A 104,622-nucleotide genomic window follows, 5' to 3' on the forward strand; every position below is an offset into this window, starting at 1 on the left:
TGTGGCATCCTCTCTGTAGCAAGTTAATAAACTTAACTTTGTTGGGTTACAGGTTTGTCCTTTGTGGTTTTACCTGATGGGCTTTATGAACAGCTAAAATTATTTGAACACACATTAACTGATTTCATTTTTTTAGAATCGCTTATGCTTTTTGAACAAGGGTACCTTTTAGAATATCTTGCCCAATGAGTCATTTTTATCTTTCCTCTGATCCGTAGTCTATTTCCTAAATATATCTTTCCTCTAAACTTGCATGCCCTTCCTTCATTGCTACAAACTTCAAGATAATATGTCACTTTCTCTTATGGTTCCTAACACTTTTATGTTACTATGCAATTTATTGGTGAATTAGTAATATTCCCTCTTGTCCTCTTGCATGGCTCTTTCTCTGGTCCTTTAGGATTCAGCTACAAAATCATTTTCTGTCAAGCCCTAATTGAAAGTCCTTGTCAAAACTAAACATTTTCTTTTTTCATGCTGTCATAGTGCTTTGTCCATACCTTTAATGTGACAGTTACATATTTATAATTTTTTTTCAGGGGCACCTGGTGTCTCAGTCGGTTAAGCATCCAACATCAGTTCAGGTCATGATCTCACCGTTTGTGGGTTCGAACCCCACGTCAGGCTCTGTGCTGACAGCTGAGGGTCTAGAGCCTGCTTCCGATTCTGTCTCCAATGCTGTCTGCCCTCTCCTGTTCACACTCTGTCTCTCTCTCTCTCAAAAATAAATAAAACATTAAAAAAGATTTAAAAAATATTTTTTTTTCATATTTTTTCCTCCTCTACCAGCCTTTGGAGAACAGGGATTGTGATCTGTTTATCTTTGTATCCTCTGTGCGTACCAAATTGACTAATTGTTGAATGAGGTAATGAAAATGTCTACATGCCAAATGGAGAATTTAGTAGAAAGCTCCACCTTCGAAAAATGTAAACAGTTAGCCCCCCCACCCCCTTTGTGATTCTTGTAATCTGTATTAGGTTATCTCCCAGTTTATACCGGGAAAACACCTAGGAAAAGTTTTGTGGGCTGCTTTAACACGTAGGCTACTTCAATATGTTTTTATTATGCAAGGTTTTATGCATTTATTTTCTGACTCCAGCTTCTTTAACCGAAGACAAGGATTCACTAAGTTACTGTACATATGCCAGTCTAAATGCTAGGGATAATGATTTCTGCAGCATAGTGCCAGCCAGAAGAATGCTGTAATCTGTAATGCCCTGATTCTGGGAGTAAGGCCAACGCTCCCACAACGCACGATTGTTATTTCTGAATGTCCCTTTGCAAAGAACAGTGTTTCTCAAACTTTTTGTTTGATCAGACCCACATTAAAGAAATACACTTTATCACTGCTTGGGACACATGGATACAAGACTGGAATAAAAATTTCTCAAAACAACTCGTTTACATGTGATGCACTATGAGATTTTTCTGTCGTCTATCCTTACCGATCTCTCTCTCCAACACACATAGACACACAGATGGTCTCAATCTACCAAACTGATTCCACAGTCCCCTAGAGATTATAACCCTTGGCTTAGAAAAACTGGCTTGTAAAAAGGTTCTCGATTTGTAGTCATTCTTCCCACATTTTCCTATATCTCTTCGGAGTTTCCGACGGTTATTTTCGTCTGAATAATTACGGTGCCTTCGGTTTTGTGTAAATGTTCTGTGATGAGGCCATTCCCCTTCTTCCTGCGCTCCTTTAAGAGGGTGGTAACGGCCCTTCACCGTGCAGGGGGGGAAAAGGGGAGGTGGAGTGACAGGTCCCACCAGGTCCGGTGCAGGGCAGGCTCGCTTTTCCAGTTCTTGGGAAAGGTCGGTGTGCGCGGAGGTGGGAGTAGAGGTGAGGCAAGGGAAGCAACCAGGCCGGGGAGAAGTAACGAGCACCAGACCAAGGACCCACAGCGTCTCCGCGCCGGCAATCCCGGCGACCCTGCTGGGGTCCGCGCGTGCGCAGAAAGCATCCCAGGACTGTTCCGGCCGCCGTGGCGCCCGCGCGTGCTCCCGCCGAGCTGAAGTCAGTGGTGGGCTCCAGCGCGCGGACGACGCGGCGGCGCGCGCTAGGGGGCGGTCCTGCGCGGCCGGCCCCGCCCTCCCTCCGCGCGCCCCTCTCCTCCCAGTCTGCCCCGCGCTTCCTGCACTAGGGTATCCGCTGCCGCCGCCGTCGCTGCCGCCGCTTCCCCGTTCCCGGCTCGCTTGCACTGGCGGTGCTATGGCGGCCTTCAGCAAGTACTTGACTGCGCGAAACTCCACGCTGGCCGGGGCCGCGCTCCTGTTGCTCTGCCTGCTTCACAAGAGGCGCCGCGCCCTCGGCCTGCACGGGTAAGAAGGCCCCTGGCCGCGCCGCCTTCCCGGGCCCGAGCGGGCGCGCCCCGCGCGCTCTCCCTTCTCTCCTGGCGCCGGGTGGCGGGTCCCTTTGCCCGGCGGGGTCAAGCGTAGAGGCCGGCCACGGCTGCTGCCAGGTTCCAATGTCAGGGTGTCTGGGTTTCCCTGCGACGCCGTTGTCCCCAGTGTTCCCTGCGCCCCGCACTCTGCCCCCGGGATGTGACTCCCCACACCCTCTAGCAAACCTGTGCCTCTGCCCCGGGGCCTCGTTTCCAGTGCTCTCTGTGCCTTTTCACTGCCTCCAGGAGTGTGAATCTTTCTCCAGCGCCCACTGGCATTCTTGTGCCCCGGCCGCGAGGCTGTTGCCTCCAGCCCACCTGCTGTGCCAACTTTCTGGGTATGTTCTAGTTTTGTCATCTCATTTCCTGAGAGACCGTGGGTTTGCCTTGTGGACCTGTATGTATGATTTGAGACTGAGGATTGTACTCGCCAGGCTGGAGGCTGTTGTCTCAGTCGCTTGGCTGGGGTTTGACACCATTCCTTAGTAGTTGCTGTTGAAAGTCGTGATGATGGTTCCTGCCAACTATCCTGGGTCCATTTGGCAAGATTGCTTTTGTAAAGTGGTTTCCCCATGGAGGTGGGTCAGTGAACTCCCTGGCATTTCATCCGGAAAGGCTCAAGTGGTTCCGTAGTATTTGGAGAGCAAGTTTCCCTCCCCTGGCTCTTGAGGTGGAAGGTCAAAGTGTGATTTAGCTGGGGATCCAGATCCTTTTTGATTATGTTCCGCTGCTTTCTCCTCGAGAGAATCTTAAGGTTTAGCTTTAACTTTGGGCGATTGTAAGATAAGAGGAAGGAAACGAGTATTGAGTTACTGTTGTGGGGTTACAGACATAATTTTTTATTAGCTGGGAGACGCTTGGCTTCAGCAAATGAATGAGGAAAGGTTACTTCCCAAGCTTTCTTGCCATTCATTGGATATTCCATGTTAAATCTTGGCATACCGCTCTCATGTATTTTATTTCATTCATCTCCCTGGGCAGGTACTGTTGCCTCTTGTTTTTGTTTTGCTTAAAATGTCTGACTAGTAGTAGACTTAGGACTAAATCACTAAGAAGTGACCTTCCTTTCATGAAGTGTTTACTAACGTTCTCCTAGAAGTCTTCCCTATCTTACTAAGGTTTGAAGTGATGGTCTTTCTTTTCCTTTCTAAATTTGATTAACAAAGTTGAAAATGATCTGCATCTTTGTCCAGACAATACAGCCCCAATTTACTTTTCTTCTATTCAATTTGCTTTTAAAATGATTTATTCTGGAAAATATAAACAGTTTTTTTTTTTCTATTGGATTGTATGCTTTCTGAGCTCCCAGTTGAAATGGAAGTTGTTATCTGGAATATGTCAAAATGTTAAATGCTATAAAATAGCATTGAATTTTATTAGAGAAATGTTTCAGTGCATAGAACAGGTATTTTAGTGTCAGGTAGGGGATTTGAGGACAGCTCTAACAGATCTGGCTTACTTTGTTTTATCAGAGTATTACATGTGTAATGTGTTTGTCTGTAATATAGAAAAGTACACATAAGTGGAGAGCTTCAAGATTTTTACAGATAGAACTCACCCATGCATGTAATCAGCCTTCAGATCTGTACCCAGATAAGAATATTATCAGCATCTCAGCATCTCTTCATGTCCTTTACAGTTACAGTTTAGGTGGCTCCTGATTTATAAGACCATAGATTATTGAGTAAGGAAAGTTTTATTTTATTTTATGTTATGTTATTTTATTTTACATTTACTTATTTTTTGAGAGAGAGAGAGAGAGAGACAGAGGGAGACACAGAATCAGAAACAGGCTCCAGGCTCTGAGCTGTCAGCACAGAGCCTGAGGCGGGGCTTGAGCCCACGTGCAGTGAGATCATGACCTGAGCCGAAGTGGGACAATTAACCGACTGAGACACCCAGGGGCCCCGAGTAAGGAAAGTTTTAAATATAATCTCCTGGGAAATAGTAGCAAAACAATACAATAGAAATGGTTTTACTGAATTTTAGGTGTTTTTATCGTTTACATTTTATTGTAAAATGCGTTAAAACTATCTTTTTTGAGAAACTTAGTAAACTTTTTGGGGGATTAAATTATGCAACAGTTAATTTACTGAACAGAAGATTGTTAACCTTGTGTATTGGCATGAGTAAGGAAAATCTTTATTTTCCACATTAAATATTTTGTGGGAGGAGAATGCAAATTAAGAGCAGATAAGCATGATGTTTAAATTACTGAGATAAAGTAAGTGAATTACTTTAAAACCATTAAGAATGGCATTGAGTCTGTTTTTGTAGATGTTATATTTCCAGAAACTTTTGGAGATCTTTCACATGCTATCTTTGGCTGCACAGTTTGAAGATTAGAAGATTAGAAAATTCTGCCTTTATATTTTACTGGCTTTTCGGGCATCGTTTGTAACAGGGCTAATTAATTTTCCTATCTGGTGCTTAATTAAGGAACCTGTGGCTGCTTGACCTTTTTTCATCTGTGCTTTTATTTTTTTTTATTAAAAAAAAATTTTTTTTTTTTAACATTTATTTATTTTTGAGACAGAGAGAGACAGAGTATGAGCAGAGGAGGGTCAGAGAGAGAGGGAGACACAGAATCTGAAACAGGTTCCAGGCTCCGAGCTGTCAGCCCAGAGCCCGATGCGGGGCTCGAACTCAGGGACCGCGAGGTCATGACCTGAGCGGAAGTCGGACACCCAACCGACTGAGCCACCCAGGCGCCCCTCATCTGTGTGCTTTTAATAATAAGTTTGTCTTAGAAGATATCCCTTAGAATCAAATAGGTAATAGAGCTAGAAAAGCCACTTTAAAAGTTATAATGTCACATTATTCCAAACATTAGGAGAACAAGTAATTTAATTTCCTGAGTTATTTTTTAGTTTTGTTAATGCAGTTTTTTCAAAGTAGGCAGAATAACTACCTATATATACACTTCACTGAAGAAGTACCATCAACATTCTGCCATTCATGTTTCATCTATAGCCCCTTGCCTCCCACTCCTTATTTTTATAGATTTTTAGGTAAATATATATATTGAACAGTATAAATCTTGCTTATACATTTTTTACGTAAATGCAGTACAACAGTGTAACATACCCCTATCATAAATGAGAACATTTTCATCTTCCTAGAAAGTTGCCTTGTGTTCATTCCTCACTACAGTATACTAACTTTTTTCACCTTAATTTTGCTTAGTCATACATTTTATTTATTATTTATGGGGAATAGTGGAATCTTTATTTATGGATAAAGGAGAACGCATAATCAGTTGAAAGGAAGTTAATGGGTTTCAGAATGTTGTGGGATGGAGAGTGTGTGTGTGTGTATGTATTACACACACATTAAAAAAATGTATGACAGGGATGCCTGCATGGCTCAGTCAGTTAAGCATCTGACTCTTGATTTTGATGCAGGTCATGATCCCATGGTTTGTGAGTTCAAGTCCGGTGTCAGACTCTGTGCTGACAGTGTGGAGCCTGCTTGGGATTCTGTCTCTCCCTTTCTCTCCGCCCCTCCCCTGCTTGCACTCTCTCTTTCTCTCTCAAACTAAATAAATAAACTTCAAAAAATATATGACATCTTAGAAAGGATACATTTTTGTTAGGGAGAAGAAATTTAAATGCAAGTTAGTTAAAAATGTAAGGTGGTTACAGAATGCATTGTACAGACAGATATGCCTTAGAAGTTCTGAGAAAGGGGAGATTAATGTGTTTGAGAAAAGTTAGGGAAGGTTTTATGAAGAATATGAGCTAAGCCCAGAAAGGGGGTAGGAATGGATAACTGCAGATAAATTGAACGTTAATAGCAGCCTTTATCAGATTTTTGTTGCATTTTGTGATATGAAGATGCTTTGTGGTTCCTTTTTAATCCAGCTTCCACTGCCACCAGAACTCTTTTTAAGAAACACAAATATGATCATGTTATTCCTTCATTAAAGTCTTTTGGCTCTTCTAAAATACAAAATTCTTTTTTAAAATTAAAAAAAATTTTTTTTTGATGTTTATTTTGAGAGAGAGAGAGAGAAAGAGAAAGAGAGAAAGAAAACGAGTGGGTGAGAGGCAGAGGGAGAGAGAGAATCCCAAGCAGGCTCCATGTGGTCAGTGCAGAGCCAGACTTGGGGCTCGAACCCACGAATTGTGAGATCATGGCCTGAGCTGAAGTTGGACGCTTAAGAGGCACCTGGGTGGCTCAGTCGGTTAAGCGTCCGACTTCGGCTCAGGTCATGATCTCACGGTCCGTGAGTTCGAGCCCCGCGTCAGGCTCTGTGCTGACAGCTCTGAGCCTGGAGCCTGTTTCAGATTCTGTGTCTCCCTCTCTCTCTGACCCTCCCCCATTCATGCTCTGTCTCTTTCTGTCTCAAAAATAAATAAAACATTAAAAAAATTAAAAAAAAATGAAGTTGGACGCTTAACCAACTGAGCCACCTAGGTGCCCCTCTAAAATGCAAAGTTCTTATCATGAGAAAATCGTGTTCATGATCTGGTTCTTTCGTACTGCTTCTTATCCTCATCCAGCCAAATGGAATAGCAGTTCTGAGTAGGAGAGTTTGCTCAGCCTTTGCAGTTTGATTGCAATAACTGTCATCCCCACTACTTCTCCCCTACCCTTTGGTGTTTATTTTCTTTCAAAACTCAGTCCAGTTAACACTTTCTCTTAGGTGTTTTCTGTCTTTTCCTGATTTCCAAATTGATGTTGTCCTTTGCTCTAATGATACTCTAAGCATTTCTTGACTTTAGTAGTTAGCATTCTGCACTCTGTATTGTAGTAGTTTGTTTTCTTGGCTTCTGCCTGCATCATATTGAGTCTCTTGAGGGCATGTACTGTGTCATTCTTAAATTCCTAGTTTGCATATGTTACAGGATAGACAATTAAGTGTTTTATGGGGTACACAAATTACATAGGGTAGTTGAAGAATTTTTAAGTGTAATTGTCTGATAGACAGTTGGAGATGTAGGACCAGTAAAAACATGAGTAGAAATTACATGAGTGGGAAATTATAAGCCAATTTTAGAGGGCAGACAGAGACACCAGTCTGCACTGCTGTAGTATTTTATGATCTTAAAACAAACAAACAAACAAAAAAAACCCACGAAAAACAAAAACAGAACAAAGCAGTTTCTTTCCCTTCCCATGAATGCTTGTCAAGTTCAGATTTCTCATCCTGAATTTCAGAGCCCTCCCTCACCTGGTCTCACCTTACCTGGCTAATCTTATCTGCCATTGCCTGCCAATGAGTACTCTGTGTTCCAAATAGGCAATTTTGCACTGTTCTCTGAACAGGCCACACTCATTCTAGGTTTTGAAGCTTTATTCATATTAACCATCCTTGGAATATCTCTATATTTTCTGTTTTTCAGCTCTTATCCTTTAAGGTTTAGGTTAGAGTCACCCTTTTCGTGAAGTATCATTCAGCAACTCTGGATGATCTAAATAATGATTCTTTTAACTTTCTGAAGCATGAATTTAGCATACCTTTTCCTTTGGATCAAACCATTTTATTGAGGGGCTTCTGCAAAAGGTCATTAGGCTGGGAGCACAGTGAGATCTGACATCTGCAAGCCTGGCTGGGAATCTCTCCAGCTTCACATGTGCAAAAGGTGAGGCATTTTTAATTGCTTGACTGGGTGTGAACTAGTTGTCAGCTATCAGGGTATAGCTAAGTAAACCAGGTTATAGAGTGATCCTTTATCCTTTTCAGAGCCCAGTCTATATAGATGGTGGGAACACTGTTTCCTCCCCCAAATATTTTTCAGGAGTTTCAGGGAGATTGTGTTTTTCTTAATTACACCTTATTTCACTTTTTTGTCTCTGCTCTGTTTTATTTTATTATTTATTTTTTTAATTTTAAAATATATATTTTCATTTTTTTTTAATTTATTTTTTTTAAAGGCCTTATTTGTAATTAATCTCTATGCCCAATGAGGGGCTCAAACCCATGACTCTGAGATCAAAAGTTGCATGCTCTTCCAACTGAACCAGCCAGGCACCTCTAATATGTATATGTCATATACGTATACACATATACATATATATATTTTAACTCTAAGTATAGTTGACATACAGTGTTACATTAGTTACTGTTTTACAACATAGTGATTTTACAAGTTTATTAGTTATGCTTTGCATCACAAGTGTAGCTACTGTCACAGTACAATGCTGTTACAATACCATTGACTATATTCCCTGTGCTGTACCTTTTATCCCTGTGACTTATTCATCCCATAACTGGAAGCCTATACTTTCCACTCCCCTTCACCCATTTTACCCATCCCCCGCACTCCACCCGTATCCCTCTGGCTACCATCAGATCTCTCTGTGTATGAGTCTGTTTCTGCTTTTTGTTTATTTGTGTGGTTTTTTTGGGGATCCCACATATAAGTAAAATCATATGGTTTTTGTCTTTCCCTGATTTATTTCACTTAGCATACTGTTGTCTGAGTGCATCCATTTTGTCTCAAATGGTAAAATCTCCTTTTTTATGGCTGAGTAATACTCGTGTGTGTGTGTGTGTGTGTGTGTGTGTGTGTGTGTGTGTTTACCACAACTTTATCCATTCATCTATCAGTGGGTGCTTAGGTTGTGTTCATATCTGGCTGTTGTAAATAATGCTGCAATAAACATAGGGGTGCATGTATCCTTTTTTTTTTTTTTAATGTTTATTTTTGAGAGAGAGCGCAAGTAGGGGAGGGGCAGAGAGAGAGGGAGACAGAATCTGAAGCAGGCTCCAAGCTCTGAACTGGACGTGGGGCTTGAACCCGCAAACCACAAGATCATGACCTGAGCCGAGTTGGACGCTTACCCAACTGAGCCACCCCAGCGTCCTGCATGTATATTTTTGAGTTAGTGTTTTTGTTTTTGTTGGGTAAATACTCAGTAGTGGAATTAATGGATCATATGGTATTTCTATTTCTAATATTTTGAGGAACCTCCATACTGTTTTCCACAGTGGTTATACCAGTTTACATTCTACCAACAATGCTTGAGGGTTCCCTTTTCTCCACATCCTTGACAACACTTGTTATTTTTTGTTGTTTTGATTTTAGCCATAGTGACAGGTACAAGGTGGTATTTCATTGTGGTTTGTTGTTGTTTTTTGTTTGTTTTAAATGTTTATCCATCTATTTTGAGAGAGAAAGAAGGAACCCCAAGCAGGCTCCACACCCCCAGCACAGAGCCAGATGTGGACCGGAACACATAAATTGTGAGACCACGACCTGAGCCAAAATCAAGAGTTGGACACTCAACTGACTGAGCCACCCAGGCGCCCCTCTTTGTGGTTTTGATTTGCATTTGCCTGATTAGTGATATTGATCATCTTTTCATGTGTCTGTTGGCCATTTGTATGTCTTCTTTGGAAAAATGTCTATTCAGATCCTCTGCCCATTTTTAATTGGATTATTTGTTTTTTGTCTTTTTTTTTTAATTTTTTTTTTTTTTTTGGTTGTTGAGTTGTTTTTTTTTTTTATATATATATTTTGGATATTATCAGATATATCATTTGCAAGTATCTTCTCCCATTCAGCAGGCTGCCTTTTTGTTTTGTTGATAGTTTCCTTCACTTTGCAAAAGCTGTTTTAGATCCCATTTACATGGTCTCTCTTTTTTATTTTTTCATCTTGTCTCTTGAACCTGTCTTTTTAGTATCTGCCTTGATTCCTATAAAGCATAAGCCACAAAGCAGGTAATTGTGGTAGAGTTTTATTGAAAATTTGGGAGTGGTGGCAGGAATTATATCTTAGCATAGTGAACAGCTTAAAATGGAGACATTCTTTTATTTATAAATTCCTTTGATATTTCCACTGTTTTAAGTTTGTTGACTATTTTTCCCTGAGCCTCAGCCATGTGGCCTGTTGCTAGATCTTCTCTGTACCTTTTGGATATTCTCATATCTCTAGCTTCTACTCCCTGTACTCCCTCCCTACTAACTTTACAGCTTTCCTGCATACTTCAAATTCAGCTTTCTTTCCTTCCTGAGATCTGTTCCTTTCAAATCAAGCTCTAGAAGGGGCTGGCTTCCCTTTGCTCAGTTTGACAGGCCCACTAAATGTTTTGCAAAGTTCAAGTATGAGTCAGGTGAGGGGCTGGAGCTGCATAAGACTCTTGGGATGAACTATGAATGGAGTTTTTAGGCCCCATTTAGAACCTCAGAATAAAAAGATGGTGGTTAAGCGAAAGACCTGAAGGAATTTGCCAAGAAAAGCATCTGTGTACTGAAACCAACTAATGCAGGTCAAGTCCAGAAGCAGTGTTCTCAGAACAGTAGAGCTGTCTGGGGTCTATTGGGCAGGGACTGAGTACAAACTCTTTAATTAATTACACTTCTCAGTTTCTGGCACATTAGCATCACTGGCCAGGCATTCGTTTTCAAGGCTTTTTGTACTTGCTGTTGCCTTGCCTGATATGCTCTTCCCCAGGTACCACACTGCTAACTCCCTCCCCTTTTTCAGTCTTTCTTCAGATAACTTCTCAGGGAGACCTTCCAATGCCATTCAGTTTACAAAAGCATTGTTGATACACACACTGTCCACTTTCCCAGCTTTTCCTTATCAGTCAAAATGTGATATTTATTTTACATATTTATCTTGTTTATTATATGTCTCTGCCTTTAGGATGTAAGCTCCATGAGGGCAGCAATTTTTGTCTGTTTTGTTTATTGATACAACCTCAGTGGCTAGAACTATGTCTGGCATATAGTAGGCTCTCAGATAAAAATTGTTGAATGACTCTGTTTCTGAGATGCTCATTTCTTAGGGCTGTGGTTACTTTTATCTTAAATAACAAATTTTTCTTGCTATGAATGTTGTCTTTTTAAGTATATTATGAGCCATTTAGGAGCTGACCCCTTTTATATGCATTGGTAAAACAAGTCTTAGAAATTTATAAAAATGGTATTATTGTTTTATAATCTGTTTTTCACAATTACAATACAGTGGAACAATACAGTGGAAACATTAAAGACAATTAAAAAAATTAAATTGTCCATAATGTCATCACTATAACATACATATTGTTTTTATTACCTCTTATTTCTCATTTATATGTATATAGTTTTACATAATTATAATGTATGTGTTTTGCTGTTTTCATTTAACATGTAGACATCTTCCCTATGTTTCATCATTAACTTCATAACTATAATTTTAAAGAAGTACATAAATACTCTTTCCTGTGACTGTATCATAATTTATTTTGGGCATCTAGTTTGCTTCTGTAATTTTTCTAGATAATACTAGATATATTTGCAGGTAAACATTTCTGTTTCTGCAGAATTATTTCCTTGGAATAAATTGCCAGAAATGCGATTATACAATTAAAGCTTATGAACTTTTCTTAGTTCATGCCACTATTGGGTTCTCAAAAACTGTCGAGCCTTCCTAAAAATTTCCTCAAAGGTGCCCCTGAAAATCTCAAGAAGCCTTTTTGAATTGATAGAATCATTTACTCTCAGAGTTTGGAAGGTATTTAAGTTACTAGGCCTCTGTATTTTTTCCGTTGCTGCTTTCTGAATATGATACTCATTTCTCCACCTCTTAAAGAAGAAGTCTAAAACTCAGTTTATTATTTTAAGTGTGGTCTGACTGACACAGAGTGGAATGGCTTGTTATCTCCTTAGTGATCCTAAGCTTTGTTAAAATCAGGGGAATTACATTTATTTTTGTGACAGTCATCAATGCTCTTCACTCATATTTAGCTTTACACAGTTGTTTTCCCTCCATTTGCCTTCCTTAACCTGTTGTTGTATTTGATTTTTTTTTTTTTAATTAAAACTGGGTGCAGGTATTTATGCTTATCTTTGGACATACCACTTACTCTAAATTTTTTCTTTTTGATCCTGCTCATTTAATTAATATTCCTTCTGTATATTTTCTCAATAAATTTAAGTTATTGGATAGGACCAAGTATAGAACAGTGGATTTATACCTCTGTAACCTTTCTTTAATTGATACTCTTTGGGTGTTGGATTGGTTCTCATCTTCAACTTACCGAGCACTTTTCACACCTTTCCTTCCAGTAATGACCTGGCACTCTTGACAGTAGGGCAAGGAATCTAATCCATACTGGGCCAGTTAAAGTCCTTTAAGTTGTTACTGCTGGAGGGTCTTTCTTTTCTGGTCATGGAGCTGTGAAAATGAGACCTTAGAGCTGTATGTGGCATTGGTTTCTTTTGCGTGGAAAAGGTGGAGAACTCCTGATTTGGGCCATCGTCAAATGCTTTGTAGCATAGTAAACAAAGGTTACAGAATTTTCATGATCCCTTCAGAGAAGGGAATGAATTTGGTTCCACATGACTTTTTGGTGAACTTGTGCTTGTTCTTAGAATTTACCATTTCTGATAACTGATACCATGTTGTCCATTTGGATAAATTGTAATTCCACCCCCCCCCCCGCCCCCGATCATTGTCACTCTCATCCATGACCTGAAGAATATCATTACCTTCTAATCTATTACAATAAAATACAAGCTGGAATTATGAAGAAGAAAGATAGGCTCTTTACAGTTTTCTTTGCAATTATATATGCCAAATTGAATTTTATAAAAATGGGTACTGTATTTCTCTATTGTTATTTCTTTTGCAGTGATTTGCATGGAATGTTAGAGTTGTTTAAAAATGGCATTTCTAGTCATTTCTACAAAAAATTTCACATCAGGCCCTTGCTTAAGAACATTGCTCTCATTATGACAGTCTTTTTATGAAGAAATCACTTTTGTTTTAGGCATTTATGTCAATGATCCAGCCTTGCATAAATGCAAGGATAAAATTCTTTTACTAAGTGATGGTTGTGCTCTTCAGTGGGAACTAATGTACATAGTAAGAGCATTTGAAGTCTTCTTAAGTACAACCATAGTGAGTGTGTTTAAAAATGGTTTATTTTTATTTATTATATAAAATGTTTATTTTTGAGAGAGAGAGAGCATGCAAGTGGGGTATAGGCAGAGAGAGGGAGACACGGAATCTGAAGCAGGCTCTAGGCTCTGGCTGAGCTGTCAGGACAGAGCCCGACACGGGGCTTGAACTCATGAATCATGAGATCATGACCTGAGCCAAAAGTCTGAGGCTTAACCGACTGAGCCACCCAGGGGCCCTTAAGTGTTTTTTTTGTTTGTTTAGAAACATGCATTAGTAATCCTTTTGCTAGATTAACAGCTTTGAATGAATGCAATTAAATTAGTATAAAATTGAAAATAAAGCTCATCAAAGCATATTCAGCTAATTTGGTGTCTGTTGTTACCCTGGGAGACTTCACATTTGAGTCTGACTTTAAGAGATTTTAGTGTTTTGCTAATGGGTGGGGGGGGGGGGGAGGGGTAGAATGTCTTCTGTGTGGGGAAAACAGCATGAGCAAGGGCATGGAGTTAATGGAGTTATGATTTGAGAACAGACTGTGAAGACATGAAGCTGGAGGTATGACTATTAACTATTTATTGAGCACTTACCATATTTTCAGCATTGTTCTAAGTATTTTACATTTATTCCTTACAAATGGTCTTTTGGGATAGTTGTTTTACTATCTTCGTTTTACCAGTGATGAGTCAGGTAAAAATGGTACCTGATTATGAGAGTGTTTCAGTTTGAATTAGCCATGTGGAAGGTAAAAGACAGAATAAAGCATTTTTATCAAATCCTTCAGGTGGGCTTAGATTCAAAAGAATAGTCAGTCAGTAGTCACTCAGGAGTTAAAAAAAAAGTCTGAGGTTCAATGCAAAATTAATTGTTAAAATTTTATGGGAAATGTTGATACTAAAATACTGCAATCACGAAATAGTCTAAGATTTCTAATGTCTTTTTATTGTATATTACCCTACAGATAAAGAAAACTGCATAAAAACACATACATTACTTAATGACTTTTTGCTTTTAAGATAAACACCCTTGTAACTACACACAGGTCTAGAAATAAATCTTTGCCAGCCACTCCAGAAGGCTTCCATGTGCCCCTTCCAATCACAGCCCATTCCTCTCCCTTGCTATATAATTGCTATCCTGACTTCTATAGTAATTGCATCTGTACGTCTCTTTTTTAATTTTATTGTCCAAAGGTGCATTCCTAAGCATTGTTGTGTGTTTTCTTGTCTCTCTTAATCTACATGTCCTGCTTGCTTTTTGTCTTGCCCCTTTCTTACAGTTTGTAGATTGCACTGATTGCAAACATTTTTCTTCATTCTCTGTATTTCCTGTAAATTAGTAGTTGGATCTAAAAGCTTCATCAAAGTTTAGATTTTGTTTATTTTTTATTTTTTTGGACAAGAATACTTCTAGGTGTTGAGGGATACTCTCCATCAAGATGTATGTAGTGTCTGGTTGTTTATTTTTGTGATTTTTAGCAGCCATCGTTGCCTGATGCCTTGATCAGTGCATTTATTATGGCTTGTAATATGGTGATATTTGAATTGTCATTCTTTATTTGTAAGGTGGAATGCTTCCATAATAAGAAACTTTTCTTTACTATTTGGTTACCCAGTGGTACAATTCAACTAGGAAAGGTAGGATAGATACATGCTTCTTAATTTACCAGTTTTCAAAATAATCCGTCAGTTCCCTTGTTCTCTGAAGGTGACCAATGAGTTGTTCTTAAGTGTCATTATGAACCTATTGATTTACCACAAGTAAATATTTAATGCTATTTTACAGATGCTTTGGTAGAACTCTATTTTATGAATGTAGTGGATCTTATAAATGAAATATAAAATGTGCCTCAGTTATCAACTCTTTCCACTATGTATTACTTCTATATAAATTTTAAGAGCAGCATGTTGGGATTTTGATGAAGATTGCTTCTAATCTGGATCAGTGTATGATTGCCTTTTTTTTTTTTTTTTGATTAGTCTTGCCATAAGTTTGTAAAATGTGTGAAGTTTAAAAAAAAAATCCAGCTTTCAGTTTTGCTTTACCTCTATTTAGTGTCTGTTTCTTACTTCATTATTGTTTTCCTTTCTGTATTCTTTTATTCTTTACACTTTCTTCAGTTAATTTTATTTTTCTAATGTTCTGAGAGATACGAATTTCCAGACTTTGTTTTCCCTAGAGTGTGCAGTTAAGGTTATAAAGTCTTCTCTAAGCACTGCTTGCGTTGCAGCACACAGGTTTTTTGATGTATAAACTTTACCATTTTGTAAATGTATTTGATATGTCTATTAAACATTTCAAAAATATTTTTATTTTGTTGACCCATGACTTTTCCCAAGTGTATCTCTTTATTTATGTCAGTTATCTATTGTTGCATAAAAAACCACCCCACAACTGAATGGCTTTTTGCCACAATTCTGTGGGTGGCTCGTTTTGTCTGGGTTTGCTTGTGAGGCTGCATTCAACTAGAGGATTGGCTGCACAGGAAGATTCAAGATGGCTTTACTTCTTTCTGGCTGATGTTGCTGGCTGGTGGCTTGGGTAGTAGGTGCCTTGGTTCTCATCTAAGTAACTTTTTATTATCCAGTAGGCTTGACCAGTTTCCTCATGTGGTAGTCTCAGGTCAATATTCCAAGAGGCAAAAGTAAAAGAAAGGTTTTTGCCACATTCTTTTGGTTAGAGCAAGTCATAAGCTCGGCCCAGAATCAAGGATGAGAAAACAGATTCCTCCTTTTTAGGAGGAACACAAAGAATATGTCTCATATTTAATTTACCAGAATTTCAGGACATTTGGAAATTTTTCTTCTATTTGTTCTTTGTGTTATTGATTAACAGCACAATTGCTTTGTAGTTAGTATTTCTTTTTTCATTATTTTATTTTTATTCCTTCTAGTAGTTTGGAAATTATTCTTTATTTTAATTTTTTCTTTTACTGGTGACCCTAGAAATTTTAACATATATTAAAATTTTCAAGGTTAAACATTAATAATACTTTATCATCCTTGTAAGCAGTAAAATGACTTTAGAGCAGTGGCTCCTCTTAGTTTCCTCCTGATTTATATGCGTTTGGTGTGGTGTTGTTTTTCTTTTTTTTAAAGTACTAAAAGACATTATTATTGTTTTATGTAATTTTCATTTAGAGTTATATTTACTACTGTTTAGTCTTCATTCATTTTTGCAATCTGCACCTTCCAACTAGAATCATTCTCCCCGCCACCAGCAATATGATCTTTAGTACAAATCTACTGATAATGAACTTTATGCATTTTGTCAGATAATATCTTTATTTGCTTTCATTCGTGGAAGTGTTTTTCCCCTGAATATTTAATTCTTTATTTATTTTGGGAGAGAGAAAGACAGCACAAGTAGGGGAGGGGCAGAGAGGGAGAATCCCAAGCAGGCTCTGCATTGTCAGCGAAGAGCCTGATGTAGGGCTTGATCCCACAAACTGTGAGATCATGACCTGAGCCTACACCAAGAGTCAAATGCTTAACCAACTGAGCCACCCAGGTGCCCCTAGAATATTTAATTCTTGATTGGCAGTGATTGTCTTTCCACTGAAGATTTGATTCCACCATCTTCTGATTTCCATTATTAATATTGAGAAGTCAGCTATCAGTTTATAACTGTTGCCCCTTTGATGGTAATGGGTCTTTTTCTCCTCTAGCTCTAACTTTTAGGGATTTATCTTTATCTTTGACTTTTCCGGAGCTCAATATGATTTGGTTAGGTGTGGATGTTTTTATCTACCCTGCTTAGGATTCCCAGGGCCTTTTTGACTTTGTGGATTGGTTCATCTTCCATTTTGGAATATTCTCAGCCATATACCTTGTTCTCTTTCTTTATTCTTCCCGGACACCAACTAAGATAGTCTTGTTATAACCACAGTCTCTTACTTTTTTTTTTTTCTTTTAAAACACTTCATAAATTTGTGTTTCATCCTAGCGTGGGGACCATGCTGATCTTCCTTCTCAGTATTATTCCAATTTTAGTACATGTGCTGCTCACGTGAGCACTCTCTTGTTTTCCATTTTTTTTTGTTTACTTTTTATTACACTCTGGATAGTAAATTCTGATTTAGCCTCGAGATTATTAACTAGTCTCTTCAGCTGTGTGAAATCTGCTAAAACTATTAAATATTTAATTTCATTTGTTTCTGTGTTATTTTTTTAAATGTCATTTGGTTCTCTTAGGTTTGTGTTGCTTTTTATAATTTACTTGGTTTGGTAGATATCTTTGTTTTATTTTGTGTATTTCTTTTTTTTTTTTTTAATGTTTTTATTTATTTTTGAGACAGAGAGACAGAGCATGAGCAGGGGAGGGGCAGAGAGAGAGGGAGACACAGAACCTGAAGTAGGCTCCAGGCTCTGAGCTGTCAGCACAGAGCCCAACGCGGGGCTTGAACCACAAACTGTGAGATCATGACCTGAGCCGAAGTCGGACACTTAACCAACTGAGCCACCCAGGCGCCCCTTTGTGTATTTCTTTATGTACAGTCTGGGGGAGGCTGGGTGGCTCAGTCGGTTAAGCAGCCAACTTCAGCTCAGGTCATGATCTCACAGTTCGTGGATTTGAGCCCCATGTCAGGCTCTGTGCTGACAGCTCAGAGTCTGGAGCCTGTTTCAGATTCTCTGTCTCCCTCTCTCTTTGCCCCTCTCCAGCTCTCACTCTGTCTCTGTCTCTCTCAAAAATAAAATAAAAAACGTTAAAAAAAATTTTTTAAAGACAGTCTGCATTGTCTTTTAGGATGTGTTTGGCAGTTCCAACGTCGGAAATCTTTTTGGGTCTCCTGTTTTCTTTAATTTCTTCTGGCTCCTGTTTATGGAGTCCGTTTGCTGTGTTCTTGGTTACTTTGATTATGGTCTGGACATTTTATTTCAAATTACTTACAGGGTTGTGCCTAGGTGGCTCAGTTGGTTAAACAGTCCAGCTCTTGACTTTGGCTTAGGTCATGATCTCACAGTTTGTGGGTTCAAGCCCTGTGTTGGGCTCTGTGCTGACAGTTTGGAACCTGCTTGGGATTCTCTCTCTCTGCCTCTCCCCCTACTCATGTGCTCTGTCTCTCTCACTCTCTCAAAATAAATAAATAAATAAATAAACTTAAAAAAACTAAAATTACTTGTAGGAATAGTTTTGAGGCTTATAGTAAACATACTTCTCTTTTAAGAGGAAAGTTTGCTTTTTATAGTACCTGGAAGCATTATCATTCAGGTATCGTTCAGGTTCAACTTAAACCAAATTCCTTAAGAGCACAGTCTAAAATTTTTTTTTTTAATGTTTATTTATTATTGAGACACAGGGAGAGACAGAGCATGAGCAGGGGAGGGGCTGAGAGAGAGGGAGGCACAGAATCTGAAGCAGGTTCCAGGCTCTGAGCTGTCAGCACAAAGCCCCATGCGGGGCCTGAACTTAAACCGTGAGATCATGACCTGAGCCGAAGTCGGATGCTCAACCAACTGAGCCACCCAGGCGCCCCAGTCTAAAATTTTTAGTACAGCATTTTAATAAACGCAAAACTGACATTTCAGAGTCCATATTTTTGTTTCCCAGAGGAGTCATATCATTATGTGTCCACATTATTGTCATGTTAACAATGCCTTTCAAATCAATAACTCTACTCTTGAACTTCAAATGTAAAATTTTTAAAAATTGTCTTCTGGACAATTCCATATAGTTATCTTATGGGGACTTGAAATCGAACATGTTTACAGTGAGTCCACTTATTTCCCTAACTGCTTTTTCTTTTTTTTTTTTTTAATGTTTATTTATTTTTGACAGAGAGAGAAGGGGGGGTGGAGACAGACTCTGGGGCATGAGCGTAGGAGGAGCAGAGAGAGAGAGGGAGATACAGAATCCGAACCAGGTTCCAGGCTCTAAGCTGTCAACACACAGCCTGACGCAAGGCATGAACTCAGGAACTGAGAGATCATGACCTCAGCTGAAGTTGGATGCTTGACCGACTGAGCCACCCAGGCGCCCCTCTGAATGCTTTTTCTACCGTTATTTTTTTTTATGGCTAACAGAATCACTGTCCTCCAGTCACTCACGGTGTAATTGTTTGTGAAACCTGAGGAAAATGATCTTTGCCTTTCATGGCATCAGTTTGGAACTGATGGTTTCTACTATTTCCTCTATCTTTACACAGTTTTTAAAGTCTATGTTCTTCTCCACTTTTTTCCATATTCATTCGAACCTTGAACAATGTAGGGATTAGGAGTACTGAACTCCCACGCATTTGACAATCTGTGTATAATTTTGGACTTCCCCCAAATTTAACTACTAATAGCCTATTATTAACTGACCAGAAGAAGCCTTACTGATAACATAAATATTGATGAACACATATTTAGTATATTATATGCATTATGTACTGTATTCTTATAGTGAAGTAAGCTAGAGAAAAGAAACTATTACTCAGAAAATCATAAGAGAAAAATGCATTTACAGTCTCATACTGTAAAAAATCTGTGTGTAAGTGGTCCCGCACAGTTCAAACCTGTATTGTTAAGGGTTGGCTGTAGTCCCAGCTCTGATCTATTCCCTCACTCTGTCATTTCTAGCAGTTTCCCTATCTTTCTTTCCATTCTGATAGCCACCGCCTATGTTCAGGTCTTCACCTTCGGGCCCTAATTAACCTCATTTGGGTGTATGCCATGTATGCGCACGCACACACACACGCGCGCGCGCGCACACGCACACACACACACACACACACAATTTGATGTGGCTATGGAAATGAATTGAAAGAGCTTAGAGATGATAAGGAAACATTTAGAAAGTAGGTAGGAAGAGTATAGTACTTCATGTGAGAAATTTTGATGGCCTGAATTGAAGTCCTGGAAGTACAGATGAAATGAAGAGCATAAGAGAGCGATTGGATATGAAGAGTATGAGAAAGGGAGAATACTTAAGAATAATTCCCAAGTTTGTGGTTTGGGTGGTAGCTTAGATGAAGGTACATTCACTGAGTTAGGGCCCAGGTTCAGTATGAGAAGATGAAAGACTAGATTTGGGGTAGAAAAGTAAGTTTAGAAGTATTCATTAAATATTATTTAATTTTTAGAATTTTATTTTGGAATATACTAATAAATTGATTATTCCATCAACACTAATGAAGCAGTGATTTAAAACCAATTCATTGTTTACAAAAGAAAAATAATATAAAATAATCTTGGACATTAACTGGAATAAATAATTCTTTATACTCTTTTACCCCCAGCACTGGTAATGAATTGTAGCAATATTATTTCACCTATCACTTTAAATGAATGTTGATTCCATTTTTATTGACCTTAAAATTTTTGCCTGTATTTAAATGGTAAATTTGTAGAAGAACTGTAAGAAAAAAAGTAGTATATGCTTAATTTCATGCTTATACATATTTAAGGAAGCACCAGTTTCATTTAAGGCCAATGGTGGGATCTGTAAGAATTTGTTTTTTTTCCTTCAAAAGAGGTTCATACATTATCCCAAGTCTGAGAAATACTGGCCTGGAAGAATGAACTAGGTGAGAAAAGCTTTAGGGACAAAATTACTGTTCTGGTTAAATAAATTCTGATTAAGGTTTTCAGAATTGTTTTCTTCCTTTTTTAGTTTGAAAGCTCTTATCTAAAAACTTCTTTGTTTTAATTCTTGACAATTTCTTTTTCCTAGTCTTTAGTTGTCTCTTCCCATCTTTAGGGAACTTCCTGCCTGTTAATTTTATATGTTTTGCCAGCAGTATTAAGGAACAATTAACTCCATTTCCCCCTCCCTCACCTCTCCAAAAATAAAGAACAAACAAAATGCACTATTCTCTTATGTTCTTAGGAAAGAATCTTTCCTAGGTATCTGTTAGTATTTTTTTTTATGGCTTTATTGAAACATTATTGATAGACAGTAAACTGCTGATATTTAAAATATACAACTTGATGAGTTTTGGCATGTAACACCTCTGAAATAATTATTGTAATCAAGGTAACGAACATTTCCATCATCCCAAAGTTCCTTGTGACCCTTTGTAGTCAGTCTCCTCCTTGCCCTTAGCTTGAAGCAACCACTAATCTGCCTTCTGTAACTACAGATTGGTTTTAGTTGCTCTAGAATTTCCTAAGTGGAATCATACGTTATATACTTTTTTGTCTAACTACTTTCTGTCAGCATATTGCTGTTGAGATTCATCCATGTTGTGTGTATCAATAGTTTGTTTTTTAAATTGTTGAGTACCTTTTATGGATATACCACTTGCTTGTTGATGGACATTTGGATTGTTTCCAGTTTTTGACCATTAAAAATAAAGCTGCTGTGAACATTTATGTAGAGTATATGTATGGATGTATGCTTTCATTTCTCTTGAGCAAATAGGAATGGCTAGGTTGTATGGTAGGTGTATGTTTAACATTTTTTTTTGAGACAGAGCATGAGCGGGGGGGGGGGGGGGAGAGAGAGAGGGAGACACAGAATCTGAAGCAGGCTCCAGGCTCTGAGCTGTCAGCACAGAGCCCAACGCGGGCCTTGAACTCACAGAACGTGAGATCATGACCTGAGCCAAAGTCGGACCCTCAACCAGCTGAGCCACCCAGGCGCCCCTGTTTAACTTTTTAAGAAACTGTTTTCCAAAGTGATTGTATCATTTTATATTCCCATCAACAGTATATAGGAAGATTCCAGTTGTTCCACATCCTTGATAATTCTTGGTATGATCAGTCTTTTTAATCTGAGCCATTCTAGTGGATGAGTGTAGTGGTGTCTCACTGTGATTTAATTTGCATTTCTCTAAGAACTAAGGGAACGTTTGAGCATTATTCATGTGTTTATTTTCCATCCATACATTTTCCTTGGCACAGTGTCTGTTTAAATCTTAAAGGAATTGTCTTCTTATTTGACTTAAGATTATTATGTATTCTGAATATGCCTTTTTCTGGGATATATGTTTTGTTTTGTTTTTCAGTTTATTTATTCTGAGAGAGAGCACATGAGGTGGGGAGGAGCAGAGAGAGAATCCCAAGCAGGCTCTGCACTAGTAGCCTGAGATCAACACATGAGCCGAAATCAAGAGTTGCATGGTTAACTGAGCCATCCAGGTGCTTCTGGAAATATGCTTTATAAATATTTTCTTTATCTTTTGAAGAACAGACATTTAAAATTTTGATGAAATCCAAGTTATTGATTTTTTTTTTTTTTTTTTTTTTTTCTGGTACAGCTTGTATTTTGTGTGTCCTATCTAAGAAGTCTTTGTTTTAACTCAGGGTTACTAAGGTTTTTTTCCTGTTTTCTTCTAGAAGTTTCATAGTTTTAGCTCTTACATTTAGGTCTGTGTTCCACTTCCAATTCTTTTTTGTATATGGTGTGCAATAAGTGGTAGGATTAATTTATTTTACATATGGCTGTCCAGTTGATCTGGTACATTTGTTAAAAAGATTGTTCTTGGGGCACCTGGGTGGCTCAGTTGGTTAAGCATCTGACTTTGGCTTAGGTCATGATCTGGTGGTTTGTGAGTTTGAGTCCTGTGTTGGGCTCTGTGCTGACAGTTCAGAACCTGGAGCCTTTGTCTCCCTCTTTGTCCCTCCCCTACTTGTGTTCTATCTCTCTTTCTTTTTCTCTCAAAAATAAATAAACATTAAAAAATTTACATAAAAAAAGATTATTCTTTCCCCATTCAATTATCTTAGCACCTTTGTCTTAAATCAATTGGCCATAGGTGGAGCTGGATGCTGCACTTGATCCCACAACCCTGGGATCATGACCTGAGCCAAAATGAAGAGTCAGATGCCAAGGGTGCCTGGGTGGCTCAGTCATTTGAGCATCTGACTCTTGATTTTGGCTTAGGTTATGATCCCAGGGTCAAGGGATTGAGCCCCTGTGTCTGGCTCCACGCTGAGCATGGAGCCTGGTTAAGATTCTCTCTCTCTCTCTCTCTCTCTCTCTCTCTCTCTCTCTCTGCCTCTGCCCCTCTGCCACTTGCACTTACCCTCTGTCTCTAAAATTAAAAAAAAAAAACTTTTCTGATGAGATTGGTGGCAGTATTAACAAATATAATTTTTAAAATATTGCATAATAAAATATATTACATTTGGAAGGTCTGCTACACAACTCAGTGAATCAGTATTTTCCAAAACTCAAATGCATATTACAAAATTTTGCATGGATAAAATATCCACTAAAAGTAATGTACTATAGACCAATGGATTTTATTGTATAGGGTACAAAGAGGTTCATTGATTTCATACTGCACTGTAACATTATAGTTATGAAAATTATGAAGTACTCCCATTTGACAACTATCTGTATCACAATAGAAAGAATGACTCTGATATGAGAACCCAGTTTTCTTCTATTAAGTCAGACATGAATAAGATTTTCCGAAATATAAGACAGTGCCACTTTCCTAACTAACTTTTTTGTTTGGGAAAATATAGCTATTTTTATAAAAAATTTATGTAACATTATCTTTAAATGAATTTGGTTGTACTCTGAAATGTAACAAGACAACTATTGACTAATGACTGTTGTAGTTATTACAGATACCTTGTCATTAGTGTAAAAATCAGCAATATATTTTGAACACGTTGACCTTTATTTTAATGAATTTAGCTGGTTAGTTGATCTTTTTGGTAGCCAAAGAATACACAAGAGTAGAAGACATGACTGTCGTAGAGCTTTTTTTAGTTTCATAAGATAAAAATCAAGAAAAGGTAAATACTGAATATTTGTTAGAATTGAATCTGCCTACTGGTAAGTAGATCATGTTTTGGAAGTAAATTAACTTCTCTCCAGGCTGTAGCATGACATTTCAAGTGAAAATATGTAACTCAATAATTAGGATTCTGGCATACTAATTCTAATAAATTCTAATTTATCATAAAATTTATCATAAAATTCTAACTTATCCTAAATGATCTACATATATTTATGTAGCTAGTGTCTTCAATATTGAGAACTTTCATGGAAAACATTAAATAATTCTTTTTTTAAAAGTTTATTTATTTGGAGACAGTGCGAGTGGGGGAGGGGCAGAGAAAGGGGGAGAATCTCAAGCAGGCTCCATGCTGTCAGTGCCTGACGCCAGGCTAGAACTCACAAAACTGAGATCGTGACCTGAGTCAAAATCAAGAATGGGATGCTCAACCGACTGAGCCACCCAGACACCCCTTAAAGAATTGTTTTAAAAAGTGGAATTTAGAAAGCCTGTAAAAGAGAGCTCATAATTAATTGCACCTGCCTGAACATACATATAAAGGCATTTTCTAAAACAGTTTTACAATCTCATAAAAAATTTAAAACAGAAAAGCAATCCTGTAATACAATTGAAAATAGAAAAAATAATTAACCCAAGCACTCTTAGAATAAGAGCATTTACTAAACTGTAGTTAAGTTTGGCTTGCTAGCCTTGTTCAGTGATCTGGTATCTTATAACTGAAAGTGTTCATTTTAGATTGTTGGAGCCCCACTAAGTGTTGAACATAGAGGATTGAACAATATATGCCCCCTGTAGACACGGAGGTATGCTACCCACATTCCCCTCAAATAAGGGCTTACTGTCCAGCTATAAGGAGTTGGATAACCAAGTGACCCCTTCTACCTGCATCTTAGAGTCTGCCTTTGTTACAGAGTCACCTTCCCCAAGTGATTGACCTTTCTGGACCAGCATGCATTTGTAGACTGAACAAGGAAAAGGTAAAAAGACCTGGTCTTTTCAACCTTTCACAGAGCACTCTTATGGACAGTACTTGCTACAGGGTTTCCTGCCTGGTTGGTTGAAATTTTATTGGGCCTGCATCACAGTTTGAGTTTTGTCCAGACTTGCTTTCCTTGCTTTCCTTTCATAGGTATTGATCCCCAGTAAACATTTTGTACCCCAAACAGCACCTCATGTCTACTTTGGAGCGACCAACCTGCAGTAGCTCCTGATCTCATGGAACTGATTTATAGGGAGGAATTATCCATTAAATGAGATTTAAAATGTGATCAGTGTTGTACAGAATTATAGGGTTCTATGATAGTGTGTTACAAAAAGAACCTAAGCCTGATTATTATGTTGTTTAGGGAGGTAACCTAAATTAGTGGTCAGACCTAGATGTAATTACCAGATTAATTGCTTTTGAGTAGCATGAACCATGCCACTTATGTACCAAGTCAGTTTTCTATTTGTAATATGGAATGGCACATGGTCCTTCCTCCTTTAGGCCACTAACCTGGGATTGCTCACATGGCTGGGAGAAGATTCCTAGCAGCAAGAGAGCCCAGTGCACAAATAGTTTGCAAGCCCTCGCTTGTGTTAATTTGCTAATATCCCATTGGTGGAAGCAGTTTGCATGGCCAAACCTTGATTCAAAGATGGAGAAATAGACTCTGCCTCTCCATGGGAAAATGAGTGTGTGTGTATTAAAAATTAATAATCCAATGCTTGATATAGTAGTAGTTAACATATTGAGCATTTTCTCTAAATAATACTTAGTAAGGGGCAGCTGGAGTATTATATTTAATATGTTCTATCTTTGTGTGATATGAAAGAGAAGGAACTCACTTGGAGAATTTGGTATATTCTTCTGATGTCTTAAAATAATTTTTATGATGGCAACAGTTTGCAAATAAAGCTCTTTCTCTTTTCTTTTTTCCTCTGCAGTAAGAAAAATGGAAAACCACCATTACAGAACAATGAGGTAAAATTTTAAATAACCTACTCTTTCGGATTTCATGTATTTCATTTATTTTGTTACATAAATTTGAATTAGGATAAAATAATATGATATTTGAATTAGAAGGGAACTTATTATTCAATCCACTGTTTATTATAGGAATTCTTTTTGAAATAAGATTCCTTGATAGGTGACTTCCAGTATTTACTTGAATCTGTTCATATGATGAGGAGTAGTAAAACCTAGGAGGCAGCCATTACTGTATTAGTTCCAGCCCATAATGAGATTAATTTTCCCCTCTACCCTGTTAGTGATTGATTCTATTTTGTCTTCTGTAGCCATACAGGACAAGCCTGCTCTGTTTTCTCTAATAGACTTTCATATTGTTTGAAGATAGTTTATCTATCTTCTATCTATCTGTCATGGTTTCCAATCTTTTTCAATTCCATATACATTCTTCTGGACCTACACTGATTAGTTTCTGTAGACATTATTCTTAGTCTAGAACACTTGACTAGCATGGAATATATCAGCACTATTACCTCTCTTAATATGAAAGCCATATTGCTGAAATTCAGCCTAGAATTACATTTATGTCTTTGCTCCTAACTGCTGTTTACATTGAATTGAGTTTTTGGTAGATTGTAACCTTCATTTATCCTTTAAAAAAATTATTTTAATGTTTGTTTATTTTTGAGAGAGAGACAGAGTGTGAGCGGGGGAGGAGCAGAGAGAGAGAAGGAAAGACAGTCTGAAACAGGTTTCAGGCTTTGAGCTGTCAGCACAGAGCCCAATGCAGGGCTCAAACTCATGAACTGCAAGATCATGACCTGAGCCCAAGTTGGACACTTAACTGATTGAGCCACCCAGGCGTCCTTCCTTCAGTTACTTTCTGTTGAACAACTCTGTTGGCAGATTCCCTACATCTGTATTCATCAGTTGAATTTCTTCTTTAATAACAGCTTTATTGAGATGTAATTTATAGACTACAAGATTTATCCATTCAAGGATACAGTTCAGTATATTCGCAGAGTTGTGTGGACTAATTTTAGGAAATTGTCATCTCCCCAAAAAGAAATTCCATACCCATTAACAATCACTCCTCATTAACCTCTTCTTTTAGACCCCAGTAATCACTAATCTATTTTCTATTTCTGTGATTTGCCTATTTCAGAAATTTTATGTAAAAAGAATCATATAATATGTGGTATGTTATGACTGCTTCTTTTATTTAGCATGACATTTTCAAGGTTCATTTGTGTTGTTGCATGTATCAGTATTTCATTCCTTTTTATTGCCAAATAATATTCTGTTGCATAGATTTACCACATTTTATTTATCCATTTATCAGTTGAGGGAAATTTAGGTTGTTTTCATTTTTAGGTTATAAGGAATAATGCTGCTATGAACATTCATGTGCAAATTTTTGTGTGAACCTGTGTTTTCATTTCTTTTGAGTAAATACCTAGGAGTGGAATTGCTGGATCATATGGTAACTTAGTTGATTTATTTTAAATAAATATTTCTATACATGGCAGCTTATTGGATATGTGCTATTAGTCTATACTATAGTATGTCTGTACTGTTAGTGTAATTTTGAATGTAATTCTTACGTCCGATAAGTCCGGTAGAAGGCATTCTCCATAATTAAAATTTTAGTTATTTATTTATTTTAATATTTATTTATTTTTGAGAGAGAGAGACAGAGCATGAGCGGGGGAGGGGCAGAGAGAGAGGGAGACACAGAATCTGAAGCAGGCTCTAGGCGCTGAGCTGTCAGCAAAGAGCCTGACGTGGGACTCAAACTCACAAACTGTGAGATCATGACCTGAGCCGAAGTCAGATACTTCACTGACTGAGCCACCCAGGCGCCCTAAAATTTTTTTTTCATGCTTGTTTATTTTTGAGAGAGATACAGAGAGCTCAAGTGGGGGAGGGGCAGAGAGACAGGGAGACACAGAATCCAAAGCAGGCCCCAGGCTCTGAGCTGTCAGCACAGAGCCTGATGTGGGGCTCAAACCCATGACCCATGAGATCATGACCTGGACCACCCAGGTGCCCCATTTTCAGTAATTTAAATTGGCCTTCTCATTGTTCTTCAGAATTGCTGATATTATTGACTATGTAATTAGGACCAAGGAGGTTACTCCAGCATCTCTTAATCTTTATTTGTTTGCTTGTTTTTGGTTATGGTTTATTTGGCTATGACCATATCCAACTATAGCAAAATCAGGTTCATATTTCTTTATTAAGGGCCACAGTAATTTTCTAAGAACATCAATTCTTGATAAGTTTATTGATTCATTTATAAAGTCGATCTCTCAACAAATATTGATTGATCCCTTCATATATGCCTAGTTATTGGTCTTGTCTCTGGGTGTACAGCAGATATGAATATAAGTCCTTACCCTTGTGGAGCTTACATATACATGTCAGTTAATATACTAGTAAAATGTTCTTAACAAAGAAGAAAATGGGAAGAGTTAGACATGACTTATTCCTAGTAAACTCATGCTGGCTTCTAGTAATTAGTGTCTCTTAATGTACCCAGATCTTCCATATAATGTCTATTCTCTGAATATTCCAGAGATTGATGTCAAAATTGCTGTTCTTTGGTTTCTGTGATCTTTTTCTCTGACTGTGAAGAATGGGACAAAGTTTGTTTATCTCAATGTCTGGCATATTTCTATCTTCTTAATCTCATATCTAAATTATATCTGAGTAATCAAACCTTAATTATCTTAGTTATATCTACCATCTGCATCGTATCATATCAAGTTCTAGGACATCATTAAAACTTGTCAGTACAGCTAAATTCATTCACTGATTCTTTAATTTCTATTTTTGTATAACTTTTTTTTTAGCATATACTTATTTGCTCATTGTATAGTGTGAGCAAGATAACTTTATGTTAGATTAAATAGTTGACAAAGGGATATAATACAGTATGCACACTTATACCACATTTGTAAAATTTATAGGAAGTGAGCACATATACACATACATACATATATGCTGAAATGAAATCTGGTGGGATATTTGCCTGGTAGTTGATGTCTCTAAATGATAGGTATAGGCTCCTTATTTTTGCTCTTCAGACTTTTTAATTTTTCTGTAGTTAATGTGTTACTTAGGAGGGAAAGCAGTTAAAAAGGGAATGTTTTTTTCATTGAAATTTTTTTATAATGTTTGGTGGGATGGTACAATTTTCACAAGACATGAGATTTAAGAAGAAGATTTAATAGAGTTACACAGTAGTATAAAGACATAGTTGAGTTGATTTAAAAATACTTCTTTAATTTTGATGGCAGTATACGTGACATAAAACTCAAAATATATAAAGGTAAACACAGTACTGTGTTTATGGGGAACCATAAATTCAAATGGGGAATTTAGCATTCCCATGCATGTTTTATACTGATGGGGTGTTTGTATGTATGTGTATCTTCATAAATGTTAGTGTAAGTAGAACTATTTTGCATATTAAAAATTCTATAAATTGAATCATGGATGTATCATTCTACTTTTTTTCAGCTTAATGTTTTTTAGTTTCAATGTTAATGTCTGTGTTGATAGCTGAAGATCTAGTTAATGTAACTGCTCTGTAGTATTTTGTTGTATAAATAGGAGCTGCTTCCTTTTTTACAGGTGTGTAGAATTTTCATTGCATAAATTTTCTATAATTTATATACTATATCATTATTGATGCATATTTAGGTTTTGATTTTATGATAATATACGGTGTGCAGATGTTTTTCATTTATGTGTTTAAGCATATGTGCAGGAACACCAATAGGATAAGTTCCTAAAAGTAAATATGCTGAGTTATTTTACATTTTACAGCCCGTGTACATTTTACATTTTGTTAGTTGCTATTATAGGTATTACATGATAGTCGTATCAATTTGCACTTTCCCAACAATATACCGGAATGCTTACACTCTTGTCAGCGCCATATGACCTTTATTTTATTTGCTGTTTCAAACATCTGTTTTAGTTCATTCTAGTTCATCTCACCTTTCTAAGTTGATTGGCACATCAGTTGGAACTTCTTTTTGCCCTTTGACCTAGTTGCCTCCTGAGTGTTAGGTACATTATTTTCTGGTTGCATTTTTCTTTCATTATTTAAATGGTCTTTATCTAATGGTTTGCTTTTTCTATAATTTTAAGTTTTAAATTTGTAACATCAAAGTGTTTTTTTGTATTTTTAACGAAATAGTGGGAAGTTCCAGGTGGGGAAAGTCAATTGTGAAATTGAAGTGAATTCATAGGATGGGCTAGTAGTGTTTATGAAATGTAGTGTCTCTGTAGATGCTCTCCTTTAGATTGGTTTCAGGTATGAGTTTTATTACGTGTCAAGACTGGTAGAGCATTTTGGTACGTCTTCAGCCTTTCTGAGCCAGCCTTCTAGTCCAGGGGTTTCTTTGCAAAACATGCAGTGATGACTTTAGGAAGTATATATGCAGTTCCTTCATGGCTTGAAATGAAATGCAAATCAAGTCAGGCTTTCAGAAAGCTTATGGGTTAGGAGTGGTGACAATAGGAGCAGTAATAAAAGAGGAGGAAGAATTATATACCAAGTAGCTGTTAAGATTTTAAAGTGCTTCAATGTGACTTTCTTATAACTTTTCTAAAACTGTCCTCATTATTTTCCCTAGATCGTTTTTTGAAAGCAACTAGAAATAGGTAATCCTCTGTTTAAGTCAGAAGATGGCCATTTAATTTATTACTACTCTGTTTATTCAAGGTATTGACTACATGTGCAGTGAGGTGTGGTAGGGAGGCAGTGACAGTATAAGTTTTAACTTTTTTTTTAAAAGGCAGTTGATATCTATTGCCTTGTCTTTATTTTTTTCTTCCTATATTTTGTCAGTTGGGGGAAGTAAAAGGGGAGATTTCAGTTGAAGTTGTAGGGTTTAGCTTGAGAAGAATAAGCTAGCTAAAGTAAATAGACTGGGGGCGCCTGAGTGGCTCAGTTGGTTAAGCATCCCACTTTGGCTCAGGTCATGATCTCACGGTTCATGAATTTGAGTCCCACGTTGGGCTTGCTGCTGTCCGTGCAGAGCCTGCTTCAGATTCTTTCTCAGTCTCCCGCCCCTAACCCATTCCCGCTCGCTCTCTCTCAAAAATAAATAAAAACATTAAAAAATATATTAAAAAAAACAAATAGACTGTAAGTAGCACGTTTGGTCTATTTTACTTACTGGTGTATCCACATCATTCAGAACAGTGCCTGGGACTGAGTGAGTATTTATTGAATGAATGCATGCATGTGTGAATGAAGTAGACTGGGCCTCTAATTCAGTAGAATGAGTTTTGCAACCTTCATAAGGTTTGAAAGACCTAAGCTCTGTTCTAGCAGTAACATGGTAGGCTGATTGTTACCCATCTTAGTCTTCCTGATGTAACTGTACAAATACAGTGCCTTCAGACTTCCTTTCTTGGTTTACAGTTCTGTAATGCAGTCAGTGCCTGTTAAGATTATATAAATATAAGGCACTTAGCACAGTGTCATACAGATGGAAGATTATTATTATTCTAATTCAGTATACAAACTATTCATTTCAGGTTCATCAGCTTAGATGAAACATATTTACACTAAAGTTTAACTATAGAATTTACTATACCATGGGTATTGTTTATCAAGAGCCTAGTAGTTAACAAATAAGTAACTTTGATTATGGGAAGTGGGGAAGGGTCTAGGGAGGGGATGGGATCCTTCTGGTGTGTGTTGCCTACTGCAGGAAGTTTCTCCTGTATATTCTTCCAAACAGTCCAGGGGTAATAAAGTAAATAGCCTCTACCATACCCAGTTCATCTTACATTTTCTTTATCCTTGCGAACACTTAAAAGAAGAAATGTCTGAGGATGGTAAGATTAATCACTGCTCTTAAGTTTCTTCAGTGGTTTCCCACTACACTGGCAATAAACTCTAAGTCCTTACTGTGGCCTCAGGGGTCTGTCTTTTGCAGGCCATGTCAACCTCTTCAGCTTTTCTCATTTTTATTCTCTTTGCTTTAGCATTTCTACACTCTTGCTCTTTGGTGTACGCACTAATTTTAATTCTCAGTGTTGGGTTTTTGTGTTTGGTGTTCCCTGTGCTTGACTACCCTCCTGTCCCAAAGTTATCACATGGCTTCACTTTATGTCGCAGCTTAAATGTCACCTCCCCAAAGAGCTCTTGCTTTCATCCTACCTGAATCTGTCTTTTTCTTCTGGTCCTGCCTAGTGTACCTGTAACAATTTATTGGTTTATTTTTATCTGTATTTCTTCTGTTAGAATGTGAGCTGTAGGAGTAAAGGTACCTTGTCTTAGAGTTTACGAGGAAGAGAGAGTGAGTTGGTAGATTGCATGTTGGAAATGCTAAATGATAAATATAGGAAACTAAAAGTTCCCGGTAATTAATACCAGGAAAATTCCTGTTCAGGATTTTAAAAACATTCTGCTGTTAATCAGGAAGTGGATAATAGTAAGTACTTGACCATTTCTTAGCTGTGTCTCTGATCTCATCTTCTGCTTCTATCCTTTGCTTCTAGTTCCAGCCAGATTGCCATTTCGTTGTTCCTCAAACAACTAAATTGAGCTTTCACCTTGGCATTTTACACTTGCTGTTTCTTCTGCTTGCAGTGTTCTCCCGGATATTCCCGTGGCCCAGAACTTCTCACTTCTTTATTCAGTTTCTGATAACGTTTTATTTTCTTGAAAGCATGTTTGAAGAGCAGTGCAAGTTTGCACTCTCTGAATGCAATATCCATTTTGATAATTGTTATTACTGACTTCGATGAAATGGGGTTCTTTAATCTTATTTGTTATAAATATCTTAACTTTTTTTGTTTTAATGTAGAAAGAGGGGAAAAAAGAGCGAGCTGTGGTGGACAAGGTGTTTCTTTTAAGACTCACACAGATTCTGAAAATCATGGTCCCTAGAACATTTTGTAAAGAGGTAAGTCTTATGAAATTATATTGTTTAACTTTTTTTTTTTTAATTTTTTTTTTCAACGTTTATTTATTTTTGGGACAGAGAGAGACAGAGCATGAACGGGGGAGGGGCAGAGAGAGAGGGAGACACAGAATCGGAAACAGGCTCCAGGCTCTGAGCCATCAGCCCAGAGCCTGACGCGGGGCTCGAACTCACGGACCGCGAGATCGTGACCTGGCTGAAGTCGGACGCTTAACTGACTGCGCCACCCAGGCGCCCCTATTGTTTAACTTTTGAGGTTACATGAAATCAGACCAATAGCTTTTGTTATTCTACAGGTCAGATGTTTTCTGTGTAGGTAATGAAGACTACTACTAAATTTTAATTTTTTTTTAATCATCTCCTGTCATGTAAGTACTCTTGTTGTTTGGTGCCAGTTTTTAAATAGTTTTCTCTTATTTATGAAATATTCATTATATTTTGTGTGACATGCTAGATAGAGTACTTCACTGCAGCTACCTTAAATGGTGTTGTTGTATTTTTAGTTAATTTGAGGGAGAAAGGGTGCGTGTGCACTTGAGCTAGGGAGGGGGGGGGGTGGAGAGAGAGAGAGAGACAGAGACAGAGACAGAGAAAGAATGAATATCCTAAACAATCTTGGAGGAGCCTGGTACGGGGCTTAATCCCATGACCGTGAGACCATGAGCTGTGCTGAAGTTGAGTCAGATGCTTAACCAACTGAGCCACCCAAGTGCCCCCGTATTGTTTTCTTATAGCTAAATTCTGTTAATAAAAACAAGATTACATTTAGAAAGACAAACATTTTTATATCATTGAGACATTAACAAGTCACATTGATTTATGGATGGAATATGTTTGAGGGTTATGCTTTTGTGTTTGATTAAATATGTTTTTGAGATGCCCAAAATGATACATGAATTCTCCCAGTAGTTTCAGGAAGTGAGCTGGTTCTAGGAATAAATTGTTATTATCTTTTCCTTTGCCCTTTTAATCAGTACTACCTTTATCATTATTTGAGGAGTATTTTTAATGATTAAAAAATAAGATAATGCTGTGTTCTCCATCTTTAGTCACTGTCTGTACCACTAGAAATATCATTACCTTTCACTCTCTTTCCCATAATTCATCTTTTCAGTCACTGGGATTGGATCATTTTTCATTCTGAATATTCTTAACCTGGATATTGTAGTGTTCTTTAGTTAGTTTCACTTCAAAGAAGCTCCCCTTTTTATCTTCTCTGCCAAATTTATTTTCTTGAAACGTGTTTTCCATTGTTCACATTTTAAAAACCATTAGCCTTATAATCTGTGAATAGCAAGAAAAAGATAGGAAGTTCCCAGTGCACTGTAATCCCCAAAGAGAATGCACATTCCTTCGTCACACTGGACTTGCTCTCTTTCTACTTCACTTTGGCATGGTGGCTTGTGGATTCCACCGTTACGCAACTGTAAAAAATAATTTAGTAGCATTTTTTCCCCCAAATAAGATAGAGATAATACATGTTCCTTGAAGAAAAATTGGAAAATGCAGGTAGATTTTTTTTCTTCTTGGTGCCTATTAGCCTTCTGTTGTTATTTTGGTGTATAGTACATATTTTAATAAAAATGAGATCACCCTGACACTTTTTAAATCTGCTCCTTTCTTTATTTTTAAATGTTTTGTAGGGTAAGTCACAACCTGACTTTGACCTGTCTTTCAGTATCATCTGCTTAGAATATTCTTTGCTATTTTGTAGTCAGGCTCTGTGCTCTTGTGCTTTCATGACCTCATGTCTATGACATCCTGCCCTCTACCCCAGCAAAAACAGATATTGATAAAAAGTAGCTTCATGTTCAGTATCTTCTTGTGAAGTTTTCTCATTCTCCAACCACCTGACTGAAGAATTCTTATTTAAAATACAAACTTCTCTGGAAAGATTTGTATATTCCCCTCTTATGAGTTAGCAGTTCAGTACTTATTTGACCTTTTAGCAAGGGTTTGCTGAGCGTAAAATGAATGTGAGACATTGGATGGGTCTCCGGGAATTAGTAAGGAAGATAAGAAGGGCCTAAATTGGCCAACCTCGCAGCTTTGTCTAGGCCTAGCCATGCTGCAGAGTCATTTTACACACTATCTTTGAGAAATATAAAAATCCACGTTTAACCCCAGTTCACCAAAGTGAAGTAAACTCCCATAGAAATCACAGGAGATTGGAAGTAGGGATAGAGATACTAACTGATTTAGGAAATAGAGAAATGATAATACTGCATATGAATATATGGAAGTTGATCTATATGATGAGGTAAAGGACTGCCTGAATCAGTGCAGATCTTTAGTTTATGACATGTTCACAGACCCATTAACCGTGGGAATAGTAGTGATTCTAAGGACTTCTTTGTAGAAAGGTGCTTCAGGAGTGTCAGTAATCAAAGTTTGCCAGATTTTGCTAAAGTGAGCCAAGTCAGGTTGGTACTTATTTCAGGGAAAAATTAAGCGAAGAGCATAAAATGAAGGAAAAAAGAAACTATCTTTGTCTAGTGTTTCCTTTATATGTCAGTGATTAATTTAGGATCGAAATTGTGTTTAAGATCTGAATTGAAAGTTAGCATTACAGTTAAAGTGACATCTGCCCATAGTGTTTATTGAAATGAAGAGATTCTTCTGTTGCCAGTTGCATACCTAACTTTCAGATGGTGGAGAGTGTAGGAAGATGGTATCTTTGCTTTCTGGCAGATGTTGGGGTAGCAGCTTTCACTGCTCAGTTACACAGACTTTCTTTGACATTGTCTTTTCTTGTGGTTTCGTTATTCTGTGTTTATGACTCCCTGCCTCGTCTTCACGTAAAGTGCTGTATTTTGAGTACCTTCACCTTTTTAAAAAACTATTTGTTTTGTAAAATTTACATAAATAATAGTTGCAGTTGCCACTCAACTCCATATCTTTGACTTTAAATACATTATCCAACAAATGTCCCTACTGCCACATGTCCTCTTCCCTGACTTGAGCTTCTATGTTACTGTCATTATTCTTCCAGTTTAGAAGATTTAAGTGGGGTCAGCTTTGAATGGTGTGTGTGTTGGAGGTTGGAGGGTAGGCTCTCATCTCACAGAGAGAGTTGACTCCTCACTCAGTCTCTCATCTTTTCCCCTCGGTGATCTGTTTTCCACAGCATTGTTTAAGTAATGTCCCCTAAATGACACTTTTTCACATTTTGTTCTACTTAGAGGCTTACAGTAGCTTAATACTGGTAAATTCTGCTGGATATGCAATACCATTATTCATACGGTTTTAATCTATTTTCTGTTTCCCATTAAATCCTTCATCTTTCTTTACTCATAATCCTCATTCTCTCCTTTGTTTTCCTTGGTCTGTTTGATTTGTTCCTAATGTCATAACCCTCTTTTGCCACCCCAGGCCTTCCTGTCCTGCCACTTACCACATGAAGCGATGGAAATATACTTGTCTCCTATGCTCTGTTTTCTTATTTTTTATTTCTTATTTTATATGTAAATCTTACTTTATTTCTTATTTTATGTGTAAATAACTAAATTGAGGGCAGGGGCTCAGTAACTTTAACTTTAAAAAGTTACTGTCCTTTTTCTTTATTACACTTGTATATTCACAGTACAGGACAATCATAATACACTGTGCCTCAGGTAATTTAAGTTCTACTGCTACCTTCTGTTATTGGCTAATTGTATGAAGGGAAATCGTTTGACCTGCCTGGGATTCACTTTTGAATTCTGGATGACAGTTAGATTGAATGATTTATAAGGCTTTTTTCATTTGTATTTTTAAATTCTTTTAAAATTATATTTAAAAATTACCTGTAGGTAAAATGTCAGCTACTGTATTAAAGCTAGAATAAAGATTTGAATTTAGAAATCAAAAATCTTCACCAAAGTAATGTTTCTTTTAACCTTTAAAAATGCATTAATTTAATTTACTGTGCCTGGTTTATTTTAGACAGGTTACTTGGTACTTATTGCTGTTATGCTGGTGTCTCGAACATACTGTGATGTTTGGATGATTCAAAATGGGACACTCATTGAAAGGTACTTTTCTATTCACCTTCGTCCTATATGTATAAAATACTAATTTGTCTCCTATATAACATTATCTTAAGCAAGAAATAGATTCTAAATTACATATAAATATTTAACTCAGGTGATGTATTTGTTCGTCTACTTAAATGAGTGTTTCCCATGTGCCAGGCACCATGCTACTCTGTGATAGGGATATATTGGTGAGCAGGAGAGACTCTGTACCAAGCCCTGCAGAGCTGACAGTTTATACAGGGCTCGGGACAAATAAACAAATTAAAAGGCAGTGTATTAAATGCTGTAATAGGGGTTTAAAAAAGTCACCAAGTTGGATATTTGAAATTAATCAGATGATTTGGAGGAAAAGATCAGAGCATTTCAGGGAATCACATTGAGAATGTTTACTGGAAAGAAGAAAACAATTCTTAGACATTTTCTTCAATTTTTGAAGTTAGTGCTTTATTATGTTTTTTTCAATATAGTCTTTCTGCATATTATCACTGCATTTGATCATTTTGAATTTAAAAACAGTAACAGCTGGGATATTAACATTTATCTTAATAAAGATTTTACTCCTTATGATACCAATTTGAACATCAGAGTAAAATATTTTTCTTGGAATTCTATTTCCTAGTGTGCAATATTTTATCGGAGAATTTCTTAAAGTACTTAATTAATCTAAATTAATTCGTTCATTTTGAATGATAGTACTTAAAATTTTTTAATGTTCCCAAATTTTGAAATAAGGGTTGATTTTTTTTTTTTTTTTCTTTCTCGATTTGCTTCTCAGGATTTATAGGATAAGAAACAATGCTTTGTGCCCTTGTTCTGACTCATCTCTCTAGGAGAATACAGAAAGTCATTTGCAGAGGACTAAAGCCCCAACTACACGTCTTAGAACATGCGTAATTGTGTGGGCTCTTGTAGTCGACACAGGTCTCCCTGAAACCTGTGGTCAGTCCCCTTTTTCTTTTAATCAGAGTAGTACGTGAACAGCTTAAAAAGGAGTACATGAACTGGACTTAGTCATAAACACACCAGTCCTGTGCCCCATTCTTCCACTTTAACTGTTGCTCCCAGAGTCAGTTCTTTTCTTTTGTTTTTACCATTTCATCTCTGTCTCTGCGTTTCAGTGTAACTTACGTTACTGTCCTAGATTTTTCAGTGTTAGAGAACATGCATTTATTTCCTACTTTGGAAGATGAGAATTTGCTCTTTTATACTCCTACCCGTGCTCACCCTCTCATGTTCTACCTCATTTATTGTTAAGTCAGAATTTATTGTTTACGTGATTTTGACTGTTTACTGCTGAGCTACATGCTGCACTTTGGTAGTTTCTTTTATGTACAACTTTTTGTTTTTCTTGGCATTTAAAAATCACAAGTTTTTGTTTGTTTGCCTTAGTTCTTTGCCTACTTCTTACTAATTCGGCTCAGACTTCCTGACAAACTGTAAAATCTTTACAGTGTTGTAATATGGTCCTGCACACCAGGATTTGATTTTTATCTCTATTTCCACTGCACCTCATACCTCTTGTCAATTTCTTGTCTTCCTGCTCTACTCAGTATTGATTGCACTTTAGGCTCACTAAATAGCAGTCCTTTTTGAATTTGCTTTTATCATGATCTTGGGAATTTCCTTTATCTTTCTCTTTTGCATTAAATAACCTGTTTTCTGAATATTTTGTCTCCCTCTTCCTTAGTTTACTTTCTCATTTTGGCAGGTGCAGTCTTTTTCTGAGAAAGGATACCAGGGAAGTAAATTTTTGAGGCCTTCCTTGTAGGTCTGATAGTCTTTCTTCTCCTCTTAAACTTGACTGATAATTTAGCTATTAATGCATTCCAACTTGGAATTCATTTTTTGTTAGAATTTTGAAAACATCACCTGTTTGTTGTCTTCTGTAGAGCTTGGCAGTTCTCAACCTTGGTTGCAGGATGATTTGAATCATCTGGGGAATTTTGAGAAGGAATAATATCTGGGCTCACCCCTACACATTCTGATTCAATTAGTCATTACTTTTTGAAACATCCCAGTGATTCTAATTTGCAGCCATGGTTAAACACTGCTGGTCTAGCTGCCATGTTGGGTGTGGAGGCCCATTCTTGTGCAGATTGCCCTTCCTTGGCAGTACATCTATTTTAAGTCCCTATGGAAGCTTTTATTATCATTTTTTTATTGTTCACGTATTGCTGGTATTTGGGAATTTTACTGAATATTGCTGTGAATTTTTTTTTTTTTTTCATTGTTCTGGGCACTAGGTGGGCCTTTTTCTCCCCTCCCCTCCCCAGGTAGGCTTCATGCCCAGCGCAGAGTCTAACGGTGGGTCTTGAACTCACAACCCTGAGATCAAGACCTGAGCTGAGATCTAGTCAGATGCTTAAGTGACTGAGCCACCCAGGTGTCCCACTAGGTGGGTTCTTTTCTTTCTTTCTTTAAAATGTATTTATTTATTTTTGGAAGAGACAGAGCGAGCAGGCAAGGGGCAGAGAGAGAGGGAGAATTCCAAGCAGGTCCCAAGCGCTGTTAGCACAGAGCCTGATGCAGGGTTCGAACTCACAAACTGTGAGATCATGACCTGAGCTGAAACCAAGAGCCAGATGCTTAATTGACTGAGCCACCCACGCACCCCATAGGTGAGCTTTTTTCAATTTGAGGAACTCATTCTGCATTCTGAGATATTTTCTTGTGCTTTTGAAAAATTTTTTTCTCTCCCTTTTTTCTGGAATCCTTATTACTTGAGTGTTGGAACCCTAGACTAATCATCTGATTCTTATAATTTCTCTACTGTTTTCATCTCTGACATTTTCAAGGAAATTTCCTTTTACTGTGTCATCCAGTGAATCTGTATTTGTCATAATTTTATTTTTAAGAGTTATCTTTTTGTATGGATGTTCATTTTTAGAGTAGTCATTCTTTCAAGTGTGTGACTTTCTTTCCTTTTTTCTTTCCTCCCTTCTTCCTTTCTTTCCTTCCTTTTCTTTCTCTTTCTCTCTCTCTCTCTCTCTCTCTCTCTCTGTCTTTTCTCTCTCACTGTCACTCTCACTCTCTCCCTGTCTCCCTGCATTGTTTCTGTTTCCTTCTTGGCCCTTTGTTCTCATCTTTGTTGTTTATGTTAGCAACTCTGTCACTCTTGCCTCTCTATTCACATTTAAAAGTGAGGGCTGAAGGAAGCCAAGTTGAGGGCTTATTGACGGTCTGGTCTTCCCGAATAGTGTTTTACAGACAGTCTGGTCATTTTTGTGTGTGTACTCTAGTGAGGAATTCAGTAAAAAATTCTAAGAAGTTTGTCATAAACATAAGTGTTTATTCATTGCTGCTAGCATATCAGCTTTGGAGGATCAATTTTATTGCTAAGTTCTGTTTATATGGGCTGTGTACCTAAGTAATTTGAGTCTTTTGTATAACGTAGAGAAGACATTTATACCCTTTTACATGATTGTAGAATTTATAGTTTTTCCTTTGATGACTTTATTATCTAAATGCCATATCTATTAATAAAAATACAGTCTCACCAATTACAGCATTGTTAAATACTTAACAGCAAAAAATGTGCAGGTTATATACACTATGAACTTATTAGCTATCTGTGTAGAAAGTTACATATTATCTATAAATAACCTTGCACAACCTTGGTATAGTATAGGAAAAGTAGTTTATTTCGTAAACTTTTTTCCCCCTTTTATTTACATTTTGTGATTTCACGTTTTGTAATCTAAAATAATATTTACTCTTATATCTTATAAACTATGGATTTCCAACTTTAACTGAATAGACACTGATATTAGTTTTCTCACAGACTTAATGCCCTGGAGAAAATGCATTGCCAAGAGTAGGTGGTACATTATTTGGTGATGATGGACAGGAGGAAGATTATTATCTGGCATAAGCCAGGTTATAATTCTGTTAGATAGAGTAATCAATTTGTTGGGTACTCAGTTTTAAAATGTAGTTTTGAGATGTAGAAAAAAAATGAAAAACAAAACTACTTAAGGGTTTCTAAATAACATATTATTTTGATACTATTTAAATGTACAGAAGAGTTGCAAGAACAGTGCAAGGAGCTTCCTTACACTCTTAACCCATATTCATCAATTGTGAAATGGTCATTTTAAAGTTGTTAATTTTCTGCTTGATAAATATTTTTGAGCTTCTATGTATGAGATCTTTGATCTTTGGTTAAATTTAACATCTTTAAATGTGAATTCATAATATGAAAGTTTTATTTGAAAAATAACACATTCCTCTGACTCGGTACTAATGCCACATTGTAAATTGGTTTATCTGTCTTTTCCTTTTTGCCTCTGCCACGGAGGTTTAGATTCATGTATTTCTCCTAAAAAAAAAAAAAAAAAAGAGTCTCAAAAAGACTCATGATGGTCCGTAATGTACATTTTAATATCCCTTACATGTTTATTTGTTAGCAGTGGCTAAAAGCTTTGGAGTATGGGCACATTGTAACAGGACAGACTCCTTTAAGGTAGAGACTGGTAATTCCATGATTTGAAGGAGAATCCTTCATACCTTGTTGCTGCTGTAGTGGAATCATAAAGATATATTTTATTTTCACCCAGGCTACAGGCAGCATTTTAAAATCACCAAATCATCATTTATAAAAGGCTTAAATGTTTTGGAAGTAATAATGATGTAAATAAACTGTAAAATTATTCTTTATTATTATTTTTCCTTTGCAGTGGAATAATAAGCAGAAATAAGGCTTTATTCAAGAAACCATTTTTTAAATTTATAGCTGCTACTCCAATGGTAAACCATTGCTGAATGATAGCATGTGCTTTACCAAGTTTTATAATCTTGTGTGTTTCACAGCTTGGGCTAAAGCTAAAGCACTTTGGTTTTATGTAAAGTTTGGTTCAAGTCATTTTAACTTAAACCTCTAAACTTTTTGTACTGTCTTAATTGCTTCTTGTTTTTAATATTCTTTTAAAAAATTTTTTTTAATGTTTATTTTTGAGAGAGAGAGAGAGAGAGAGACAGAGCATGAGTGGGGGAGGAGCAGAGAGAGAGGGAGACACAGAATCGGAAACAGGCTCAGAGCTGTCAGCACAGAGCCCGACGCAGGGCTCGAACTCACGAACGGTCAGATCATGACCTGAGCTGAAGTCGGACGCTTAACTGACTAAGCCACCCAGACGCCCCTTTAATTTTCTTGTTTCTACAAACATTTTTATATGATTCTATTTTAGCTTTTTCTAGTTCAACATAAAATTAAAAAACAAATTGTTTAGCACTTCTATCAAATTTGGACTATTAATTTTTTATCAGTCTAAAGGAGCATTTCCCTAAGTATGTCCTGTCTATGTATGACAGAGGAGATGCTACACGCTATAGAACTGTCTCAAAAGAGTTTCAGTGCAACACGTCATACTGTAAGAGCTTTGAGAAGACCTTTTGTAAAGACATTTGCTAGCTTTGTTTAGCCCAGATTTTCCAAATTTATTTGACCATACAACTTTTTTGCTCTAAAAGACCAGTTAACATTACATGGCATTATTCACCTATTCCCTCATAAAAATAAAATTATTACCATATCATTTTTTTGTGGTGTGGAGCTAGGTTTTGTTTTGTTCTGTTTTTTCAGTTATTTTGAAAGAGCAGAGGGGCAGAGGGAGAGAGAATCCCAAGCAGACCCTGTGCTGTCAGCATGGAACCCAACTCTGGGCTTGATTCCACAAACTGAGATCATGACCTAAGCCAAAAAATCAAGAGTCAGATGCTTAACCGACTGAGCCACCCAGGTCCCCGTGGAGCTAGGTTAAATCATTTAGTGCATTGTTTTTCAAAATATATTTTACTTATATTTGAATATTAATAAATGCTATTTGAGAAAAGAGTGTGTGACCAAAGAAGTTCTATTATTTTAGTAGATCACAGACATAAGGTACTCAGAGATCCTTTACTTATATGATAGTTTTCAAAAAAGTAGTGGAACCCTTACTTTGAATAAGTTCTTAATGGATATTTTTAGAACAGATAAATATGTAAAACAAATGAACATAAAAGAAGAGTTGGTTTAGTTTAAGTGTGTTAACACCTCTGAAGCCTCTGCAAAACCATCCTGAGGCTCTGAGGAACCCCACTAATCTACTTTCTGATTTATCATTTAGTCCTGGGGTCAGCAAACAAGCCTCCACAGGACAAATCCCACTGCCATCTGCTTTGGAAAATTTTATTAGGACACAGCCAGTCTCATTCTTGGTTTTTGCTTCTGCAACTGCAGAATTGAGTAGTTGGAACAGAGACCTTCCTGCCCACGAAAGCTTAAAATATTTACTCTTGACCTTTTGCAGTGAGTTTGCTGATCTGTCATTAGTCTGTCTCTGCAATTAGTTCATACAAATGAGAATCATGGTATTAAAATATTTAAAAACAAAGAAATACTAGCTAATTTCATCCATAATAACCCATTCCTGACTCTATAAAGTTAATTGTTTTGCCATCTAAGCTCCTTTTGTGGCAGTTTAAGCCTTTTTTTAAATTGCCATTTTTACTAAGGAAAGAACTAAGGAAATTATTCGTATTTGATTTTGCCATTTATAGAGGGATTTGCAGGCAGCCTATGTAAAATGATTAAATTTCAAAAGTTAGAAACATGTTTTTGCAAGAAAATGTTTTTCAGCACCTTTTTTTTCTTATTGATTCTTTTGAGTCAATAAAAATTTCCAAGAGTAATTTTAGAGCTTTACAGGGTTTTTAGTGTGAAATATTGCTTCTTTTGCAACTAATGCATTGCATGTGGTGGTTTGCAGTGGTATCATTGGTCGTAGCAGGAAAGATTTCAAGAGATACTTATTCAACTTCATCACTGCCATGCCTCTCGTAAGTGTAATTCTTTAAAAGTCTTTACATACGGACAAATTTGTATCTTACTAAAATCTTCAAAGATTTGTTTGTACTTCTTAACTTTAAAGATTTATGATACTAAGTTCCTATTCCGAGTTTAGTTTTGTAACTTAGAGCAGAATCTTTCAATGTAAACCTTTATCCTAGATAGAAAAATAAATTGGATTGATGTGTATTTTTTTTTTTTTTTAACCTTTAGGCCAGGGTATCTCTGATGTTTAGTAGCATTGCACTTGATGGTAGTAGTGCCCCTCCCCCAGTTTTGATGACCAAGTATGTCTCTAGGACATTGCCATATGTTCCATGGAGGCTGGGGTGGGGGTAGGCACGGTGGCAAAATCACCCTGGTTGAGAACCATTGCTTTAGGCCATTTATAGTAACTTGAACCACTGATGTAGTTTAAGTTAAATTGGATTTATTTATTTATTTGTTTGTTTAAAATGGGAATTTATTATCTATTTATTAAAAATAAAGGTCAGTGTTTGGTTTAAATCATAAGTGATTTTCTTAGCTTGGTTCTTTATTGTCACTATAAGAATTTTAATATAAATATATCTGAGAAAAATTTGATTGTAAAATCCAGTTAATCAGAAAATATGTCAGAGATTTAATAAAGCTTGAGGAATATACATACATGGCTTTTAGACCTTTAAAAAATTGAGATAAGTAGTATAGATATCAGTAAAAGATTGAGATTCAGTAGGCAGCCAGTGTTTTCTTGAGAAAATATTCATATAAATGAGTTTGGAACTGTGGAAGAATTAATTTATTAATTTTAATATAATGATGGAAAAGAGAAATAAAGATGACTCTAGAAATACTCTGGAAATGGTATTAGTTGGTGTGAAACTTAGAGTACTTTTTTTTAACAAATGCAAATGAAAATAGAATTTCATTGTCTAGGGTTGTGAGTGCTTGTAAAAACAAAATATAAACGCAAATGTTAGGACTCCTTTACATTGGATACAAAGGTGACAGATTAGGCTTTTTGTTTGTTTACAAAAAAAGTAGCAAGGTGCTTCTCATAATTGATGATACTAACATATTCTAAAATTGAGTGTCAAGTTAGGTTTTAATAATATATCACGATAGTATAGCCAATTGCATTTGGTTTAGCATATTGTCTTTGTATCTTTGTAAACTCTAAGTAAAACAGAACTGAAGTACATCAGTTTGGATTGTTGGTAATAAAAATCATAGGATTTAGGGACATACCCAATGAAAGAGAAATAAATTGTAATTTTATAAGTAGAAATGTAGTGAAACCAGTAATATCTGTTTGTTTCAGATCTCTCTGGTTAATAACTTCTTGAAGTTTGGGTTAAATGAGCTCAAACTGTGCTTCCGCATAAGACTAACTAAATACCTCTATGAGGAGTATCTCCAGTAAGTGATAACCTATTTTTGTATTAAAAATGCTTAAATTGAATAGAAATGCTTATGATATTGAGATATAGAGGTTTTTCCTTTGTATTGAATATGTTTTTCAAGGGAATTGCTCTTGGACCCAGAAGCATACAAGGAAAGCCCTCAGTAATTTAGACTCTCCTACGGGCCTTTCCGTTAATCGACAAGTCATCCTTCTCTGGATGTTCTTCCTTGTTTCTAAAATCAGTTAGGACAATCTTTAGGGACTCTTCTAGCTCCGGACTTTTCTGTGTCTATGAATTTACACTATGTGCTAAAATGTGATTGTTTGTTTTAATGTCATTTTTTTACTGCTATTATAGAGCTTTCACATATTATAAAATGGGAAATCTGGACAACAGAATAGCCAATCCAGACCAGCTGCTTACACAAGATGTAGAAAAGTTTTGTAACAGTGTAGTTGATCTGTATTCAAATCTTAGTAAGGTAAGTTTCTTTATTTTCTTTTTTTAAACTATCAGAAAATTATAGGTTCATTCAATTATTTCAACACATGGATGTTTTGATAAAGTAATAGAATTAAACAATATTACAAGTAGAAAGAGCCTTTTGTTTTATAGGTGCAGATATATAGAAACCAGAAAAGGTGGTACTAGATTTGGGGTTCCATCTTAGGTCCTTGTATTCAGTGTCTTTACACTACATTGAGAAACTACTGAGTTACTCATAGTTAATTATCACAGTAGAGCTTCCTTAGTTATTGGAAGGTGATACATGTTTTTCCCACTTGATGGTCAGTAGACATTGGTCATGCTGTCTCTATTTTAAGTTTTTAAGAACTGTTTCTTTTATGTATTTGTTGATCTATATACTGTTATAGTACATTATATATAGTGGGAACTCTGCGTGTTGACAAGTATGTGTTAAATGTTGAATAGTATTTTATATTTGTTGTGTTAGCTATATATCTATGCATTCCAGTTCTTTTTAATTCCTTACCTTCTAATATTTACGTTACAGCCATTTTTAGACATAGTTTTGTATATCTTCAAGTTAACAAGTGCAATAGGAGCTCAGGTGAGTTTAATCTCTTTTAAATTGCTCTAATATGGTGTTGTAAATAGCTGGAGTGTTTGTAGGAGTTTTTATATATCTCAAAGAATGTGCTTTTATGACATGTACCTAATAAAGTCTAGTTTATAAACTCATACTGTACATAAACTCATACTGTACTAGAGACTTAGAAAGTATTCTAAGGTGTTTTAATTTTCCTTAAGGCAGATACTTGGAAAGTTTCTGTGACATTTATAACCGGAAGTGCTTTAACAATGACATACATGTACTTACTGTTGTAAAGTAATGGCTAAATAAGAGATTTGGAGGCAGCCATTTTAATATGAAACTTGAATGTTAAAATGTCAGAAATACCTTTAGAGTGGCTATAACTGTTTATTACATCATATATAATTTTATAAAAATGTAAATGGTTGACTATCTCATGAGCCTTATTACCCTGTCTTTCTGATACTCGTGTTGGTAAGAATGACCTTTAGATTTTCTCTGAGTATTCTCATTGAAGTATTACTTTAGGCATTTAATACATTATTGTTACATATTTATCACACAACCATGTAATAATGTGGCCGTTGTATATATATGTGCACATGTATGTGTACACATTTTGTAGTTGAGAATATATGATTTCTATAGTGGATTTAGCTTTTTTTCCAGAATACTGGGAAAGTAGTTTTTTATTTGAATTCTCTTATCTACCTTACTAACTTTTTGCTACCCTGTGATCCAAGTTTAATCATTCTTCTAGTTTGTTTTTACTATAAGCAAGTGAATAGGCCTAATGCCTCTCATCTGTGTGCTCCAATATTTTTATGGTACTTAGTACATTTTTATACTTAAATAATCTTTCCATGTATCCCTGTTATCCAATTCTGATTCTCAAAGGTAGAAACTATGTTTTAGTTCTTTCCTTTGCCCATTCTTGCAGTAATTGTTGAACTGCATTGAATCAATCATATTTAATTTAAAAAAATATTGAATACACATTATAGTCCACACATCTTGTGTTAGGTGGTAAGGATAAAAAAGATGAATAAGACACAGTTCCTGCTGAAGAAGGTTTACAATCTAATAGAAGAATAGATATTCAGATTATTATAAGGTCGAGTGCTAAGTTCAGTAACAGAAGTTTGAATAAAATCTTTAGTGTCCGGAAGAATTGGAGGTGATATTTGAGCTGCTCTGAGGAGGATGAGTAGGCATCCATTAGATATGTCAGGTTTGCCAGGCATAAGAACAACTTCATTGAATGGCGTGTTCAGGAAGTTGTTTTTTCAGCATGGCGGAACATACGATATAGGTGGGAGTGAGGGAGTACCTGTGATGTACTTGGAGAGGTGAGCTTAAAGCTTCTCCCTTGGGTTGGTCAGTGGGTGATGTGGTGACTCACCAAGTTACAAGCTGTGGCAGCTGCAGGCAAGATGTAGAGGGAAGGGCAATTAGAGCTGGCTTGGGGGACTTTGCTTGAGGCCCTACAGAGTAGTGAGGTGTTAAGTGTATGGTACTTACTTGGAGATATTGTCTTGGATTCTTAAGAGTGATGGGGGTAGAGATAAAAATTTGGGAGAAGAGATCTAAGGAAGAAACCTCAGGGAATATTAACATTCCAGGAGAAGGCAAAAAAAAAAGAGGTCTGAGACTTTCTGTGGAATCTTAAGGGAATATCAGGAAGAGTTTCATCAGAAGAGTTTTAGATGCTATAGGAAGAGTGTAGACTGCAATTAGGAATTTTTGGGTGAACAAATTCAGGAGACCGTACAGTGTTGGAGGAAGAGTTGATGAGTAGTTAAAAGGATGAAATGCCCAGTGTGTCCTTTCTCAAAAAAGAGTTAAGGGGAAAAAATTAACCAAAAGAGCAGTTTTTCTCAAAGCCACTGGAGCTAATTATAGAAATTGTACATGTTGCATCCGGTGAATGTATTATGATATCCTTAAACTTTGTATATTCTCTCTTCCAATAATAATAGGGCCCAGCAAGTATGATGGCCTACTTGGTTGTTTCCGGGCTATTCCTAACTCGACTTAGAAGACCCATTGGTAAGATGACAGTAACTGAGCAAAAGTATGAGGGAGAGTATAGATACGTTAATTCCCGGCTCATCACCAACAGGTAAGGAGCAATGTATTAAAGGAATTTAGCTGTGGGGCACCTGGGTGACCCAGTCAGTTAAGCGTCCGACTTTGGCTCAGGTCATGATCTCATGGTTCGTGAGTTCGAGTCCCACATCAGGCTCTGTGCTGTCAGCACAGAGGCTGCTTTAGATATCTGTCCCCCTCTCTTTCTGCCCGTCCTCTGCTCCCGCTCTCTCTCTCAAAAATAAACAAACATTAAAAAATAATAATAATCATTAAAAAATGAATTTAGCGGTATTAAAAATGTGTTTTTATGAATATTGATGTCATGTAAGTTAACTCCAAAAAGTGTGGTAGACAGTGTTACTAAAATTGTGTTTGTGAATTTCCCTCTTTTGAAAATATACATTATGAAAGATAATCAGTTTTATACAAGAGTAATCTTCCACATTTCTAATTCTTTTTCTTAACTGTGTAGTATCCTTGGTTCACCTCTTCATATCTTTTATTGACTAATTTTCTGTTCATTTCACTTTAAACATGCTCAAAATATAATTCAAATTCTGATTTACTTACAATACTTCTTCAAGGAAAATTCTATCTCAGCTTATCCACAAATACTTTTGAGACTGTTTGGAATTCTTAGTAATTCAGTCTTCCTGCATCTGTCTCTATTTTCCTATTTTCCAGATAGTTTCCAAAATAGGAAGAAAAAGTATTAGGCTTTGGAGCCAGCCTGACTAGTTTCAAAATCTGCCTCCTCCATTTACCAGTTATATATTATACAACTTTCGGCAAGTTAGTTATAGCTTCACTTTTCTTGTTTATGATAGATAATATAGGGCTGTTGTGAGGATTAAATATGAAATATATACAAAGCTTCCAGCACAGGTTTTGATATGTAGTTTGTACTCAGTAAACTTTCTCATGTATTAATGTATGTATATATTAATCTGTCAACCTTACCTCATTTTGAGAATCCTGATCTTTATTTAGTACCCCATAAGCATTTACAGACTTATTCAGAATACTTTTTTTTAGGGGCACCTGGGTGGCTCAGTTGGTTAAGCGTCTGACTCTTGACTTCAGTTCAGGTTATGATCTCACGGTTCGTGGGCTTGAGCCCTGGTCAGGCTCTGTGCTAACAGTGTGGAGCCTGCTTGGGATTCTCTCTTTGTCCCTCTCTTTCTCTGCCCCTCCTCTGCTTTCTCTCTCTCTCTCTCTCTCTCTCAAAATAAATAAATAAACTTAAAAAATATTTTAAAAATATTACTCTTTTAATAATTCCCTCTTCCTTTATTTCCTTGCATTGCTAAAATGGTACCAATGTTAAATAGAATTTTGTGCTGTAGGGAGGCTGAGGAATAGATGATTGGTTGAGTAGAGAGGTGATTTACCAAGTGAATGGAAGACGGTATCAGCTAGAATGCTTTCTTTTACAAGAAACAGAAAACCCTGATTCAGGTGGCTGTAACAATAAGGACATTTACTACTTGACATAAGAACTCATAAGATGCCTGTTCCAGGCACAGCATGATCAGGGCTCTGGCTTCTTTTATGTTCTCTTGGCTCAGCCCTCCTTTGTACGTTCCTCTTTTCCTCAGCCTAAGTTTTCTTGTGATTACAAGATGGCGAAGCAGTTCCAGATGTCACCAGCACTCCTCCCCTGTAAAAAGTCCAGAAATCAGGCCATCTCTTCACGAGAGCAGGAAAACTTTCCCGGAAGTCCCATGGCTGACTTTGTTTCACCTCTCATTGACCAGAATTATCACTTACCCATGTCTGAAGCAGTCACAGTAAAGTGATTGCCTGAGACCAAATGGAACTCATTCCTTGTAGATAGATAACTAAGAAAATTGGAGTTCTCTTAGGAAGAAGGATGTGGAAGAGAATTAATGGTAGATGCCCAGCCATAGTATTCTAGGATGTTTTTGCCCTTTCAGGTTTTAGATTGGGGCTAAAATGACTCAGTGGAATGTTCACTTTATCTTCCTCCATGGGCTTAAATGTGCAGAGGAGGTAGAAGGAAGCGAGAAACTAATTATAGGTATAGAATTGTTTTTAAACTGGAACTCTGATACCCTGGGGCTCTATATGATTGTGTCAAGGAAATGGTGAAACACAGGTCAAACGTGATTAATTTTTATACGAAGTTAATTTTACTTGAAGGGGCTGAGGCAAGAGCTACCTTGTTTTTATAATGGGAAAAATGCAGGTACATTTTGGAGTAGAATATGCAATTCACATAAATTTTTAAGGGAAAAAGAGACTTTAAGGAAATATTGGGTGTTTATTGAAGGCTTTTCAACTCTGCCCTCTAGACTCCTATGTAAATCTTTACTTTTCTCTGCTGCTGTAAGAGCTACTTTTCTGGGAATGTTTACATCATACTGATGTATGGGAAGACTAGACTTGAGGGTCAGGTATGGTTTACAATCTTATCTGCTTGACTTGCTAGCTGTATGATAACAGATTTTCTTAACTGCACTGAACCTTTCTTCATCCGTAAGAATGCCCTTTTTCTTCTAGTCAAGATTCTTGTGGCCCTTATGGACCCATTCAGTCCAGCTCAAGAAAAGGAGAGTTGTTGTGAGGAAATGGTGGGGTTCCCAGAATAAGAATGACTGTTCAGCTGGGCCTCCTGGAAGCTGGCACTGTGAAATCATTTGGAGTTGGTTTGCTTTTCAGTCTTTCAAAGGCTGCATGTCATGGCATCGCTCAGTAGCTTCTTCTACCTGTTATTTATCCTCTCCCTCCTGTGTGTAGGGTCTATACTCCATTTGTCATCTATAATGGCTGTCCCAGCCCTGCTTTCCTATATATCATAGCAGCTTCCTTCTTATTTTTTATTAAAGAAATTAATTAAATTTCTGAGGACTCACCTGGCACATCTTTTCCAACCAGGCTACAGGTGGCATAAGCAACATATGGCTGCAGTTCAGTCTGTGATCCGGTTAGGTGTGTGTTCCTTTGCTCTCTGGTCAGCTGAGCTTGGAGCAGGATCTCCAGCACAGAACTGTGGCAAGACACACCCATTAAGCCTATAGTCTTAAGTGTCCACTGAAGTTTTTTTTTAATGTTTATTTATATTTGAGAGACAGAGACAGAGCATGAGTGGGGAAGGGCTAGAGAGAGGGAGCTACAGAATCTGAAGCAGGCTCCAGGCTCTGAGCCATCAGCATAGAGCCCAATGCGGGTCTCGAACCCACAAACCGTGAGGAGATCATGACCTGAGCTGAAGTCATATGCTTAACCTGCTGAGCCACCCAGGCACCCCCTAAATGTCCATATCAATAAAATATTCAGTCATCAAATACTCTATTTCACTTGTTTTTCAGGCATAGATAATATTAAAATTAATTACTAAATTATTTTCTTTAATAGTGAAGAAATTGCCTTTTACAATGGAAATAAGAGAGAAAAGCAGACAATCCACTCAGTCTTCCGAAAACTGGTAAGATAACATGCTTGAGGCTCGTGTATTTATGGAAAGATTATTTTTGGCCCGTGATTATCTGTATCTATAGGTATATATCTTTAATCTATAGGTATATATCTTTAATCCTTAAGCTTTTCATTTTTAAACAGCTATGAAGTATTTTTATGCTGTATTTTCATAAAAAATATAAGAATAAAAACTATCCTATTAGTGTATTAAGGCTCCCGTTACAAACATTATTTATTTATTAAAATAATTGTCAGTGTATTTTTAGAGATGCACAGGCGTCTTATTTAGAGATAAATTCTTTGGTTTCTGTAGCATTCTTGAAGATATTATTATGATGATTATTATTTAGAATTGGGGTCGGCAAACTGTTTCTGTAAAAGACAAGATAGTAGATCTGTAGCTTAGGCTTCTTAGACCGTATGGTCTGTGTTGTACCTATTCAGTTCTGCCCTTCAAAAGTAACTCTACACTCTGTAAATGAGTGGGTGTGACTGTGTTCCAATAATACTTTATTTACAAAAATACGTGGCAGGCTGCATTTGTACTTTGGGCCATATGGTTGGTTGACCCTTGATTTAGGGTTCCAAACATTGTTTCTAGTGAAAACTGTACATACATCAGTTCTTTTCTTGCCATTTGGAAAATTTGAATTCAAGGAATTTTATTCATTCATTTAAAAGATACTGAGTGCCATCTAGGTGCCCATGCTTATTCCAGCTGCTGGTAATATTGTGGACGTGACATACAAAATCCTGCCTGTAAGGAGCTTACATTTAAGTGGAAGTTTGTGAAATTAAGTGTATATTTGAAGTGATTTAAAAAGGTTAAGGAAACTCCTTTTAAATTCCTTATTTCAGAAATTGGATTTTTGCCTTCCTTGCTTATATTTAACGTGACTGAACCTTGATAGTGCTTACTGATAAAATGCATTTAGGGTAATTTTCCAGGGAACTGCTGCTGTTCACCAGCTCACTCTTTACATGGCTTGCTTATTCTTATCCTTAGATTTTAGCCCCAAAGTTAACAGCTTATTGTGCCCTTGCCTTCTCTGGTTAGTCTATGTGAAATGGCCTTCCCAATTTAACGATCTGTTTCTTTAAAAGCATATATTGCAATTTATATTTATCTTATTTGTTTTCTAGTTTGTCTTTTTCATGAGGATGTAAACTCCATGAGCTCAGGGACCTTGTCTGTTTTATTCACCGTTGTATCTCCAGCATTGAGCATAGCATATAACACATGGCATTTGGTGAATAAATGTTCCAGTCATTGTACTTTCACAAGAGGTAGTAAGAGTAAGCCACCCTGACGTGCATGGAGTGAGCAAGTTAGTCACAGAATAGAAATATCAAGGAAGATGGTATTCCTGGCCAAGAGAACAACAGAAGGAAAGCCTTAAGACAGGAACATGTTTGAGGAACCAGTATTTCTGGAACTCAGAGAGGAGGAGCAGCTTAGATTAAATTTAGGATAGAGCCCAGTGCCAGATCATGCAGGGCCTTGAATAATCTGATAAAAAGGCAGAATACAAAACATTTTTAGATTTGTTATTTTAAGGTACTGCATTTAACTGAGATTAAAGCTACAGACTAGGGCTGCGCAGCATTGATTACATTAGCACTTGGTTCAGATAGAGTGTAATATGATTCTTAGAGAAAGCATAGACCAGATGTCTCCAACTAAAGCAAAGCACTGAGTGCCAATCTAAGCAGCTAGTGTTTTACCTAAATTAGCTCATCCTTCTGTTTTGTTGTTGTTGTTTTGGTTATTGATCATTTTCAGCATATATGTATCTGACCATATTCTGAATACAATATTATGTGCAAATAATACCACATTATCATTTATATGTGATTTCCATTCTGTTTGCATAAAAATGGTTTCATAGAGTATTTGTGTGGCATCTACTCTGTGATCAGCACTGTGCTCAAGAAAATGTGATGTACAGTGTAATCAGAGATCGTAGGCACTCTAAATATTCATGGAATAAATCTTATAATTTTTTTATTTTTAGGGTAGATTCATATTTTTATATACGTACAAAATATATATGTTTTTGTTTTTGCTTCTGCCAGGTGGAGCACCTACATAATTTCATTTTGTTTCGGTTTTCTATGGGCTTCATTGATAGCATAATTGCCAAATGTAAGTATGCTTTAAAATGGATAGTGGAATGAGATTTGTGGAAAAAATGAAGTGTTATTAATGTTTCAATCCTAACTGTTCCGTGTCAGATCTTGCCACTGTCGTCGGTTACCTGGTTGTCAGTCGTCCTTTCCTAGATTTGTCTCATCCTCGACATGTCAAGAGTACACATTCAGAACTTCTAGAGGTAAAGTATTAGTAACTGTTGTCATAATAAATGGAAAATTTCAATGTAAAAACAAAAGCTGATTTTTAGTCTTAGAAACATAAGTGAAAACCAGTATTTATTTCTTTTTAAGGATTACTACCAAAGTGGAAGAATGCTTTTGCGAATGTCTCAAGCTCTGGGTCGGATAGTTTTGGCTGGCCGTGAGATGACGAGATTGGCCGGGTAAGTAAGATTAGTAATGATGAACAAACAGTTGCAGAGAAGTTTTAAAACTGTGTAATACTTAATGATTGTGCCCAGTTGAGGTTAAGATAAGGGGCAACTGAAGTCCCGTTTCCTACTCCTGGAAGCTGATTTAGGACCTTTAAAGAAGATTTTTCTCTGATAGTAAACTTTTCATGTTTGCTTAAGACAGCTGTTTTGAGCCTTCAACCAGATTAGTGGTTCTCAAGCTGTGTGCTCTACAGACACTAGTATTCGATAAGTTGGGAAATGTTAAGTCATGGCAGTCTTTTCTTAATTTACAGAAAATTAAGTTAATGAAGAGAATTTTCGCATTTGAACTTTTTTGTCCTCCTCTGTACTTTTTTTCCCCATAGGTCTTGTTACTGGCAACCTAGCAAAGGATAAACACAGATGAAGTTGATTTTAATGGGTAAAAAGTAAAAAGTCACTTCGTGGTGTCTGTGGCTGCAGTTGTAAATATGGTCATACTGTTAGGTGAAATTGTTCTTAGACCATAAAATGGAATTAAATATTTCAGTATTTTAAGCTCTAATATAAAGGGCTTGGTATGGTGTAAAAAACACCATCATGTCAAAAGTACTTCTGAAGAAATTGGATCACATCGGATCCTTCCCAGACCTGTGACCCATCCGCATGTTTCTTCTTTCTTCTTCCTTATCTTCTATGGCAGTTTAGGGCTTCATTGCAAGATAGAGGAGATTGTCTACTGCTATGAGGAGTCTGTTTCTCTTGAGAATGCGGACACTCTTCTGCTTGTTAATAACTTTTCTCATGTCTTTATGGGTTCATGGTAGATGGGGTGCTTCTGTTCCTTTGGAAGGTTTCTGCTTGATTTTCACTCTTTTGATTCTTTGATGCAGATTGCTTTCTCTTTGACCGTCATGTTATTTTTATTTCCTCAATGTCTTGGCGTTAGCTTTGATTTCTATTGCCACAGTGATTTCCAGCTAATATTAACACTTCATCTTTTCTCCCTTTTGAAGTAGGAAAGAGAGAAATCTTCCGTATTTGTCCATGTTTATAGGAAGGTAGCAGGCATTTTGGCATACTTGTAATAAATGCCTTCCTCAGACGGAGAAGCTAACTATACTTGGCATTGTAGCTCATTCTAGCAGGAACTCGGTCCATACTTCCTATGTCTAAGGAATGCACTAGTACTAGTCCTTAGTCTACTAGTCTAGTATCTACTAGAAACTTCCTTAAAATTCTAGTGGCATACAACTTTCTTGTCAACTTTCTTGTCTCACCTGTTAAAAGAAGTAACTATGTGTTGAGGTGGGGATCCTATGAAACCTCTTCCCTTATCCTGTTCCTGTTGTCCTACTGAAACATAATAAAGCATGCATACACTATTAGCACTCATACTTTCTGATGATAAGACGACTTCTTTTAGGTTATTTCATTTAAACTAAATTATAATTTTGGAAACTTGAGTTCAGTTTGAATAAGTTTTGAACTTACACAATGTCATATGTCGTTACACCTCAAATAAATAACAAAAATAATAGAGATATGATGGCCTTTGGAGTTTTCATTAGGACTTTTTTGTGTGTGTGTTTTTTTTTAGTTTTACTGCTCGGATTACAGAATTAATGCAAGTACTAAAGGATTTAAATCAAGGCAAATATGAACGCACCATGGTCTCACAACAGGAAAGGGGTAAATATGAATGCACTGGGCCATATAGTTTAAATTTTGGCTGACATAATGTGGTGCTTTAATACTTATTTTCCACTTAAGGTATTGAAGAAGGAACACAAGTCATTCCCTTGATACCTGGTGCTGGAGAGATCTTCAATGCTGATAACATTATAAAGTATGTATTGAAAAGTTCTTTAGCACCATAAACATTTGCTAACTGCATAATAGCCTTTCTCTTTCAGCTGCATTTGCTTAGTATTTAATGTAAAATTTTAATTTTTTTTTATCAATTTCCTCTGTAGATTTGATCATGTTCCTTTAGCAACGCCAAATGGAGATATCTTGATTCGAGACCTTAATTTTGAAGTAAGTTTTTAAATGATTGTATAAAAGCTTAGATCAGATTCAGAATGTGAAATGGAAAACTGTTTTCTGAATATTTAAAATAACTGTAAGGCTTGTCTTAGTCTCTGAATCCGCAAAATTGTTTTAAAAAGTAAGTCTTTGAAACACTTAGAAATCTATTTCTCTTAATTGTCAGAACTTTAAAGTTTCCTATATTACTATGAAAAAATCTTTTGCAAATGAAGTCTGTCTCAAGAAAGCGATAGAAGGTATAGTTACTTGTAATCTCTGGTGAGGAATGAATATTTAAGCATGCAATATAATTTTATTCTAAGTTAAAAAAAAATATGGTTTGGTATTGTTTTGACCGTGCAGGAGGGTCTATACCTATACAAACAAAATACAGAATTTGTTATAACTGAAAACATGGAAGAGCAGCACAGTAGCACTGCAGTAACATCTCATGCCAAGTGAATAGTGCTGCTGAGTCAGTGTGGTCTGTTAATCAAATGGGGATATAGCAGATGCCATTAAAAAGAAGAAGCAAAGATGCGTAGTTTTGTGATTTAAAAGACATTCCCAGACCTGAGGAACTATAACTATTAGGTTATATGTCTGTTACGACTTTATGAATAGTTTAGATCTAAAATCTTGTTGATTAGTAACAAATTCTTATCATGGAGGCTGTCTCCCCAGGTCTAGATATCATTTCTCTAGAACAACACTGTCCCATTGAACCGTCTGCAGTGATGGAAATGTGCCATGTTTGCTTTGTCCAATATAGTAGCCACACTTAAAATTTAATTTTAATAAGTTAGATCTTTTTTTTTTTTTTAATTTTTTTTTTTAACTTTTATTTATTTTTGAGATAGAGACAGAGCATGAATGGGGGAGGGTCAGAGAGAGGGAGACACAGAATCCGAAACATGCTCCAGGCTCTGAGCTGTCAGCACAGAGCCCGACGCGGGGCTCGAACTCACGGACCGCGAGATCATGACCTGAGCCGAAGTCGGCCACCCAACCGACTGAGCCACCCAGGCGCCCCAATAAGTTAGATCTTAAATAGCTACATGTGACTGACCTAGTGGCTACCATATTGGACAGCACAGCTCTAGAATTCTTCTCCACATGCCTACATGAGTGGCCTTCTATAATTTGTTTTATGTGGAGTGTCTTTTCAACTACTTTCACTTTAGAAATGTCTGATAGTTGGGGCCCCTGGGTGGCTCAGTCGGGTAAGTGTCTGACTGCGGCTCAGGTTATGATCTCATGGTCCGTGAGTTCAAGCCCTGCGTTGGGCTCTGAGCTTTCAGCTCAGAGCCTGGAACCTGCTTCAGATTCTGTGTCTCCCTCTCTCTGCCCCTCCCCGCCCTTCACTTTCTCTCTCTCTCCCTCTCAAAAATAAATAAACATTAAAATAATAATAAAAAAGAAATGTCTGATAGTTGATAAAATAAGTATCATTACTGGATTTGTTTTGCAATTGTTATAATCTTCAGCAAGTCTTCGATTTTGTTCCTCTTAGTAATGTATATTTTTTAAGTACATCCCCACTTTCTTTTTAAGGAACTATAAAAATGAAAAATGTTAGCTATGCAAAGTACTTTGAACTTATTTGACAATGAGTATTATATATTACCATATTTATTTTCAAGCCAGGAAACACAAGAATACATAGGGAAAATGTAAATATAATTGGTAAATAATGAATGACTCCCAAGTATCCCAGAAGTGTCTCATTTAATTCTTGGTGTGCCAGTCATTGTGATGTGCTCCCTTAGCATAGTAGGTAGCCACCTACCTGACTTGATTTCAGGGATAAAGAAGAGCTCAGAACCCCATTTTTGTTACACCAGGGTGAAGGAGGGCCATGGGATTTCTCCAGTGAAGAATCCTCTTGGCCCTTTCTCCTACTTTCCCTCACTTTGTCTTGATGCAGAAATAGATTACACCAACAATACAGATGTATACTTGATTAAGCATAGTGAGAATGGATTTGGGATCTTTACGTACAGATACACGGAATAGAAAAGATCCCGATTATTGTCTGAGGTATTACCTACTTTGTCACATGGGTATCATGCTAAAGGTGTCACTCTCCTTTTAGTCCTGAAGCCCTTCTTTTTAAAGTCCCTATGTTTGGATTTAATAAACTTCTGGTTAGTCCCTATAGCTTCACTTTTATAGTCTCAGAAAGACCATTACTTTTTGCTCGTATTTTGGTTTCACTTGGAAAGTCTTTTGAGTCCCTAGTTATGCCCCTGCTTGTGTTTTACTTTGTGACCATGTTTCGTAGGACCTGTGATCTCTCCTGTTGATTCTTATTTTGTTTTCTCTTCCAATGGAAACTGTTTCTTTGACTTGTGCTCTTTGGGCCTAGTGTAATATATTCCTCTTCTGTCTCTCTCTGAGTTAGGTGTTTTAAGTTAGACTTGGCTTTTTCTCCTTTATTTCTGTCATTTTCCTTAATGTAGCCTTCCTTTATTTAACAAACATCCTTTACTTCTTTGTAACCTTTAGTTATTTTCTACCCATTTGGCTTACTTGAAAATAAGGATTCCTTTCTCCTGAAAAGAGGCATAATAAAACAGACTTGGCCACCAAAAAATAAATGTTTAATGCTTTATGATTATTTTGTCTTTTGGGTCACCTAATGACAAGATAATATATACCTCCTTAGGGTAGGGGATTTTATCCCTCATTCCTTTATAAACTCCCCCACCACAGATGTATTTATCCATTCAGATGTAGACTGAAGAGACCCTCAGAGATTAAAGACTTGTGGATTATAATGTAGGCATTAAAATAGTACTTTGTAAGTTACTCAGATTTTTACTTTTTTAGTAAGGCACATTTATAATGTTTGAAGAAGCCTGTGAATCTTCATAACAGCATACTTTTGTATATTCTCTTTTTTACTTAAATCATATTTATGTGTATAACTGTTTTTGATGAAGTCTTATATCTGGGGGAATATTTTATTGGTAAAAATATAGTGGTACAGAGCACTTGTTGACCCCTTGAACCGATCCTGGAACCTCAGTAATTATAGTGTTATTAAGAACTTCGTAACTATAAAAGGCCATAAGTGAAAGTTACCCTTGTGTTTTAGTCTTCATTTAAGCTGGGGTGGGGGGACATTTTTATAAATCTTTACCATGGAAAAATTATCGCTGGCTTATCATGACTGAGTCATAATCGGAAGTTTGCCCACCATTACCAAAAGCCATGGGGGTAAAGTTATGGCTGAATCCAAGACATTTGAGCATAAGAGAGTGCTTACAGATGTCTGTAAGTCTAATTATTATTTTTACATGTCATTATAAATTTGGTTTTTGGATTTCCTGGCATATTGCACCAAATAGAGTGGAGAAGTATTGGATATCAGTGAAAACCACAATGAACAGTTAGGAACAGAAGAAGGTCTATATGATTGATATGACTCAAAGCGTAGTAGTGGGGAACCATTTAATTAACAGCCCTGAACTTTAGGAGCTCCTAAGGAATCACCATTATAGTAAAGTAAAATTATTATATATAATCAGAAATATTCACTATATTCAGTTTCACAGGAAAAGGTAATAGGTAATTCCTTAGGAAGTCCATCAAAAAGATTCTTTAAAAATAACTTCTCGGAAAATGGGATAGTTCATTTTTCTGGAAAAATCATTTAGTATAGTTCATTCTCTAACACTGAAGTACATAAGATGTGGTGTTTTATTGTAGATCAGTTATGTGGTAGGCTAGTCATTCTCAACCATTTTTAGAAAGAAGCTCATTCTTTTGTTACTGTGGTAAAATATACATAACGTACAATTTATCCCTTTCTACCATTAAATTTTTTTATTGTGGCAAAATGCACATAACGTAAAATTGACTCTTTTAACCATTTTTTTGTAAACAGTTCAGTGCCATTAAGTTCATTTACAGTGTTGTGCAGCCATCACCACTAACCATCTCCACAAATTTTTATCGTAACCAACAGAAACTCTGGACCCATTAAACAATAATTCCTGATTTCCCACTCTCCCCAACCCCTGGTAACTACTATTCTACTTTACGGATATGCGTATTCTAGGGACCTCATATAAGTGGAATCATACAGCACTTGTCCTTTTGTGTCTAGCTTATTTCTTGAAGTTTCATCCATGTTGTAGCACGTGTCAGAATGTCCTTCCTTTTCAAGGCTGAATCCTATTCCATTGTACATATAGTCTACATTTTGTTTATCCCTTCATCCTTCTGGGTTGCTGCCACCTTTGGCTGTTGTGGCTAATGCTGATGGCTCTGTGTTTCATCAGAGTAAAAGGCAGTCCTTTCAGTGGCTCCCAGTGCCCTGTAGGATTTGCCTGCACTGCTTTCCACCAACCTCTTACTTCTCTCAGCTCTTTTCCTACTACTCCTTCCTCCCTCTCAGTTTTCTCAACATCTTTTCTGTTTTTTGACAAGGATATGTACATTCCTGCTTCAGTGCCTTTGAACCAGCTTTTTGTGGGTAGGGTTAGGCTAGAGCAGTCTTCCTCTAGATAAACTCCTAATTTACTCCTTTCAAAGTTGCCCAGTTGTCATTTCCAATGAGTCCTGGTCTGGCCACCTTAAAAACGTAACCTCCCCTAACCGCTTCCAAATTTCCTTACCTTGGTATATATTTTTTTCCATAGCACTTATTTTCTAAGATACTATTTAGTTTACTCATTTATTGTGTGTATTCTTTATTTTATGTCTCTCCCACTAGAATGTAAACTGGTACGGGCAGGTTTTGTTTGTTTTGTTTTTTATTCATTAGTATAGCTCCATTACCTAAAGCAGAACCTGACACTGAGCATTCTATAAGTATTCATTCAATTAAGTAATAAGAACATAAGGCCTCAACAGTTAAAAAAATTTGTCAAAGGCAGGTTCCACAGCTAGAGTAACTCATACCTTTGTTGTCTCCTTTCCTGCTGTGATACATTGCTCTGTAATGTTGTGAGCTGAAATTCTAACCCAGGTTTCTGATTCTTCACAGGGTTGATTAACACTTATATGAGACCATAAGCTCAGAACTTAACCACTCTTGATTACGCTTTTTTCATTTAACTTTACATCATTGCAGAGCGATTTGGTGGCACTTGTAAATATTAATAATGCATATATACTTCTAAGAATCTGATCTGTGTAGAAACATTTCTCACCAATGCATAAATTCACTCACTGATTCCAGTTCATTGCAGTATTATCTAAAAGATCAAAGCAAAATGCAAGAGACCTAACAAAAAGGAGGTAGTTAAATAAATCAGGGTGCATTCTTAGAATGGAATACACTGTAGGCATTTAAAAATAGAATGGGAGGAATCTGAGTATACTGACTTAGAATATTTGTGATATATTATTAAATAATAACATATAGAACATACATAGTATGATTGCTTTTTTTTTTAAAACATATACACACATACTTGTTTTCAAGAATTCTCAAAATTTATAAGCTGCAGTCATTGACTTTTAAATGAAAAAAGTGAGTAAATATTGACAGTAAACAAAAATGAAAGGTCAACCAAACCCTCCACTGCTTCTACCTATTATCACATTTATAGACAAACTAGAAAGCTTATCGTTAGCAAAGAACAAATTGACTCAAAAGAAATGTTCACTGAGTATATATTCCCTATTAATTCATGGACTGATTTTCAGGTTCGATCTGGGGCCAATGTTTTAATTTGTGGTCCAAATGGCTGTGGGAAGAGCTCACTTTTCCGTGTTCTTGGCGAAGTAAGTACAAATTGGCCTCAAGATATTGTAGTCTTGTTTTGCCATACAATCTACTACATGGTGAAATCTATAATTGCTCCTCTCCCCCTTCCTTTTCCTTTTATAGTTATGGCCTCTTTTTGGAGGACGTCTAACTAAACCTGAGAGAGGAAAGTTATTCTATGTTCCTCAGGTAAGACCTTGTTTATTTTGTAATCTTTGATTTAAAGATCTTTTCATTTATTTTTAAAGAATTCACTTATAATGATTTTTGCTCTGCCACTATCAGAGACCTTATATGACCCTTGGAACACTTCGAGACCAAGTGATATATCCCGATGGAAGAGAAGATCAGAAAAGGAAGGGGATATCTGACCTAGTAAGGAAATGCTTATGGACTAGACCTACTGGAAATCCTCCATATCAGATTCTTTATCTTAATCAGTTAAGCATTTTAACTGCCAGGTAGTTTATCCTAGCCTGAAAAGCCTTCTAAAACCTTGTCATTAATTATAACTTTCCAAGTTGAGGTAAGATGTTAACTACTTTGCTTAAATATGGTTTGGTGAATTTAACCTTGTCTTTAAACTATTACTTTTTTTTTTTTCATTGCCCTTATCTTTTAATTATATGCAATAGTGTTATTCTCTTTAAGCTACCACATATGTCAAAGTTAGCATAGATAGGAAGTAGAGGATTTAGGGCTATCTTTGTGCCACATTCTTTTGTGAAATGTGCCCCTTTAAGTAATATTGGCAGTAGAATTACAGCAATTCTAGTTTAAAAAATAAAGCAAGCTAGAGAATGTTGGTTTACATTAAGTGTGATTTAACCTTTAATCATTTTGCTGAAAGGTACTAAAGGAATACTTAGATAATGTCCAGTTGGGTCATATCCTTGAACGTGAAGGAGGCTGGGACAGTGTTCAGGATTGGATGGATGTCCTCAGTGGTGGAGAGAAACAAAGAATGGCGGTAAGTTATTCTTGGACTACATTGCATGACAGGGCAACTGATTGCTTAGGGTCACTCTTACAGTCCAATATTTTGATTAATCAAGGCGCACAGTTTTATCTTAATCTTTTATTTAGCAAGTATTGTTGAATGGATTAGTTTAAATGATAATAGAAATGCTTGAAAATATATAACTTGCATGTACATTTAGAAGTCTGAAAAATCCATAAATTTTCTAATTATATTACTGTTAATTCATTGGGGATTAATTAAAGTTGGGGAAACTTTCCATCACATTGATCCTGGGTTATATGGTAGTCCGAGATGTCTTATATCTTTTTCCTGTTGACCTCTCACTGAAGCTGTTCTTTCTGAAATATCAGAAGGTAGTAGAAATCATCCACTCTAACTTTGTTCCCACTTTATTCTGTTCCTGCCCTTCCCTCTACCATTATGTGTGTCCTGGTTTCAGGGCTCAGTATCTGCTACCCAAAATTATTTAGATTTCTTACATTTTCCTAATATGAAGAAGGGTTTGCAAGGAACTTTTAATTTTGTGATTGTCTAAACTTATTCCTGATCAAACTTGACTACAGGACACTGCATATTAAGAGTGATACCTTGAGTACTCTGTTAAGAGGGATAACTTTTAAAGTCATTTTCTAACCCTGCATACCATAGTTTGCACAGATCCAGAGGAATTTTTTTTCCAGTGTGTTAACCTTGTGGAAATTAGAACTGTGGCTAAGGAAAAACAGTAAAAGAAATGGCTTATTGCTGAATTGCTTACTCATTATCTTTAGATTCTATTCTCCCTTTTCTGTTGCCTCCTATTCCCTGATACTGCATATTATTTTTCCCAAAACATACCCATTCTATATGAACTTAATAGTGATTTGTCTGGCTAGTGCTATAGCATAAGATTAATTGATAGAGTGAAGAATGAGTCATAAACAAAAGAAAAGAGATGTCAGCCACACTCAAAATGGAAATTGGGTGGTAGGAGTGAGAATTTGAAGTGATTGGGGTTTCTGGAATCAATTTAGTAGATGACTATAGAAATAACTGCAAGTCAGTAGAGCAAATTTAAATTCTTGTTACCATGACTTCAAAGAAGATGTCCAAGATTCACAAATGGACACAGTATAAATCCAGAGAAAGAAAAATAAATGTGCTGAACTAAGAACTCTATGTGTAGGGTACAGAAGGGATAGTTCTTCTTTGAAGATAAGACGTTCAAGGTCTGGAGGAGTGAGAGAATATGTTAGGGAGAGGACAAGGGCCAAAGAAGGAGCCCTGTAAAACCAGATGAGCCACTCTGGAGCACCTGGGTGGCTCAGTCGGCTAAGCGTTGGACTTCGCCTCAGGTCATGATCTCACAGTCTGTGAGTTCGAGCCCTGCGTCGGGCTCTGTGCTGACAGCTCAGAGCCTGGAGCCTGTTTCAGATTCTGTGTCTCCCTCTCTCTCTGACCCTCCCCCATTCATGCTCTGTCTCTCTGTCTCAAAAATAAATGTTAGAAAAAAAAATTAAAAAATAAAATAAAACCAGATGAGCCACTCTAGAGTTGGTTGGGAAATGGAGGAGCTTACCCATGACAGGGCTGCACGACCAAGCCATTGGCAGGTGTGTTCTGTGTAGACCAGTGTTTGCAGAACTGACTGTGAAATTTAAAACCGAGCATATTGCTTTGCTACCTTCAAGAGGTTTGTGGGGAGAGAGAGAAGGCTAATGCAACAGATGTTGATGTTGGTGAAGTTGGGCGAAGAGTTTTTGTGTGGTCACTTTACTGTTCCTACAGTTCTGGGTAGGCTTGAAAATTTTCAAAGTAAACAATTGAGGGAAGAGAGGACATAATTTTTATAAGTTATAAAAATTATGATTTTTAGGAGTAATAAGCTTGAAAGGTCTAACCACCCCAAACAGTGAATCTGTAAGAGTGATGGTTGGTATAAACAGATGAACCAAAAGAACTTTTGGGTAAGGAAAGTCACATTTAAATTTGAGGGAATGGAGTAATACCTTTGAATAAAGGGAGGTCTGGTGAACACATTTCTAAAAGTTCCTTGAAAAAGTCAGTATAAATGTAGGGAAATGAGATTATTATTCCATGATCTTAGTGAAAAAAACCTTAATTATGGTACAATTTTCACAGAGTTCACTATTAGCTGGGAATCTACTCTGTGCAGGCACTGAGATAGGTGCCTGCCCTTGATAATTGAGTGAGGAGATACAGATATTCTCAGCTATCTCACACACAAGGCAGTCTTCAGTTACAGCTGTAAGGAAGGTGCACTGGGATAACACGAGGGAAGGATTGGTTTTGCATGGCAAACTCTATCTAACTCTACTGACAACCCTGTCAGTTAAGGTACAGACAAGGGAAAGCCTTGCAGGCTACTGAGTGGCAGAACGGAGATTCAAGTGCAGGTGGGTCTGACACCAGAATTCTTGCTCTTTTTCTTTTTTTTTTTAAGTTTATTCATTTATTTTTGAGAGAGAGAGTGGGAGCGGGGCAGAGAAAGAATCCCAAGCAGGCTCCACACTGTCCTCGTGGAGCCCGATATGGGGCTGAAACCTATGAACTGTGAGATCATGACCTGAGCTGAAGTCAGATGCTTAACTGACTGAGCCTCCCAGGCGCCCCCAGAATTCTTGCTCTTGACCAATATGTGATACAGCCTCCAGTGTCCAAGTGGACTGTCTGTCCAGTTCTCTTCTCTCACTGTCTGTCACAGTCTCAAGTAACATCTTCCTTACCTCCCCTGCACTTGTTTGGGCCCAGCCATTACCAGCCAGGGTTGCTCTACCCAGTATCGTAAGTTGCAATATCTTACTTCTCTGATTGATAGTTATCTTTCCTACTCCTCTATTCTTGTTCTTCCTATTTAGTAAAGTTTTTTTTTTAATTATGAAAAAGTATGTATGATAGAAAAGTTGGAATATTTTTAAAAGTATAAAGAAGGGCCAAAATCCCCTTACCAGAGATACCATTGTCATAAAATTTTTAGTGTTTTTTAAATCCATTTTTGCAATTCTTTTTCTTTTACCTAATTGGCAACTGTCTCCTTGCTTCAGACACCCTGATATTTTGAATATTGACCCCTCCCTTTTCTTATGATTGATAAGTCTCCTTCTGACTCTGCCTCCTTTCTGTCCAGTACAAACTTAATAATCCAGGTCCTGACACATAGAAGGTACTCAGGTAGTATTTCTTAAAGGAATGAACAAGTGATCCCTTCCCTTTAACTTCCTTTCCCACTTTTTGTTTCCTCTTATTACCTCAACCTCAGCCCAAGAGCAGTTGTTTGCGTTGGCGTTTGTGTACATAGGCTCCTGAGCACAGCTGAAAGATCAGAGTGACGGGGGTTGGTACCGCCACGCTTTCATGGCTTCCAGTCTTCCAGGGGCTCACAGCATGGTCGGGCGATCATTTACTTACTTTTGCCCCTCTCTCTTATTTTCCATGAGTATCATTTATAAACTACCAATCTCAGGCTTTCTACCCCATTGCCTACTCCATGTCTCTCTGCAGAACAGCTCAACTTCTCCTCAGAGGAGAAAGAGAAGCTGTTATGTGAGTGAGATGACAGCTCATTTTTATTGAGTGCTTAATAGGTGATAGGCGGTAGGCTAAGCCCTCTCCATTCAATTCTCACAAGTCCCCTGGGGCAGGAACTGCGGAGCACCCCATGTTTGGAGGAAGGTGAGCTATAGCACAGTGAAGTGTGCTGCCACACAAGGCTGGGGGTGAAGGTGACCACCGAGGCGTAGGCAGTGGCGTGTCCAGCTCAGGTGGCAGTACAGCTGCAGGGGTCATGGACTTATTCACGTCACGATCCATCAGGATCAAGTACTGATGGCGGAGTGGGAGAGAGACACGTGAGAAAATCCCTACACGATGTGCTGGGTGTGGTGAGGTAGGTATGCAGAGACTTCCATGGGGACACAGAGGAGGGGCATTTGTGGAATGCCTTTAGATAACCAATCCTCTTCATTGAGCTTGCACTAGGCTGCCCTGACCTCCCTCATTCTGTCTGGAGGCTATGTCATCCTTCCTCTTGAGAAAAGTTCAGTGTCTCCATGTTTTTGGACCCTCTCTCCTCTGACTTTATCATATTCTTTCCTTCGGTTATGCACATGTGCAGACACACACCCTGTATTCAATCTCTTCTGGTCCTTCTCTTTCAGAAAGACATTCCAGGTCTCCCTGATCTAAAAGGCAAACTCAGCCTTAACCTCTGTCATCTGTACCTTTCATTCTCTGCACAGCTGAACTTCTTCATAGTCTATACTTAATGCTTCCCCTTCCTCACCTCATCAAATAGATACAAACCCCAAGAGAGCTGCTTATGTTCTGGCCATTAATTTATCAAATATTTAAATGTTTCCTTCATGCAAATATCGAGTGTACAGTAGTGATTAAAATAATCTCTGCTTATGCAAATATACTAGCCTAGAGGAGTAGACAAAGAAACAAGACAACACACAGTTCAAAACCTATGAAGCACTGCAGAGATGTTAAGGAGTGACCTGCTTAGGTTGTGGGACAGGGGTCAGGGTAGGTTTGAGGAGGTGGTCTAAACAGAAATTTCAAAGATGCGAGAAGCAGAGTGCGGTGCGGTGTTTGAGACATAAGAAAAATGACATGTGCTAAGCCTCTCTGGCCTTAGACACCTGTGTCCTGGTCATACCTTGGCCAGAATGTGGAGGTTAGAAAGTAAGTAGGAATCCGATTATGCAGGGTCTGTGGGCCATGCTAAGGAGTTTGGGTTTTGTTCTTAGTGAAGTGAGAAGTTGTTGAAGGGGTTTAAGCAGAAGAGTGAAATTCTTGGATTTACATTTCTGAAGAATCCTTCTAGTTACAGGGAAAATGGATTGGAGAGGAGTGAAAGAGGAACTAGGCCATTTGTGGTCCTCTAGGCAGGAGAGGATTGTATTCTGGGCTGAGGGCATGATTTTGGAGATGCAGTAAAGTGAGTGGACTACAAAAGACTGAAGGACTTACTCGAATGGACTAAAAAAAATGAGGGGTAGGAATGTGGAAGGAAGGAGAAGAAGGGAAAGATCAAGGAGGACTCATGGCCTTCTAGGTTGAGCAGCTGTTTGATAGTGTGATTTGCTGAAATGTTTAAGATGGGGGTGGAGTACATGAATGGATTTTAAGGGGAAAATCAGATAACTAAGTAGAAATATCAAAGAGGAATATTTATATATCAGTCTCGTAATTAGAAGGATGGGCAAGAGATACATACTGAGAGTTTACAAATGTAAATAATACTTGAGATAATGAGATTCAATGAGATCACTCAGACAATGTAGGAAAAAGAGGAGAGGACTTAGGAATTGGCCCTGAGGAACCCCAACATTTAGTGGTCCAGCAGAAAAGAAAATGCTGGAAAAGAAACTGAGGAAGCAGCCTAAGAAGTGAGAAGAAACGTTAAGACTATGGTTTCACTGTTACTTTCTCAAGAAGGAGGAAGTGGTCTTCTGAGTTGCATGTAGCAGAGAAGATAAATTGGGTAAGGATGGAAAAGTGTCCATTGGTCTTGCAACATGGCGATCGTTGTTGGGGGCTGATGACCAGTTGGAATATCTGTTAGACAAAGGATCAGGGTAAATAATTCCCAGAAAATAAAATATGTATGGAAAATAAATGAGCAAGTGTTCAGCATTTTTGCCAATCAAAGAAATGGAAGCTGTAACGATCTTGATGTTAATTTTTACTTACAAAATTTGCAGAGCCTTTAAAAAATGAGCACACCCAGTACTGACCTCAGGGATATAAAACGGGGGCACTCAAAAATAATTGGTGGAAATAGTAATTGGCAGCTTAATATCAATTGCCATGACTAAGGTAACAGAATATTTAGAAGTAAACACATATTTGCACTTGAACCATCTAGAGTCTGAATTCCAAGATTTGGTTACAATGTATACCCTCTAATCTTGTTTAGAGAACTTTCTCTGATAGTTTAAAACTCAACTTCATTTCACATCACAGCTTAAATGTTTTGATGAACTCTTAACAGTATTTCCCATGTGTTACATTTTCCCCTTTGTTTGGGAAGACAGTAAACACAGGTTTTTTGATATTGTTTCTGTTTTGGGAAAACATTTTTTGAGTTAAAATAATTTTTGTACTTCTTTTACAAGACTAAGTGTAAATCTAGTTGAGCTTACTAGTTTTTGCATGTTGTGATTACACAAAATATTTCTTTCTGTGCTTCAGATGGCAAGGTTATTTTATCATAAACCCCAGTTTGCCATTTTGGACGAATGCACAAGTGCTGTGAGTGTGGATGTGGAAGGCTACATTTACAGTCATTGTCGAAAGGTAAGCACTTTAGGTTCTCAGTTTTAGGGTTTGTGTCATTCTTCTCTGTGTACTCTGCGTCCAGCGAAATATCTGTCCAAAGAGAAGATTTCAAGTTATTAAGTAACAAAATTACTATCAAAGAAGGATGTATCCACTGTAATAAAGATTTCAAATGATAATTAGTAGATATGAATAAAAGAAAAAGAATTGTAAATGATTTCTGTATATAATTCTTTAGCCGTATCTTTGTTTCAAATCTAATAGTATATTTAAACTTACTTCCAACTTTCTTACCAAAGTTTCTTTTGGTAGCCCTTTCTTTAAGTAACTATTGAGTGGTTACTAGCAGTATATCCTAACCATTCGCAGCATTGTGTAAGTAAATGAAGTACAGGAGTCTTTTAACAACTTGTAGCTGTTCTTTGGGGGTTTATAGTACATATAAAAGGTCATATCGCATATTTACAGTGTGAATTCCTACCCATCAGTGTTGGTACCAGCAGCAGCAGCAGCATCTCCCGGGAACTTGTTAGGATGCAGACTCTCTGGTCCTACCAAGTCAGAGTCCACATTTTAACAAAATTCTCAAATGCACATTAAGGTTTGAGAAGCATTGGCATGATGACAAAGGAATGCATGTGCTACATTCATCTTTGTAGGAAGATTTTCATTACTGATTTTACTTCTGTAATGGTTTGTTTTCTGTTCTTGAATCCGTTTCAGTCATTTATAATTTCTCTATGTATTTGTTCATATAAACTTTCAGATTTATAGGTATTGGAGGTATTTATAGGTATAGTCCATTTGATCAATGATTTAGAGGCTGGTAGTTTTGACCATGCGACTTCCCCTTACATCTAGTTGTAGGCTGTAAGTCCCCACATAAGATGTGATTCTCCTATAAAGCATAGATTCCATTTAAAAGAAAAAAATTCTTATGGGATTCCCAGTTGATAATTTAACTTATACTACTATAACAGCAATTGAATATGTATAAGTATGAAATCAAGTATGAGCCCCTTGAACTTAGAGTGGATTTACAGCCACAAAACTAGTAAATTCACAAATTAAGTACAGACAAAACAGAGTTTCAATTTGGTAACATTAAAGAGACCTCTAAATACTGTTTTGCTGAAATCAAACCACTGGTTTAGGATTTAATTATGGAAAGATACAGTCTGAGGTCCAGATCTTATATTTTGAATTTTGTTTATGTATCTTCAGCAATTCTAACAAAAAGAATGCTTTCATTAAGTTGAGATCTGATCCAATTATTGTGGAATCATAAGAATAAATAATTTCTGAAGTGAGCTCTCAAAGATTAAATAAATGTTGTACCACTGAAATGTATTTTATTAGTAACTTATTTTGTCATGCAGTGTCTGACCAATTTGAGAACCTTTCCACGTGACATCCAAAGTCACGGCACATTAGAAGTTTTAAGTGCTGTCACTTTAAGTAATCACTTGGTACCAGCAGAAGTATAAATCCAGACTTGGGCACTTAAATCTCATGTCGAAATGATCCGGAATGTACTTAGGCTAATTTTTAAAAAATTATCAAAATGAAAATAAAATTAGAACTCATGATGGAATTTTCTGGATATTCTGGCATTTATCTCTGTCAGCCTTGAGAGATCCATTTTAGGAAACCATGATCTAGAGCAGAGTTTCTCAGTCACCACTCTTCTGACATTTTGGGCTGGATAATCCTTAGTTGTGGGGGGCTCTCCTTTGCGTTATAGGATATTTGGCAGCATCTCTGACCTCCATTCATTAGATGCCAGTAGCTCTCTCAGTTGTGACAATCAAGAATGTCTCCACGACATTGCCAAGTGTCCTCTAAGGGATAAAAATCCTCCCGTCCCCAGTTGAGAACTACTGATCCAAAGCATATGTAGTTATATTGATTAGTGTTTTGTTTTTAATCTTTATTACAGTCTAAATCTTTATATACAATTTAAAAACCAATAAGCTTTTTGGGGCACCTGGGTGGCTCAGTTGGTTAAGCATCTGACTCTTGATTTTAGCTCAGGTCATGATCCCAGGGTCGTGGGATTGAGCCTCCCCCCGCCCCACTCCCATGTTGGTCTCCGAGCTGGATGTGGAGCCTGCTTAAGATATTCTCTCTCTCTTGCTCTCGTTCTCTCTCTCTCTCTCCCTCACTCCCTCTCTCCTTCCCTCCCTCTCTCCCTCCCCTTCTACCTCTCCCCCACTCATGCTCACGCTTGCTCTGCTCTCTTGCTCCTCTCTCAAAAAAAATTAAAAACAAAATAAAAAAATGAAAACCAATAACCTTTTAAAACCACAAGATTTTTCATTATTTTGCAGCAAGCTCAACTGGGTAGCCAAACCTTGCCTGAACTAACAAAAGATATTTAAACTCTTAGACGTCTCAATGTCAGTGTTCTTACATCCTGCCACAGAAACATTCATGTGTTTAATTACAGAATTCTTTCCCAGAACCCTCCGGTGATGATACTACTACTTTTCCAAAATCTGAATTCCAAGACCTATTCCAAAACAGGGGTTCCAATAAAGGATTATGATCCTGTATTTGAAAAACAGATGTACTGTAGACAACACTATATTATATAGATTTAATTTTCCTGATTTTGACCTTTTGCTATTTTAACTGTTCTTGTACCCTTTTCATATATTTTTCACAGTAAAATAGGAAATGTGTTGGGATGTATATTTTCTGCTCCATACAAAATAGTATACTTAATGCTAGTACCTGTTGTTTTTTTATTTTTAAAGACTTTATTGATACTTGTTTGTTTTTGTTATGTGGTCAGTGGTCAGTACTTTGCGTTACCTTGAACATCAGCATCCATTGTAATTTTTTCTCTTTCACATTGATTTTTAACTATAGCTTCTGAACACAGTCATTTTAATAGCTTAAAAATATATACTACTTTAATTTGTGATTCTGTGTTATTGATGTAAACCTAAACCATTTTCTTTCTATTAGGTCGGCATCACCCTCTTTACTGTGTCACATAGAAAGTCTCTTTGGAAACACCATGAGGTTTGTATTTCTTAACATTGAATGGTATAGGGGAATTTTATCTTATTTAAATATGTGCATTCAGGTGGTTATATGCTTTTAGATTTCTTGGTGTATGTTCCCTTTTAAATACATACCTTGAAGTACAAAAGGTGATTCTATTTCAGGTATATAAAATAAAATCGGTTTTTCTTAAATATTATTGTAGTTGTCAGTTTTGAAAGTTCTAATACATATAAACAAGCCTTCGTTGTATTTGAGAGATACTAGAAAACCACTTGTGGTTCTCTGTTTTTATAAATGACTGTTGTATAATAACTGACTAAAATTTACACACCCTTATCACAGCTATTGCTAAGTAAAGTTTTTCTCACTACCCAGTATTGGCAGGAGGGGAAAGAGTCTCGAGGATTAGATGGCAGAAGGTTTAGGGACATTTTTAGTGAGATCATGGCTATAAAGGGGAAACTGAATAATGTCGGCTGTGTTTACCATTGCACTGTAACAAATAGAATCATTAAGTAGTCGCTATAATTTACACAGAGATGGCGTGAGGTTTGCACTGGTACAATACCCTATTTTTTCTGGTGCTTAAGCAGAGCCATTCTCGGTGTGGCAGTTCTTTTCAGCTCTTGATGTAAGGTGATCACACCCCAAACTAAACCCTGTTGATTCATTTTCCCTCTCTCCCTACTTTCTTTTTCTCTTTCTTCCTTCTTTTTCTTCTAAATGATACATTTTAGGTAGAAGAACGGGTTTGAGAAAAATTAGAACAATGGTATAGGGTATCTTGTGCCTTAAAATACATACCTCATGGAGCAGCGTTTTCACCAAGTACTGGGCTACATAAATGTCCTTGAGGGATACAGAGTACTGTCTTTACCCCCAAGAACCTTATGGTTTATGTGATCGTGTACAAATGATCAAATGAAGAGCATGGGATTTAAAGTCAGAAAACCTGGGTTTAAGCACCACTGTTTCTGGCATCAGTTGCTTCCTTCATTAATAAAGTTTCTTATCCTTGCCTTCCTGTCTCCTAGATGACCATGAGGATCAGAGAGATAGCCTCTATGAAAGTGTTTTGTGAAAAATAATGGAATTCTGTATAGCTGCTTGACTTTTAAAGATTCTTTTTATGATCTTATGACATAATTTGACCATTTTTTCATGAATGAAGTGAGAAAGTGAATAACAAAGCAGTTTAAAAAATGTCCAGGCCTTTGTGTTTTCTCAGGGGTTCGTAAACATTACAGCCAGAGGGCTGTGAGAGGACTTGGGCTTGATTTCCCCTCTTTTTCTGGTGGTGCACACAAGCAAAACATCAAGAAGTGATTATGTGAAGGAGGGGTGACACGTTACGATGTCAGAGGCCACAATAGCTAAGAAATAACAACATAGAAGATGGAAAAACAAGTCCTTTCTGTAAATAAAAAGCCACTAAATAAAACAGAAGCCTTTGTAACTGCCGTCCTAAGTGTCTTCAGTGGATAGAGTATATAGGAACTCTGTATAGCTCTTTTCCTCCTCTGCTAAGACCAAGAACTAACAAAAGCCTTAAGTTAGAGGTCCCACACTGATCCAGGAAACCAGATAAAGGAAGTATTCAAGACTGCCCTGTTGATCAGTGTGTTTTTACACAACCAAGATCAGATCCTTGTTTTTGTGGAGTTACAGAAGCATTCTGATTTGTAGGAGGCTTATACATTTGGTTCCTTCAAGATAATAAGGAATTCTGGTATTTTAGTTCTCATAAAGGAAAGTACTATATCCACTCCAAGCAGAATTATATTGTTGCTATTTTTTTTTAAACGTTTATTTATTTATTTATTTATTTATTTATTTTATTTATTTTTTTTTTAATTTTTTTTCAACGTTTATTTATTTTTGGGACAGAGAGAGACAGAGCATGAACGGGGGAGGGGCAGAGAGAGAGGGAGACACAGAATCGGAAACAGGCTCCAGGCTCTGAGCCATCAGCCCAGAGCCCGACGCGGGGCTCGAACTCGCGGACCGCGAGATCGTGACCTGGCTGAAGTCGGACGCTTAACCGACTGCGCCACCCAGGCGCCCCTAAACGTTTATTTATTTTTGAGACAGAGAGAGACAGAGCATGAACGGGGGAGGGTCAGAGAGAGGGAGACACAGAATCTGAAACAGGCTCCAGGCTCTGAGCTGTCAGTACAGAGCCCGACGCGGGGCTCGAACTCACGGACCGCGAGATCATGACCTCAGCCAAAGTCGGCCACTTAACCGACTGAGCCACCCAGGCGCCCCTATATTGTTGCTATTTTTAAAAAAGATAAGACGTCTTCATTTAGTCTTATTACCTTTCTGTGTATAAAACTTTTGACGGTTTTAGTAAAGCTTAAAGTAATTCCCAATCGTACTCTTGCATAATAACCTCTACATAAATTGCTGACAAAAAGGAAATTCTCTTAGTCATTGATTTTTCTCCCCTGCTTCTTTCCTACAGTACTACCTGCATATGGATGGGAGAGGCAATTATGAATTCAAACAGATAACAGAAGATACAGTTGAGTTTGGCTCTTAGAATCCAGAGAGCTGTACTGCTTCAATGAATTCATTACAGAACACACTTAGGAATATACAGTACATTGTAAAATAAAGTTGAGCTTGTTTGTTTTTAAACAAAGCAACAAATTAGCTATGAAATGATTGAGAACAAGTTGTTACAATTAATATTATATAGGAGATTGCTAATTGTGTATATGTTGGTTTAATTATTAATATGTACTAAGAATGTCCTTATTCTTGTGGTTAAAAACCTGCCTAAATTAAATTGGGCTTAAATCAGTGTAACCTGATTCATCCTGGGATGTAAACCATTTGAAGTCAGCTAATTTGACTTTGATGGCTCTATCTTTTCCTTCAGTGAAGAACCCTATTAAAAACTGGGGTCATCATTTATCCTGTTCTAACAAGATAGTTTTGAGTTTCATTTTCTTGTGCTCCATGATAGTGGGAAACAAATCAGTGTATTATCAAAATGTACAACATCAATGCATAATAGCATTTATTACACGGTGGCAGATTTCTTTAGCTGCCACCACTACACTCATTCCTTGTATATGTGTCTTGGGGTACATTTGACTCCAGGAAAGCCATTTGAATTTTCTTTGGCTAAATCATAAATGTGCCCCTCTCAATCTGCAGTATTGAGTTGTTTTGAGGGTTCTTTGTGGTGATATAACAAAAATTTATGTGCAGTCTTGCTTACAAGGGGTGGTTACTATGTTTCACACCTGATCTTCCCAATGTTTGGGATATTAAAACACAAAGTCCTTATATATCAAGCTCAAGGTCTTTAAGATTGTTAGATTTTTAAAAAGAATCGGATGGATTTGTGTATGGTGGAAACCCATTCATTAGAAGTATGGTGGTTACACGGCATTAAACTCCGGATGAGCCATAGGAATGCACTACAGGAAGTAATGCACTGAGTATGCAATGTTATCACTGTCTTTGACCGTGATTTTATGTTGGAGAAATATGTTATAAATGATTATGCACATGGGTGAATTATGTTTCTTAGGCACTGGTTTATCTCTGTGAATCTTGAATAGCTTTTTTATATTTGGGTTATTATGTTGAACTATCCTAAGAGAAATTGATTTCAGCTCACCAAACCACATTAATGACTTGTATTATTTGCACAGGGAAAACTGAAACTGAATATTATCAATAAGCTAGATATGAAATCAGTTTTATCAAACTAGGGTTTAGAAAGGGGTGTTTTATATTCTTACTTGTGTATAACCGATTTTGGTTTTTTGCAGAATTAACTATGAGAATCACCGGCTACCAAAGTAAAACTTGATGTACTGATTCCATAATACATAACTTTCAGTTTTTACCACTCTCTTTGGCAAACTTGTATACTTACTTATTTTCTGTTCAGATTAAAAAGAATCAGATATCCTGTACAACCTTTGCTTGTTCTTTTTATTCTCCTATCTAAAAACTGGGTAGTTCATACATAGTTCATATAATCTTGACTTGAAAAACACAAAAATAAATTGACATTCAGAAATCTCTTTTAGCACCCAATGTCACTTTTAAAAAAGTTTTGTTAAATTTGATTTTAACAGAATGAATTTCTCTTTTAGAAAAACCACCATGACACCTTCAGTGTATCAGGGCACCTGGCTGGCTCAGTTAGTAGAGCATGTGACTCTTGATCCTCGGGGTCATGAGTTTGAACCCCACGTTGGATGTAGAGATTACTTAAAAAAAAAAAAAAGTTAAACTACAAACTTTAGTGTACCTCACAAATGCTGCCACATAACCAGGAGACCTTAAAAGATATCAGTCCTGGGAAAGATTTTAAGTTACGGAGGAAATTTTAGATTTTCAGATTTCAAGATTACCCTAAACCTACTAATAGCTGCCTCCTAATCCCTTCTGTAATGGATGTTTACCATCAAAAAACCATTGTTTTTTTTTTTAAATTTTGTCTTCCTTTTAAAATTTAACAAACATTTTAAAGCGCCTCACCATTTGAGGCATGGAGGAATATCCTTCTCCTGGAGAATCACCATTACATTAACGTAATGATGGTTCTGAGAAGATCTACAATAAAGAAACCAAACATTCCTAAAACATGATTGAACAGGGAACATCTTTTTCATCATAGTTCCTCGTAACATCGACTATAGGCTGCACTGGGAAATAGCAGTTTAATCTGAAAAATAAGCCAAAGGATAAGTTTTATCCAGGAGCAACATACTATTGCGTACCAAGCGTATCACTCTGTTCTAACACCAAGCTTCTAGTTTTCATACAACAGAAAATAGGGATGTAAACAACTAAGGTTGTTTGCTATGCATTAATGGAATAAACATGTATCTAGGGTTTGCCTCTGCAGGGCAGGAAAAATGTTACCTTCCCCTTCTTTGGGTTTTTGGCTGGGCCTGAGAATTAAGTTGACACAAGACGGACGAACAGGAAAGAAACATTTATTTAATACAAGTTTTCGGTGGTACAGAAGCCCTCATAAGGAGATGACCCAAAGACGTGGCATAACCTAAAGGCTTTGATACTGGGTTGAACAAAGAGGGGCAGCTGTGGAAAAGCAGATAAGTTATGTGAGGAAGCCAAGAAAAAAGGTTTAGTATAGAATTCTCTCAGTCTCAACATCCTGCCCTTGAATGAGGATGGTACTTTCCTTCTGGTTGAGGGAGGACATCTTCAGAATGGGGAGGACAAGTATTAGCTTGTTTTCAGAAAGAAAAAGGGCAGAGTCAAAGTGCCCTTCTTGTACCTGTTTTTTTTTTCTGTGTCTTTAGATCGCAACTGTCGTTATGCTGAAGTAAGCATGTCTTGGAGCGGCATATTTTGCCACCCTTCACCTTTTTCCTCCTCTCCTAACGATTAGCATTTGACTTAAAACTGTAGTGATACTATAGGTTGTATCATTTCCTTATGTAATTTTCACACTTTTAAAATTGGTGTTTAAAAGTGTAGTTTGCCTAAGGGCGGAGTGAATTGTCTTCTGTCAGATGGACTTGAGCATTGTTAGTTGTAGGAAACTGTTTACATTTTTACCTACACCAGTCATTTTTCCTTTGCAAGTCATTGAAATGTTCTGACCTATAAACATGCATGTCACTTGGAAAAAATCTACCAACAATTACCAAAAAACAGTCCCCTCCTCACCCCTAGAGGCAACCATTTTTAATTGTTTTGTGGTAATTCTTATTTTTAAAATAATATGCTCTACAGCTACTTCTAGATTTATCAATTTTAAAACACTTCCTATTGCCCAATTTGTCACTGGCCCTGAACTCAGGATTGACCTCCTGAACTCAAACTCCTAGAAGCTTCTGCCTCAGTCATACTTTTTGAAAACTAACTTAAATGCTGGAACAGAAAAAAGAAAAATCTGAAGAAGACACCTGAGCAGATGAATCAAAAAATGCTTCAGCCTCATTATAATGGTAAAATCCCCTGAATGTTCATCCCAAGCCCTACTAACAGGAGCCTGTCTTCTCTTGTTCAGGGGGTCACTGCTTTGGAAATTACACCCTGTGATCTCATTGTTTGTGCACATGAGGACCTTGTGAGGCAACTCCCATCTGGTGCAGTCTGTCTATAGGTCACCAAGAAGCGGACCAACTTTGGTCCCGTAACAGATTTGGTGACCCAGATGACACTCTCGTCCTTCTGAGGTTCTATATTTCAGTTCCCTGGTTTCCCACGGGCAGAGCAGTGGGTAACAGCAGCTGCCCAGGCTATTGGGGCCAAGCGAGGATTCCTTGGGGGGACTCTCCCTTGTTGGTGCCTGTGTTACTCTACAGCATAGAGACGAGGCTGGACCCAAAAGTCAAAGCCACCTGCAAGGTTTTAACAGGTGTTACAGGTCTAGCTGAAGGGAGGTACCTTATAAAGAGGGAGGCTACGCTTACATAAAGTTCCCGCTCCAATCCAATCCGCTAATAGAAAAAAAAGCCACCTCATCCTGATTGGTTGGAAGGGCCGTGTCCCTACCGGTCGATATTGGCAGGCAATTCAGGTTGGCACTTTTGGGAGCGAGAGTCTTCTGTGTTAAGCCAGACTTGTATATGGGGCCACGTCGTGGTCACAGTCTCCTTCTGCTCTGTAACAGAAGCAGTTTAACAATAACAGCCCCAGGTGCATAAGGTTTTTCACTTGGAGCCTGTTCCATAGTCCCTAACTGTCTCAACCTGTGTTGCTGGAGCGGCCTCACTGCCCCATTGGGAGACCCAGCAGCTACACTGAGCCTTCTGTTCAGAAGATCCTTCCACGGAGGTAAGTGGTGCTGATCCCACAGCACAGCTAGAAGAGTTACTTTTCGAGTTGTCTCACAAAATGTGGGTAATCGGCAAAAAAAAAAAAAAAAAAAAAAAAAAAAAAAAAAAAATCTCGTTAGTCAAGCCTAGTTTGTTCAAGTCAAGCTGGGGGATTGAATGCTCCTTTAAATCCAGCCTAATCATCCCTGGGTTGAAGGATTGCAGCAGCCGGCTGTTTAGAGACTCGGAAGCACCGGCCCAGCAAAGCGGGAACAATCTATTGAGGGCTCATTTAGGGCCTGGATACCTGGTTGGTCTATTTGTCTCAGATACCTGACATTGTTGTGTTGTTTAAAAACCCATCAGTCTTCCCAGAGAGGCTGTGAGATTGTGTAAAAATGCATACAAATTGGGACCCTGAGGCCCAAGGTAGTCAAGTGGTCCTTAATACCCGTTTCTTCCTTTTTTTTAATATATTTTTTTAATTTTTAAATTTTTTTTTAAATTAATGTTTATTTTTGAGAGAGACACACAGAGAGTGTGAGTGGAGGAGGGGTTAGAGAGAGAGACAGAATCTGAAGCAGGCTCTAGGCTCTGAGGTGTCAGCACAGAGTCCGACGCAGGGCTTGAACCCACAAACTGTGAGATCATGACCTGAGCTGAAGTCAGACACTTAACCGACTGAGCCACCCAGGCACCCCTAAATGTTTATTTTTGAGAGAGAGACAGAGTGCGAGCAGGGGAGGGACAAAGAGAGGGAGACAGAGTCCTAAGCAGGCTTCAGGCTCCAAGCTGTCAGTCCAGAGCCCGTCTTGTGGCTTGAACTCAAGGACCATGAGACCGTGACCTGAGCTGAAGTTGGCCGCTTAACCGACCGAACCACCCAGGCGCCCCTTAATACCTATTGCATATCTCAAAATGCTCCAGATATCTGCAGAAAACTTCAAAAATTGGCCATAGGTCCCAACACTAACTCCACTCAGTGGACAGAGACAGCTTTTAGGGTATTCAATAACTGATATGTGACAGAGGGTGAAGAAGAAGACAAGAAAATGAAGACAGACTGCCGTTGTGGCAGTGGCTCCAGTCTGCATGAGGTAACTCAGGGGAAGAAAGGAAGGCCCCATGGGTGAGTGTCCCTAGTCCCAATCGTGGGACCAAGATACCAAAGACAAGATAGGGTTACAGTCAGTGTGCGTATTGTAAGCATGAGGAGCGCTGGGAATGGGATTGCCCATACTGCCCCGGGGAAGGAGAGGGGATGGGCAAAACCAAATCATTCCAGGTGCCCCTCATAGAAAATCAGATCCTCATCTCCCACGAGGAGCACCTGTGGCCCTAGTAGAAGAGCCAGTTGGCTTTTTCCTTGATACTGGGGCTGCCTTCTCTCTGCGGATCACCCAGGACGATAGCCTTTCCAGTAAAAATATAAAAAGAGTCTCGGGAAAAAGAGACCAAAAGATTTCTGGAGCTTTTGACCTATGAAACAGGGCCCAAATTACTAAAGCACCCCTGTTCAAACCTGGCCCGCAGCTTCCATAGACTTACTTGTCATCAAGGATAAGTACAAATCTTAATAAGGTTTTTGTGTCTAAGTGTGCTATGTTTGACCTCCAGATGGTTGTTAAAAGTAATTTGTAAAAGAACTTTATTTGATTTAAAGGCAAGTGCTTGTAAGAATTGGGCATTGTTGGGGTGCCTGGGTGGCTCAGTCGTTTAAGTGACCTGCTCTCTATTTTGGTTCAGGTCATGATCTCACGGTTTGTGAGATCGAGCCTTGTGTTGGGCTCTGTGCTGGCAGCGAGGAGCCTGCTTGGGATTCTCTCCCTCTCGCCTGATTGTTCTTCTCTCTCAAAAATAAACAAATAAACTTAAAAAAATTGGGCACTCTAGAACTCCAAAATATAAACTAATGCAAATGCTTTTCAAGTTCACATGATCTGTGATAATCTCTTGTAAATTAAAATCCAAGTTTGTTGAGCATCAGCATATCTTTTGGAGTTATCAACATCAAACTTATTACAGTAATCAACTTTTATTCTACCTGAATTTATGGTGCATCTGTAGCACCTGGTCAATAAAAATGGCTTCAAGTGACGGTTGATTTTTGTCTGCGAAATCGTTAAGAACAAGTAGGTTGAATAGATAAAAAGGCCTGTAGGTAAACTTGTGAGTGGCTTCCAAAATCTGTGGTAACCTAAAACTTTAAATCTTTGCTGGATTAGATGATAAACTGGGTTGAACTCACTGGTTATATAAGTTGGATAAAATATGGAAACGTTGATCACTAAAAATAAGCTTATTCACTTTTGTCCTATTACAGAGAAACTAACAATAACTTGGGTCTGTTAGTAATCATATTTTATGCTTTATGAAAAATGGTATTGTGAAAAGTAATGTTTTTAGGAATGATGAAATATATCCAGAAATTTGCTAACCTAAATAGTTCTGGTGTAACAGCTCACAATTGCTTTACTACTTAGTTTTTACTAGAAATTAAAGTCTCTAAGCATTTAGAATTCTAATAATTGTAACTAAGACTACTGGAAATAATATGGGAAATAACTCTGTATGCAAGGAAAGTAAGATATGTGTTTTTGGTAAGAAAGGTATGAGGAATGGAAATACATTTTTTTTGAAGAGAAAGAAAGTAACTTGTCCTAAAATGAGACTGGTTGTATAGGAGAGGGAAAATTCAGGATAAAATCTGAAGTTAAAAAGAAAATTGTAGAAAGCCTGTGAAAAAGGAATCTCTGGAAAGGAGTTTTATGTGTGATTAGGACTGAGATGGGAATGAATGAGTTTTATTTATTTATTTATTTATTTATTTATTTATAACTCTACCATTTAATCATTTATTTATTCAGTCACTACCATTGAAGACTCTGTGGGCCGGTTACTGGGCATTCCTGGATTTATTCAATATTTATTCATTCAATATACATTATTTTAGTGCTTACCACATGCTCTTTACTATTCCAGACTCCTTACTGTATTCTCTCCCTAGGACTATAATCTTGGGAGGTTCTAAAGATGGTCAGCCATGGGAAACTGTGCATGGCCATGGAGTCCAAATTGAACTTTTTTAAAAATATAATTTATTGTCAAATTAGTTTCCATACAACACCTGCTGCTCATCCCAACTGCCCTCCTCAATGCCCATCACCCACTTTCCCCTCTCCCTCACCCCCACCAACCCTCAGTTTGTTCTCAGCATCCAAGAGTCTCTTATGGTTTGCTTCCCTCCCTCTCTATAACTTTTTTCCCCCTTCTCTTCCCCCACGGTCTTCTGTTAAGTTTCTCAAGATCTACATATGAGTGAAAACATGGGGTATCTGTCTTTCTCTGACTGACTTATTTCACTTAGCATAATACCCTCCAGTTCTATCCACATTGCTGCAAATGGCCAGATTTCATTCTTTCTCATTGCCAAGTAGTGTTCCATTGTGTATATAAATCATATCTTTTGTATCCATTAGTCAGTTGATGGACGTTTAGGCTCTTTCCATAATTTGGCTATTGTTGAGAGTGCTGCTATAGACATTGGGGTACACGTGCCCCTATGCATCAGCACTCCTGTATCCCTTGGGTAAATTCCTAGCAGTGCTATCTCTGGGTCATAGGGTAGTTCTATTTTTAATTTTTTGAGGAACCTCCACACTGTTTTCCAGAGTGGCTGCACCAGTTTGCATTCCCACCAACAGTGCAAGAGGGTTCCTGTTTCTCCACATCCTCACCAGCATCTATAGTTTCCTGATTTGTTCATTTTAGCCACTCGGACTGGCGTGAGGTGGTATCTCAGTGTGGTTTTGATTTGTATTTCCCTGATGATGAGTGACGTTGAGCATCTTTTCATGTGTCTGTTAGCCATCTGGATGTCTTCTTTGGAAAAGTATCTATTCATGTCTTCTGCCCATTTCTTCACTGGATTATTTGTTTTTCAGATGTGGAGTTTGGTGAGGTCTTTATAGATTTTGGATACTAGCCTTTTGTCCGATATGTCATTTGCAAATATCTTTTCCCATGAAATGAGTGAGTTTTAAAAGTACACTGGTATAGGGGCACCTGGCCTAGCTCAGTCAGAGGAGCGTGTGACTCTTTATCTTGGCTTGGGGTCATGGGTTTGAGCCCCACATTGGGCGTAGAGATAACTAAAAAATAGAATAAACTTAAAAATATATACTGGCATAGGTTGGAATTTGATTTACTCTTGATAAAAAATTGTAAACAAAGTTTTTTCTTGGGGCGCCTGGGTGGCTCAGTTGGTTGAGCATCCGACTCTTGATTTCAGCTCAGGTCATGATCATGGGATTGAGGCCTGCGTTGGACTCTGCACTGAGCGTGGAACTTGCTTAAGATTCTCTCTTTCCCTTTGCCCCTCTCCCTTCTCGTGTTCTCTCTCTCTCTCAAATCAATCAATCAATAAATAAGTAAAGATTTTTCTTTACCCAGGAAAAACAGTTTCTATGCTTTGTTTTTATCAGGTCTTTGATTATTTAAGAAAACAGAATCTTCTTAATAACCTCCTGTTGAATCTCTTATTACCAACTTGGGCAAAAGTTTCATAATGATCTGTGATCCCACTTAGACATGGGCTTTAAAACCTTCCAATATTTTTTTTTACAAACTTCCCCAAATTCAAAATCTAAATGAAGTCTTTGACTAATTAGGCTTGTTTATTTGGTTTGGGAAGCATTATCAACTAAGCGATGATAAACCTTCTTATCTTGTATGGGTAAGGTTATGGGTAAATGCTATGGCTGTTCTAGAAATTAAATGAAATCCCTCAAGTTCTAGTAGGTCCTGGTATAATGTCATCACTTGTAATTCTGATTATTGAGGTGTTGTATATCACAAAAATACTATAGCCAGCAAGGGATATATAAGGTATTGAAAGGAAAGGCCCAAATTTTGAAGGAAGCTGTAAAATACTTGGGGTTTATGATGTCTGAGGGGCAGTGAGGTCTTCCTCAAGAAAGGAAAATAGTATTATGTCAGCTGGCCCACCAAGGACCCACAGTTGTGTGGTTTTTTGGGAATGGCTGGTTTTGCCGCATCTGGATTCCTAATTTTGCCAATTGCAAAACCCCTTTAGGATAATCTTTTTTTTTTTTTTTTTTTTTTTTTTTATATGAAGTTTATTGACAAATTGGTTTCCATACAACACCCAGTGCTCATCCCAAAAGGTGCCCTCCTCAATACCCATCACCCACCCGCCCCTCCCTCCCACCCCCCATCAACCCTCAGTTTGTTCTCAGTTTTTAACAGTCTCTTATGCTTTGGCTCTCTCCCACTCTAACGTCCTTTTTTTTTTTTTTTTTTTTTTTCCTTCCCCTCCCCCATGGGTTCCTGTTAAGTTTCTCAGGATCCACATAAGAGTGAAACCATATGGTATCTGTCTTTCTCTGTATGGCTTATTTCACTTAGCATCACACTCTCCAGTTCCATCCACGTTGCTACAAAAGGCCATATTTCATTTTTTCTCATTGCCACGTAGTATTCCATTGTGTATATAAACCACAATTTCTTTATCCATTCATCAGTTGATGGACATTTAGGCTCTTTCCATAATTTGGCTATTGTTGAGAGTGCTGCTATGAACATTGGGGTACAAGTGCCCCTATGCATCAGTACTCCTGTATCCCTTGGGTAGATTCCTAGCAGTGCTATTGCTGGGTCATAGGGTAGGTCTATTTTTAATTTTCTGAGGAACCTCCACACTGCTTTCCAGAGCGGCTGCACCAATTTGCATTCCCACCAACAGTGCAAGAGGGTTCCCGTTTCTCCACATCCTCTCCAGCATCTATAGTCTCCTGATTTGTTCATTTTGGCCACTCTGACTGGCGTGAGGTGATACCTGAGTGTGGTTTTGATTTGTATTTCCCTGATAAGGAGCGACGCTGAACATCTTTTCATGTGCCTGTTGGCCATCTGGATGTCTTCTTTAGAGAAGTGTCTATTCATGTTTTCTGCCCATTTCTTCACTGGGTTATTTGTTTTTCGGGTGTGGAGTTTGGTGAGCTCTTTATAGATTTTAGATACTAGCCCTTTGTCCGATATGTCATTTGCAAATATCTTTTCCCATTCCGTTGGTTGCCTTTTAGTTTTGTTGGTTGTTTCCTTTGCTGTGCAGAAGCTTTTTATCTTCATAAGGTCCCAGTAATTCACTTTTGCTTTTAATTCCCTTGCCTTTGGGGATGTGTCGAGTAAGAGATTGCTACGGCTGAGGTCAGAGAGGTCTTTTCCTGCTTTCTCCTCTAAGGTTCTGATGGTTTCCTGTCTCACATTTAGGTCCTTTATCCATTTTGAGTTTATTTTTGTAAATGGTGTGAGAAAGTGGTCTAGTTTCAACCTTCTGCATGTTGCTGTCCAGTTCTCCCAGCACCATTTGTTAAAGAGGCTGTCTTTTTTCCATTGGATGTTCTTTCCTGCTTTGTCAAAGATGAGTTGGCCATATGTTTGTGGGTCTAGTTCTGGGGTTTCTATTCTATTCCATTGGTCTGTGTGTCTGTTTTTGTGCCAATACCATGCTGTCTTGATGATGACAGCTTTGTAGTAGAGGCTAAAGTCTGGGATTGTGATGCCTCCTGCTTTGGTCTTCTTCTTCAAAATTCCTTTGGCTATTCGGGGCCTTTTGTGGTTCCATATGAATTTTAGGATTGCTTGTTCTAATTTCGAGAAGAATGCTGGTGCAATTTTGATTGGGATTGCATTGAATGTGTAGATAGCTTTGGGTAGTATTGACATTTTGACAATATTTATTTTTCCAATCCATGAGCAGGGAATGTCTTTCCATTTCTTTAAATCTTCTTCAATTGCCTTCATAAGCTTTCTATAGTTTTCAGCATACAGATCCTTTACATCTTTGGTTAGATTTATTCCTAGGTATTTTATGCTTCTTGGTGCAATTGTAAATGGGATCAGTTTCTTTATTTGTCTTTCTGTTGCTTCATTGTTAGTGTATAAGAATGCAACTGATTTCTGGACATTGATTTTGTATCCTGCAACTTTGCTGAATTCATGTATCAGTTCTAGCAGACTTTTGGTGGAGTCTATCGGATTTTCCATGTATAATATCATGTCATCTGCAAAAAGCGAAAGCTTGACTTCATCTTTGCCAATTTTGATGCCTTTGATTTCCTTTTGTTGTCTGATTGCTGATGCTAGAACTTCCAGCACTATGTTAAACAACAACGGTGAGAGTGGGCATCCCTGTCGTGTTCCTGATCTCAGGGAAAAAGCTCTCAGTTTTTCCCCGTTGAGGATGATGTTAGCTGTGGGCTTTTCATAAATGGCTTTTATGATCTTTAAGTATGTTCCTTCTATCCCGACTTTCTCAAGGGTTTTTATTAAGAAAGGGTGCTGGATTTTGTCAAAGGCCTTTTCTGCATCGATTGACAGGATCATATGGTTCTTCTCTTTTTTTTTGTTAATGTGATGTATCACGTTGATTGATTTGCGAATGTTGAACCAGCCCTGCATCCCAGGAATGAATCCCACTTGATCATGGTGAATAATTCTTTTTATATGCTGTTGAATTCGATTTGCTAGTATCTTATTGAGAATTTTTGCATCCATATTCATCAGGGATATTGGCCTGTAGTTCTCTTTTTTTACTGGGTCTCTGTCTGGTTTAGGAATCAAAGTAATACTGGCTTCATAGAATGAGTCTGGAAGTTTTCCTTCCCTTTCTATTTCTTGGAATAGCTTGAGAAGGATAGGTATTATCTCTGCTTTAAACGTCTGGTAGAACTCCCCTGGGAAGCCATCTGGTCCTGGACTCTTATTTGTTGGGAGATTTTTGATAACCGATTCAATTTCTTCGCTGGTTATGGGTCTGTTCAAGCTTTCTCTTTCCTCCTGATTGAGTTTTGGAAGAGTGTGGGTGTTTAGGAATTTGTCCATTTCTTCCAGGTTGTCCAATTTGTTGGCATATAATTTTTCATAGTATTCCCTGATAATTGTTTGTATCTCTGAGGGATTGGTTGTAATAATTCCATTTTCATTCATGATTTTATCTATTTGGGTCATCTCCCTTTTCTTTTTGAGAAGCCTGGCTAGAGGTTTGTCAATTTTGTTTATTTTTTCAAAAAACCAACTCTTGGTTTCGTTGATCTGCTCTACAGTTTTTTTAGATTCTATATTGTTTATTTCTGCTCTGATCTTTATTATTTCTCTTCTTCTGCTGGGTTTAGGCTGCCTTTGCTGTTCTGCTTCTATTTCCTTTAGGTGTGCTGTTAGATTTTGTATTTGGGATTTTTCTTGTTTCTTGAGATAGGCCTGGATTGCAATGTATTTTCCTCTCAGGACTGCCTTCGCTGCGTCCCAAAGCGTTTGGATTGTTGTATTTTCATTTTCGTTTGTTTCCATATATTTTTTGATTTCTTCTCTAATTGCCTGGTTGACCCACTCATTCGTTAGTAGGGTGTTCTTTAACCTCCATGCTTTTGGAGGTTTTCCAGACTTTTTCCTGTGGTTGATTTCAAGCTTCATAGCATTGTGGTCTGAAAGTATGCATGGTATAATTTCAATTCTTGTAAACTTATGAAGGGCTGTTTTGTGACCCAGTATATGATCTATCTTGGAGAATGTTCCATGTGCACTCGAGAAGAAAGTATATTCTGTTGCTTTGGGATGCAGAGTTCTAAATATATCTGTCAAGTCCATCTGATCCAGTGTCTCATTCAGGGCCCTTGTTTCTTTATTGACTGTGTGTCTAGATGATCTATCCATTTCTGTAAGTGGGGTGTTAAAGTCCCCTGCAATTACCACATTCTTATCAATAAGGTTGCTTCTGTTTATGAGTAATTGTTTTATATATTTGGGGGCTCCGGTATTCGGCGCATAGACATTTATAATTGTTAGCTCTTCCTGATGGATAGACCCTGTAACTATTATATAATGTCCTTCTTCATCTCTTGTTACAGCCTTTAATTTAAAGTCTAGTTTGTCTGATATAAGTATGGCTACTCCAGCTTTCTTCTGGCTTCCAGTAGCATGATAAATAGTTCTCCATCCCCTCACTCTGAATCTAAAGGTGTCCTCAGGTCTAAAATGAGTCTCTTGTAGACAGCAAATAGATGGGTCTTGTTTTTTTATCCATTCTGATACCCTATGTCTTTTGGTTGGCGCATTTAATCCGTTTACATTCAGTGTTATTATAGAAAGATTCGGGTTTAGAGTCATTGTGATGTCTGTATGTTTTATGCTTGTAGTGATGTCTCTGGTACTTTGTCTCACAGGGTCCCCCTTAGGATCTCTTGTAGGGCTGGTTTAGTGGTGACAAATTCCTTCAGTTTTTGTTTGTTTGGGAAGACCTTTATCTCTCCTTCTATTCTAAATGACAGACTTGCTGGATAAAGGATTCTCGGCTGCATATTTTTGCTATCTAGCACCCTGAAAATCTCGTGCCAATTCTTTCTGGCCTGCCAAGTTTCAAAAGAGAGATCAGTCACGAGTCTTATAGGTCTCCCTTTATATGTGAGGGCACGTTTACCCCTTGCTGCTTTCAGAATTTTCTCTTTATCCTTGTATTTTGCCAGTTTCACTATGATATGTCGTGCAGAAGATCGATTCAAGTTACGTCTGAAGGGAGTTCTCTGTGCCTCTTGGATTTCAATGCCTTTTTCCTTCCCCAGTTCAGGGAAGTTCTCAGCTATTATTTCTTCAAGTACCCCTTCAGCACCTTTCCCTCTCTCTTCCTCCTCTGGGATACCAATTATGCGTATATTATTTCTTTTTAGTGTATCACTTAGTTCTCTAATTTTCCCCTCATACTCCTGGATTTTTTTATCTCTCTTTTTCTCAGCTTCCTCTTTTTCCATAACTTTATCTTCTAGTTCACCTATTCTCTCCTCTGCCTCTTCCATCCGAGCCGTGGTGGTTTGCATTTTGTTTTCCATTTCCTTTAAAGCGTTTTTCAGCTCCTCGTGACTGTTCCTTAGTCCCCTGATGTCTGTAGCAAGAGATTCTCTGCTGTCCTGTATGCTGTTTTCCAGCCCAGCGATTAATTTTATGACTATTATTCTAAATTCACTTTCTGTTATATTATTTAAATCCTTTTTGATCAGCTCATTAGCTGTTGTTATTTCCTGGAGATTCTTCTGAGGGGAATTCTTCCGCTTGGTCATTTTGGATAGTCCCTGGTGTGGTGAGGGCCTGCAGGGCACTTCCCCTGTGCTGTGGTGTATAACTGGAGTTGGTGGGCGGGGCCGCAGTCCGACCTGATGTCTGCCCCCAGCCCACCGCTGGGGCCACAGTCAGACTGGTGTGTGCCTTCTCTTCCCCTCTCCTAGGGGTGGGATTCCCTGTGGGGTGGCGTGGCCCGTCTGGGCTACTTGCACACTGCCAGGCTTGTGATGCTGGGGATCTGGCGTATTAGCTGGGGTGGGAAGGCAAGGTGCACGGCGGGAGGGGGGGCAGGCTTAGCTCGCTTCTCCTTAGGTGATCCACTTCAGGAGGGGCCCTGTGGCAGCCGGAGGGAGTCAAATCGCTGCCGGAGGTTTGGCTCCGCAGAAGCACAGAGTTGGGTGTTCGCGCGGAGCGAGCAATTTCCCTGGCCGGAGCCGGTTCCCTTTGGGATTTTGGCTGGGGGATGGGCGGGGGAGATGGCGCTGGCTAGCGCCTTTGTTCCCCGCCAAACTGAGCTCTGTCGTCCGGGGGCTCCGCAGCTCACCCTCCCTTTGTCCTCCAGCCTTCCCGCTTTCCGAGCAGAGCTGTTAACTTATGACCTCCCAGACGCTAAGTCGCGCTTGCTAAGTCGCGCTTGCTGTCTGAACACAGTCCGTCAGGCCCCTCCGCTTTTGCAAGCCGGACTCGGGGGCTCTGCTTGGCCGGCGAGCCGCCCCTCCGCCCCGGCTCCCTCCCGCCAGTCCGTGGAGCGCGCACCGCCTCGCCGCCCTTCCTACCCTCTTCCGTGGGCCTCTCGTCTGCACTTGGGTCCGGTGACTCTGTTCTCTAGGATAATCTTTAAAAAAAATTTTTTTTAATGTTTATTTTTGACAGAGAGAGAGACAGAGCATGAGCAGGGGAGGGGCAGAGAGAGAGGGAGACACAGAATCCAAAGCAGGCTCCAGGCTCTGAGCTGTCAGCACAGAGCCTGACGTGGGGCTTGAACCCACAGACCGCGGGATCATGACCTGAGCCAAAGTTGGACACTCAACCGACTGAGCCACCCAGACGCCCCCCTTTAGGATAATCTTAAAAAGACTTGAGACAGACCTGTTTGAGTGGGATTCAAGCATGTGATCAGGTTTGCTCTAGTCACAAAGGTCTCAAAAGTGAACTTGTGTTCAATGCAGAAGAAGTATAGGTATTTGTTTCCATTTTAGATGGGGGGGGGGAGGGCAGACAGTCCTCACTGTGAAGATAATATATATTTTTTAGTGTTTTTTTATTTATTTTGGGGGGCTGGAGAGAGAGAGTGATCATGAGCAGGGGAGGGGCAGAGAGAGAGAGAGAGGGAGAGAGAGAGAGAGAGAGAGAGAGAGAGAGAGAGAGAGAGAGAGAGAGAATCCCAAGCAGGCTCTGTGCTGTCAGCACAGAGTCTGATGTGGGGCTCGATCTCACAAACTGTGGGATCATGACCTGAGCTGAAATCAAGAGTCGGATGCTTAACTGACTGAGCCGCCCAGGTATCCCAAAGATAATATTTAAAAAGATGTAAAGGAAGTGAGGGAGCTGGCCATATGGACATCGGGGGAAGAACATTTTAAACAGAAGGAAGTGGTAAATGTGAAGGTCATGAGGCGGCCATGCCTGGCCAGATAAAGTGTGATAGGCAGCCTCCCTATTCTCACCCCCTGGTGTTCGTGCCTTTGTATAATTGGCTCTCACACTGAGTTAGTGCTGGCCCAGTATGATGAAAGAGCACAACAGAAGTGACCGTGTATGACTTCTTTTTTTTAAAAAAAATTTTTTAACATTTATTTATTTTCTTGAGACAGAGAGAGCATCTGAGCTGTCAGCACAGAGCCCGACGCAGGGCCCAAACTCACGGACTGTGAGATCATGACCTGAGCTGAAGTCGGACGCTTAACCAACTGAGCCACCCAGGCGCCCCGACCATGTGTGATTTCTGAGGCCAAGTCAGCAAAGGCATTGTGGCTTTGCCTCGATTGCTTGGATCGCTCACCCTGAGGGAAACCAACTGCTGTGATGTTGAGGACACCCAGGCAGCGTGAGGAAAGGTCCCAGGCTATAGCCAGTGCTGATGTGCCAGCATGTAAGTGGGCCATCACCGAAGCAGGTCTAATCCCAGCTCCAGTCTAGCCTTCAGACAGCCATAGCCCCAGATAATATCTTGAGTGCAGGCCTCTTGAATACCCTGATTGAGAAGTGCTTTTGATCCCTTCCTGAAGTCTTGACCAAAGGAAAACATGACTTTTGATGTTTTCTTTTCATTAAAAAAAATTTGTTTTAAGTTTATTTATTTATTTTGAGAGAGAGAGAGAGAGAGTATACAAGTGAGGAAGGGTCAGAGAGAGGGAGAGAAAGAGAGTCCCAAGCAGACTCTGCACCATCAGCACAGAGCCTGATGTGGGGCTTGATCTCACAATCTGTGAGATCATGACCTGAGCCGAAACTGAGAGGCAGAGGCTAATCTAAACTGAGCCACCCACGTGCCCTGCTTTTGTTGTTTTTAACTGCCAGACTTGGGGATGTTTTGTTATGCAGCACTGGATTACTAACGCCTGATGAAACATTAAAGAGGCAAAAGTAATAAGACAGTGGGTCAAGGGTTCAGAGAAGCAATGAGGGCCTAGATTATGTGGGACTTTTTGGTCACAGAAAGCACTTTGACTTTCGTGTCTGATGGGAAGTCATTGGGGTGACATGATATGACTTAGGTTTGAATAGGCTCCCTCGGGCCGCTGTGTTGAGGCATGGACTGCCCACACAGGGGTAGAGGCAGAGGAGTGGGTGACGAGGTCCTCGCAATAATCGCCTAAGAGGCCGAGAGGACCTGAGGACTGGGGCAGGGTAGTGGTAGTGAGTGTGGTGAGCAGTGGTAAAATTCTGGATGTATTTTGAAGGTAGAACTGATAAGACTTGCTGAAAATAAGTTAAAAGCCTGGACAGAATATAAAAAAGCAACCTCTTAAAAACATCCTAGAGCCAACATATAGTGTAGAATTACCTAGCCGAGATCACAGAAAGGCCTAGAGCTCAGAAGGATAAGCTACAGATGCTCTGTCCTGGAAGTAATTGCAGAGCCCAGAGCAGGAAGCTGAGAGCTAGAGTGAGTCTTTGAATTGGGCTCATAAGGGTCAGTCAGCTGCTGCCGAGAATGGGAACCACTGCACGCTCCGAGCAGCTATCCTGGAAAGACAGAACAGGCTAAAAAACCCTGAAAAAGATCCTGGCTAGTTTGTGCCAAGAAACACAGGAAAATTGGTTGAGACTATTATTACCAATATCCCTTTCTAGGATAAGGGCTGCCTCAAGAGGTAAACTAAAACTTAGCTTATTCAAGATGACTTATGGGAAGGGCGCCTGGGTGACTCAGTGGGTTGAGAGTCCAACTCTTGATTTTGCCTCGGGTCATGATCTCATGGTTCATGAGATCGAGCCCCATGTCAGGCCCTGCGTTGACAGTGTAGAGCCTTCTTGGGATTTTCTCTCTCTGTCTCTCTCTGCCCCTCCTCCACTTTCTCTCTCTTTCACTCTCTTTCTTTCTCTCTCTGCTCCTCCCTCAAAATAAATAAATAAACTAAAAAAAAAAAAAATGATGTATGGGAGGCCCTTTCCTACAAACTCTACTCTTCCTCACTGCCAGACCCAGAGGGTCCTCTGGCTATTAAGCATATAATTAACCTTTGACAAGTGGTGGAGACACTCAACGAGTATGGCAGCTTTTACCTCCCCCTACCTACTGAAATTGGACTTCACCCAATGGACCTGGGGAGAAGGTGTATCTCAAAAGTTGGAAAAATGGGTTGCTGCAGGACCAGTTACGCCCAACTAGACAGGGCTCCACCTAGTAGTATTAGCCACACATTCTTCCTTAATATTAGAGGGAGGGGTTCAGTTGGGTAGCTCAGTTGGTTAAGCGGCCGACTTCGGCTCAGGTCATGATCTCACGGTTCGTGAGTTCGAGCCCTGCGTTGGGCTCTGTGCTGACAGCTCAGAGCCTGGAGCCTGCTTCACATTCTGTGTCTCCCTCTCTCTCTGCCCCTCCCCTGCTTGCTCTTTCTCTCTCCCTCTCTCTCTTAAACATAAAAATAGACATTTAAAAAAATAAAATAAAATAAAATTAGAGGGAGTCATGGCCTGGATCCACCACTCCAGAGTGAAAAAGGCACCGGCACCAGAAACTCAGGAGGAGGCGCTCCCAAAACAAATGACCACAAGTACAGGTATGAGTCACTTACAGGCCTGTAACTTCTGTTCTTCTGCATCCACGAGGTAAGTGAAGCCCGCACGGATAGAGGTTCTCAGGTTTGAACTCTGAGAGTTTCAATCTGAACGATACTGGCTCTGCTGATGTGGTTTCTTCAGTCTTGTCTCACCCCTTGAGTGGGTGAAATCATTTTCTCTGCGACTGTTCAATAACGAGTGCCTCAGATCATAGTTAGCACAGTAAATGGATAGTTTTCTGGTTCTCTTTGTCCATTGGGTTCTAGAAACTGGGTGCGATGTTTTAGCCTTACGATCTCAAAATGAACGCTTTTCCTGATATTAGTTTTTGTCACAGTCGTTCAAGGGTATCTAAAACTATCAACACAGCAGGGCACTCTTGGGAATTAAATTCTCTGGTGAATTTAAGTAAGAGATACTAGACTGGCTGTGGACTCCCTGTTAGTGGGAGGAAGGTCTGTGCAGTAATTAATACTTCATGTAGTACCTGGATTAATACCTCAGCTGTAGTAGAAGTAAATATTAAGAAAATCTTTGATCAGGCAGCTTGCCTACCTACCTTCAACCAAAGAGGAGGACCCTCCAGAATGTGCAGAATGGCACTACCCACCCAGGATCACATGGTTCCTCTCTTCTCTGGGGTCACTAATAATCCTGCTATTCTCATCAGTTTTTGGACCCTGCATACCCAACTCTTGGGTAGTCTGGGGTCAAGCGTATGGAGGCTGCAAAACTGCAGATGGTACTAACACAAGGGTGTGAACAGCTAGAGGTTAAACCCAGTGACACACAAGCATGTCTCAGACTAGCCGGGAAAACAGTTCTGCTCCTCTACTAACCCCTGTGACGTCACACACGTCAGGCAGGAAGTAGCTGCGGGGGATGGCCCTTTGGCCTGTGCCCCTTAAGGATGAGGAGCAGAGTAAAACTAGAGGAGGGGTTTTGTCACCAGCCTGACCTCCCGAACTCAGGAACCTCCTAGAAGCTTCTGCCTGTCCATCTTACCTTTTAGAAACTAACAAATGGCTGCAACAGAAAAAGAAACATTTGAGGGAAACACCTGAGCAGATGAATCAGAAAGTGCCAGAAAGTGTCTCGGCCTCCTTATAATGTTACGTTGACCCTCTGAATCTTCATCCCAAGTGCTTATAAAAGGAGCCTGCTCTGCTTTGTTCAGGGGGTCATGGCTTGGGGAATCAGCATTCCCTGTGGTCTCCTTTCTTGTACAAATAACACAACCTTGTGAGGCAATTCCACATGGAACTGGTGTCTGTAGCTCACGCAGGAGTGGCACCCACTTTGGTCTGCCACATCCTCCACTGAGAGTTAAATCCTTTAAACCATTTAAATTCACTTAAAATGAATTTTAAACACTCTGTTGAAGCATAATACATAGGCAGCAAAGTCCATCAATCTTAAGCTCCATGAGTTTTTGGAAAGTGTGCATACTCATTATCACCCTCCAAATCAAGAAACAGAACATTTTTACATCTCAAAGGTCACCCTCCTGTTGCCTTCTAATTCTCAGCCCCTAAGAGCCACTATTCTCAGTTCTGTCACATAAATTACTTGGTCTGTTTTTGAACTTCATATATATTAGATACCCTTCTGTGTACGACTTCTGTTCCTCAACCTTGTGAAACTGATCCATTGTAGATGTGGCAAGAGGTCCCTCATTTTTATTGCTGTATAATATTTAATCATATGAATAGACCATACTTTATTCATCTTCCCATTGGTGGGCATTGGGTTTTCTGTTTGGGGCTATTACAAATAGCCCTAATAAACATTCTTATGCACATCTTTTGGTGCCCATGTGTGTGCAATTTTGGAGTGGAATGTGTTCAGCTTTGTTATGTTTTGCAGACTGTTCTCTGAAGTAGTTGTACCATTTTTACACTCCCACCATTAAATATATGAGAATTCCAGTTTCCCCAGTCCTTGCCAATATTTGATATTGCTAGTGGGTTTTTTTTTTTACTTTTTTCTTTTCATTTACGTATTTTTAGCCATCAGCAGCAAATCTTGTGGTTTCATTCTGCATTTCCCTGATCGGTAATGAGGCTGAACTTCCGTTGCATGTTTATTGCCCATTTGGATATCCTCTTTTTTGAAGTGGCCATATAAATCTTTGGGCCAGCTTTTATAAATTGTCCTAGTGATATTACAGATTTTTATATATTCTGGGTATAAGTCCCATATTACATAAATGTTCTAAGATCAGACAACGCAGACTTTAGGACAATGAGCATTTCTCAAAAAATAGACAAACAAAAAACCACATAAATGCTTAAGCACAATTAACCAACTTGACCTAACTGGCCTATGTAAACAGCAACTGTAGATTTCTTCTAATCCTTGAATATGATAGATCTGTCCATTTCAGACTTCTTTAATGTTTGTCAGTAACATTTGGTAGTTTTCTGTGTAGAGGTCTTATACATCTTCCATTAGCTTTGTTGCTAGACATCTGATGTTTGTCATGTCCTGGTATAAATTGTATCTATTTAATACTCCTAACCGTTGCTACTGAATAGAAATGCAGTTAATTTTTGTATATGGATCTTAGTGACAGATTGTATTTTTCCAAGAATGGTTCCCTGAATATATATCCCATCCCACATACTCTTTACAGTGTGGAGAGGTGAAGTCTATATTCCCTCCTCTTGAACGTGGAAATGTTTGTAATTTGTTATAAGTTGGGAGATTTGGGCCTCGATCCAGGAGACAGGATCAGGAGAGGCAGTAACACGCAAACCTTATTTGGGTGGCGCTTGAACACAATTGCCTGAGAGGGAAGTTCCTCCCAGTAGCAGGGTCAAAACCCATAAGAACTGACAGAACTAAGGAGAAATTAGTTCCAGAGATGGTGGTGTGGGACCAGCACCCATGAGGGGAACAGGACAAGGGGACCCCGGTGGGGGAGGGGCGGGGGGAGGGAAAATCAAATGGATTCCTCTGTCTAGGTAATGCCGTTCAGCAGCAACCGCTCTGAAGGGCAGCAGGAGTTTGGGTCTCTTACAGCTGTAGTGTTGTCTCATCTGTGGTTGGCAGATGTTCAAGGCAGTTTCATGGGCTATGTACAGTAAGTATGTTCTAATTGGCTAAAAATATGGGAGGTTTTTTGTTGTTGTTTTGGGTTTTTTTTTTTTTTTTCCACTATATTTAAAGCAAATGGATGTGTGAAGATTTGAGTTTGGCACTGGTGGGCTTTGGGCTGATGGTCCTAGACTGCTGTGAAGAAAGAAACAGCAGGCCATTATAGGCTAATTTACAGGGACCATCTTGAGCCCATTTATAGAACACTTCTGCAACGAATAGAATGTAGCAGAAATTCCAGTTAAATCATTTTATGTTTTTTTAAAGTTTATTTTATTTTTGAGAGAGGCGGGGGCGGGGGGGGGCAGGCAAGGAGAATCCCAAGCAGTCTCTGCACTATCAGCACAGAGCCCAATGTGGGGCTTGAACTCAGGAACCGCGAGACCATGATTTGAGCTGAAATCAAGAGTCAGAGGCTCAACCGACTGAGCCACCCAGGTGGCCCCCAGTTAAATCATTTTGAATTCATAATCAGCATTTGCTTTCTGATGAATGTATAATATAGTTCATTGCAGAGCCAAGCAGAGAGCTGTGTTTGTTTCTTACTGTCTTTTCTCTCTAGTGTCCCATAGCCTTCTTTTTTTTTTTTTTAACCTTGCTCTATCTGCCGTAATTATCATAACAGATAATCTTTAATTACTTCCCGCTGTGCCACCAAATCAATGTTTTATTACTTTCCAGGGGTGTTCTTCCTGGGGTGTTCTGGTTTATCCTTCCCTCTGGTTCTGGAGACTGGCTGAGCTGCTAGCCTGACACTGGGCTCTCCTGCATTGAATCCCATGTCCTCCTCTACTTTGGGTTTACTCCTTTAGAGTGGAACATGTCCTGCTGTGGCTTTCTGGGACAGGGTGCATGGGAGGAAAATTCTTTGAAGTCTTTCATGTCTGAAAATATCTTTATTCTGTTATACTGGTGGGATGTTCGGCTGGAATGCTGAATTTAAGCTGAAGATCATTATCCCTTAAAATTTTTGTATATTCATCAGCCTCTTATATTTGTTTTCTTAATATCCAGTTTGTTGTCGAGACTTTTTCTCCTATCCCCCCGCCCCAACACCCGTCCCACTCCAGATACTCCCCTGCCATATCTGGCAAGTCCTAGTGTCTGAGTTTCTTCAGATCTCTTTGTCAAACACACTTTATTTTTTTTTTTTTTCAACGTTTATTTATTTTTGGGACAGAGAGAGACAGAGCATGAGCGGGGGAGGGGCAGAGAGAGAGGGAGACACAGAATCAGAAACAGGCTCCAGGCTCCGAGCCATCAGCCCAGAGCCTGACACGGGGCTCGAACTCACGGACCGCGAGATCGTGACCTGGCTGAAGTCGGACGCTTAACCGACTGCGCCACCCAGGCGCCCCAAACACACTTTATTTTTGGTATTATCTGATGCCCAAGATACGGTTTTAATGATGCAAGCATTCCCCCTTCCTGGAGGACTTCTGCTACTCTCCCGTCTCCCTTTCCCCCTTTGCCTGATTAACTCTGTATCCTTTCCTGGAGATTTTACTTACTTACTTATTTATATTATATTTATATTTTGAGGGGGAGAGAGAGTGTGTGAGCGGGGACGAGGGGCATAGAGAAAGGGAGAGCAAGAATCCCAAGCAGGCTCTGTGCTGTGAGCACAGAGCCCGATGCCGGACTCAAAATCACTAACTGTGAGATCATGACCTGAGCTGAAACCAAGAGTCAGAAACTTAACCGACTGAGCCACCCAGGTGTCCCTTTAGCTGAGATTTTTAAGTAGTTCTTCCAAGTCTAAGTTAGATGGCCCCCAAACACCCTATTCTTGACCCACATATTGTTATCGATTACCTATTATTCTGTTATCATTATTTGACATTTTACTCTACAAATATATGAGCTCTATAAGTGCTGGGATTGTGCCTGTTGTATTTTAATCAAATGCATAATGCCTGGCACATAGTAGGTGCTTAGAATTAGAATAAATTAATGAATTCAAATGCATAATCATGGCTCTTTTTTTTTCAAGGCAATTATGATTGAAAAAAGGAGCCAAGGCAAGTAAAGAATTATTTTGTACAACAGTAAGGGTCCTGAGAAGGAGCGTAAGGGTGTAGAGGGGTAGTAGGGAGAGTGTTCTGGGAATCCAGGGGAGGAAAGCTTCTGGCTGACATCCAGGAGACATTATGAACTACCTTGAAGGGGGAGCTCGGTAGACACAAGGCACATGAATCAGTGGAATTGAGGCAGGAAAGCTTTCGGTCTTTAGACAGCTGCGGATGAGGCAGAGGTCCTCAAAGTACTGTCTTTGGAAAATAACAGAGTGCGTCTTTGGAAAATGTAATATTTGTAATATCATGGCTCTGCTTTTACTCTTGGCATGGGTTCATAACTTGCTGATATTTAATGCTAATGAATGGCATCCTCTCATCAAGGCTGTGCAGTTCTATCCGTTGGTGAGGTGTGTTTTCCTTCTCCACCCTATGTCCCCTAACCTGCTTTTGTGAAATCGGGAATAGTGGCCTCAGTCATTGGGAAAGCACACAGAACAGAGCTTCTCAGACCTCGGTGAGGGTACACATCACCTGGAAACTGAAGATTCTGATCGAGTAGGTCTGGAGTGGGGCTTGAGAATTTCCATCTCTCACTAGATCTCAAAGCATGCTCAAGCTGCTGTCCCCCCGACCGCACTTGAGGTAGCAGGATCTGGGGTAGAGCTCTAGCTCTGGACCGCAGAGACCATCACAGGTAGAGTTGCAGCAGCTTGGAGAAGGTACTGTGGTTCCACGACTCTGGCCACTCCTGCTCTTACAGGTGTTTGGTTTTACCACGACTCCCTTCTTTTTCTAACCCAGTCTACGAGCAGTCTGGTCATGCTGTCGATCCTCCTCAGGACCTGTAGATGGCGCCACGATCTTAGTTATCAACCACTCTTCCATCTGCAGCTCTGGGAGGGAAAAGCATTTCCTGCCCCTCCGAATGTTCGGGTTCTCATTCTCTGGCTCGATACGTGCTCGGAGAACAAAAGTAATTTTGCAGATGAAGCATCGTCTTTTGGTGGTGTTTGAAAATCAAGTTGGAGAAAGAATTTTAGGTCAGGAACCTTTTCCTTAAAGCATTGTTTTAGAACCCTATTTAAAAGTTTATTTAATTTTGCGTGTTCAAGATGAATTGCAGTTTTTCGGTTTCAAAATTCTTGGTTTTTTTTTTTTTTGTTTTTTTTTTTGTTTTGTATTTTCATTTCCCCAGAGTAAGAGTGTTATTCTTAGTTGTTAATTATTGATGGTCTAATAACGTGTTATAATGTAATTTAGGCTAAAAGGAGCTGAAGAGCTTTAGGTCAATTAGTGCACTTGACGAAAGAGAAAACAGGCTTCCCAATTTTATTTAACTTCTCTTGAAAGAGTTTCTGTTCCTTGCAACAGGAAAAATCCTAAGAGATTCCTACATGACAAATGTTCTCCAAGGCAGTATAGTCTATAGTTGGAGAATCTTATCATGCTGTATGTGTTAATTTGATTGTGGCTCTACAGCAGGCTGCATTCTGACCTTTGCAAGGGCTAGGAATGCCCCGTTTGGGTCTATAGCTACTCTTACTGCAGTAAATAATAGATTAAGCCAGTGGTTCTCAAACTTGATTGGGCATTAGAATAACTTGGAGAGTTTCTTGTTACAACACAGATTGCTGACTCCTGTTCTTATCCCACTCACAAAAATTAACTCAGAGTGGATTACAAACTTAAATGTAAGATTTGAAATCATGAAACTCCTAGAAGAAAACATAGGAACGAAGCTCCTTCGTAATGAATTTTTGGAAATGACACCTAAAGCACAAGCAACAGAATAAAAAATAAACATGTAGGACTACATCAAAATATAAAGTTTCTCCACAGCAAAGGAAGTCATCAACAAAATGAAAAGACAACCTATGGAATGGGAAAAAATATTTGCAAACTATATATCTGACGAGGAATTAATATCCAAAATATATACAGTACTCATATAATGTAACATCAAAAACCAAAAACTAAAAGTAAAAAATGAGCAAAGGACCTGAATAGACATTTTCCCAAAGAAGACATACAAATGGTCAACAGGTACATGAGAAGATGCTCAACATCGCCGGTCATTAGGGAAATGCAAATCAAAACCATGACGAGATATCACCTCACAGCTGTCAGAATGGCCATGGTCAAAAAGACAGGAGATAACCAAAGCTGGTGAGGATGTTGGTGAAAGGGAGCCCCTGTGCACTGTTGGTGGGAATGTAATTGGTGCAGCCACTGTGGAAACAGTATGGAGGATTCTCTAAAAATTAAAAATAGAAATACCATACAATCCAGCGATTCCACTTCTGGGAATATATCTAAAGGAAATAAAAACACTAACTCGAAAAGATGCCTGTACCGCCTCATTCATAGCAGTATTATTCGCAACAGCCAAGACATGGAAACAACCTAAGTGTCCATCGATGGATGCGTGGATAAAGAAGTTGTTGTGCCATGAAATACTCTCCAGCCATAAAAAAGACAGCTAAGACAGTTCTACCGTTTGCAACAACATGGATGTACCTTGAAGGCATTATGTTCAATGGAATAAGTCAGAGAAACACAGATACTGTATGATCTCACTCAGAGGTGGAGTCTAACAAGAACACCACCACCAGTATCACAGAAAGAGATCAGACTTGCAGTTACCAGAGTGAGGGTTGTTGGCCAGAAAGGGGAATTGGAGGGAGGTGGTCGAAAGCACAAAGGTCCAGTTAGAAGATAAAGCTGCACTAGGGCGGGCTGGAAAGTACAATAGACGACTAGCCAGTGCGGCTGTGAGACGCACAGGAAAGCTGTTACGGGAGTCGGTCCTAAGAGTTGGCAGCACAAGGCGAATTTTTTTTTCTTTTTATCCTATCTGTGTGAGATGATGGATGTTAACTAAACCTGTTGTGATCATCATTTCGCAATATGTGAAAATCAAACCATCATGCTGTATACCTTAAACGTATACAGTGATGTATACCAATCATTTCTCAATAAAACTGTGAAAAAAACCTGCACAGATTTCCAGTTCTGTAAGTCTGAGGTCAGGGTTATAAATTTGCTTTTCTAACAAGCTCTGGGGTGATGGTAATGCCGCTAGTTTGGGGATCCTCACACTTGCAGAACCATTGGATTAAGCTAACACAGGAACACAGCAATGGTTTGGAAGTATCCAGGAAACTGAATACAATTTCTTTCAGGAATCAGATATGCACACAAGATTTAATCTTTGCCAACACGCAGACAGCTTCCCTTTAAAAGGAAACAGTGTGGTTTAGATGTTGGTCAGGGGAGGATATTAAAAATGTGAACAAGTGGGAACCCAGGCATGGAGCAAGGTGTAAGCAGTATTTTTTTAAATGTTTATTTATTTATTGAGAGAGAGAGAGAATCCCAAGCAGGCTCTGCACTGTCAGCACACGGCCCGACATGGGGTTCGACCCCACAAACCCGTGAGATCATGACGTGAGTTGAAATCAAGAGTCCGATGCTTAACCGACTGAGCCACCCAGGTGCCCCAAAGTATAAGCCGTATCATGGGCGGATGCCGGCAGGGCCAGGGATTTGTCCTACAGAGTGGCAGACCTGCGTGTGCTCTGATTTAGGACAGAGAAAACCCTTCTTCTGTCTCCACAACAGCTGATGAGTGAAATCCCACCATCACTCTCTCATTCTTCTTCAAAGTATGACTCTAGGTAAAATATTGTGATGAGTCACTGACCCCTTACTCTAAGTGATTTTCAAATGCTTTTTTTTTTTAGTTGGGACAGTGGGATGATGTGCTCTGAAATACCCTTGACCCTTCTCCCTGTTCAGTCAGTCCGCAGTCCTGTGCTCCTTGTTCGGGAGAGATAACAGGAGGCGAAAGCAGAGAAGAGTGGAGTTTCCTCTGGTTCTGGACAGTCTGGACAGACAGGACTAGTGCACAGACAGCAGATTGAAAGAGGACATGGCCGTGAGTACGAGCGAGGCTCCTGCCACCTCCAGCCCACCACGCCCGCCTAGAAAAGATTTCCTTGAGCAGGAGGGAGAGACTAGACACGGGAAGTAGAGGGACCCAAGGCAGGAAGAGGGGCAGTGGACACAAGTCCAGGGAAAAAGTGGACGTCCCAGGGAACCGCCACATTACTCGGGATGGTTTCTGCCAGCTGGTGCAAAGAGAGCCTAAATGAAAATTAAGTCAAGTGTTAAGAAAATGAAGAGCAATCCTCCACTATAAGCTTCTGAATGAAAGTCACGTTGCAACAGCGATGAACCTCAGGCAACCCTTGGAGAAGAAATAACACGCTAAATACACATGTCCTAGAACAGGTAAAAATTGCGTTTGGGAATGAGTTTATTTCCTATTTGATGGACAGAGATCAGTGTTCATTTATAGAAGAGATGGATATTTGGATTATAAGCCATCAGTTGTAACTAGGGTAAAATGTCTTTGGATTTCACAAGTCAAACTTCATCAGTATTTTAAGATCATAATTTAAGGTCATAGAAATCCCTTTTCAAAGCTTGGAAGTTGACTTTAGTAACAATCAGCTTTATGATACTTTAAGGGCCGGGATAATATACTCTGGCCCGCTGGAGGGCAGTAGTCTCTGGATGCCCGCCAGGCAGGACTCTAGGCTTTTTCTGCTCCCAGCGCTAACTGCTGTGTTGATTTTAGAGGCAGCTGTTTAGTCTCAGCCATAAGGACAGGTGGGGAAACCTGAGGCGCGGCGACAATGTGCGGTATGAAGCCTCCCGAACGTGGCCTCGTCGGGATGTGTAATGAATTCCTTCCCTGTGAACAGCCAGCCACCTCATTAGTACCCCGACCTGCTTTCACTCGGCCTGTGCTCTCTTTTAATGGGACCATTCAAATTCCTTAGATTAGGAGGCCGCGCGGTCACGTAACGCTGCGATTATGCCCGGCAGGGAACAAGCAGCTTGATGGAAACGCTCCTTCGGATGCCCTCTCTGGGACGTGTTCTCCCACCCCGCCCCCACCCCCCCGCCCCTCCCACCCACGTCTAGTGCACTAAGCTCTTTGTCCCGGCCAGCCCCGCGTGAGCAGGACTTCCAGGTAATGGCCCAAGCACACCTACCTCAGGACATGCGCCCCTGCCAAGCTCTCTGTTGTTGACACTGCTGCACACGCACACGCACCCCGTCCGTTCTCTGGCACGCTGCAACAGGGTACGATTCAGCCTCTCCCGCATCCGTACGGATTGTCCAAGGCAAGCGCGCCAACAAAACTAGCCCAATAAACCAACATGTTCTCCTTGACGTCTCCAAAGTTTCGACCATGTATTCGCCTTTCAGGCTACCACTGGTAGGGGAACAGCAAAGGGGTTTTTGCCCATTCTTCCACAGACTGTGATGTTCTATCACACATTTCATGTTTAGAGTTTTACTGATAATGCTTGGAGTTCTTTGGAGCAGAGGAACAGATGAACTTAAAATTTATGAACAGCTGGACAGTGAACGGATTCTTTGCTTTTTTTTTTTTTTTTTAATGTTTTTATTTATTTTTGAGACAGAGAGAGACAGAGCACGACAGGGGAGGGGCAGAGAGAGAGGGAGACACAGAACCAGAAGCAGGCTCCAGGCTCTGAGCTGTCAGCACAGAGCCCGACGCGGGGCTGGAACTCACGGACCGTGAGATCATGACCTGAGCTGAAGTCTGACGCTTAACCGACTGAGCCACCCAGGCGCCCCTCTTTGCTTATTTTAATGTCCCCTCGGGTCTCCTTGGCGGGGCCGCTTCTGGGTGGGTGTGCCATCTGGAGGCTTTAACTACACTGACTGCACCGGCCCAGCCTTTCACAGTGGGAAGCAAACACGGTTGAGGCCCAGCTACGTGGTGGGAACGTCACTTCCATTTCGAGTTAGAATCCTCTTCCAACACATTCGTGAGATCAAGACTTCTGCTGCGTTTTATTTGTATTTGAATATTTCCATTTCTCTTCTCTAGAGGGAGCTAATGCTGTCAGTTGGACCGAGCCATGACTAAGAACCTGCTGGCCCCGCCACCATAAAGGGGAAGTAAATGTGAGCCAGACCCAGTCCCGCCCGCAAGAGCTCTCCATTTAGTTTTTGTTATTTTTAAATGTTTGTTTATTTTTGAGAGAGAAAGAGAGAGGGAGTACAAGTGGGGGAGGGGCAGAGAGAGAGAGAGAGAGGGAGACACAGGATCCAAAGCAGGTTCCAAGCCGATAGCAGAGAGTCCGATGCAGGG

General features: G+C 38.6%; 1 protein-coding gene and 1 non-coding gene across 2 annotated transcripts; one reads left to right on the plus strand and one right to left on the minus strand.

Moving 5' to 3' along the window:
• The first annotated feature begins 2,143 nt into the window (after positions 1-2,143).
• ABCD3 (ATP binding cassette subfamily D member 3) lies at positions 2,144-76,125 on the plus strand. The gene is made up of 23 exons (XM_030325235.2): positions 2,144-2,323; positions 25,828-25,864; positions 32,686-32,784; positions 36,727-36,815; positions 43,568-43,637; positions 44,951-45,048; positions 45,393-45,516; positions 46,051-46,107; positions 48,072-48,214; positions 51,562-51,631; positions 53,701-53,770; positions 53,860-53,957; positions 54,070-54,161; positions 55,753-55,844; positions 55,926-56,001; positions 56,129-56,192; positions 61,845-61,922; positions 62,029-62,094; positions 62,191-62,280; positions 62,756-62,875; positions 69,086-69,190; positions 72,146-72,202; positions 74,655-76,125. The coding sequence occupies exons 1-23, from the start codon at positions 2,214-2,216 to the stop codon at positions 74,730-74,732; spliced, it is 1,983 nt and encodes a 660-aa protein (XP_030181095.1). The 5' UTR covers positions 2,144-2,213; the 3' UTR covers positions 74,733-76,125.
• On the minus strand, positions 17,129-17,239 carry LOC115522589. The gene has a single exon (XR_003971486.1). It is a non-coding gene; the product is annotated as a U6 spliceosomal RNA (small nuclear RNA).
• Positions 76,126-104,622: the final 28,497 nt, after the last annotated feature.

This window comes from Lynx canadensis, chromosome C1 (assembly GCF_007474595.2).
Source record: "Lynx canadensis isolate LIC74 chromosome C1, mLynCan4.pri.v2, whole genome shotgun sequence".
Taxonomy (NCBI): Eukaryota; Metazoa; Chordata; class Mammalia; order Carnivora; family Felidae; genus Lynx; species Lynx canadensis.

Excerpts from the sequence above, each read along its gene's own strand:
- ABCD3 (XM_030325235.2), top strand. The coding sequence starts at position 2,214 with ATGGCGGCCTTCAGCAAGTACTTGACTGCGCGAAACTCCACGCTGGCC. Across the intron at positions 45,517-46,050 it reads TGTATTCAAATCTTAGTAAG|CCATTTTTAGACATAGTTTT; the intron begins GTAAGTTTCTTT and ends TTTACGTTACAG. Across the intron at positions 51,632-53,700 it reads ACTCAGTCTTCCGAAAACTG|GTGGAGCACCTACATAATTT; the intron begins GTAAGATAACAT and ends TGCTTCTGCCAG.